At 48.1% G+C, this 127,207-nt stretch overlaps 30 non-coding genes and 4 pseudogenes across 30 annotated transcripts; 17 read left to right on the forward strand and 17 right to left on the reverse strand.

Moving 5' to 3' along the window:
• Positions 1–74,307: 74,307 nt before the first annotated feature.
• LOC134950535 (U1 spliceosomal RNA) lies at positions 74,308–74,471 on the forward strand. Its single transcript, XR_010183437.1, has one exon. It is a non-coding gene; the product is annotated as a U1 spliceosomal RNA (small nuclear RNA).
• Positions 74,472–74,623: 152 nt separating this feature from the next.
• Positions 74,624–74,786, forward strand: LOC134952224 (U1 spliceosomal RNA). Its single transcript, XR_010184794.1, has one exon. It is a non-coding gene; the product is annotated as a U1 spliceosomal RNA (small nuclear RNA).
• Positions 74,787–75,460: 674 nt separating this feature from the next.
• LOC134951801 (U1 spliceosomal RNA) lies at positions 75,461–75,624 on the forward strand. The gene has a single exon (XR_010184474.1). It is a non-coding gene; the product is annotated as a U1 spliceosomal RNA (small nuclear RNA).
• Positions 75,625–75,776: 152 nt separating this feature from the next.
• On the forward strand, positions 75,777–75,918 carry LOC134952723 (U1 spliceosomal RNA; annotated as a pseudogene).
• Positions 75,919–76,610: 692 nt separating this feature from the next.
• On the forward strand, positions 76,611–76,774 carry LOC134951750 (U1 spliceosomal RNA). Its single transcript, XR_010184433.1, has one exon. It is a non-coding gene; the product is annotated as a U1 spliceosomal RNA (small nuclear RNA).
• Positions 76,775–76,926: 152 nt separating this feature from the next.
• LOC134953027 (U1 spliceosomal RNA) lies at positions 76,927–77,089 on the forward strand. Its single transcript, XR_010185373.1, has one exon. It is a non-coding gene; the product is annotated as a U1 spliceosomal RNA (small nuclear RNA).
• Positions 77,090–77,760: 671 nt separating this feature from the next.
• Positions 77,761–77,924, forward strand: LOC134951278 (U1 spliceosomal RNA). The gene has a single exon (XR_010184047.1). It is a non-coding gene; the product is annotated as a U1 spliceosomal RNA (small nuclear RNA).
• A 152-nt stretch (positions 77,925–78,076) lies between these two features.
• Positions 78,077–78,239, forward strand: LOC134953506 (U1 spliceosomal RNA). Its single transcript, XR_010185607.1, has one exon. It is a non-coding gene; the product is annotated as a U1 spliceosomal RNA (small nuclear RNA).
• A 2,627-nt stretch (positions 78,240–80,866) lies between these two features.
• On the forward strand, positions 80,867–81,030 carry LOC134950350 (U1 spliceosomal RNA). The gene has a single exon (XR_010183285.1). It is a non-coding gene; the product is annotated as a U1 spliceosomal RNA (small nuclear RNA).
• Positions 81,031–81,182: 152 nt separating this feature from the next.
• LOC134952895 (U1 spliceosomal RNA) lies at positions 81,183–81,345 on the forward strand. Its single transcript, XR_010185274.1, has one exon. It is a non-coding gene; the product is annotated as a U1 spliceosomal RNA (small nuclear RNA).
• Positions 81,346–82,006: 661 nt separating this feature from the next.
• On the forward strand, positions 82,007–82,170 carry LOC134950637 (U1 spliceosomal RNA). The gene has a single exon (XR_010183521.1). It is a non-coding gene; the product is annotated as a U1 spliceosomal RNA (small nuclear RNA).
• Positions 82,171–82,322: 152 nt separating this feature from the next.
• On the forward strand, positions 82,323–82,543 carry LOC134952143 (U1 spliceosomal RNA; annotated as a pseudogene).
• A 152-nt stretch (positions 82,544–82,695) lies between these two features.
• Positions 82,696–82,858, forward strand: LOC134952475 (U1 spliceosomal RNA). The gene has a single exon (XR_010184988.1). It is a non-coding gene; the product is annotated as a U1 spliceosomal RNA (small nuclear RNA).
• Positions 82,859–83,529: 671 nt separating this feature from the next.
• LOC134950865 (U1 spliceosomal RNA) lies at positions 83,530–83,693 on the forward strand. The gene has a single exon (XR_010183709.1). It is a non-coding gene; the product is annotated as a U1 spliceosomal RNA (small nuclear RNA).
• Positions 83,694–83,845: 152 nt separating this feature from the next.
• On the forward strand, positions 83,846–83,987 carry LOC134953314 (U1 spliceosomal RNA; annotated as a pseudogene).
• Positions 83,988–84,682: 695 nt separating this feature from the next.
• LOC134951337 (U1 spliceosomal RNA) lies at positions 84,683–84,846 on the forward strand. The gene has a single exon (XR_010184096.1). It is a non-coding gene; the product is annotated as a U1 spliceosomal RNA (small nuclear RNA).
• Positions 84,847–84,998: 152 nt separating this feature from the next.
• Positions 84,999–85,161, forward strand: LOC134952036 (U1 spliceosomal RNA). Its single transcript, XR_010184658.1, has one exon. It is a non-coding gene; the product is annotated as a U1 spliceosomal RNA (small nuclear RNA).
• Positions 85,162–87,236: 2,075 nt separating this feature from the next.
• Positions 87,237–87,400, reverse strand: LOC134950741 (U1 spliceosomal RNA). The gene has a single exon (XR_010183607.1). It is a non-coding gene; the product is annotated as a U1 spliceosomal RNA (small nuclear RNA).
• Positions 87,401–88,070: 670 nt separating this feature from the next.
• LOC134952038 (U1 spliceosomal RNA) lies at positions 88,071–88,233 on the reverse strand. Its single transcript, XR_010184659.1, has one exon. It is a non-coding gene; the product is annotated as a U1 spliceosomal RNA (small nuclear RNA).
• A 152-nt stretch (positions 88,234–88,385) lies between these two features.
• LOC134951661 (U1 spliceosomal RNA) lies at positions 88,386–88,549 on the reverse strand. Its single transcript, XR_010184360.1, has one exon. It is a non-coding gene; the product is annotated as a U1 spliceosomal RNA (small nuclear RNA).
• A 695-nt stretch (positions 88,550–89,244) lies between these two features.
• On the reverse strand, positions 89,245–89,386 carry LOC134953271 (U1 spliceosomal RNA; annotated as a pseudogene).
• Positions 89,387–89,538: 152 nt separating this feature from the next.
• On the reverse strand, positions 89,539–89,702 carry LOC134951698 (U1 spliceosomal RNA). Its single transcript, XR_010184390.1, has one exon. It is a non-coding gene; the product is annotated as a U1 spliceosomal RNA (small nuclear RNA).
• A 670-nt stretch (positions 89,703–90,372) lies between these two features.
• On the reverse strand, positions 90,373–90,535 carry LOC134953588 (U1 spliceosomal RNA). The gene has a single exon (XR_010185661.1). It is a non-coding gene; the product is annotated as a U1 spliceosomal RNA (small nuclear RNA).
• Positions 90,536–90,687: 152 nt separating this feature from the next.
• On the reverse strand, positions 90,688–90,851 carry LOC134951279 (U1 spliceosomal RNA). The gene has a single exon (XR_010184048.1). It is a non-coding gene; the product is annotated as a U1 spliceosomal RNA (small nuclear RNA).
• Positions 90,852–91,522: 671 nt separating this feature from the next.
• On the reverse strand, positions 91,523–91,685 carry LOC134953028 (U1 spliceosomal RNA). The gene has a single exon (XR_010185374.1). It is a non-coding gene; the product is annotated as a U1 spliceosomal RNA (small nuclear RNA).
• Positions 91,686–91,837: 152 nt separating this feature from the next.
• On the reverse strand, positions 91,838–92,001 carry LOC134951068 (U1 spliceosomal RNA). The gene has a single exon (XR_010183875.1). It is a non-coding gene; the product is annotated as a U1 spliceosomal RNA (small nuclear RNA).
• A 661-nt stretch (positions 92,002–92,662) lies between these two features.
• LOC134953133 (U1 spliceosomal RNA) lies at positions 92,663–92,825 on the reverse strand. The gene has a single exon (XR_010185447.1). It is a non-coding gene; the product is annotated as a U1 spliceosomal RNA (small nuclear RNA).
• A 152-nt stretch (positions 92,826–92,977) lies between these two features.
• LOC134951280 (U1 spliceosomal RNA) lies at positions 92,978–93,141 on the reverse strand. Its single transcript, XR_010184049.1, has one exon. It is a non-coding gene; the product is annotated as a U1 spliceosomal RNA (small nuclear RNA).
• Positions 93,142–95,766: 2,625 nt separating this feature from the next.
• On the reverse strand, positions 95,767–95,929 carry LOC134953590 (U1 spliceosomal RNA). The gene has a single exon (XR_010185662.1). It is a non-coding gene; the product is annotated as a U1 spliceosomal RNA (small nuclear RNA).
• A 152-nt stretch (positions 95,930–96,081) lies between these two features.
• Positions 96,082–96,245, reverse strand: LOC134951737 (U1 spliceosomal RNA). The gene has a single exon (XR_010184422.1). It is a non-coding gene; the product is annotated as a U1 spliceosomal RNA (small nuclear RNA).
• Positions 96,246–96,916: 671 nt separating this feature from the next.
• LOC134952977 (U1 spliceosomal RNA) lies at positions 96,917–97,079 on the reverse strand. The gene has a single exon (XR_010185332.1). It is a non-coding gene; the product is annotated as a U1 spliceosomal RNA (small nuclear RNA).
• A 152-nt stretch (positions 97,080–97,231) lies between these two features.
• Positions 97,232–97,395, reverse strand: LOC134950804 (U1 spliceosomal RNA). Its single transcript, XR_010183659.1, has one exon. It is a non-coding gene; the product is annotated as a U1 spliceosomal RNA (small nuclear RNA).
• Positions 97,396–98,065: 670 nt separating this feature from the next.
• On the reverse strand, positions 98,066–98,228 carry LOC134952589 (U1 spliceosomal RNA). The gene has a single exon (XR_010185081.1). It is a non-coding gene; the product is annotated as a U1 spliceosomal RNA (small nuclear RNA).
• A 152-nt stretch (positions 98,229–98,380) lies between these two features.
• On the reverse strand, positions 98,381–98,544 carry LOC134951642 (U1 spliceosomal RNA). Its single transcript, XR_010184344.1, has one exon. It is a non-coding gene; the product is annotated as a U1 spliceosomal RNA (small nuclear RNA).
• Between the last annotated feature and the right edge of the window lie 28,663 nt (positions 98,545–127,207).

Here is a 127,207-nt window from a genome sequence, read left to right on the forward strand (position 1 = left end):
CACGCTGCTGGTGTCTTCATTGTTACTTGGTCTGGAGCTCCGTTGGGAAGAGAACTCACGTGAGCTCATTAAGAATGAGGAACTGGGATGCTTTAATTTTATTGTGAGTAGTGTAGTGTGGTGATGTAGTATGTTGTATGGGGGGTATAGTGTAATTATGAAGTGCAGCATATGGGAGGGCTATAGCATAGTGATGTAGTGTGGCATATTGGGGGTGGTAGCGCATAGGCGTGCGTACAGGGGGTGCCTGGTGCGCACAGGCACTCCCTAATGTCCAGCACCGCTGCACGCCACGCTTGCTGTAGCACAGTGATCACTGAGTGTGTGATCGGTGGAGCCTAGCCTGCAGCTCATTTCCGTACCTCCCACCACCGATGCGCCCGCCCCCCCTCTGCCTGCTGCTAATACTATGCTGAGTGCATTAGTTGGCGGCCTCACTGGGGGGACTGGCGTCACCTTGCAATGTGACTTGGTGATGTCCGCCCATGCTCTCCTCCCGCCCACCTGTGCTTTCCTCCCGCTGCGGTCTCTCAGTCCTAGTGTGCCGCGGCCGCCACACCACTGGGGACTGGGAGCCGCCGGCAGACACATTCTGCTGAGACTTACTTGTCAGTGCGGGTTCCGGACGGCAGGCGGCGGGTGGGAGGGCAGACGGGGAGCAGGTGTCACAAGGAGTGTGTGGGTAACTAATTCACAATACTTCCGCTCAACGTGGCACTGCTGGTCCTTCATCTCCCATGTCTCTTCACCAGGTGGCGGGCGGCCCGGAAATTAAGTGATGTGTTGTGCAGCAGTCAGTGTGAAGTGACTGTGAGTAACACTGGTGGTGCTGATGCTGCTGCTGCAGAATCGGGAAGCAATTAATTCATAAATATAATGTACTCTATCAATGTATTATACATACATAAACATGGACATACGTGTATTTGTGTATACATGTATATACATGTGTGTGTGTGTGTGTGTGTGTGTGTGTGTGTGTGTGTATATATATATATATATATATATATATATATATGACTTGGGGTTTGTTTTATTAGATAGAGCATGTCCCAGTGAAGTGCCTTTTGGGGTTGTGGTTTTTCAGAAAGTTACAGGTTTTTTTTAATTAAGAGAAATATGCCCCATTAGAGATCGGGCATTTCAATTTGTTGCGCCTGCACAGTGGCCGCCAGCAGGGGGTGTATTAGAGTGCCTTCACTTGAGAGCCGCAATATGGCCGCCTTCTCCCCGGTTATTCTGTAAATAGGAAAATAACCTCACAGGTTCACATAGGGCAGAGTTGCCACCACTAGTGCAGGGCTGTAACGTACAGTACTAAGGAAAAGCCATATACTAAAGCGGCACGGTGACCTCACCCCTCTCAGAGATACCAGGGCGCAGCACACTGTACGGGGTACACTTGGTACACACACCTGTTAGCTCAGGGCAGCACCATAGGACCCTCCTGTAATGCTGTGCTGGAGGCGTGTAGTGATCAGGGCACTGGGAGACTGGCTGGCTGGTCTCCGTCTCTGCTGCCTATAGAACTTCCACCTCTGTTATATATCAGGGCTGCTCTCCTGTGTGTTCTCTTCCTCTCCTACTTCACACTGGAACTAGCCGCCCAGAGAACGAGAGGGCAGCGGCTGACATCAGAGAGGGTGCAGCAATCTGTGTGGGCAGAGCCCCTCACAGCAAGGTGTCCTTTTGCTGTGCCCCATGTAATCACTGTGATCCATACAGACTCTCACCCTGGTAAGCTCTCTATTTATTATTTATTTTTGTACACTGCAGCATGCTCGAGGGAAGGGAGCAGGCACCCCCCCACCCCCACCCCCACCCCCACCCCACCGCCCCTACTCCTCCGCCAGCATCACTGCCGAGCCGGTCAGTGTTCCGGTGGCAATGAGCAGTAGGCAGCCACCAGCAACAACAGCCAGGAAGCTGTTACTCCCGGCAGCAGTAGCGTCAAGCTGCAATTCAGCCAGCGGCACGATGATCCGGGAGACAGTGGCAGCACAGGGAAGCAGTACCCCCTCCAATCGCAGCACCAACCTGGAGACTGAGGCAGCAACCCACCCCCAGCAGCAGCACCACCCTGATGATAGGTAAGATGCATTTTGGTGTCACAAGAAGGTGGCCGGAGTAGTGGCTGGCTGTGGTCACACCCCGGGCAAAAGTGATAGTGATTTCAGTGTTCCCTTGCGCAGGGATTGGATGTGTAGATGTATGGAGGCTATGTTTGTATAGATGTGAGCGGCAGTGTGCGGATGTATGAGAGCGGCAATGTACGGCTGTATGAGAGCGATGGTGTGCGGCTGTAAGAGTGCAATGGTGTGCGGCTGTAAGAGTGCAATGGTGTGCGGCTGTAAGAGTGCAATGGTGTGCGGCTGTAAGAGTGCGGCAGTGTGCGGCTGTAAGAGTGCGGCAGTGTGCGGATGTATGAGAGCGGGGTTGTACGGATGTATGAGAGCGGCAGTGTATGGATGTATGAGAGCAACAGTGTACAGTTGTGTAAGAGCGGCAGTGTATGGATGGCAGCATCATGGGGAGGGATGTCAGAATGCTGTTATAGGGTTCCTAATACAAAATGGAATCCGTATAGTGGGCGGGGCTGCACCATGGCACCACGTTGGGCTTGATGGGCAGGTAGTGCGGCAAGCACACCCAAATTGGCGTCTGACGTCGCCCGCAGTCCACACTGTTGTGAGGAGTCAGAGTTAATTTTGACTGTGTAGTGTACTCACAGAGGACCTACCGCCCGTCCCCTCCTCGCATCTGAGCAGCAGGTCAGTCTCTTATTTTCTTTTTAATCAGGAGAGGCCGAGTGAACTCTGAGCAGGGGGGCAGAGCTACATGGGACCCAGAGGGGCTGCTGTGCTGTCAGAGAGGAAGAGAGAGATGAAGCTACTGCAGATCCCCAGCTGATTGTGAGGTGCCGGGTTGAAGGGTGATGTGATCACCCTTCTCCCTCGCTGCAGCTGGGGACCGCATCTAGGCTTCCTCCATCGAGTGCATGCGGCGCAGCAGTGGGCGGCGTGTAATGAGTTTGTCTGACTCATTATACTGCTGCCTGTTGTGGACACCTCCGTCCGTACGGACTGGTGTACATGCCCAGCACAGAGGTGACAGTGTTGGTAGAAGTGCTGCCCAGCTCTGACCCTGCAGGCCTCCCTGATCTGGCTGCGGCCGCTGCTGCTGTGGCCTGAAACCCCTGCCGGTCCCCTCCATAGACTTCCGCCTGGCCAGCGCTGAGGTACTAGGGGTAGCCCAGCTGCGGGAAGGGTATGTCTCTGGCTTTCTCTCCGGCAGGGGAAGGTGACAGCGGCGGAGGAAGTGCTGCCCACCTCAGACACTACAGGCCTCCCCGATCCAGCTGCGGCCACAGCTGATGCTGCCAGAACCCCCTGCTGGTCTCCTTTGTTGACTGCCGCATGGCCAGTGCTGAAGTACTGGGGGTAAGCCAGCTACGGGAAGAGTGTCTCTGCCTCTGGCTCTCTCTCTCTGGCAGGGGAAGGAAGGGCTGATTCTCTGGCACAACAGGGAGGGCTGGGCTGCAGGAACACAGCACTGGAAGAAACAGGAGGCCGAACTCATGACCAAAAAGTGAGCAGTGCAGTGATCAGCCCCCTAGTCTTTCCCTCTCTCTGGGTGCAGAGCTGTATTCTACAGAGAGAGCTGGGAAGGGAAGAAGGGGAACGGCACTTGACATACACATACACGCGCAACCTGACACACACATACACGTGCGGCACCTGACACACACACACGTAGCATCAGACACAATAAAATAAACATGCAGCACCTGACCCACACATACACGCGCAACACCTGACACACACACATATACACGTGCGGCACCTGACACACACACGTAGCATCAGACACAATTAAATAAACATGCAGCACCTGACACATGCATATACACGCACACCATCAGACACACACATACACATGCAGCACCTTACTCACACACACATAGACACGTGTAGTACCTGACGCACACACATGTACACGCGCAGCACCTGACGCACACTCATGTACACACGCAGCACCTGACGCACACTCATGTACACGCGCAGCACCTAATGCACACTCATGTACACACGCAGCACCCGACGCACACTCATGTACACGCGCAGCACCTAATGCACACTCATGTACACGCGCAGCACCTGATGCACACATGTACACGCGCAGCACCTGACACAGACATACGTATTCATGCACAGCACCAGACCTACCCTTGTACACACGCGGAGCACCTGATACTCACACACATATACACCCGCAACACCTGACACACATACACGTGCGGCAGCTGACGCATACACACGCACCATCAGACACACTCGTATATAAACGCAGCACCTGACACACATACACACAGGAGCTGATACACAGGCAGCACCTGACACACACACACACACACACACATATACACGCGCAGCACCTGACACCACGCACTCACACGTACAAGCAATGCATTTCACGCCTACCTCCAGCCTCAGTCACAGGCTGCTGCCGCCTACCCCCCTCCCTGCATCAGCTGCAAAGGCAGCAAAATATTTTGACCAAAGTCTAAAGGCCCATACACATTAAACGATGTCGCTCTGTGAGCGACATCATCTAATGTTTCCCCCGGCCGGCCGGCGGCCAACTGTACACGCTGAGCGATATGACCGCTCATATCGCTCAGTGACGTCACGCCCCTGCCAGCCCTGCATGAAGGTCGTGGACGACAGTCCACATCCTTCATGCATGACCTACCGACAGCGACGATTGTTGCCGACCCGCGGGGCCGCGCATCGTTCGTCGCTGGCGGCATACACACTTAACGATAAAACGAGCGACATCGCTCAAGGAGGGGGAAAATGAGCGACGTTGCTCATTAAATCGTTAAGTGTGTATGGACCTTAAACAATTCGGTTTGGTTAATAAAATAATTTTGCACAGAACAGTGATGTTATACGAACATTTTCATTAAACATTTAAAAAATCAAATGTTTATTCTTACAGTGAAATTTTACATTTCTGAATAAAAAGAATAAATTTAAAAAAAGCGATGAAATTCCATAGACAAAAAACCTTACGGTTTCACATGTCCCATTAAGGCTTCTTAGACATGATCAAAATTTCAGAAACCTGTTGTAACTCTTCCACTCAAACTCCAAAAAGCAATGAAATTCCGATCATTAAGGCTGACGCCTTAATGGACGTGTTCCTTGCGCAATACAGATATGGTATGCCATCACAGCCTGTGGGTAAGTGCAGATTCAGCACTCTCACAGAGTGAGATTGCTGTCACTCACACAATGGTGGAGCTGCTAATTCACAGATTTGTGTGCTCATTGGAATACACACATGCAGTCTATGCAACTGAAGGTCTGAGCGGAAGACAAAGCTGCTCAGATGAGGTAAGAGTGTTGTTGATTGGAGGGAGGAGAGCGGTGTGGATGGGGGAACAGAAGTGTGTGGATAGAGTTGAACACTAAGCAGCACTGATGGGGGGGACAAAGAAACACAGGGGGTAATTCAGACCGCAGCAGCAGCAATCGCAGTCTGAATTAGTTTGTGAGGTGCGCACGTGCAATGGCCGCACTGCGCGTGCGTACCCCAGGAGCCCAGTGAGATGCTATCAGCATCTCACTGGCTGCGATCACCCTGCCTGATTGATAGGCAGAGGTGGTTGCGGGGAAGGAGGGGGGCGTGCAAACAGCGTTAGCATGCCATTGGCAGGGCATGGTCTGCACAACGGAGGCGTTTCCAGACCACTGGGGGGTGGGCTGTAGCGGTTATCCCCCTGCCAAGAGCACATGATCCACGAAATTTACCTTCAGGATGTCAGCTACATGAATGGGGTAAGAGTGGTGTGGATAGGGGGTAGATTAAGCAGCAAGTATGGGAAGGGAGACAGAGCGGTGCAGATGGGTTGAAAACACTGGCATGGATGGGTAGAAAACTGGTGCAGATGGGAGAGAAAATAGTGTGCCATGTACTGAAGGAGGCAGAGTGACGTTGAAGAAGGAAACACTGAGCAGCACAGAGAGAAGGGAACGGTGGTACAGACAAGGCACAGGTGGGGAAAGACAGATGGTGCAGATAAGTTAGTACAGACTAGCACAGATGGGAGAACACAGCAGTAGGGATTGGGGAAGACAGGGCAGCATGGGGGTGTATAGGGGAAGTAAGTGTAGATGCATAGACCGTAGATAGGGTATTATAGTTTTAGCAATTAACCAAGATGTTTGAGGGAGCTAAATGTGTATACTATGTGAGATGGATGTATGGAGTCAGAAGGATGTTGTAACAAGGTGGGATGGTTGTGACCGAATGGGATGGTTGTGGGCACTGTGTGGGATGGGAGCACCACAAAACTGCTCAGACCTTCAGTTGCATAGACTGCATGTGTGTATTCCAATGAGCACACAAATCTGTGAATTAGCAGCTCCACCATTGTGTGAGTGACAGCAATCTCACTCTGTGAGAGTGCTGAATCTGCACTTACCCACAGGCTGTGATGGCATACCATATCTGTATTGCGCAAGGAACACGTCCATTAAGGCGTCAGCCTTAATGATCGGAATTTCATTGCTTTTTGGAGTTTGAGTGGAAGAGTTACAACAGGTTTCTGAAATTTCGATCATGTCTAAGAAGCCTTAATGGGACATGTGAAACCGTAAGGTTTTTTGTCTATGGAATATATATATATCTGTATATATCTGTATATCTGTAGCTGTCACAGTGGTGAAAATGAGCAGTAGTTTGTATGAGCTGCAGGGGTTAACACCAGTCACAGTGAATATGTGTGTGTGTTTTACCTCAGTCTCTCGCTGTCCTGCTTCCATCCATCACTGTGCTGTCGGGCTGAATGCAATGCTGTGTGGGGCCAGAAAAAGGTCAGTAGCTGACCACATTCGTAGCTCGTGCGGGCGGGCAGTATACTTTTTTGGGCTTGCCGCCGCTGCTTAGGAAGGGAAACTAGACGTTACCCTGACTTCCTAGCTCCAGCAGCCGTGGCCAGCTTTCTGCAATGCCTCATGGGATTTGTAGTCTCTATGCTACTGCATAAAGTCTAAGCAGTAGCACACATGACTACAAATCCCATTTTCTTCAATAGATTCTCTGCTGTGTCAGACCCAGCTGATCCCAGCGCCCTATCAAATCCCGCGCCCGGGTCACATGCCCCCCCAGCCCCTCCCTAGTTTCGGCTCTGCCCTCCTCCAGACTCCAGTTTTAGAATTGTGCCCAGTGAGACTGGATGCACTACAGGGGAGCTCTACTGAGTTTCTCTGAAAAGACTTATGTTAGTTTTTCTTATTTTCAGGGAGGCTGCTGGCAACAGTCTCCCTGCTTCGTGGAACTTAGGGGAGAGAAGTATGACCAACTTCTAGTGAGTTAAATGGCTATGCTTCTGGCTGACAGGACACCATTAGCTCCTGAGGGTGCTGATCGCTAGGTACGCCTAGATGCCCACTCCCGTAGCCTGCCATCACCCCCTTACAGAGCCAGAAGTCAGAAGACAGGCGAGTAGCAGAAGAACAGAAAACTTCTTCTCCAGTGACGGCATTCTGAGGTACCACGCAGCGAGCGGAATGCTGTGCGCCATGCTTCCACACAAACACAGGCACTGCAGGGTGCAGGGCATGTGGGTGGGGAAGGGGGACACCCTGGGCAGCATAAATTCCTCACAAAAGGCTGGCAAAAGTGGACATTAGTGCCTGGGCACTGTACTTACCCCACCAGCGTAATTAATTATTTGTTTCTGAGCGGGACAGAAGCGTGCCATTACAGCGGCGGGGCTTCTTCCTCACCTCACCAGCACATCTATAGAGCGTAACAAGTCTATCACTATAGAGTTTATTATTTCCCAGACTGCGTACTTTTGGCGCTGGATTGTGAGCTGAAAAATCCTCTGTCCCTCTGACAGATTTACTGTAGGTCTATCCCCCATAAGCCGATGTGTCTGTGGGTACTTGGTACATGTGTGTCAACATGTCGGTGGCTGAATGTTTTTCCCAAGAGGAAACTATATTAGGAATGCAGACATATGATGGTGGCCCTGTTGGCACCACCAATAACTGACTGGGTGAAAGTTTCAGTAATATCAGAGTGAGGTTGGATAAATCTGTGTCCCAGACACAGACGTAGAGAAAAGATGTGATGTTCATGGCTATGCTTCTTTTCACTCAGGCCCGCAAAAATGTTACTACACATCGATACTGACTCGGATACTGATTCATATGTCGGCCATAATATTTCCTGATTAGATCCAATATTGGCAAGGAGCATTCAGTACATGATTGTGGATATTAAGGACATATTAACATCACTGAGGACCCTGCTGTTCCTGACAAAGGGGTATATATATGTATGTATATATAGATATATAATGAAAGCTGATGTAACGTTCCTCCATCTCTGTTTGAGAAAGTCTGGGCCAGCTCGACAAGATGGTTTCAAATCCCCAAAAGGTTTCCGGTTGTTTATTCATTTCCTGCTGCGGACAGAATAAAGTGGGAGTCACCCCCTCTTCTGCACGGGGCCCTGTCACAAATCCAGCGGATCGTATGCAGGAAGCTACATTATTTCTAGTTATGTAACCTCGGGTACATTACTTAGACCTGCCATTACATGCGCATGGGTGAGTAGTAGTATTCAAGAATTGGTCGAATACCTCGTCATCCGATATAGATATCTTGGAGAGATGGGATACTCCTTACGTTGGATCATATCAAGGACACTGCAGCATACTTAATACTGCAAGGGATATAGGACTCGAGTTCACGGGCAAATTTCATGGCAGTCTCGGATAGGAGGGCATTGTGGATTCACCAAGGGAATGCTGATGCTGACTCCAAGAAGAAAGGGAGTCTCTTCCCTATGAAGGTGAAGCCTTGTTTGGTGACGGCCTAGTTAATTTGATCTCGGCAGCTCCCGAAGGTAAGTCAACCTTCTTGCCTTATGTTCCCTCTCAACGGATGAAGACGCATCATTGTCTAACGCAGTCATTTTGGCCCAATAGATATGCAAGAAGTTAAGATTCCCCTTTCTTTGCAGGTAGAGGAAGGAAAAGAGGGAAGAGGTCTGTAGCCTCTTCAAGATCGCAGGAGCAGAGATCGTCCTCTGCTTCTGCCAAATCCACTGCATGACGCTAGGGCTTTCTTGCAGGAGCCCGCACCAGTGGGGGCACGTCTAAAACACTTCAGTCAGTTCTGGATTAATTTAGACCTGGACTCGTGGGTTTTACAAATAATGTCACAAGGGTACAAACTGGGTGTCATGACTAAGGTTTTGTGAACCCGGTGTTAGTGAAGTCTGTGCGGGCGACTGGAGGATTATATGAATACTACCACTGACCTGGTTTGGGACTATTGTGGACTCTGGGTTTCTTCCGGTGACTGGGAAGAGGAACCGCAGCAGAGATGGCCGAATCTAGGTTCTCCTCATGCAGGATTAGGTCGGCAGACAGGAGGCATGCTGAAGGTCTCCTGAAAGACAGAACTGGAAAGGCACTGATGAATCAGTGAAGAATACCAGGTATAATTGTGCTAAAGGGCACGGGGTGCTTGGAGACACTGAGGTGCTTGGAGACACTGAGGTGCTTGGAGACACTGAGGTGCGTGGAGACACTGAGGTGCGTGGAGACACTGAGGTGCGTGGAGACACTGAGGTGCGTAGAGACACTGAGGTGCGTAGAGACACTGAGGTGCGTAGAGACACTGGGGTGCGTAGAGACACTGGGGTGCGTAGGGGTGCTGAGGCACGGAGGTGCTGGAAGCACGGAGATGCTGAGGCACGGAGGTACTGAAGCACGGAGGTGCTGGAAGCACGGAGGTGCTGGAAGCACGGAGGTACTGAGGCACGGAGATGCTGAGGTGCTGGAAGCACGGAGGTACTGAGGCACGGAGGTACTGAGGCACGGAGGTGCTGGAAGCACGGAGGTGCTGAGACACTGAGGCACGGAGATGCTGAGGCACTGAGGTGCTGAGGCACGGAGATGCTGAGTCACGGAGATACGGAGGTGCTGGAAGCACGGAGGTGCTGAGGCACGGAGATACTGAGATACTGAGATGCTGAGGCACGGAGATACTGAGGTGCTGGAAGCACGGAGATGCTGAGGCACGGAGATGCTGAGGCACGGAGATGCTGAGGCACGGAGATGCTGGAAGCACGGAGATGCTGGAAGCACGGAGATGCTGAGGCACGAGGTACTGAGCCCTGGAGATCCCAACTACAACAGTAGTAAAACTGAAACACGACAGCTGTGGTTTTCAGTGGAGAACACGGAATTCAGTACTGTGCCTTTAAGACGAAACATTGCAGCTGTACCTTTACATTGAGCCTCAGGGAAATGGTGAAATCAAATGGCAACACACAAATAAACCAAACGGTAACAAGGGAACAGAGTTTCCACAGGAACTTAGGTACAAAGGTTACCTTTAGGGAGCTCAGCTTAAGACCCACACAAGGCTGTATGTGACACAAGGAACTGGCCCAGATTCCAACTCAGCCTCCTGATTTATACTTCCTGGTCCTTGATGATTGGTGGGCAGGATTAGGTGATGTAGAGAGTCTCAGGCTGGCAGAGGATTGGACAACTCTGGGTCAGGTGAAGTCACTGTCATGTGACTACTCTAGAGGAGGCTGTGAAGTGCAGCGAGGCCTAGCAGGCCGAGAGAACACTGAAGCCTGAACTTCAGATTACTGAATTCAGCCTCACACAGGAGATCACCACAGGTGGAGCTAATTAACTATTACCTCTCAGGCAGAGAACTCAGGAAAACTCAGTGCTGACAAGCTGTTTAACTCCGTGAGTGAAAAAGACACAGGATCCAGGACAGATGGCAGGGGTAAGTCACCAAATATAAAACCTACAGTCAGGATTGTGACAGTATCCCCCTCTTCAAGGGTGGACTCCGGACACCCATCTTGAATCTTAGAGGAACTTGAGAAATTCATACAGAAGAATTTAGGACCTTCGTTGATGCAGATTCCAAAGGTTTAGGACTAAATTCTTTAACTACAGCGTTACTGAAAGTCTGTAAGTCATGGAACACAGGATCATTACTCTCAAAGAGCATGTTGGCCCACTCCAAAGCTCTTCCTCTGAATGCCAGGAACAGATATCGAGTAACGTTGGAAGGAGTTACTGCACCTGAAGGATCAGACTCCATCCGAGAGAGAAATTGTTCAACCAGAGCGGCATATTGCAATAAATCTCCATCAAAGTAAATAGGTGGAAAACCATCAGACGAAAGCTTAGAGGATGAAACTGAAGAAAGCTTTGGCTGGACGAGTAGGACTGGATTGGATCCGAGGATACTTGAATTGGCTGGAGCCAAAGGAGACGGACCAGGCTGGTCCTGGAGTATTGCTGGACCGGCTGTAACCGGGACGGACTGACCAGGCGGAACCTGGAGTATTGCTGGACCAGCTGGAACCGGGACGGACTGACCAGGCGGAGCCTGGAGTATTGCTGGACCGTCTGGAACCGGGACGGACTGACCAGGCAGGGCCTGGAGTATTGCTGGACAGGCTGGAACCGGGACGGGCTGAGCCCTTTCTTCACAGGGCTGGGCTGAGGCAAGAGCCCCCACTTCACGGGGCTGGGCTGAGGCAAGACCCCCCACTTCACGGGGCTGGGCTGAGGCAAGAGCCCCCACTTCACGGGGCTGGGCTGAGGCAAGAGCCCCCTCTTCACGGGGCTGGGCAGCACTCTGTAGAATCTCTGGCTGGGCAGCACTCTGTAGAATCTCTGGCTGGGCAGCACTCTGTAGAATCTCTGGCTGGGCAGCACTCTGTAGAATCTCTGGCTGGGCAGCACTCTGTAGAATCTCTGGCTGGGCAGCACTCTGTAGAATCTCTGGCTGGGCAGCACTCTGTAGAATCTCTGGCTGGGCAGCACTCTGTAGAATCTCTGGCTGGGCAGCACTCTGTAGAATCTCTGGCTGGGCAGCACTCTGTAGAATCACTGGCTGGGCAGCACTCTGTAGACTCACTGGCTGGGCAGCACTCTGAAGACTCACTGGCTGGGCAGCACTCTGAAGACTCACTGGCTGGGCAGCACTCTGAAGACTCACTGGCTGGGCAGCACTCTGAAGACTCACTGGCTGGGCAGCACTCTGAAGACTCACTGGGGCTGGGCGCTCTGAACCCCTCACTGGGGCTGGACGCTCTGAAGACGCCCCTCCTGGGGCTGGACGCTCTGAAGACGCCCCTCCTGGGGCTGGACGCTCTGAAGACGCCCCTCCTGGGGCTGGACGCTCTGAAGACGCCCCTCCTGGGGCTGGACGCTCTGAAGACGCCCCTCCTGGGGCTGGACGCTCTGAAGACGCCCCTCCTGGGGCTGGACGCTCTGAAGACGCCCCTCCTGGGGCTGTGGACACGGACTCCTCTGTGACTGTAAATGGCTTGAACATTCTTCTCTGGACACCCAACTTGGGATAAGGTCTTTTAACCACCGGACCCCAGTCATAAATTTGAGTCTCTCTCAGAAGAGTAGCCTTCTTGATACCCCCGTCAGCAGCAGAAGGATCGGATACTGTGGATGACTTATAGTCATGAGCACTATGATACTGAGATTTGTCACTATTACCTGGCTTGCGAAGAATGCAGTCTTTAACAAAATGACCAGAATTTCCACAGTAAAGACAGAGATGTAGCTCCTTACGCCGCTGACGTTCAGCTTCAGAGAGCTTGGGCCGTGGATAGCTCTGATGAAAAACTTTCCCTTGCGCAGAGGAAGAGACTATTAACTGGATGGGACAAAACAGGATCATTAACGTTGGTAGTATTCCTGAGGAGATCAGGCATCACAGAGAGAATACTAGGCAAAAGTTCTTGTAACTGTAGTAACATCTGGTAGAAAATCTGCAGTTGGTCAGGAGTCTTAGAGCAGAAGGTCATAGAATCTCTGGAGGACGAATTCCGCTGCAGACACTGTGCCAATCGATGCTGAGTCGACTCCAGACCTTCCAAGCGTCCTGCAATATTGCTTAGGAGGTCATGCGTCAGACAAACACTTTCGGCCGGGTCCATGTGGCCAGTTCCTACTGTCATGACTAAGGTTTTGTGAACCCGGTGTTAGTGAAGTCTGTGCGGGCGACTGGAGGATTATATGAATACTACCACTGACCTGGTTTGGGACTATTGTGGACTCTGGGTTTCTTCCGGTGACTGGGAAGAGGAACCGCAGCAGAGATGGCCGAATCTAGGTTCTCCTCATGCAGGATTAGGTCGGCAGACAGGAGGCATGCTGAAGGTCTCCTGAAAGACAGAACTAGAAAGGCACTGATGAATCAGTGAAGAATACCAGGTATAATTGTGCTAAAGGGCACGGGGTGCTTGGAGACACTGAGGTGCTTGCGGACACTGAGGTGCTTGCGGACACTGAGGTGCTTGCGGACACTGAGGTGCGTGGAGGCACTGAGGTGCGTGGAGGCACTGAGGTGCGTGGAGACACTGGGGTGCGTAGGGGTGCTGAGGCACGGAGGTGCTGGAAGCACGGAGATGCTGAGGCACGGAGGTACTGAGGCACGGAGGTGCTGTGGCACGGAGGTGCTGGAAGCACGGAGGTACTGAGGCACTGAGGCACGGAGATGCTGAGGTGCTGGAAGCACGGAGGTACTGAGGCACGGAGGTACTGATGCATGGAGGTACTGATGCACGGAGGTGCTGGAAGCACGGAGGTGCTGGAAGCACGGAGGCACGGAGATGCTGAGGCACTGAGGTGCTGAGGCACGGAGATGCTGAGGCACGGAGATACTGAGGTGCTGGAAGCACGGAGGTGCTGAGGCACTGAGATGCTGAGGCACTGAGGTGCTGAGGCACTGAGGTGCTGAGGCACTGAGGTGCTGAGGTGCTGAGGCACGGAGATGCTGAGGCACGGAGATGCTGGAAGCACGGAGATGCTGGAAGCACGGAGATGCTGGAAGCACGGAGATGCTGAGGCACGAGGTACTGAGCCCTGGAGATCCCAACTACAACAGTAGTAAAACTGAAACACGACAGCTGTGGTTTTCAGTGGAGAACACGGAATTCAGTACTGTGCCTTTAAGACGAAACATTGCAGCTGTACCTTTACATTGAGCCTCAGGGAAATGGTGAAATCAAATGGCAACACACAAATAAACCAAACGGTAACAAGGGAACAGAGTTTCCACAGGAACTTAGGTACAAAGGTTACCTTTAGGGAGCTCAGCTTAAGACCCACACAAGGCTGTATGTGACACAAGGAACTGGCCCAGATTCCAACTCAGCCTCCTGATTTATACTTCCTGGTCCTTGATGATTGGTGGGCAGGATTAGGTGATGTAGAGAGTCTCAGGCTGGCAGAGGATTGGACAACTCTGGGTCAGGTGAAGTCACTGTCATGTGACTACTCTAGAGGAGGCTGTGAAGTGCAGCGAGGCCTAGCAGGCCGAGAGAACACTGAAGCCTGAACTTCAGATTACTGAATTCAGCCTCACACAGGAGATCACCACAGGTGGAGCTAATTAACTATTACCTCTCAGGCAGAGAACTCAGGAAAACTCAGTGCTGACAAGCTGTTTAACTCCGTGAGTGAAAAAGACACAGGATCCAGGACAGATGGCAGGGGTAAGTCACCAAATATAAAACCTACAGTCAGGATTGTGACAGTATCCCCCTCTTCAAGGGTGGACTCCGGACACCCATCTTGAATCTTAGAGGAACTTGAGAAATTCATACAGAAGAATTTAGGACCTTCGTTGATGCAGATTCCAAAGGTTTAGGACTAAATTCTTTAACTACAGCGTTACTGAAAGTCTGTAAGTCATGGAACACAGGATCATTACTCTCAAAGAGCATGTTGGCCCACTCCAAAGCTCTTCCTCTGAATGCCAGGAACAGATATCGAGTAACGTTGGAAGGAGTTACTGCACCTGAAGGATCAGACTCCATCCGAGAGAGAAATTGTTCAACCAGAGCGGCATATTGCAATAAATCTCCATCAAAGTAAATAGGTGGAAAACCATCAGACGAAAGCTTAGAGGATGAAACTGAAGAAAGCTTTGGCTGGACGAGTAGGACTGGATTGGATCCGAGGATACTTGAATTGGCTGGAGCCAAAGGAGACGGACCAGGCTGGTCCTGGAGTATTGCTGGACCGGCTGTAACCGGGACGGACTGACCAGGCGGAACCTGGAGTATTGCTGGACCAGCTGGAACCGGGACGGACTGACCAGGCGGAGCCTGGAGTATTGCTGGACCGTCTGGAACCGGGACGGACTGACCAGGCAGGGCCTGGAGTATTGCTGGACCGGCTGGAACCGGGACGGGCTGAGCCCTTTCTTCACAGGGCTGGGCTGAGGCAAGAGCCCCCACTTCACGGGGCTGGGCTGAGGCAAGAGCCCCCACTTCACGGGGCTGGGCTGAGGCAAGAGCCCCCACTTCACGGGGCTGGGCTGAGGCAAGAGCCCCCTCTTCACGGGGCTGGGCAGCACTCTGTAGAATCTCTGGCTGGGCAGCACTCTGTAGAATCTCTGGCTGGGCAGCACTCTGTAGAATCTCTGGCTGGGCAGCACTCTGTAGAATCTCTGGCTGGGCAGCACTCTGTAGAATCTCTGGCTGGGCAGCACTCTGTAGAATCTCTGGCTGGGCAGCACTCTGTAGAATCTCTGGCTGGGCAGCACTCTGTAGAATCTCTGGCTGGGCAGCACTCTGTAGAATCTCTGGCTGGGCAGCACTCTGTAGAATCTCTGGCTGGGCAGCACTCTGTAGAATCTCTGGCTGGGCAGCACTCTGTAGAATCTCTGGCTGGGCAGCACTCTGTAGAATCTCTGGCTGGGCAGCACTCTGTAGAATCTCTGGCTGGGCAGCACTCTGTAGAATCTCTGGCTGGGCAGCACTCTGTAGACTCACTGGCTGGGCAGCACTCTGTAGACTCACTGGCTGGGCAGCACTCTGTAGACTCACTGGCTGGGCAGCACTCTGAAGACTCACTGGCTGGGCAGCACTCTGAAGACTCACTGGCTGGGCAGCACTCTGAAGACTCACTGGCTGGGCAGCACTCTGAAGACTCACTGGGGCTGGGCGCTCTGAACCCCTCACTGGGGCTGGACGCTCTGAAGACGCCCCTCCTGGGGCTGGACGCTCTGAAGACGCCCCTCCTGGGGCTGGACGCTCTGAAGACGCCCCTCCTGGGGCTGGACGCTCTGAAGACGCCCCTCCTGGGGCTGGACGCTCTGAAGACGCCCCTCCTGGGGCTGGACGCTCTGAAGACGCCCCTCCTGGGGCTGTGGACACGGACTCCTCTGTGACTGTAAATGGCTTGAACATTCTTCTCTGGACACCCAACTTGGGATAAGGTCTTTTAACCACCGGACCCCAGTCATAAATTTGAGTCTCTCTCAGAAGAGTAGCCTTCTTGATACCCCCGTCAGCAGCAGAAGGATCGGATACTGTGGATGACTTATAGTCATGAGCACTATGATACTGAGATTTGTCACTATTACCTGGCTTGCGAAGAATGCAGTCTTTAACAAAATGACCAGAATTTCCACAGTAAAGACAGAGATGTAGCTCCTTACGCCGCTGACGTTCAGCTTCAGAGAGCTTGGGCCGTGGATAGCTCTGATGAAAAACTTTCCCTTGCGCAGAGGAAGAGACTATTAACTGGATGGGACAAAACAGGATCATTAACGTTGGTAGTATTCCTGAGGAGATCAGGCATCACAGAGAGAATACTAGGCAAAAGTTCTTGTAACTGTAGTAACATCTGGTAGAAAATCTGCAGTTGGTCAGGAGTCTTAGAGCAGAAGGTCATAGAATCTCTGGAGGACGAATTCCGCTGCAGACACTGTGCCAATCGATGCTGAGTCGACTCCAGACCTTCCAAGCGTCCTGCAATATTGCTTAGGAGGTCATGCGTCAGACAAACACTTTCGGCCGGGTCCATGTGGCCAGTTCCTACTGTCATGACTAAGGTTTTGTGAACCCGGTGTTAGTGAAGTCTGTGCGGGCGACTGGAGGATTATATGAATACTACCACTGACCTGGTTTGGGACTATTGTGGACTCTGGGTTTCTTCCGGTGACTGGGAAGAGGAACCGCAGCAGAGATGGCCGAATCTAGGTTCTCCTCATGCAGGATTAGGTCGGCAGACAGGAGGCATGCTGAAGGTCTCCTGAAAGACAGAACTAGAAAGGCACTGATGAATCAGTGAAGAATACCAGGTATAATTGTGCTAAAGGGCACGGGGTGCTTGGAGACACTGAGGTGCTTGCGGACACTGAGGTGCTTGCGGACACTGAGGTGCTTGCGGACACTGAGGTGCTTGCGGACACTGAGGTGCGTGGAGGCACTGAGGTGCGTGGAGGCACTGAGGTGCGTGGAGACACTGGGGTGCGTAGGGGTGCTGAGGCACGGAGGTGCTGGAAGCACGGAGATGCTGAGGCACGGAGGTACTGAGGCACGGAGGTGCTGTGGCACGGAGGTGCTGGAAGCACTGAGGTACTGAGGCACTGAGGCACGGAGATGCTGAGGTGCTGGAAGCACGGAGGTACTGAGGCACGGAGGTACTGATGCATGGAGGTACTGATGCACGGAGGTGCTGGAAGCACGGAGGTGCTGGAAGCACGGAGGCACGGAGATGCTGAGGCACTGAGGTGCTGAGGCACGGAGATGCTGAGGCACGGAGATACTGAGGTGCTGGAAGCACGGAGGTGCTGAGGCACTGAGATGCTGAGGCACTGAGGTGCTGAGGCACTGAGGTGCTGAGGCACTGAGGTGCTGAGGTGCTGAGGCACGGAGATGCTGAGGCACGGAGATGCTGGAAGCACGGAGATGCTGGAAGCACGGAGATGCTGGAAGCACGGAGATGCTGGAAGCACGGAGATGCTGAGGCACGAGGTACTGAGCCCTGGAGATCCCAACTACAACAGTAGTAAAACTGAAACACGACAGCTGTGGTTTTCAGTGGAGAACACGGAATTCAGTACTGTGCCTTTAAGACGAAACATTGCAGCTGTACCTTTACATTGAGCCTCAGGGAAATGGTGAAATCAAATGGCAACACACAAATAAACCAAACGGTAACAAGGGAACAGAGTTTCCACAGGAACTTAGGTACAAAGGTTACCTTTAGGGAGCTCAGCTTAAGACCCACACAAGGCTGTATGTGACACAAGGAACTGGCCCAGATTCCAACTCAGCCTCCTGATTTATACTTCCTGGTCCTTGATGATTGGTGGGCAGGATTAGGTGATGTAGAGAGTCTCAGGCTGGCAGAGGATTGGACAACTCTGGGTCAGGTGAAGTCACTGTCATGTGACTACTCTAGAGGAGGCTGTGAAGTGCAGCGAGGCCTAGCAGGCCGAGAGAACACTGAAGCCTGAACTTCAGATTACTGAATTCAGCCTCACACAGGAGATCACCACAGGTGGAGCTAATTAACTATTACCTCTCAGGCAGAGAACTCAGGAAAACTCAGTGCTGACAAGCTGTTTAACTCCGTGAGTGAAAAAGACACAGGATCCAGGACAGATGGCAGGGGTAAGTCACCAAATATAAAACCTACAGTCAGGATTGTGACCGTATCCCCCTCTTCAAGGGTGGACTCCGGACACCCATCTTGAATCTTAGAGGAACTTGAGAAATTCATACAGAAGAATTTAGGACCTTCGTTGATGCAGATTCCAAAGGTTTAGGACTAAATTCTTTAACTACAGCGTTACTGAAAGTCTGTAAGTCATGGAACACAGGATCATTACTCTCAAAGAGCATGTTGGCCCACTCCAAAGCTCTTCCTCTGAATGCCAGGAACAGATATCGAGTAACGTTGGAAGGAGTTACTGCACCTGAAGGATCAGACTCCATCCGAGAGAGAAATTGTTCAACCAGAGCGGCATATTGCAATAAATCTCCATCAAAGTAAATAGGTGGAAAACCATCAGACGAAAGCTTAGAGGATGAAACTGAAGAAAGCTTTGGCTGGACGAGTAGGACTGGATTGGATCCGAGGATACTTGAATTGGCTGGAGCCAAAGGAGACGGACCAGGCTGGTCCTGGAGTATTGCTGGACCGGCTGTAACCGGGACGGACTGACCAGGCGGAACCTGGAGTATTGCTGGACCAGCTGGAACCGGGACGGACTGACCAGGCGGAGCCTGGAGTATTGCTGGACCGTCTGGAACCGGGACGGACTGACCAGGCAGGGCCTGGAGTATTGCTGGACCGGCTGGAACCGGGACGGGCTGAGCCCTTTCTTCACAGGGCTGGGCTGAGGCAAGAGCCCCCACTTCACGGGGCTGGGCTGAGGCAAGAGCCCCCACTTCACGGGGCTGGGCTGAGGCAAGAGCCCCCACTTCACGGGGCTGGGCTGAGGCAAGAGCCCCCACTTCACGGGGCTGGGCTGAGGCAAGAGCCCCCTCTTCACGGGGCTGGGCAGCACTCTGTAGAATCTCTGGCTGGGCAGCACTCTGTAGAATCTCTGGCTGGGCAGCACTCTGTAGAATCTCTGGCTGGGCAGCACTCTGTAGAATCTCTGGCTGGGCAGCACTCTGTAGAATCTCTGGCTGGGCAGCACTCTGTAGAATCTCTGGCTGGGCAGCACTCTGTAGAATCTCTGGCTGGGCAGCACTCTGTAGACTCACTGGCTGGGCAGCACTCTGTAGACTCACTGGCTGGGCAGCACTCTGTAGACTCACTGGCTGGGCAGCACTCTGTAGACTCACTGGCTGGGCAGCACTCTGAAGACTCACTAGCTGGGCAGCACTCTGAAGACTCACTGGCTGGGCAGCACTCTGAAGACTCACTGGCTGGGCAGCACTCTGAAGACTCACTGGGGCTGGGCAGCACTCTGAAGACTCACTGGGGCTGGGCGCTCTGAACCCCTCACTGGGGCTGGACGCTCTGAAATCGCCCCTCCTGGGGCTGGACGCTCTGAAGACGCCCCTCCTGGGGCTGGACGCTCTGAAGACGCCCCTCCTGGGGCTGGACGCTCTGAAGACGCCCCTCCTGGGGCTGGACGCTCTGAAGACGCCCCTCCTGGGGCTGGACGCTCTGAAGACGCCCCTCCTGGGGCTGTGGACACGGACTCCTCTGTGACTGTAAATGGCTTGAACATTCTTCTCTGGACACCCAACTTGGGATAAGGTCTTTTAACCACCGGACCCCAGTCATAAATTTGAGTCTCTCTCAGAAGAGTAGCCTTCTTGATACCCCCGTCAGCAGCAGAAGGATCGGATACTGTGGATGACTTATAGTCATGAGCACTATGATACTGAGATTTGTCACTATTACCTGGCTTGCGAAGAATGCAGTCTTTAACAAAATGACCAGAATTTCCACAGTAAAGACAGAGATGTAGCTCCTTACGCCGCTGACGTTCAGCTTCAGAGAGCTTGGGCCGTGGATAGCTCTGATGAAAAACTTTCCCTTGCGCAGAGGAAGAGACTATTAACTGGATGGGACAAAACAGGATCATTAACGTTGGTAGTATTCCTGAGGAGATCAGGCATCACAGAGAGAATACTAGGCAAAAGTTCTTGTAACTGTAGTAACATCTGGTAGAAAATCTGCAGTTGGTCAGGAGTCTTAGAGCAGAAGGTCATAGAATCTCTGGAGGACGAATTCCGCTGCAGACACTGTGCCAATCGATGCTGAGTCGACTCCAGACCTTCCAAGCGTCCTGCAATATTGCTTAGGAGGTCATGCGTCAGACAAACACTTTCGGCCGGGTCCATGTGGCCAGTTCCTACTGTCATGACTAAGGTTTTGTGAACCCGGTGTTAGTGAAGTCTGTGCGGGCGACTGGAGGATTATATGAATACTACCACTGACCTGGTTTGGGACTATTGTGGACTCTGGGTTTCTTCCGGTGACTGGGAAGAGGAACCGCAGCAGAGATGGCCGAATCTAGGTTCTCCTCATGCAGGATTAGGTCGGCAGACAGGAGGCATGCTGAAGGTCTCCTGAAAGACAGAACTAGAAAGGCACTGATGAATCAGTGAAGAATACCAGGTATAATTGTGCTAAAGGGCACGGGGTGCTTGGAGACACTGAGGTGCTTGCGGACACTGAGGTGCTTGCGGACACTGAGGTGCTTGCGGACACTGAGGTGCTTGCGGACACTGAGGTGCGTGGAGGCACTGAGGTGCGTGGAGGCACTGAGGTGCGTGGAGACACTGGGGTGCGTAGGGGTGCTGAGGCACGGAGGTGCTGGAAGCACGGAGATGCTGAGGCACGGAGGTACTGAGGCACGGAGGTGCTGTGGCACGGAGGTGCTGGAAGCACTGAGGTACTGAGGCACTGAGGCACGGAGATGCTGAGGTGCTGGAAGCACGGAGGTACTGAGGCACGGAGGTACTGATGCATGGAGGTACTGATGCACGGAGGTGCTGGAAGCACGGAGGTGCTGGAAGCACGGAGGCACGGAGATGCTGAGGCACTGAGGTGCTGAGGCACGGAGATGCTGAGGCACGGAGATACTGAGGTGCTGGAAGCACGGAGGTGCTGAGGCACTGAGATGCTGAGGCACTGAGGTGCTGAGGCACTGAGGTGCTGAGGCACTGAGGTGCTGAGGTGCTGAGGCACGGAGATGCTGAGGCACGGAGATGCTGGAAGCACGGAGATGCTGGAAGCACGGAGATGCTGGAAGCACGGAGATGCTGGAAGCACGGAGATGCTGAGGCACGAGGTACTGAGCCCTGGAGATCCCAACTACAACAGTAGTAAAACTGAAACACGACAGCTGTGGTTTTCAGTGGAGAACACGGAATTCAGTACTGTGCCTTTAAGACGAAACATTGCAGCTGTACCTTTACATTGAGCCTCAGGGAAATGGTGAAATCAAATGGCAACACACAAATAAACCAAACGGTAACAAGGGAACAGAGTTTCCACAGGAACTTAGGTACAAAGGTTACCTTTAGGGAGCTCAGCTTAAGACCCACACAAGGCTGTATGTGACACAAGGAACTGGCCCAGATTCCAACTCAGCCTCCTGATTTATACTTCCTGGTCCTTGATGATTGGTGGGCAGGATTAGGTGATGTAGAGAGTCTCAGGCTGGCAGAGGATTGGACAACTCTGGGTCAGGTGAAGTCACTGTCATGTGACTACTCTAGAGGAGGCTGTGAAGTGCAGCGAGGCCTAGCAGGCCGAGAGAACACTGAAGCCTGAACTTCAGATTACTGAATTCAGCCTCACACAGGAGATCACCACAGGTGGAGCTAATTAACTATTACCTCTCAGGCAGAGAACTCAGGAAAACTCAGTGCTGACAAGCTGTTTAACTCCGTGAGTGAAAAAGACACAGGATCCAGGACAGATGGCAGGGGTAAGTCACCAAATATAAAACCTACAGTCAGGATTGTGACCGTATCCCCCTCTTCAAGGGTGGACTCCGGACACCCATCTTGAATCTTAGAGGAACTTGAGAAATTCATACAGAAGAATTTAGGACCTTCGTTGATGCAGATTCCAAAGGTTTAGGACTAAATTCTTTAACTACAGCGTTACTGAAAGTCTGTAAGTCATGGAACACAGGATCATTACTCTCAAAGAGCATGTTGGCCCACTCCAAAGCTCTTCCTCTGAATGCCAGGAACAGATATCGAGTAACGTTGGAAGGAGTTACTGCACCTGAAGGATCAGACTCCATCCGAGAGAGAAATTGTTCAACCAGAGCGGCATATTGCAATAAATCTCCATCAAAGTAAATAGGTGGAAAACCATCAGACGAAAGCTTAGAGGATGAAACTGAAGAAAGCTTTGGCTGGACGAGTAGGACTGGATTGGATCCGAGGATACTTGAATTGGCTGGAGCCAAAGGAGACGGACCAGGCTGGTCCTGGAGTATTGCTGGACCGGCTGTAACCGGGACGGACTGACCAGGCGGAACCTGGAGTATTGCTGGACCAGCTGGAACCGGGACGGACTGACCAGGCGGAGCCTGGAGTATTGCTGGACCGTCTGGAACCGGGACGGACTGACCAGGCAGGGCCTGGAGTATTGCTGGACCGGCTGGAACCGGGACGGGCTGAGCCCTTTCTTCACAGGGCTGGGCTGAGGCAAGAGCCCCCACTTCACGGGGCTGGGCTGAGGCAAGAGCCCCCACTTCACGGGGCTGGGCTGAGGCAAGAGCCCCCACTTCACGGGGCTGGGCTGAGGCAAGAGCCCCCACTTCACGGGGCTGGGCTGAGGCAAGAGCCCCCTCTTCACGGGGCTGGGCAGCACTCTGTAGAATCTCTGGCTGGGCAGCACTCTGTAGAATCTCTGGCTGGGCAGCACTCTGTAGAATCTCTGGCTGGGCAGCACTCTGTAGAATCTCTGGCTGGGCAGCACTCTGTAGAATCTCTGGCTGGGCAGCACTCTGTAGAATCTCTGGCTGGGCAGCACTCTGTAGAATCTCTGGCTGGGCAGCACTCTGTAGACTCACTGGCTGGGCAGCACTCTGTAGACTCACTGGCTGGGCAGCACTCTGTAGACTCACTGGCTGGGCAGCACTCTGTAGACTCACTGGCTGGGCAGCACTCTGAAGACTCACTAGCTGGGCAGCACTCTGAAGACTCACTGGCTGGGCAGCACTCTGAAGACTCACTGGCTGGGCAGCACTCTGAAGACTCACTGGGGCTGGGCAGCACTCTGAAGACTCACTGGGGCTGGGCGCTCTGAACCCCTCACTGGGGCTGGACGCTCTGAAATCGCCCCTCCTGGGGCTGGACGCTCTGAAGACGCCCCTCCTGGGGCTGGACGCTCTGAAGACGCCCCTCCTGGGGCTGGACGCTCTGAAGACGCCCCTCCTGGGGCTGGACGCTCTGAAGACGCCCCTCCTGGGGCTGGACGCTCTGAAGACGCCCCTCCTGGGGCTGTGGACACGGACTCCTCTGTGACTGTAAATGGCTTGAACATTCTTCTCTGGACACCCAACTTGGGATAAGGTCTTTTAACCACCGGACCCCAGTCATAAATTTGAGTCTCTCTCAGAAGAGTAGCCTTCTTGATACCCCCGTCAGCAGCAGAAGGATCGGATACTGTGGATGACTTATAGTCATGAGCACTATGATACTGAGATTTGTCACTATTACCTGGCTTGCGAAGAATGCAGTCTTTAACAAAATGACCAGAATTTCCACAGTAAAGACAGAGATGTAGCTCCTTACGCCGCTGACGTTCAGCTTCAGAGAGCTTGGGCCGTGGATAGCTCTGATGAAAAACTTTCCCTTGCGCAGAGGAAGAGACTATTAACTGGATGGGACAAAACAGGATCATTAACGTTGGTAGTATTCCTGAGGAGATCAGGCATCACAGAGAGAATACTAGGCAAAAGTTCTTGTAACTGTAGTAACATCTGGTAGAAAATCTGCAGTTGGTCAGGAGTCTTAGAGCAGAAGGTCATAGAATCTCTGGAGGACGAATTCCGCTGCAGACACTGTGCCAATCGATGCTGAGTCGACTCCAGACCTTCCAAGCGTCCTGCAATATTGCTTAGGAGGTCATGCGTCAGACAAACACTTTCGGCCGGGTCCATGTGGCCAGTTCCTACTGTCATGACTAAGGTTTTGTGAACCCGGTGTTAGTGAAGTCTGTGCGGGCGACTGGAGGATTATATGAATACTACCACTGACCTGGTTTGGGACTATTGTGGACTCTGGGTTTCTTCCGGTGACTGGGAAGAGGAACCGCAGCAGAGATGGCCGAATCTAGGTTCTCCTCATGCAGGATTAGGTCGGCAGACAGGAGGCATGCTGAAGGTCTCCTGAAAGACAGAACTGGAAAGGCACTGATGAATCAGTGAAGAATACCAGGTATAATTGTGCTAAAGGGCACGGGGTGCTTGGAGACACTGAGGTGCTTGCGGACACTGAGGTGCTTGCGGACACTGAGGTGCTTGCGGACACTGAGGTGCTTGCGGACACTGAGGTGCGTGGAGGCACTGAGGTGCGTGGAGACACTGGGGTGCGTAGGGGTGCTGAGGCACGGAGGTGCTGGAAGCACGGAGATGCTGAGGCACGGAGGTACTGAGGCACGGAGGTGCTGTGGCACGGAGGTGCTGGAAGCACGGAGGTACTGAGGCACTGAGGCACGGAGATGCTGAGGTGCTGGAAGCACGGAGGTACTGAGGCACGGAGGTACTGATGCATGGAGGTACTGATGCACGGAGGTGCTGGAAGCACGGAGGTGCTGGAAGCACGGAGGCACGGAGATGCTGAGGCACTGAGGTGCTGAGGCACGGAGATGCTGAGGCACGGAGATGCTGAGGCACGGAGATACTGAGGTGCTGGAAGCACGGAGGTGCTGAGGCACTGAGATGCTGAGGCACTGAGGTGCTGAGGCACTGAGGTGCTGAGGCACTGAGGTGCTGAGGCACGGAGATACTGAGGTGCTGAGGCACGGAGATGCTGAGGCACGGAGATGCTGGAAGCACGGAGATGCTGGAAGCACGGAGATGCTGGAAGCACGGAGATGCTGGAAGCACGGAGATGCTGAGGCACGAGGTACTGAGCCCTGGAGATCCCAACTACAACAGTAGTAAAACTGAAACACGACAGCTGTGGTTTTCAGTGGAGAACACGGAATTCAGTACTGTGCCTTTAAGACGAAACATTGCAGCTGTACCTTTACATTGAGCCTCAGGGAAATGGTGAAATCAAATGGCAACACACAAATAAACCAAACGGTAACAAGGGAACAGAGTTTCCACAGGAACTTAGGTACAAAGGTTACCTTTAGGGAGCTCAGCTTAAGACCCACACAAGGCTGTATGTGACACAAGGAACTGGCCCAGATTCCAACTCAGCCTCCTGATTTATACTTCCTGGTCCTTGATGATTGGTGGGCAGGATTAGGTGATGTAGAGAGTCTCAGGCTGGCAGAGGATTGGACAACTCTGGGTCAGGTGAAGTCACTGTCATGTGACTACTCTAGAGGAGGCTGTGAAGTGCAGCGAGGCCTAGCAGGCCGAGAGAACACTGAAGCCTGAACTTCAGATTACTGAATTCAGCCTCACACAGGAGATCACCACAGGTGGAGCTAATTAACTATTACCTCTCAGGCAGAGAACTCAGGAAAACTCAGTGCTGACAAGCTGTTTAACTCCGTGAGTGAAAAAGACACAGGATCCAGGACAGATGGCAGGGGTAAGTCACCAAATATAAAACCTACAGTCAGGATTGTGACACTGGGGTTTCAAGACGTTCCCCCTCACCGATTGTTCAAATCGGCCTTAGTCAGCAGGGAGAAGGTTTTTATTCAAGCCTCTTCGTGGTCCCGATGCCGGACGGCTCAGTCAGACCAATCTTAAATCTGAAATCCCTCAATTTCTACCTAAAGAAATTCAATTTCAAGATGGAATCTCTCAGGGTAGGGATCTCCAGTCCGGAGGAAGGAGATTTCATGGTTTTGGTAGACATAAGGATGCCTAATTACATGTTCCCGTTTAGCCACTGCATAAAGCTACCTGAGGTTTGCAATTCAGGATTGTCATTACCAATTTCAGACGTTGCCGTTTGGTCTGTCCACGGCTCCGAGGATTTTCACCAGGGTGATGGCGGAAATTATGGTTCTCCTTCGCAAGCAAGGAGTCACAATTATCCCGTACTTGGATGATCTCCTGATAAAGGCGAGATCCAGGGACCAGTTGGTGCAAAACATCTACTCTCCCTGACAGTTCTTCAACAACATGGTTGGCTCCTAAACTTGCCAAAATCGCAGTTGGTCCCAATGACGCGGTTGTTGTATTTGGGAGTCATACTGGACACAGAAGAGGCTTTCTTCCAGTGGAAAGGCTATGGAGATCCAGAGTCTGGTCAAACAAATTCTAAAACCAGCAAGAGTGTTAATCCATCAATGCATTCTGTTGCTGGGGAAGATGGTTGCGGCCTATGAGGCCATTCAGTTTGGCAGGTTCCATGCCAGAGTGTTCCAGTGGGACCTGTTGGACAAGTGGTCCGGACCTCACCTACACATGCACCGGAGGATAATCCTGTCTTCCAAGACCAGAATCTCACTCCATTGGTGGCTGCACAGTTCTCACCTCCTAGAGGGGCGATGGTTCGGGATCCAGGACTGGATCCTAGGGACCACGGATGCAACCCTCCGAGGCTGGGGAGCAGTCACACAGGTGGAAAACATCCAAGGAAGATGGTCAAGTCAGGAAAGTTGTCTCCACATAAATATTCTGGAGTTAAGGGCCATTTAATAACTGCAGACACAGTAAGCACTGGGACGGGTGCCCAGCATCCTCTACGGACTAAGAGAAAAGGATTTACCGGTAGGTATTAAAATCCTATTTTCTCTAACGTCCTAGAGGATGCTGGGGACTCCGTAAGGACCATGGGGATAGACAGGCTCCGCAGGAGACATGAGTACTTTAAGAAAGACTTTAGTTCTGGGTGTACACTGGCTCCTCCCTCTATGCCCCTCCTCCAGACCTCAGTTTGATACTGTGCCCAGTGGAGACTGGGTGCTTTTCAGGAGCTCTCCTGAGCTTTCTGACAGAAAGTATTTTGTTAGGTTTTTAATTTTCAGGGAGCACTGCTGGCAACAGACTCCCTCATCGAGGGACTGAGGGGAGAGAAGCAGCCCTACTCTCCGAGTTGTAAGGTCCTGCTTCTTAGGCTACTGGACACCATTAGCTCCAGAGGGATTGGTACGCAGGATCTCACCATCGCCGTCCGTCCCAGAGCCGCACCTCCGTCCCCCTTGCAGAGCCGGAAGATAGAAGCCGGGTGAGTATGAGAAGAAAAGAAGACTTCAGAGGTGGCAAAAGACTTCATGATCTTCACTGAAGTAACGCACAGCACTGCAGCTGTGCGCCATTGCTCCCATACACCTCACACACTCCAGTCACTGTAAGGGTGCAGGGCGCAGGGGGGGCACCTGGGCAGCAATATAAACCTCTTTTTGGCAAAACTATAACACATATACAGCTGGGCACTGTATATATGTATGAGCCCCCACCAATTTTACAGTTTAAGCGGGACAGAAGCCCGCCGCCAAGGGTGCGGGGCTTCTCCCTCAGCACTCACCAGCGCCATTTTTTCTTCACAGCACCGCTGAGAGGAAGCTCCCCAGACTCTCCCCTGCTTATACCATAGTAGACAAGAGAGTTGAAAAGAGGGGGGGGGGGCACATAATTCGGCGCAAATTACATACAGCAGTACTACTGGGCAAACATTAAGTTACTGTGTATTCCTGGGTTATATAGCGCTGGGGTGTGTGCTGGCATACTCTCTCTCTGTCTCTCCAAAGGGCCTTGTGGGGAAACGGTCTTCAGAAAAAGCATTCCCTGTGTTTGTGGTGTGTCGGTACACGTGTGTCGACATGTCTGAGGAAGAAGGCTATATTAGAGAGGAGCAGGAGCAAATGAATGTGGTGTCTACACCGACAGCTGATTGGATGGATATGTGGAATGTTTTAAATGCTAGTGTAAACTCATTGCACAAAAGATTAGACAAGGCAGAAGCTTTGGGACAGTCAGGGTCTCAACCCATGCCTGATCCTATGTTGCAGGGACTGTCAGGGTCTCATAAGCGCCCACTATCCCAGATTGTTGACACAGATACCGACACGGATTCTGACTCCAGTGTCGATTACGATGATGCAAAGTTACAGCCAAAATTGGCAAAATCCATTCGATATATGATTATGGCAATAAAATATGTTTTGCACATCAGAGAGGAACCCCCTGTCCCTGACAAGAGGGTACATATGTACAAGGGAAAAAAGCCTGAGGTAACCTTTGAGGGGGTCACACGAGCTGAACGAGTTATGTGAAAAAGCTTGGGAATCTCCAGATAAAAGACTGCAGATTTCCAAAAGGATTCTTATGGCGTATCCTTTCCCATCAATGGATAGGTTACGAGGGGAATCCTCCCCTAGGGTGGACAAAGCATTAACACGCTTATCCAAGAAGGTAGCCCTCCCGTCCCAGTATACGGCTACCCTCAAAGAGTCTGCTGACCGCAAACAGGAGATTACCCTGAAGTCCATTTATACACATTCAGGTACCTTACTCAGACCGGCAATTGCGTCGGCCTGGGTGTGTAGTGCTGTAGCGGCATGGACAGTTACCTTATCTGAGGGGATGGATACCATAGATAAGGATACTATTTTATTGACCCTGGGGCATATAAGAGATGCTGTCCTATATATGTGTGTATGCAAACTACAGGTGGTGCTGCAGGGCTCACACCCTTTTACTTGTCTTGTAGAGCAACTCTGGAGCTGTTACTGGGTCCAGCTGCTGCAAGAAATCAGCTTGAATGCTTCAGGGGCTGGGGCATGGCCAACATGAGCCCACACTGATGGGGGGTGGGGGTGTATAAAGCGATTTAGGTGTCATCCAAGCGCAACCCCACAAAGGCCGCCATGCCCTGCGTGACCCTTTTCTCTTTTCATATGCAGACGAGGGTTGCAGCCAACTATGTCCACTGCTTGGATGACATCACCATATGCAAATCCATCTGCTGCAGGCCTTCCCCCAGGAATGCTTGCACTAGTTGTTGCATTTGGTTTGTTGTTTGGGGGTGCTTCAGTATTAGGCAGCCTTCTGCCCTCCCACATTCGTCTGAAAATGTGTTCTCCCTGCAGTTGTTGTCCCCAGATGAGAGTTCCCTTGTGCTGCCTCAGTTGAATCTCCTTAACTTGACAGGGGTGTGCCCGAGCAGCCGCCCTCCACAGCCCTATCCCAACACATACTTATCTTGCATATGAGATCTTTTGATCATAAAGATAGTTCTCAAAGGGTGAGGTTCATCCATTACATTTTAAAGTAGGAAGGTACAAATTACATATTCAAATTACATATATGTGCTGGATTCAAATGTTTTCCCCCCTTCCTTTCTCAATTGTGCCCATCAGCAGCTATTCTAATGTTGCTGCCAATGGGTGTGACACATTAATTTCTTCTGTGGGGTACACTGGACTCCACAAGGATTCACATTGGGGTGTAGAGTAGGATCTTGATCTGAGGCACCAACAGGCTCAAAGCTTTTGACTGTTCCCAAGATGCTCAGCGCCCCCTCCTCTATAACCTCGCTTCCATGAACAGGGAGCTCAGTTTGTAGTTGATGCCTTCAGTAGCAGGCCACTTAACAGGGGGCTGCCTCAGGCAGCCTATTCTTAGCTATTAATTTTGGCAAGAAAAGAAGAACTTTTTTCATAAGAATCTACAAGGGCTGCAGCAGGCTAGGTCTAATAGACTTCTTTACTGCAGCTCCATCACTCCCAGTGGCGCAGTATACTCCCGTGCCCCGGTTGCTGGGTCACTGCAGCGGAGGCTCCGGTTTCTTCCTAAGGTCAGTCGGACACTGATTACTGGGCAGCCGCTCCACTAGCCACCAGGGACAGTTAAGGAGCACAGCTCTGGGGTTTTTTCTCCTATATTAACCCCATTTTGTACTACCCGCATTGCATTGTGATAGGTAATGGGGCCTGATTCAGGTTGGATCGCAATCCAACTGCAAAAACTGCTAAGAGCATACGCATCCGCCTGCATTTTCTGCGGCACCCCGCAGATAATGCGATCGCCTCTGCATCGGTGAAGGGGGGGGGGGGGAGGGGGGTCAACAACACTCCATTTCCAAGTCGGAGATGGAGCGGTGCGGGGGCACGGTTTCAAAATGGGGTCGGCAACGGAGAAACAGGAGGTGTGGTCAGAGCAGCTGCATGACATCACATGGGCCGGACTCTGCCAGTGGAGCCCCAGCGTCATGAGGTAGATTTTGTAGAGGCCGGGGAGGACTTCTGTTCCTGGGAACTAGCTGTGTTGTGCAGCTTTATTCCTCTGCCCCTACCTCTGGCAAGAAAGGACGCACCTCGCACTTTCTTGTTTCTTTGTGACCGAAAGGACTGCATTTGATAATGCAGAGCTTTCTTATGCTGTGAGGGAACATAAGGTAAAAATTTGATTTTCCAACTGTAGCTGTGCGTGTTAATGCTTTGTCCATCCTAGGGGAGGATTTCCATCGTAACCTATCCATTGATGGAAAAGGATACGCCATAAGAATCCTTTTGGAAATCTGCAGTCTTTTATCTGGAGATTCCCAAGCTTTTTCACATAACTCGTTCAGCTCGTGTGACCCCCTCAAAGGTTACCTCAGGCTTCTTTCCCTTGTACATATGTACCCTCTTGTCAGGGACAGGGGGTTCCTCTGATGTGCAAAACATCTTTTATTGCCATAATCATATATCGAATGGATTTTGCCAATTTTGGCTGTAACTTTGCATCATCGTAATCGACACTGGAGTCAGAATCCATGTCGGTATCTGTGTCAACAATCTGGGATAGTGGGCGCTTATGAGACCCTGACAGTCCCTGCAACATAGGATCAGGCATGGGTTGAGACCCTGACTGTCCCAAAGCTTCAGCCTTGTCTAATCTTTTGTACAATGAGTTTACACTAGCATTTAAAGCATTCCACATATCCATCCAATCAGGTGTCAGCGAGGACACCACATTCATTTGCTCCCAATCCTCTCTAATATAGCCTTCTTCCTCAGACATGTCGACACACGTGTACCGACACACCACACACACAGGGAATGCTTTTTCTGGAGACAGTTTCCCCACAAGGTCCTTTGGAGAGACAGAGAGAGAGTATGCCAGCACACACCCCAGCGCTATATAACCCAGGAATAACACAGTATCTTAATGTTTGTCCAGTAGCGCTGCTGTATGTAATTTGCGCCGAATTTTGTGCCCCCCCCCTCTTTTCAACCATCTTCTCTACCGTGGTATAAGCAGGGGAGAGTCCGGGGAGCTTCCTCTCAGCGGTGCTGTGGAGAAAAAATGGCGCTGGTGAGTGCTGAGGGAGAAGCCCTGCCCCCTCGGCGGCGGGCTTCTGTCCCGCTTAAACTGTAAAATTGGCGGGGGCTCATACATATATACAGTGCCCAGCTGTATATATGTTATATTTTTGCCAAAAAGAGGTTTATATTGCTGCCCAGGGTGCCCCCCCTGCGCCCTGCACCCTTACAGTGACCGGAGTATGTGAGGTGTATGGGAGCAATGGCGCACAGCTGCAGTGCTGTGCGTTACCTCAGTGAAGATCATGAACTCTGCGGAGCCCGTCTATCCCCATGGTCCTTACGGAGTCCCCAGCATCCTCTAGGACGTTAGAGAAACTAGGATTTTAATACCTACCGGTAAATCCTTTTCTCTTAGTCTGTAGAGGATGCTGGGCACCCGTCCCAGTGTGTACTGTGTCTGCAGTTATTAAATGGCCCTTAACTCCAGAACATTTATGTGGAGACAACTTTCCTGACTTGACCATCTTCCTTGGACGTTTTCCCCCTGTGTGACTGCTCCCCAGCCTCGGAGGGTTGCATCTGTGGTCCCTAGGATCCAGTGCTGGATCCCGAACCATCGCCCCTCTAGGAGGTGAGAACTGTGCAGCCACCAATGGAGTGAGATTCTGGTCTTGGAAGACAGGATTATCCTCCGGTGCATGTGTAGGTGGGATCCGGACCACTTGTCCAACAGGTCCCACTGGAACACTCTGGCATGGAACCTGCCAAACTGAATGGCCTCGTAGGCCACAACCATCTTCCCCAGCAACCGAATGCATTGATGGATTAACACTCTTGCTGGTTTCAGAATTTGTTTGACCAGACTCTGGATCTCCATAGCCTTTCCCCTGGAAGAAAACCTCTTCTGTGTCCAGCATGACTCCCAAAAACAACCACCGCGTCATTGGGACCAACTGAGATTTTGGCAAGTGTAGGAGCCAACCATGTTCTTGAAGAACTGTCAGGGAGAGTGCAATGTTTTGCACCAACTGGTCCCTGGATCTCGCCTTTATCAGGAGATCATCCAAGTACGGGATAATTGTGACTCCTTGCTTGCGAAGGAGAACCATCATTTCCGCCATCACCCTGGTAAAAATCCTCGGAGCCGTGGACAGACCAAACGGCAATGTCTGAAATTGGTAATGACAATCCTGAATTGCAAACCTTAGGTAGCTTGATGCAGTGGCTAAACGGGAACATGTAAGTAGGCATCCTTTATGTCTACCAAAACCATGAAATCTCTTTCCTCCGGACTGGAGATCACTACCCTGAGAGATTCCATCTTGAAATTGAATTTCTTTAGGAAGAAATTGAGGGATTTCAGATTTTAGATTGGTCTGACTGAGCCGTCCGGCTTCGGGACCACGAAGAGGCTTGAATAAAAACCTTCTCCCTGCTGACTAAGGCCAATTTGAACAATCGGTGAGGGGGAACGTCTTGAAAACCCAGTTTGTACCCTTGGGACACTATTTGTAAAACCCACGAGTCCAGGTCCGAATGAATCCAGAACTGACTGAAGAGTTTTAGACGTGCCCCCACTGGTGTGGGCTCCTGCAAGAAAGCCCCAGCGTCATGCAGTGGATTTGGCAGAAGCAGAGGACAATCTCTGCTCCTGCGATCTTGAAGAGGCTACAGACCTCTTCCTTCTCCTTCCTCTACCTGCAGAGAAAGGGGAATCTTAACTTCTTGCATATCTATTGGGCCAAAATGACTGCGTTAGATAATGATGCATCTTCATCCGTTGAGAGGGAACAGGGCAAGAAGGTTGACTTACCTGCGGGAGCTGCCGAGATCAAATTAACTAGGCCGTCGCCAAACAAGGCTTCACCTTCATAGGGAAGAGACTCCCTTTCTTCTTGGAGTCAGCATCAGCATTCCCTTGGTGAATCCACAATGCCCTCCTATCCGAGACTGCCATGAAATTGGCCCGTGAACTCAAGAGTCCTATATCCCTTGCAGTCGTAAGTATGCTGCAGTGTCAACAGGCCAACTAAACCCTCCCCCCTCCTTTACCCCATCACTTTGTCCAGTCCCTGTGGTCCATACTGTATTGCCATTATTATGCATGTTGCTGTGCTGGCCCTTTTCTGAATGTCCCTGCCACCGCCACCGAAGAGCTGGATAGCCCAGTATGAAAACCACCTGCCGGCCTCACTGACGGTCCGAGTCAAAGGCTCCATTTTTTTTTTAAAGATCCCTCTGCCAAGTTAAGGGGGGCTTAAGGGGGCCCCAGAGATATCAGTGTACTGGGGCCCAAGATTTCTGTTGCTGGCCCTGACCCTCAGGGGCGTATCTACCCCTTGGCCAGGATGTCACTTGCCAGGAGCACCATCCAGGTTTCAGTTGGGGGATTAGAGTTCATACAGTAATTAAATGTTTTCATATTGAGAACTACATCTCCCAGCATATACAGTGTGCTGGGGATGCTAACAAGCTTTATTTAAAAGTTTAAAAAACATTGCTTTTATAATTGCAATGGTTAAAAAGGGAGAGCTATAAATCAATTTATCAGTGAATGATCGCAGTTTGAGCCGTTACATTTTACTGAACCACCTATCCCTCCACACTCACTACCTGTCCTCAGGATACATTTACCATCCTGGCAGACGGTATACCGGCGGTCATTTGACCGATGTTGGAATCCTGACACCGCTTGGGAGACTGGTGCCGGCACACAGACAGCCAACATCCCGAAGGTGAGTATTGGAGGGAGGGTTAGGAGTCGGACCAGGGGAGGTGGTGTAAGGGAAGGCACTAGGAGGGGGGGGGGGGGGTAGCCCTAGCTGCCACCCCCTGAGGGTTAGCCCTATCCGCCACCCCCCCAGAGGGCTAGTATTAGGATTGGGGATCATGTGACCTCTGGAATCCCGAGCGCCGGATGCCATACCCAACCCCCTTTACTTTTTCAGGCATTTCTATCACTCCTCTCTCTATGGTGTTCCAATTGCCCACTTTCCCTTGTGCTTTACTCTCTCTCTCTCTCCTTTGTTTAGAGCATCAGTTTCTGTAGTCCACTTATACCCTTATTTTTTCCAGTGTTTCACTAACTCTCTGATGTAATGAGGATGTATGGTCTAGAGGGATCAGTAATGCATTGTACTGTATAGAGGCGTCAGGGATGTAGCGTAGGGAATAGAGGCGTCAGGGATGTGGCGTAGGGAATAGAGGCGTCAGGGATGTGGCGTAGGGAATAGAGGCGTCAGGGATGTGGCGTAGGGAATAGAGGCGTCAGGGATGTGGCGTAGGGAATAGAGGCGTCAGGGATGTGGCGTAGGGAATAGAGGCGTCAGGGATGTGGCGTAGGGAATAGAGGCGTCAGGGATCTGGCGTAGGGAATAGAGGCGTCAGGGATGTGGCGTAGGGAATAGAGGCGTCAGGGATGTGGCGTAGGGAATAGAGGTGTCAGGGATGTAGCGTAGGGAATATAGGCATCAGGGATGTACTAGCAGGTATATAGAGGTCAGTGTACTGTAAAGAGGGGTCAGTAATGCAGTGATGGTTATAGAAAGGTCAGTGATGTAGTGTAGGGTATAGAGGGGTCAGTTATGTAGTGTGGGGTAAAGAGGGGTTAGTAAAGATACTAAGCTGAAGTACTTAGAACACTTCTTGAATTAAGACACAACCTGCAAGAAAAAGTATGCAATATGGGTGAAAAGGCAAATGTCAGAGGTCTGATACAAGTGACCAGCTCCATACCTTGCACCACATAGCGTTATGTTAAACTGGGATTAGTGCTGAGCGGATTCGGTTTTACTCGGTTTTACTCGGTTCTCAAAACCAAATCTTATTGGCTATCCAAAACACGTGACATCAGTGAGCCAATAAGATTCGGTTTTGAGAACCGAGTAAAACCGAGTAAAACCGAATCCGCTCATCACTAACTGGGATATGTTCTTTTTTGGTGTGTGTGGGTGTGTGTGGGTGCCAAAGGCTGCCTGCCTTATTGCTCCTCCCCCATCCGGCTCCCAAGCACCTCTGCTGCCCAGTGATCCAGGAGCCTGCTGCTAGGAAGAAGTGGCCGAGCTTCAGCAAGAGAGTCTGGAAACTGGCGGAGGAAGTCATGATAACCAGATAATGGGGAGTGGAGAGCCAGTTCCAAGGTAATACTTTATACAGCTGGTTGAGATCCTGGTCGGTGGATATGGATTCCAAGAAAACCCTGGAGGTGCTTCCTTTCAAGGGAGACACTCTTTGGAGAAGACCTCAATAAGATTGTAGCTGATCTGGCTACTGCTAAAACAACTTGCCTACCTAGTATGACTCCTACCACGCAGAAGGCTAAAAGTACTTTTCCTTGGCCCTTTCATCCTCCAGGTAAAGCGTACCCATGGTCAGGCATACCCAAAGCAAGCTCATGCTTCCAGACCTGCCAAGCCCAGACTGAAGCAAGCCTGGGCTGCCGGTCAGCCTGCTTCCAAAACGGACAAGCCTGCCGCATGACGGGGCGGGCCTCCCTCTGGGGGATCCCAGGGTGGGGGGCCCGACTTCTAGGTTTGGCATAGACAGGTATAATTCTAAGATAGAGAATTCTATTTGGAGCTCACCTTGTACTTTGTGAAGAAATAATCAGCATTGTGGCTGAGCAGATACATGTAGTGTGTGGCTGCAAACTGCATGGATCTGCTGCGTTGCAATGCTGATACTTTTTTTTTTCAAAGTACCAATAGCTTCATATAATGTTCACAATTTTTATGCAGGATCAAATAGCTCAATGGGTAGGGTGTTTGATTAGAATTCAACAGGTTATAGGTTTGAATCCTGGGTATTGTAGTTTGAGATGTGTTATTTAATAAAGCATGTTATTCTGACTGCCGGCATCCTATCACCTGGGATATCATACTAAATAAATGGAGTTGATCAATTTTTTTTTTTTTTATTAAACTAGGGACAATTTCCAGATACTTTTATTTATAACTGAGATTGCCCCCTGGAACTTCACATCAGTTGACAACTATGCATGAGTGGGCAGTGCTTGCCCTGGATCTGCCCACCCATTTGTGTGCCATCATAAAAGAAAGCATAACTGACAGTTATCCTGGGCGTACACTACACAATTATCTGTCAGGCTATCTATCCAGTCTGGATGGATGGAATAAAAATCTGGTAATGTATAGGAGCAAATGTCGATTAACCATTTGCTCCCAAACACTAGAAAAGTGGTCAAAAATGGTCATTACACAAATTGGTTAAACCCAAAATTTAACCAATTTGTTTAGGGGACCATTTTTGTCCATTTTCTAGTGTTTGAGAGTAAATCGTTGATGGTCATTTGCTCACATAGATAACCGGATTTCTATTCCAATCAGCCAGTGTTGGAGAGATGGTCTGCCAGATTACATAATGCATACCAGAGCCATAACTAGACTTTTTAGTGCCCTGTGACAGAGAATTATATGCCCCCCACCCCCCACTATTTTTGCAATATGGACAAAAGGCGCATGCCTCGTGGGGAAGGGGCATAACGAGATTGGTCTCAGAGAAAGCACATGAGATATGAAGATATATCTAGTATACTTGACACTCAATGGTTTGTGGTATTGCCGGGGGGCCCTCCTTAAATGCATATACAGTCACACATGGCTTGCTTGTGCAAATGGCATATCAGCAGTCAGCACTAACTGGTGACATGCCATTTGTACAAGTAAGCCATGTGTGACTAATATATAAACACACTTTATTAAATAACACCTCAAACTACCATACCCAGGATTCAAACCTATAACCTGTTGAATTCTAATCAAACACCCTACCCATTGAGCTACTTGATCCTGCATAAAAATTGTGAACATTATATGAAGCTATTGGTACTTTGCAAAAAAATATTATTAACATTGCAACTCAGCAGATCAATGCAGTGTGCAGCCACACACTCCATATATCTGCTCAGCCACAATGCTGATTATTTCTTCACAAAGTACAAGGTGAGCTCCAAATAGAATTCTCTAGCTTAGATTATACCTTTCTATGCAAGGGTAAATAGCTCAATTGTTTGACTGCAATGCCACAGGAAATGGTTTGGATCCAAGACAGTGTGACTGAATAATAAAGAAACCTTAAGATGAGTTCATGAATGTTGTAAAAGTATTAGTGAGAGAAGGGGTCAGGAGCATGCTAGGCTGCAAAAAATAAGGTAGGCTGCAAGTGAAAGTAATGATCTCCTATATATTTTCCCAGATCTGTCACTCTGTGTGGCTAACTCTGGGGGAAGTCACATCAATGGGCGGAGACGGCATCTGCAGGACGATACACCAGTGCCAGCAGCAGACCGTAACAAAGTGACAGATTAGGGAGAATATATAGGAGGTAGGGAGGTGGCCATGGTACATGGCTGACCAAGGGACACTAGCTCATGTACCCCTTTACCACTGAGGCTAGCCACCAAGGATGGACCTGTCACCAGTGCACATGCAATAACCTCTTCTGCTGCCCTCTTTGCAACTCAGATTGCCCAGTGCTCCCCTTCGCTAACAGTCCACAAAGTTTCCCCATCTCACGATCTGCCTCCTCACCGCCACTTTCATCTCTACAGCACACGCGCATATCATACAAGATCCCATCATGCGTACGTAGGTCTGAAATGCCAGAGGGAGGTTGGGGGGAGATTGGCATGCGCCAGCAACACCACACAGCTCACTGTGACCACAGTGGAGAGGCGCTGCAACAGGACAATACACCAACCTCGGAGCAAGGAACTGCGTCGGTCAGGAGGAGAACTATTTCAATAGCATAAAAAGGTTAGTGCGTCCCACCCTATGGACACCAGACTCATCAAGTCACTGTTGCCAGAGTCTCATACAATGACTCTGAACCTCTAAGCACACTATTTGACTGTCCACACCCTGCTGTGCCTATTACCCATCTCCTCCACCACCCTCAACACTGACCCACACATCATTCACCCACAAAGATACAATAAAGGTAGTTTGGATAAATTAGCTAAATGAAATGGATTTAACCAATTTATCTAAATGACCATTTTTGGATGTTTTCCAGTGTTTGTGAGCAAATGGTCAATTGTCATTTGCTGCCACATATTAGCATAATTTTGTTTCAACTAGAAAAAAAAAAATTGGACAGATAATCTAAGTGTGGATCCAGTTTAAAGGTCCGTATTCACGGCCCGATTTTGGGGAGATGTGTGCTGAGCGAACTGCTCAGCACACATCTCTCCCCCCGCTCAGCACAGCGTGATGTGTGCTGAGCGTACGGGGGGTGGGGGGGCGCTCATTTCACCCCCTGTGTAGGGCATTCTGTGTGTATCCAGCTTAACAGGTGAGCATCATACAACTACTGACTTGCGAGTAACTATACAGCAGCTCCATACCTTGTGACTTGAAGAAACACCAGTTAACCCCGGGAATGCTGCAGTCAAAGCAACAATTCCTCTTCTTACATTCCGCTGCACTTATTGTGGGGTAGCCGCAATCCCTTCTGCTGTACGGTTCCACATTACATTGTTTCTTGTCACTTCCTGTTGATGCAGTAAGGAAACATCCAGGAATTACAGCAGCTTAGTTTTTTTTTTTTTTTTTAACTGGTGCAATTTAGCTAAAACAGCTAACAGGAAATTTCCACTTAAATGGTATTTTCTAATCTTATCTGACCATGACTAAGAATAAAGGATACACAAGATAAACTCTTATAGCTATGGACCTTATCCATGTTTAAGCTCCATCAAATCTGTAATCAATAGCACTACATGCTCCCACTCTACCACTGTACTGTATACTCTACCTGTGTTTTTAAGGTAAAAACACCATTTAACCCCAGTGACACTTGAATTAAAGCAGCAGCCTCTATAATAGCATTCTTTAGCATTAATCCCAGGAAATCTGCAATCTTCACGCTCTTTGATAGCCACGCTACATTGCTGTTTACTTGGATGGAGCAGAGAGCACAACATCAGGACATAGGAAATATTACAATGCATGATAAGAAAGGTGTGAGCTCTACAGCAAGGCCTCTAACCCTTTGCCAGTGCCAAATACATAGGGCTTAACTCAGATCTGATCACAGCAGCAAATTTATTAGCTAAAACCATGTACACTGCAGGGGGGGGGGGGGGGTGTATAATATGTGCAGAGAGAGTTAGATTTTGGTGCGGTGTGTTCAAACTGAAATCTAAATTGCAGTGTAAAAACAAAACAGCCAGTATTTACCCTGCACACAAACAATATAACCCACCTAAATCTCTCTGCAAATGTTATATCTGCCCCCCCCCCCCCCCATCCCTGCAGTGCACATGGTTTTGCCCACTAGCTAACAAATTTGCTGCATCTGGGAATTACAGCATCTTAATATTTCTTTTTACAGAGGGTTCAGCAAATTAAATTATTTAGTGAAATACTGTAATCATAACAGTTACAGGGATATTGTAGGTAGATTTATTGTCAGTGGATAAATGTAAAAATTAAACCCTTAGGCATCGTTCCCAAATGCTGTCATTGCAATCCAGATTTTAAGGATATCATGCTTGAGCACAGGTGACTTAATTAGAACTTCGGTCAATGTGAATTAACCATTGGACTCAACCATGGTTATCCTTAAAACCCAGGGGTCTATTTAAGATCGATCTTAATCGATGTTGGGCTTCCAGGTTGAAAAAAAAACACACATTTACTAACATTTTAAAATTTATATAAAAAATCATCTGTTCGTAAATGCAGTGCACATGGTTTTGCCCAACTGCTAACAAAAATCCTGCTGCGATCAACTCAGAATTACCCCCCATGGCCCTCATTCCGAGTTGTTCGCTCGCAAGCTGCTTTTAGCAGCATTGCACACGCTAAGCCGCCGCCTACTGGGAGTGAATCTTAGCATCTTAAAATTGCGAACGAAAGATTTGCAATATTGCGATAAGACATCTCTGTGCAGTTTCTGAGTAGCTCGAGACTTACTCTGCCAGTGCGATCAGTTCAGTGCTTGTCGTTCCTGGTTTGACGTCACAAACACACCCAGCGTTCGCCCAGACACTCCTCCGTTTCTCCAGCCATTACCGCGTTTTTTCCAGAAACGGTAGCATTTTTTCCCACACGCCCCTAAAACGGTCTGTTTCCGCCCAGAAACACCCACTTCCTGTCAATCACATTACGTTTACCAGAACGATGAAAAAACCGTGAGTAATATTCCTAACTGCATAGCAAATTTACTTGGCGCAGTCGCAGTGCGAACATTGCACATGCGCATTAAGCGGAAAATCGCTGCGATGCGAAGAAAATTACCGAGCGAACAACTCGGAATGACCACCTATGTGCACTGCAGGGAAGGCAGATTTAACATGTGCAGAGAGAGTTAGATTTGGGTGTGGTGTGTTCAATCTGCAATCTAATTTGCAGTGTAAAAATAAAGCAGTCAGTATTTACCCTGCACAGAAACAAAATAACTCACCCAAATCTAACTCTTTCTGCACATGTTATATCTGCCTCCCCTGCAGTACACATGGTTTTGCCCAACTGCAAACAAAATTCCTGCTGTGATCAACTTGGAATTACCCCCATCGAATTACCCCCATTTTCACACTGCTCGTGTATATAAGACATAGTTTGGATCGTAATACGCGTTACAACCGCAAAAACTATGAAGAGGATGGGGGCATATACGCAGGGTCCATCCTGTGCGTGTGCCTACATTTTCTCCGGGTGCCCCGCAGAAAATGCGAATGCCTCTGCCTGTCAATCAGTAGAGGGCGTACCTTCGCAGGTATATCGCGATCATGAGCCATGTCTCCCATTTTTGTCATTATAGGTGCTCTGTGAGCTGCTGGCCATGCCCCAGCCCCTCTGTCTCCCGTGAATAGACATTGAGGCTTATTCAGACCAGATCGCTTCAATTTATTTTCACCCAGCGGGCAATCAGGTCTGCACTGCACATGCGTATGCGCCACAATGCGTAAGTGCGACGGTCCGGAGATCACAAGAAGATTGACAAGAAGAGGGTGTTTGTGTGGGTGGCAACTGAATGTTTCTAGGGAGTGTCCGGAAAAACACTGGAGGGACCCGGCGTTTTGTGGGAGGATTTGTGACGTCACCTCAATGGCTGAGTAAGTGCTGAGCTGTGCAGCTCTTGTGCACATGTGATCACACACCTGCACAGCAAATTTTCCCTTCCGCTGTAGGCGGCAACTACCTGATTACAGGGATGCAAAAAACACACCCTAGCGATCAGGTCTGAATTACCCACAATGTGCATATTTGCAGAGCAACAAGCTACAGGGAGCCTTCCACCCCCCCCCCCCCTTCCCCATGACTATGGGACACTGCGGCCCCCACAGGGGGGGGGGTTGTTTGGGTTAGCTGGACATTCCCAAAAAAAGTGACTGTCCTGCAAAAATTGGTATAGTTGGGAGGTATGTTCAAATACATTTATTGTTTTGCATGCAGGGTAAATACTGGCTTCTTTGACATTTAGCCACAAATGCTGCACAGCTGAATTACAGTATTACACTGCAATTAACAGTTATGCTAGGACATTCCCCCTCCCAAATCTACCTCTCTCTGCATGTTACATCTGTCCCACAGTGGCGTGCGGTGAGGTCAGTGGCTAGTGAGGCACTACAGCCATAATTTCCGCCGAATCCTGCCGATGACCCTTAGCCAATGCCCGCTACTGCCTCTGAGCCGATACCCGCTGCCACCGCCAATGGCTTACAAACTCTCCCACAATCAACTGACCCAGCCCTCCACCACTAATTTCTATCTCAGTCCGATGCCGCCAATGCCCGCTGCCTGCCTGCTCATTGTTCTTGTTATATATTATACATTTTTAAAGAAAAAAAATGAGTGTTTGGGACTGGGAAGGGTGAGGGAGGAGGACATGAATGCAATTTTGTTGTCCAGGGCTTCCATTAACTTAAAGGAGAAGGGTCTGAATGGGTTAAAAAAAAATGCGTGAGGTCCCCCCTCCTTAGTATAACCAGCCTCGGGCTCTTTGAGCCGGTCCTGGTTATTTAAATACTGGGGGAAAAATTGGACAGGGGTTCCTCGTATTTAGACAACCAGCACCGGGCTCTTAGAACGGTCCAGGTTCCAAAAATACGTGGGACAAAAGATGTAGGGGTCCCCCATATTTTTAAAACCAGCACCGGGCTCCACTAGCCAGAGAGATAATGCCACAGCCGGGGGACACTTTTATGTAGGTCCCTGCGGCCCTGGCATTACCCCTCCAACTAGTCACCCCTGGCTGGGGTTCCCTGGAGGAGTGGGGACCCCTTAAATCAAGAGGTTCCTCCCCTCGAGGCACCCAAGGGCCAGAGGTGAAGCCCGAGGCTGTCCCCAGCACCCCTGGGTGGTGGGTGCCGGGCTGATAGCCATGTGTGTAAAAAAAGAATATTGTTTTTTTTGTTGTGGAACTACAAGGCCCAGCAAGCCTCCCCCGCTTGCTGGTACTTGGAGAACCTCAAGTACCAGCAGGCGGGGAAATAACGGGCTTGCTGGTACCTGTAGTTCTACAACAACAAAAAATACCCAAATAAAAACACAAACACACACAGCGTGACAGTAAAATTATTGAGACAGGCTGTAGCATGTGGGTGCATGTAACCCTATAAAAGTGATGGATTGGGTGACTATTACAATACCCACTGTTGCTGTCTGAAAAATTATGGATTTATAGATTGCTCTGCCGAGACATGTTTTTTTCTAAAATGCACCACAGGTATGGATGGATAGTATACTTGACGACACAGAGGTAGGTAGAGCAGTGGCCTACTGTACCGTACTGCTATATATTATATTATTTATTATTATTATTATCCTTTATTTATATGGCGCCACAAGGGTTCCGCAGTGCCCAATTACAGAGTACATAAACAAATAATCAAACAGGAAAACAGCAACTTACAGTTGACAACAATATAGGACAAGTACAGGGTAAATAAACATAGCTACATCAGCAGATGACACTGGAATAAGTATCAGGTGGCAGAAGACTGCTGGATTTGGTGCAGCTAAAGATTATTAAAGTAAGAAAAGAGTAAGCACATGAGGGAAGAGGGCCCTGCTCGTGAGAGCTTACATTCTAAAAGGGAGGGGTAGACAGACAGGGGTGAGACAGATGGGGTACATAGAGAGCGTGGAACAGAGGTTTAGGATGAGATTTGGCTGGGTTTGGTGAAGAAGTGGGTCTTGAGAGCCCGTTTGAAGTTTTGTAGAGAGGTGGAGAGTCTGAGGGGGAGAGGTAGGGAATTCCAGAGAAGTGGTGCAGCACGTGAAAAATCTTGGAGGTAGGAGTGGGAGGAAGTAATCCGTAGGCAGGAGTCTGTGTGCATTAGCAGAGCGAAGAGGACGGGTGGGAGTGTAAAGCGAGATAAGATCAGAGATGTAGATGGGAGAGGAGTGGGTGAGGGCTTTGTAAGCAAGTGTGAGAAGCTTGAAATGGATTCTGAAAGGGAAGGGGAGCCAGTGAAGGACTAGTAAGAGAGGAGAGGTGGACGTAGTGCGTTTGGTGAGGAAAATGAGCCGGGAAGCAGCATTGAGGATAGATTGGAGTGGAGAGAGGTATTTGTCAGGAATGCCAGTCAGGAAGAGATTACAGCAGTCCAGTCTGGAGATGACCAGTGAGTGGATAAGAGTCTTAGTAGCATCCTGGGTCAGAAAGGGTCTGATCCTGGAAATATTTTTTAGATGAAAACGGCAGGTTTGTGAGAGGTGCTGAATGTGTGGTTTGAAGGAGAGGGAGGAGTCAAGGATTACTCCAAGACAGCGCACTTGGGGGGTAGAGGAGATAGTAGTGCCATCAATAGATAATGAGATTGTAGGAGGTGAGGTTATGCGGGAGGGAGGGAAGATGATCAGCTCGGTCTTAGACATGTTAAGTTTAAGAAAGAGCTGGGACATCCAGGAAGAGATAGCAGAGAGACAGTTGGAGATACGAGTGAGGAGAGTAGGGGAGAGGTCTGGAGAGGAAAGATAGATTTGAGTGTCATCAGCATAGAGATGATATTGGAAACCAAAAGAACTAATGAGCTTACTTAGTGAGGACGTATAGAGAGAGAAGAGAAGAGGACCAAGGACAGAACCTTGGGGTACCCCTACAGTTAGTGGAAGTGAGGGGGAGGTGGAGTCATGAGAGGAGACAGAGAATGAACGGTCAGAAAGGTAGGACGACAACCAAGAGAGGGCTGTGTTACGCAGACCAATGGAGTGAAGGATTTGCAGTAGGAGAGGATGGTCCACAGTGTCAAAAGCAGCAGAGAGATCAAGTAGAATAAGTAGAGAGTAGTGTCCCTTAGATTTAGCAGCATGGAGGTCATTGCATACTTTTGTAAGGGCAGTTTCAGTGGAGTGGAGAGGACGGAAGCCAGACTGGAATGGGTCAAGCAGTGAGTGTGAGGAAAGAAAGGAAGTAAGGCGGTTGTAGACAATACGCTCAAGGAGTTTGGAGGCAAAAGGGAGGAGAGAGATGGGTCGGTAGTTGGAGAGAGTGTTTGGATCAAGGGTAGGTTTTTTAAGAATAGGAGAGATGAGAGCGTGCTTGAAGGCAGAGGGGACAGTGTCTGATGAGAGGGAGAGATTGAGAAGGTGGGAAAGATGGGAAAAAGCAGAAGAAGAGAGGTGGCAAAGGAGGCGGGAGGGGATTGGGTCAAGTGGGGAGGTGGTGAGGGGACAGGAACGAATGAGGGCCATGACTTCCTCTCCAGATGCATGGGAGAAAGATGACAGAGTTGGTGCGAGGGATGGGGAGGGTTGGTAAGGGTTGGGAGAAGGCTGGTTACTGATAGTCTGGTGTGATGTGATGTCCTGACGTATGGAGTCAATTTTGGATGTGAAGTAAGTGGCAAAGTCAAGAGCAGAGAGTGAGGAAGGGAGACGAGGTGGAGGTGGGCAGAGGAGTGAGTTGAGAGTGGCAAAGAGGCGCCGGGGGTTGGAAGACTGGGAGGAGATGAGGTTCTTGAAGTATGACTGTTTAGCAAGAGAAAGGGCAGCACTGAAGGATGAGAGCATAAGTTTGAAATGGAGGAAGTCTGCCTTAGAGCGTGATTTCCTCCAGTGTCGCTCAGCCGTACGTGAGCATTTTTGCAGATATCTGGTGCATTTGGTGTGCCAGGGTTGAGGTGTTAATTTGTGAGGGTGAATAGTGGTTGGTGGAGCAACAGAGTCAAGAGCAGAAGTAAGGGAAGCATTGTATGTGGAAGTGGCTTGTTCAGGGCATGAGAGAGAGAGAGAATAGGAGAGAGAAGTGAGTCAAACAGGGAGGAAAGGAATGTGGTGTCAATAGCTTCAATGTTACGCTTAGTGATGGTAGCCTTAGGAGGTAGAGATGGGGAAGTCGAGAGAGATAGGTTGAAGGAGAGCAGGTGGTGGTCAGAGAGGGGAAATGGGGAGTTGGAAAAATCAGAAATATCACAGCGGTGAGTGAAGACCAGATCCAGTGAGCTCCCATTCACATGGGAGGGTGAGGAGGTCCACTGGGAGAGACCAAGTGAAGAGGTGAGGTTAAGGAGTTTAGAGGCAGGGGATTGTGTGGGGATGTCAATAGGGATGTTGAAATCGCCTAGGATAATGGTGGGAATGTCAGAAGAGAGGAAGTGAGGAAGCCAGGAAGCAAAGTTGTCGATTAATTTGGAAGCAGTGCCAGGGGGGCGGTAAATGACAGCTACTCTAAGATGGACTGGTTGGAAGAGGCATATGGCGTGGACCTCAAATGTAGAGAATATAAGGGATGGTTCTGGTGGTATGAGTTGGTAGGAGTAACTAGAAGGTAAAAGGACCCCAACACCACCCCCATGGCGACCCCCAGGTCGGGGTGTGTGTGTGAATGTAAGGCCCCCAGCAGAGAGAGCAGCAGCAGAAGTAGTGTCAGAGGGCGTAATCCAAGTTTCAGTAATGGCTAGTAGGTGTAGGGAGTTGGAAATGAAAAGGTCATGAGTGGGGACCAGTTTGTTATAAACAGATCTGGCATTCCAGAGAGCACAGGATAGGGGGTATGAGTTTGTGGGAGAGATGTGAATTAGATTTTCAGGGTTGCTGTAGCGATGAGGTGGGATTAAGTTTGAGGGCAGGGATGATGAGAGAGTAGTGATGGTACGGGTGCCTGAGCTAGGAGGGGAAACTGCAGGAGGTGGGCAGGGAGGGAGGTCAGTGTGATGTGGATGGGGGTGTGGGGAGGTGACAGGGAAGGGAGAGAGGGAGCAGGGCTGAGTTGTGGGGTAGCAGGACCATGGGGCAGAGGTGAATGAAAGTGGGGTAACAGGAAAGGTGGGGGAAGGAAACAGAGGGATGGAGGGGAGACAGAGGAGGGGAGAGAGGAGGAGGTGGAGGAGACTAGGGGGGAAGGCTAAAGATACATTATTAGGTAGACACTGAGTGATGTGGGGAGTATAAGAAAACATTGACATAGTGTTAAGTAGGTAAATAGGTTGAGGGAAAGTGGAAGTAGGAGAGGAGACTGTAAGGCAATCCGAGCAGAAGAATTGCAGAAATGCAGGTGAGAAAAGCAGTGTAGGCTCAAGGGGTGTAGATTTAGTATGAAATGAGTCAAAAGCGTAGATAAAGTGGGTGCAGAAAAGTATTTGGAGTGTAAGAAATGAAAGGATTGTGAGAGGTTTAAGAAGCAATGGTAATTATGTTAGATGTTTTAAGTGTTTGCAGGTAAAATTGCATTGGTGCAGCTGTGCTTAAAAAACAAAATTACAATAATACAGATACAGGCATTCAGAACGACTTAGTTAAATTAGAAGCATGGGCAGCCAAATGGAGAATGCGCTTCAACACAGACAAGTGTAAGGTAATGCACTGTGGTAACAAGAACAAAAATTACACCTACCTACTAAATGGGGTAAAACTAGGGGATTCTGTACTGGAAAAGGACTTAGGTGTCCTCATAGATAGCAAGCTAAGCAGTAGTACCCAAAGTAGGACTGCAGCAAAGAAGGCTAATAAGATATTAGCATGCATAAAACGGGGTATTGATGCTAGGGACGAGAGTATTATACTCCCATTATATAAATCACTAGTGAGGCCACACCTTGAATACTGTGTACAGTTCTGGGCACCGTACTACAAAAAGGATATCCTGGAGCTTGAAAAGGTACAAAGGAGGGCGACCAAACTAATTAAGGGCATGGAGACGATGGAATACAAGGAAAGGCTTGAAAGACTAGGCATGTTTACATTGGAAAAGCGGAGACTAAGAGGGGACATGATCAACATCTACAAATATATAAGGGGACAATACTCAGAGCTTGCGCGGGACCTGTTTTTGGTTAGATCAACACAGAGGACTCGTGGACACTCGCTCAGGTTAGAGGAGAGGAGATTCCGCACAATACGGCGTAAAGGCTTTTTCACGGTAAGGACAATACGTGTTTGGAATTCCCTGCCCGAGGGAGTTGTAATGGCGGAATCTGTCAACACCTTTAAGAATGGGTTAGATAAATTCCTATTGGATAAGGATATCCAGGGGTATGGTGCATAGTCATGCATTATAGTTACTATTTAGTCAAATCATCATGCAGAGGACACCACAAATAGGTTGAACTCGATGGACAATTGTCTTTTTTCAACCTCAGATACTATGTTACTATGTTACTATGTAAATGGATGGTTTATGAAATGTCCAAGTAAGGTAGTTCTGTGCTATGTAATCAGATGCAACAATCAGGAGGTGAGTGATCTGAGGAGTAAGTGACTCACATTTGTTATTAGTTCTTCAGTTTTTTTTGTTTTGTTAGATTGGTGTGCTTCTGTTTTCCTTCTTTTTCACTTCGATTGAACGCTAATTGAACACTGCTGTTATGTGTCAATTTTATCACGCTTTGATAAAAATGCACGCTTAGATCAATAAATGCACAGCCAAACGGCTTTGCACAGCCTACACCATTGGACTTAAGTAGAAGACTATTACAAGTGAAACCAATAATTGAAATCTGTAACCACACCCCATCCCCTCAAATGCCAGGCAATAAATTACCGTAAAAACAACAACCAGGCATTCCACAAAGATTAAACTGGGTCTATATCATTCAAAACTTTAAAAAAGTACTTCAAAATCACATACTATGCAATAATGTTTCAATTTGCATTACCCAGCAGAATTAGCTTTGCATATATAGATATAGTGCAGCAGAATATATTGGTGGTTGTAGTCAATTGTAATTACTCAGCAGAATTAGCTTTGCATATATAGATATAGTGCAGCAGAATATATTGGTGGTTGTAGTCAATTGTAATTACCCAGCAGAATTAGCTTTGCAAATATAGATATAGTGCAGCAGAATATATTGGTGGTTGTAGTCAGTTGTAATTACCCAGCAGAATTAGCTTTGCATATATATAGTGCAGCAGAATATATTGGTGGTTGTAGTCAATTGTAATTACCCAGCAGCAGCTCTACTGCACTCAACATCACCAGTGCTCACAATATATATAATGCTATATACTATGCCATAGTGGTGCTTACTATATAACACCTCCTACTGCGTTCCCCCTGGCAATGAGCATGACACCCAGAGAGTGAAACCCCTGGCAATGAGCATGACACCCAGCACGTGAAACTCTTGGCATTGAGCAGTTTTTGTAAAAGTAATTAGAAGCTTTACTGTAGGGCATAGTGTATCACAGATATTGTGGTGAGTGACATAATATGTTCCAAAGGGCATTAATGTGTGGGGCTTAACATGGTGGAAATTACTGTACTTTTTTCCCTGTGGTGGCCGAGGTCTGTTGGTGCAGGGTCAAGAACTGGGGTGTAAGGTAGTCTTTGCCTGCAAGGCTACGCCCATTTTATGGAGACCATACCCATTTTTGCGAGGTCACGCCCCCCCATCCCGTCCGGAGCGCTCACGCAAATATAGTTTTTTATATATATATATATATATATATATATATATGGGGGAGGGGCGCAATTTTTAATGCCAATGGTGGCGGGGGGCACGCATTTGAAGCCAAATTGTTTAGAAACACCCCTGCTAGAAAATATCTGCAAATCCAATGTTACCATAAGTGTGGCATATACCTGCGCTTGCTCGCGGGGTGAGAACATCTCCCTAATTGAATTCAGCGATATGAATAGAGGTTGTGCAGCAGCCACAGAAAGGGTTAATCTCTGCAGCTTGTCACTAAATTACATTGTTGCAATTTTAGCTGGGAGCTGCAATAATTACTCTAATACATAACACAGCCAACACTTCTATATTCACACAATATACTGCATGGTGAATATAGAAGTGGTGCTTACTAAACAGCACCTCCTACTGCATTCCACATCACCGCTGGTCACACTCATATCAGGCCCATAATGCTGTATACTATGCCATAGTGGTGCTTACTATATAACACCAGGTGCTGTGCAGTGGTCAAAACACACTAACTGGTCCCATGCTGTTGTTGAACTAAAGGCCTATACACACGATGAGATTCGGTCTATGCTAATAGGTTTAAAAAGGTTACATAAAAGCTACTTTATGTATTTATTCATTAAAGTTTTTAAGTTGTATTTTACAACCATACAATGATATGATATATAATGTATCGTATAATCATTACATAATGTTGATGGCATTGAATTGTCTCTGCCTTGACTAGTGGCAGCAGCTTCAGCACTAGGTGGAAGTGGATCTTGATCTTTCCCTATTTTACCCTCCACCTTTTTGTTCTCCATTTTTTAATGTGTGGAATTATATGCCAGTAATATATCTGGAATTAGACGGTGGTAATGTCTGGAATTAGATACCACTAGATAGATACCAGATATCACTGCATACCCTCCAACATTTTACACACAAAAATTGGTACAAATTAGGAAAAGGGGCGTGGTCACGGGTAAAGGGGGGCGTGGTCACGCCCCTTTTCCTATACTTTCAATGGAAGTTTGGAGAGCCAAAAATAGGTACAGACCATGAAAAAAAGGTACTGTACCTATTAAAAAGGTACAGTTGGTGGGTATGTCACTGTGACTGGAATGATGACATATGCACAGTGACAGGACACTACCACAGCACCCTACAGCAGCCATATGCGGCACAAGACACTGGAGTATTAGTAATGTACTGTAGTACACTGAGCACCACAAGACAATGAGCAGTGATACGGAGCACTGATGAGATTACTAGAACTGACACTGAGCAGCCAGATGCAGCACTGGACTATTAGTAATGTTCTGTAGTATACTGAGCACCACAATGCAGCACAAAACAATGAGCAGTGATACTGAGCACTGATGAGGATACTAGAACTGACACTGAGCAGCAAGATGCAGCACTGGACTATTAGTAATGTACTCTAGTATACTGAGCACCACAATGCAGCACAAGACAATGAGCAGTGATACTGAGCACTGATGAGGATACTACTGAGAACTGACACTGAGCAGGAGAGACACACTACAATTTCATCTTGCGCCTCTTTTTTTATTTATCTTTGCATCATGTGCTGTTTGGGGCTATTTTTTTAAGTGCCATCCTGTCTGACACTGCAGTGCCACTCCTAGATGGGCCAGGTGTTTGTGCTGCCCACTTGGGTCGCTTAGCTTAGTCATCCAGGGACCTTGGTGCAAATTTTAGGACTAAAAATAATATTGGGAGGTGTGAGGTGTTCAGAATAGACTGGAAAGGAGTAGAAATTATGGTTATTGAGCTTAATACTATAGGATCAAAATGACCCCCAAATTCTATGATTTTAGCTGTTTGAGGTTTTAAAAAAAAATCACCCAAATCCAAAACACGAAAGGGTGGTTTTGCCAAAACGCGTCCGTATCCAAAACACAACTGCGGATCCGAAACCAAAACATGAAACACGAAAAATGCCCGCTGCACATCTCTAGTTAGGGGAGAAGCATGTAGCCTTGTAGACTATGCACAGCTATATCTAGAAAAATATACGATCTAATCTTTAACCAACCAATGCAAGAAAGTATTTAATGTGAAAATACGAAACACTAGACTAATTGGAGGTGCGCCCTAAAGCAAATTACAATGTTAGGATTAGGGGGTTCGGAAAGACCTCTAGTGTATACACTACTATATACATTTTAAGATAGGAAGGTACAAATTACATATTCACATTGCATCTATGGGCTGGATTCAAATGTCCCTTTCCTCCCTCAATCGTGCCCGTCAGCAGCTATTCTAATGTTGCTGCCAACGGGTGCGACATGTTTATTTCAGCTCGCTACCCCCAGGGGAAACAAGCTGAAATGTGAGCAAAGAGACCCATTTGGGCAACCAAACGGTGTCTTTTCACGATCGCGCCCATTACTTTATTCAGGTTTAGGTGCTTTGTGCACCTAAACCAGAGTGTAATGGGCGCAATAATTGAGGGCATTTGAATTTCCCTTATATGTGTGTGTGTGATATACACACAGACACACATACTGTATTTCTTTATATAATGGACACCTCAGTTTCTATTCATTCATGTCCTGCCCCCTACTCTGTCAGACCCCTTCCCCTCTACTTTTCTGACCCCAAACGCCACTCATTCTTGTTGAGTGCTGGTGGGCCCATTCAGAATTTTGCTATGGGGCCCACAAAGGTCTAGTTACGCCACTGGGCAGGGTTATAGAGGAGGCGGTGCAAGGCATCCTGGGAACAGTCAAAGCTTTAGCCTGTTGGTGCCTTGGATCAACATCCAACTCTACACCCCGATGTTAGTGTAGTGCCTTTTGGGGTTAAGGTTTTACAGAAAGTTACAGGTTTTTTTAATTTAGTAAAATATGCCCCATTTTAAAGATAGGGCATTTAAATTTGTTGCACCTGTGCAGTACATAGCAGCCTGCAGGGCATGTACAGTGGCTTCATTTGGGTGCACATACATTGCCGGCTCCTGGTCGCAAACTGAAATTATTGTGTGTAAGTGGAATTAGCGGTGTTTATGTCATACAGGGGGGTGGGGGAGGTTTGTGGTTGGCGGGGGGCACGCTGTGCGATTATTATCCTGCATCTATACATACATGCGCTAACACCTGGACATACACTGATGTACCCACACCTAATATCCATACATACACGCCCTGACACCTGGACATACACCAACATTCCCACACCTGCATCTATACATACACATGCTGACACCTGGACATACACCAACATACAAGCACCTGCATCTATATATACACGCGCTGACAAATGGACATACACCGACGTACCCACACTTGCATCTATACATACATGCACTGACATCTGGACATACAAGCACCTGCATCTATACATACACGCGCTGACACCTGAACCTACACTGACGTTCCCACACCTGCATCTATACATACACATTCTGACACCTGGACATACACAGACGTACCCACACCTGCATCTATACATACACGCGTTGACACCTGGACGTACACTGACGTACACACACCTACATCTATATATGCATGGATGCAAATGTGGTTACGTCTGTATACGTCCAGTTGTTAGCATGTGTATGTATAGATGTTAGGTGTGGGTACATCAGTGTATGTCCAGGTGTCAGCACATGTATGTATAGATTCACATGTGGGTACGTTGGTGTACGTTTAGGGGTCAGCGTGTTTATGTATAGATGTTGGTGTGTGTATGTCAGTGTACGTACAGATATAGGTGTGTGTATGTATGTATGTATGTATGTATGTATTGTAACACTGTAGGGGTGCAAGGTGCCTTTTCCTGGGGAATATGGCAGCACGCAGCAGCTGAGGAACAACACAAGTCCAGTTTCTGGTACAACTGACCCCGGCCAGTTTTATTGAAACAGAAAATAAAACAAACCCCAAAATAAAAATACCTTGCCTGTCCGGCACTAACTAAACATAAGACGTTCCTAACTGTCACTAAACAAAACACAGAGTTCTTCAGTACATACTGTATAGCTTACTTGCATCAGAAAGCGTGTCTCTCACACACAGATCCTGCAGCCTTCCCAGGCAGTCTGCCCATACTAATCAGGTTAGAAGCACTATATCACTCTTACACAGCTGAAACCCTGATTAGCCCTCTGTGAGGCCAAAGACCCGAACTGGGCCCAATGTCTAGAACTCGCCTTATCTCTCTCTCAGAGCCTTTACCCAGCTTTTACAGCAAACTGAAAAGGTTCAGACAAAACAAAAAGCATTTTTCCTAGAAGTTAACATTTTCTAAAACATGTAAGACAAGAACCTGGGACAAATATACCTGCCCTCAAACACTATCCCAGTGTTCTTGTCACATATCCCCCTCCCCTGTTTCGACCTAGGGGCCGGAACACTTGTAGCCCCCAAACAGAAGATGCGAGACAATGCATCTGCGTTGGCCAATTGTGTTCCCGGTCTATGTTCGACAGTAAACTTAAAGTCCTGCAACGCTAGAAACCATCTAGTTACACGAGCATTCTTGCCTCTATTTACATACATCCATTTTAAAGGGGCATGGTCTGTCACTAGTCTGAATTGTCTACCCAAGAGGTAATATCTCAAGGTATCTAGTGCCCACTTAATGGCCAAAGCCTCCTTTTCCACAATGGCATACCTTTTTTCATGCTCATTGAGTTTCCTACTCAAATAAATGATAGGGTGTTCGTCCCCATCTCTGGTTTGGGACAGCACAGCACCTATCCCTACCTCTGAGGCATCTGTCTGTACCACAAATTCTTTTGAAAAATCTGGTGTTATCAACACCGGTTGTGAACACAAAGCCACTTTTAACGCTTGGAACGCCTTTTCTGCATCAGGGTTCCATTTCACCACATTTGACTGCTTCCCTTTGGTAAGGTCTGACAACGGCACCGCTGTGGTCGCAAAATTAGGAATAAACCGTCTATAGTACCCAGTAATTCCCAAAAAAGCCCTTACCTGTTTTTTATTCACTGGACGAGGCCAGTTTTGAATAGCATCAACTTTATTCAATTGGGGCCTAATCAGACCTCTGCCTATGGTGAAGCCCAAGTATTTGACCTCCTCCATTGCGAGGCAGCACTTCTTTGGGTTAGCAGTTAACCCTGCCTCTCTGATTGAGTCCAGTACTGCTTGTACTTTAACCAAATGTGACCCCCAGTCTGTACTGTGAATTACCACATCATCCAAATAGGCAGCTGCATATTTTCTATGGGGCCTCAAAATTTTATCCATCGCCCGTTGAAAGGTTGCTGGAGCCCCATGCAACCCAAAGGGTAACATCTTATACTGGTACAGCCCCTCCGGAACCGAAAAGGCTGTTTTTTCTTTGGCGCTATCAGATAAAGGTATTTGCCAGTAACCTTTGGTCAGGTCCAATGTGGTGAGAAACCTGGCTGTTCCCAGCCTTTCTACAAGCTCATCCACACGGGGCATGGGGTATGCGTCAAACTTGGACACCTCATTTAACTTACGAAAGTCATTACAGAAGCGTATGCTACCGTCGGGCTTCGGGATGAGCACTATGGGACTGGACCACTCACTGTTAGACTCCTCTATGACTCCAAGTTCTAACATGGTTTTAACTTCCTTAGAAATAGCTTCTCGCTGAGCTTCAGGAATCCTATATGGCTTTAAATGAACCCTGACCCCTGGTTCTGTGACAATGTCATGTTTTATTATGGTCGTTCGGCCAGGCAGCTCTGAAAATACCTCCCTATTTTGGATGAGAAATTCTTTAACCTGATTGTTCTGATCAGCTGATAATGTCTCTGACACCTTCACTGCGGGAAGCAACCGGGGTGAAGACACCGAAGGGCAAGGCTCCGCTGACAGAGACAACCTATCTTTCCAGGGTTTGATTAAGTTAACATGGTAGATCTGTTCGGGTTTTCTCTTTCCCGGCTGGTATACTTTGTAATTAACCTCATTCATTTTTTCCCTAATCTCAAATGGACCCTGCCATTTAGCTAGGAATTTGCTTTCCACAGTGGGTACCAAAACAAGAACTCTATCTCCAGGAGCAAATTCCCGTATCTTGGCACTCCGGTTATAGACCCTCTGTTGAGCACTTTGGGCCTGTTCCATGTGCTCTCTGACAACAGGTACCACGGCTGCAATCCTATCCTGCATTTGTGTTACATGCTCAATAACGCTTCTATAAGGAGTGGGCTGTCCTTCCCACGTCTCTTTGGCAACATCCAACAGCCCTCTGGGGTGTCTACCATACAACAAATCAAATGGAGAAAACCCCGTAGAGGACTGAGGAACTTCTCTGATGGCCATTAACAAGTAGGGCAACAAACAATCCCAGTTTTTCCCATCTCTCTCAACAACCTTTTTTAACATACTTTTTAATGTTTTATTAAACCTTTCCACCAACCCGTCAGTTTGGGGATGGTAGATGGACGTCCTGAGGTGAGTGACCTTAAATAACTTGCACAATTCTTTCATGATCCTTGACATAAATGGAGTACCTTGGTCAGTCAAAATTTCTTTTGGTATTGCCACTCTACTAAATACCTGCACCAGCTCCCTAGCTATCGCCTTGGTTGTGATAGTGCGTAAAGGGACCTCTCTCAGGATATCGAGTGGCATAGTCCATAATTACCAGGATATACTGATGGCCCCGAGCAGACTTTAACAAGGGCCCCACGAGATCCATGGCTATTCTGTCAAACGGGACCTCTATAATAGGCATGGGAACTAGTGGGCTCCTGAAATGGGGTCTAGGGGCATGATACTGGCATTCAGGACAGGAAGAACAATATTCAGACACTTCTTTATAAACCCCTGACCAAAAGAACCTTTGTAAAACTCTTTCAGTGGTTTTTTCTGCCCCTAAATGTCCTGCGGTAACGTGACTATGAGCTAAATCTAGTACCGTTCTCCGATAAGGCTGGGGAACTACCAGCTGTTCCACCACATCCTCACCCCTTTTGACAATGTGGTACAAGAGCTCATTACAGATGGCCATGTGGGGATACGTAACCCTGTCACCTGGTACCACAGGTTCCCCATTAACAATCTTAACATTCTCTCTAGCCTTTATTAAGGTAGGATCCTTTAACTGTTCAGACGCAAACAGATCCTTCTTTACCTCCAGGTCAGGCACGCTTTCAGTTCTAACTACTATGTCTCTGTTCCCGGCAAGAGGGTCCTCACTGGACTCCCCATCTGTCACTTCCCCAGCCAAACTAGCAAAAGGCAAAGGGCCAGAAAGTTCCGAAGACCCACGTACATCCATAAAATCACCGGTATTATCAACTGGCTTTTTACTTCTCACATCTGTTGATAACCGTGATTCCCACAGTTTCCAAAAATGAGGAAAATCCCTCCCTATTATGGCCTCATGCACCAAGGTAGGGACCAGTCCCACTTTAACCATTGCTGACCCACAACAAGTTTCTATATTCACCTCAGCAGTGGCATAATGTTGGGTATCCCCATGTATGCAAGTTACCCCAATAGGTATTTGCTGGACCTTTAAGGGGTTCACTAACCCAGCTTTCACGAGGGTAACTAAACTTCCTGAATCTAGCAAGGCCTCTACCCGGTTACCTTCTAAGAACACATCACACATTTGTTTTTCCAGCTCAGGTGAAGGTACCACAGTACAGGCTAACCTAGTAAAGAAAGACATTCTGCGACATTCAAAGGCAGCATCACATTGCATGGGTTCTTGCGTGACTGGGCAATTGGCAATAACATGACCTGGCATACCACACCTAAAACATTTAACCACACGATTATCAACCCATTTGGGCAGCATAGACCGTTCTAGCCCCATTGGCCTGTTTCCAGGGCCAGTGTTTACAGTCTCTCCAGCCTTGCGTTCTCTTAACCGCCCAGCAACGTTTTCCCACGGAACAGTCTTACCAGTCTTTACTGAAGGGCGCTGTCGAGGATCTATGGGTTGCTGGGTGGTCATCAGTAGTTCCTCTGCTGCCAAATACCTCTCTACCATGTCCACTAATTGGTCAGCAGTACCCGGGTTTCCATGGCTCACCCACTTGCGCAGGACCATGGGCAAAGATCTCAAGTAGCGGTCCATGACGACTCTTTCCACCATCTGGGGACCAGTTAATGTCTCTGGCTGTAGCCATTTTTTTGTTAGCTGAATAAGGTCGTGCATCTGGGAGCGCGGAGGCTTCTCCATGGCGTACAGCCAACGGTGCACCCGTTGTGCTCGTACTGACAGCGTGACTCCCAGGCGGGTCAGGATCTCAGTCTTTAGTTTATCATAGTCCCGAGCCTCAGCAGGGCTTAAATCAAAGTAAGCTTTTTGGGGCTCACCTGACAGGAAAGGTGCCAGCAGACTGGCCCACTGTGCTTTCGGCCAGTTCTCACGCTCGGCAGTCCTTTCAAACGTGGTCAGATAGGCCTCCACATCATCAGCCTCTGTCATTTTCTGCAGGAAGTGACTGGCTCGTATAGAACTAGAGCTGGTTGGAGCACTGACGGCCACATCTCCAACCCGAGCTGCAAGTCTCTGCACCACTTCTGCTAAGGCCTCTCTATCCTGACGCTGTTGCCTGTAAAGTTCATCAACAACTGCCTGCTGTTGTCTCTTATTTTCCTCCATTGCCACCTGCTGCTGTCTGTTGGCCTCCTGCTGTAGTCTCCAATTTTCCTCCATTGCCACCTGCTGCTGTCGGTTGGCCTCCTGCTGAGCCGCTGTAGCTTGCAGCAAGGCTTTAAGCAGATCCTCCATGTCAACAGATTTTTCAGGCGGCTTTGCAGCTGCTTTCACCCAGGACATATATCAAACCCTCAGGGGTGAGTCTCAGTAACTTCACACTGGGCTGTATCTGCATAAACCACCGTTTTCTGCAGGCCTCACAAAGCTGCTGCTTTCACTTATGCGCAGAACGGCCTGCTCGCATTCTCCACCAAGTTGTAACACTGTAGGGGTGCAAGGTGCCTTTTCCTGGGGAATATGGCAGCACGCAGCAGCTGAGGAACAACACAAGTCCAGTTTCTGGTACAACTGACCCCGGCCAGTTTTATTGAAACAGAAAATAAAACAAACCCCAAAATAAAAATACCTTGCCTGTCCGGCACTAACTAAACATAAGACGTTCCTAACTGTCACTAAACAAAACACAGAGTTCTTCAGTACATACTGTATAGCTTACTTGCATCAGAAAGCGTGTCTCTCACACACAGATCCTGCAGCCTTCCCAGGCAGTCTGCCCATACTAATCAGGTTAGAAGCACTATATCACTCTTACACAGCTGAAACCCTGATTAGCCCTCTGTGAGGCCAAAGACCCGAACTGGGCCCAATGTCTAGAACTCGCCTTATCTCTCTCTCAGAGCCTTTACCCAGCTTTTACAGCAAACTGAAAAGGTTCAGACAAAACAAAAAGCATTTTTCCTAGAAGTTAACATTTTCTAAAACATGTAAGACAAGAACCTGGGACAAATATACCTGCCCTCAAACACTATCCCAGTGTTCTTGTCACAGTATGTATATGTATAGAGGAAGGTGTGATACATACATATAACACATACATGATAGATACATACATATATCACACACACGATAGATAGATAGATAGATAGATAGATAGATAGAACACATACATACAAGATAGATACATACATACATGATAGATACATATATACACACACATACGATAGATAGATAGATAGATAGATAGATAGATAGATAGATAGATATCACAAACATATATGATTCATACATATATCACACACACATACATGATACATACATGAGAAAGACCTGGGATGGTGATGAGGCCCGGGCCCCCTGCTGATGTTGCGTTGAGGAAGGCAGTGTTCCAGGGCGGATGCCAGTCGGGGAGAGCGCCGCGCAGCCCGGGAAAAATACTGCTGAGGAGCTACATCTGGAAGAGCCCCAGGGAGGGAGAGTGTCACATGCCCCATCCTGCGCGGCACACTCTGCAGGCCTGCACATGGGAAGGGAGGTCTCTGGCCACACATACTCACCCTGCTGCTGAAGCCCCGCTGCTGTCCCCATCAGCGCTCTCCAGCGGGGAGCGGGGCCAGGATGAACCTCAACCTGTGAGAACTATCTTCATGATCAAGAGATCTCATATGCAAGATAAGTATGTGTTGGGAAAGGGCTGGGGAGGGCGGCTGCTCGGGCACACCCTCGTCAAGTTAAGGAGATTTAACTGAGGAAGCACAAGGGAACTCTCGTCTGAGGACAACAACTGCAGGGAGACCACATCTTTTCAGATGAACATGGGAGGGCGGAAGGCTGCCTAATACTGAAGCACCCTCAGACATTAAACCATATGCAACAACTATTGCAAGCATTCCTGGGGGAAGGTCTGCAGCAGACGGATTTGCATTCGGTGATGTCATCCAAGCAGTGGGCCAAAGTTGGCTGGAACCCTCATCTGTATATGAAAAGAGAAAAGGGGCATGCGGGGCATGGCGGTCTTTTGCGGCGCTTGGATAACCCCAAGTTTGCATTAAACACCCCCACCCTCCTTCGGTGTGGGGCTCATGTTGGCCATGCCCAAGCCCCTGAAGCATTCAAGCTGATTTCTTGCAGCAGCTGGGCACTGTAACAGCTTCAGAGCTGCTCTACAAGACAAGTAAAAGGGTGTGGGCCCTGCAGCCCCACCGGTAGTTTGCATACACACATATATAGGACAGCATCTCTTATATGCCCCAGGGTCAATAAAATAGTATCCTTGTCTAGGCTATCCATCCCCTCAGATAAGGCATTTGTCCATGCCGCTACAGCACTACACACCCAGGTCGACGCAATTGCCGGTCTGAGTAAGGTACCTGAATGTGTATAAATGGACTTCAGGGTAATCTCCTGTTTGCGGTCAGCACACTCTTTGAGGGTAGCCGTATCCTGGGACGGGAGGGCTACCTTCTTGGATAAGCGTGTTAATGCTTTGTCCACCCTAGGGGAGGATTCCCATCGTAACCTATCCGTTGATGGGAAAGGATACGCCATAAGAATCCTTTTGGAAATCTGCAGTCTTTTATCTGGAGATTTCCAAGCTTTTTCACATAACTCGTTCAGCTCGTGTGAGGGGGGAAAGGTTACCTCAGGCTTCTTTCCCTTGTACATATGTACCCTCTTGTCAGCGACAGGGGGTTACTCTGTGATGTGCAAAACATCTTTTATTGCCATAATCATAAATCGAATGGATTTTGCCAATTTTGGCTGTAACTTTGCATCATCGTAATCGACACTGGAGTCAGAATCCGTGTCGGTATCTGTGTCAACAAACTGGGATAGTGGGCGCTTATAAGACCCTGACAGTCCCTGCAACATAGGATCAGGCATGGGTTGAGACCCTGACTGTCCCAAAGCTTCTGCCTTGTCTAATCTTTTGTGCAATGAGTTTACACTAGCATTTAAAACATTCCACATATCCATCCAATCAGCTGTCAGCGGAGACACCACATTCATTTGCTCCCGCTCCTCTCTAATATAGCCTTCTTCCTCAGACATGTCGACACACGTGTACCGACACACCACACACACAGGGAATGCTTTTTCTGAAGACAGTTTCCCCACAAGGCCCTTTGGAGAGACAGAGAGGGAGTATGCCAGCACACACCCCAGCGCTATATAACCCAGGAATAAAACAGTAACTTAATGTTTGCCCAGTAGTGCTGCTGTATGTAATTTGCGAATTATGTGCCCCCCCCCCCCTCTTTTCAACCCTCTTGTCTAACGTGGTATAAGCAGGGTAGAGTCCGGGGAGCTTCCTCTCAGCGGTGCTGTGGAGAAAAAATGGCGCTGGTGAGTGCTGAGGGAGAAGCCCCGCCCCCTTGGAGGCGGGCTTCTGTCCCGCTTAAACTGTAAAATTGGTGGGGGCTCATACATTTATACAGTGCCCAGCTGTATATATGTTATATTTTTGCGAAAGAGGTTTATATTGCTGCCCAGGGCGCCCCCCCTGCGCCCTGCACCCTTACAGTGACCGGAGTATGTGAGGTGTATGGGAGCAAAGGCACACAGCTGCAGTGCTGTGCGTTACCTCAGTGAAGATCATGAAGTCTTCTGCCGCCTCTGAAGTCTTCTTTTCTTCTCATACTCACCCGGCTTCTATCTTCCGGCTCTGCGAGGGGGACGGAGGCGCGGCTCTGGGACGGACGGCGAGGGTGAGATCCTGCGTACCAATCCCTCTGGAGCTAATGGTGTCCAGTAGCCTAAGAAGCAGGACCTTGCAACTCAGAGAGTAGGGCTGCTTCTCTCCCCTCAGTCCCTCGATGAGGGAGTCTGTTGCCAGCAGTGCTCCCTGAAAATTAAAAACCTAACAAAATACTTTCTGTCAGAAAGCTCAGGAGAGCTCCTGAAAAGCACCCAGTCTCCACTGGGCACAGTATCAAACTGAGGTCTGGAGGAGGGGCATAGAGGGAGGAGCCAGTGCACACCCAGAACTAAAGTCTTTCTTAAAGTGCCCATGTCTCCTGCGGAGCCCGTCTATCCCCATGGTCCTTACGGAGTCCCCAGCATCCTCTAGGACTTTAGAGAAAATAGGATTTTAATACCTACTGGTAAATCCTTTTCTCTTAGTCCGTAGAGGATGCTGGGCACCCGTCCCAGTGCGTACTGTGTCTGCAGTTATTAAATGGCCCTTAACTCCAGAACATTTATGTGGAGACAACTTTCCTGACTTGACCATCTTCCTTGGATGTTTTCCCCCTGTGTGACTGCTCCCCAGCCTCGGAGGGTTGCATCCGTGGTCCCTAGGATCCCGTCCTGGATCCCAAACCATCGCCCCTCTAGGTGGTGAGAACTGTGCAGCCACCAATGGAGTGAGATTCTGGTCTTGGAAGACAGGATTATCCTCCGGTGCATGTGTAGGTGGGATCCGGACCACTTGTCCAACAGGTCCCACTGGAACACTCTGGCATGGAGCCTGCCAAACTGAATGGCCTCGTAGGCCGCAACCATCTTCCCCAGCAACCGAATGCATTGATGGATTAACACTCTTGCTGGTTTCAGAATTTGTTTGACCAGACTCTGGATCTCCAGAGCCATTCCACTAGAAAAAAACCTCTTCTGTGTCCAGTATCACTCCCAAAAACAACAACCGCGTCATTAGGACCAACTGCGATTTTGGCAAGTTTAGGAGCCAACCATGTTGTTAAAGAACTGTCAGGGAGAGTAGATGTTTTGCACCAACTGGTACCGGGATCTCGCCTTTATCAGGAGATCATCCAAGTACGGGATAATTGTGACTCCTTGCTTGCGAAGGAGAACCATCATTTCCGCCATCACCCTGGTGAAAATCCTCGGAGCCGTGGACAGACCAAACGGCAACGTCTGAAATTGGTAATGACAATCCTGAATTGCAAACCTCAGGTAGCTTGATGCAGTGGCTAAATGGGAACATGTAAGTAGGCATCCTTTATGTCTACCAAAACCATGAAATCTCCTTTATCCCCCGGACTGGAGATCACTACCCTGAGAGATTCCATCTTGAAATTGAATTTCTTTAGGTAGAAATTAAGGGATTTCAGATTTAAGATTGGTCTGACTGAGCCGTCCGGCTTCGGGACCACGAAGAGGCTTGAATAAAAACCTTCTCCCTGCTGACTAAGGCTGATTTGAACAATCGGTGAGGGGGAACTTCTTGAAACCCCAGTTTGTACCCTTGGGACACTATTTGTAAAACCCACGAGTCCAGGTCCGAATGAATCCAGAACTGACTGAAGAGTTTTAGACGTGCCCCCCAGTGGCGGAACTAGCGAGCAGTGGGCCCATGTGCGACAAAATGGCTTGGGCCCCCCCCCCCCATCCCATCCCATCCAAGTCCACCCCCTCACCCTTGGAGAGGATCTGGTGAGGGGGGCCTGCTCAGGGAAGTGGATACCTAGCAACAGTGCCGTAACTAGACATTTTAGCAGTGTGTGCAAGAAACGGCATTGGAGCCCCACCCCTGCATGCAAAACAGGGGCAGTGCGCGCCGTAGGCGCGCGCAAAAAAACATAGTGGCGTGGCTTCGTGGTTAAGGGGTGTGGCCACAAAATAATACCAATTCATAAAACGGTGCACAGTAGTCTCCATTATTCAAATTACGCCGCACAGTAGCACCACTACACCAGGTAGAGACCCTTTTACACCTTACGGCGGACAGATTCCTCTTTTTACACATTACAGCAGACAGCGTCCTCTTTTTACACATTACAGCAGACAGCGTCCCCTTTTTACACATTACGGCAGACAGCATCCCCCTTTTTTACACAACGGCAGACAGTGTGCCCTTGTTACACATAGCGGCAGACAGCGTACATTTTTTTCACATAACGGCAGACAGCCTGCCCTTGTTAAACATAGTGGCAGACAGCGTACACTTTTTACACATAACGGCAGACAGCCTGCCCTTGTTAAACATAGCGGCAGACAGCGTACACTTTTTTCACATAACAGCAGTCAGCCTGCCCTTGTTACACATAATGGCAGACATCGTACACTTTTTACACATTACAGCAGACAGCTTGCCCTTGTTACACATTACAGCAGACAGCTTGCCCTTGTTACACATTATGGCAGACAGCGTGCCCTTGTTACACATTACGGCAGACAGCATCCCCCTTGTTACACATTACGGCAGGCAGATTCCCCCTTGTTACACATTGCGGCAAGCAGATTCCCCCTTTTTACACATTGCGGCAAGCAGCTTCCCCCTTTTTACACATTGCGGCAGGCAGATTCCCCCTTTTTACACATTGCGGCAGGCAGTCCCCCTTTTTACACATAGCTGCAGGCAGATTCCCCCTTTTTACACATAGCGGCAGGCAGATTCCCCCTTTTTACACATTGCGGCAGGCAGTCCCCCTTTTTACACATAGCTGCAGGCAGATTCCCCCTTTTAACACATAGCTGCAGGCAGATTCCCCCCTTTTACACATAGCTGCAGGCAGATTCCCCCTTTTTACACATAGCGGCAGGCAGATTCCCCCTTTTTACACATAGCGGCAGGCAGATTCCCCCTTTTTACACATAGCGGCAGGCAGATTCCCCCTTTTTACACATAGCGGCAGGCAGTCCCAACAAAGAAAGAAAGAGACGAAAGAAAGAAAGAAAGAAAGAAAGAAAGAAAGAAAGAAAGAAAGAAAGAAAGAAAGAAAGAAAGAAAGAAAGAAAGAAAGAAAGAATTATACTTACCCTCTCCGCTGGCTCAGGCTCCTCGTGCAGCTTGACGATTCCCGGGCAGTAGAGAAGGAGGAGGAGGGAGGTGGAGGAGGGAGCCGCAGCAGCGCTGTGTTATTGGTGGAGGCGCTGCTGCTGCTGCCCCTCTGCTTCACTATAGGCTGTTCTCGGAAGACAGCCTATAGTGAAGCAGAGGGGCAGCAGCAGCGCCTCCACCAGTAACAAAGCGCTGCTGCGGCTCCTTCCTTCACCTCCCTCCTCCTCCTCCTCCCCCCCGTGCCGCTGCTCCTCTCATCTCCAAGCGACCCTCCTCCCTCTTCGTGTGTTACAGAGGTGGCAGCGTGTCTGGTGCTGCGGCTGCTGCCCGTAGTGCCCTGGCCTGATCTGTTCGTTACGACGGGCGGGCGGCGGGAGTCGCAGGACGCAGACCCGACGGGAGCGCTGGTGTGCGGCTGCGGCATGATACAATGAGTCATTGTGACTCATTGTAATGCCGGCGGCTGTGGGCCCTTGAGTGCGGCGGGGCCCCAGTGCAATGCACTGCCTGCCCTGCCAGTAGTTCCGCCCCTGGTGCCCCCCACTGGTGTGGGCTCCTGCAAGAGAGCCCCAGCGTCATGCAGTGGATTTGGCAGAAGCAGAGGACTCTGCTCCTGCGATCTTGAAGAGGCTTCTTGGAGTCAGCATCAGCATTCCCTTGGTGAATCCACAATGCCCTCCTATCCGAGACTGCCATGAAATTGGCCCGTGAGCACTTGTGCCCGGTGTAGGATTTTTAAATATGTGTAGTTTACTGTATGCAAGGGTTTAAAACCTTTTAGGAACTGATATCTAAGGTGTATTACATGTAGTTTAAAAAAAACAAAAAAGGTTTATTTTATGGCAGTAGTTTCCAAACTGGGGTTCTTGCACTGGTAGCATAGTTTGGTGGTCCAGGACCAATTAAAATTATTTATACTTTATTAAATTGGCAAAACCATTCCCTCACAACATAACTGAACCTGAGGATGACATGCTATAAACACAATTTACTTAATTTTATATTTTTTTCTGAATTTCTCAATAAAAAAAACTTTGGCCTAGGGGTGCCGTGAAACAAATTTTGATACTATTTATTTATATAGTGCTCTTTCTCCAACAGGACTCAAGGCGCTTGAGATATGGCTTCTGGAACTGAACACAGGATTCTAAATGTGGCTGTACCAAGGACCTATACAGTGGCATTACAGGTTGAGTATCCCTTATCCAAAATGCTTGGGACCAGAGGAATTTTGGATATCGGATTTTTCTGTATTTTGGAATAATTGCATACCATAACGAGATATTATGGTGATGGGACCTAAATCTAAGCACAGAATGCATTTATGTTTCATATATACCATATACACACACAGCCTGAAGGTCATTTTAGCCAATATTTTTTATAACTTTGTGCATTAAACAAAGTGTGTGTACATTCACAGAATTAATTTATGTGTCATATACACCTTATACACACAGTCTGAAGTTCATTTAATACAATATTTTTAATAACTTTGAGTATTAAACAAAGTTTGTGTACACTGAGCCATCAAAAAACAAAGGTTTCACTATCTCAGTCTCACTCAAAAAAGTCCGTATTTCGGAATATTCCGTATTTCGGAATATTTGGATATGGGATACTCAACCTGTATTACTTTTTTCTGCTACTGGTTCTTTACCTATGCAAACAAGCATCTGACTTGCCTTTCCTATTGCTTTGTTACATTGCTCACCTGAAATAGTAATACTTAGATAGCTTTCCTCTTGCCATTATAATGCCCTTAATATTATAGTTAGCCTTTGTATTTTTGAGACGTGTATGATTTTGCATTTTTTGGCATTAAATGTTGCCATGTTCTTGACCATTCCTCTAGTCCAGGGGCGGAACTGCCAGAGACAACGGAGTCAGTTGCCGCCGGGCTCCAGCCCTAAAGGGGCTTCCTCCATTGCCCTCCGGCTGTTACGTGCCCTTCCTACTAAATAGACAAAGGCGCTACCAGCAGGGTCTCGCAGTTTGTACATTCCATGCCGTAACACCCTTCTTTCCACCTTTTTAAAGACCCAGCCCAGCAGCCTCGCCGCTGCCACCACCGCTAGCTGCAGCACTGCCAGCGGTGGGGTGCCCCTGCTTCTTCTCACACCACAGATAGCTGGGCAGCACTGCAACTGCCTGCCTGATTGCTCCGCCCCCTTCCGGCTCCCAAGCACCTCTGCTGCCCAGTGATCCAGGAGCCTGCTGCTAGGAAGAAGTGGCCGAGCTTCAGCAAGCGAGTCTGGACACTGGCGGAGGAAGCCATGATAACCAGATAATGGGGAGTGGAGAGCCAGTTCCAAGGTAATACTTTATACAGCTGGTTGAGATCCTGGTCGGTGGATATGGATTCCAAGAAAACCCTGGAGGTGCTTCCTTTCAAGGGAGACACTCTCTTTGGAGAAGACCTCAATAAGATTGTAGCTGATCTGGCTACTGCTAAAACAGCTTGCCTACCTAGTATGACTCCTACCACGCAGAAGGCTAAAAGTACTTTCCCTTGGCCCTTTCATCCTCAAGGTAAAGCGTACCCAAGGTCAGGCATACCCAAAGCAAGCTCATGCTTCCAGACCTGCCAAGCCCAGACTGAAGCAAGCCTGGGCTGCCCATCAGCCTGCTTCCAAAACGGACAAGCCTGCCGCATGACGGTGCAGGCCTCCATCTGGGGGATCCCAGGGTGGGGGGCCCGACTTCTAGGTTTGGCATAATTCTAAGCTAGAGAATTCTGTTTGGAGCTCACCTTGTACTTTGTGAAGAAATAATCAGCATTGTGGCTGAGCAGATACATGTAGTGTGTGGCTGCAAACTGCATGGATCTGCTGCGTTGTAATGCTGATACTTTTTTTTTCAAAGTACCAATAGCTTCATATAATGTTCACAATTTTTATGCAGGATCAAATAGCTCAATAGGTAGGGTGTTTGATTAGAATTCAACAGGTTATAGGTTTGAATCCTGGGTATGGTAGTTTGAGATGTGTTATTTAATAAAGTATGTTGTTCTGACTGCCGGCATCCTATCACCTGGGATATCATACTAAATAAATGGAGTTGATCAATTTTTTTAAATTTTTTTTTTAAACTAGGGACAATTTCCAGATACTTTTCTTTATAACTGAGATTGCCCCCTGGAACTTCACATCAGTTGACAACTATGCATGAGTGGGCAGTGCTTGCTCTGGATCTGCCCACCCATTTATGTGCCGTCATAAAAGAAAGCACAACTGACAGTTATCCTGGGCGTACACTACACAATTATCTGTCAGGCTATCTATCCAGTCTGGATGGATGGAATGAAAATCTGGTAATGTATAGGAGCAAATGTCAATTAACCATTTGCTCCCAAACACTAGAAAAGTGGTCAAAAATGGTCATTACACAAATTGGTTAAACCCAAAATTTAACCAATTTGTTTAGGGGACCATTTTTGTCCATTTTCTAGTGTTTGAGAGTAAATCGTTGATGGTCATTTGCTCACATAGATAACCGGATTTCTATTCCAACCAGCCAGTGTTGGAGATATGGTCTGCCAGATTACATAATGCATACCAGAGCCATAACTAGACTTTTTGGTGCCCTGTGACAGATAATTATATGCCCCCCCCCCTCCCCATTTTTGCAATATGGACAAAAGGCGCATGCCTTGTGGGGAAGGGGCATAACAAGATTGGTCTCAGAGAAAGCACATGAGATATGAAGATATATCTAGTATACTTGACACTCAATGGTTTGTGGTATTGCCGGGGTGCCCTCCTTAAATGCATATACAGTCACACATGGCGTGTTTGTGCAAATGGCATATCAGCAGTCAGCACTAACTGGTGACATGCCATTTGTACAAGTAAGCCATGTGTGACTAGTATATAAACATACTTTATTAAATAACACCTCAAACTATCATACCCAGGATTCAAACCTATAACCTGTTGAATTCTAATCAAATACCCTACCCATTGAGCTACTTGATCCTGCATCTATTCTAACCTCCAAAAACAGATTCAGTTGCATTTTCCAGCGTGTTTTGTTTGCGCCTTTGCAAATGTCTTACATCGACAAACTTATTTAGTACTATTTTGCAAATAGGGTTACATTGTCGCAACATTGTGTTCCCTAATTGCTTGATTTTTTTAAATGCAACAATTGATAAAGACACCTGATAATTGCTCTGTGGAGTCTTATTTTGTGTCTACTTCTTATCTACATTTAATTCCCTACCTCTAATCAAGGCATTTTTAAATGCTGGGGGCTGCCAGGACGTGAGGCCTACCTAGACTTTAGATCTGAATTTGAATGTACTTGTGAACTAACTTAATTTCCTACTTCTAAATTCATTCCTAAATTCACTACTTACATTAATCCTGTAGTTGGGCATTTTGAGCCTTCAATTGTGGGCATTGTTTTGTGTCCAAATCAGCAGCTGGTGGTGTGCATTTGCTGGAAAGGCATCGAAGACCTCCGATATGCTGCATCTCCTGATGTGTGTCTCCCTCAAGTGGCTGTCAGCAAATGCATGCTAGACACCCCATTCCAAGCTGATTGTGACATCACGGAACATGCATCATAGAACAGGCATGCTAGAATATGGGTCTTCAACCTGCGACCCTCCAGCTGCTGTGGAACTACATATACCAGCATGCCCTGCCTCAGTTTTAGCATACCTTAATAGCAAAACTGTGGCAGGGCATGCTGGGATGTGTAGTTTCACAGCAGCTGGAGGGCCACAGGATGAAGACCCATGTGCTAGAGCCAAGCCGCAGGTACATTGAATGCTAGCAAGCTGAATGTTTAAATCATTTTTGTTCCGCAGCATTCCAATGCGGAAGATTCCATGGAACCAGAGATTATTCCATTGAGAAGGACATGCTGCCTGGATGACTGCACTGTGCAAATTAAATCACGGAGCCAGTTGGCTTGTGGGTGGCTCTGGTGACTGGGTGGTTGGGTGGGCGGTGTGTCGGAGGTGGAGCACATGCAAATGAATGTGTATCATCCAGCTAGTGAGAGTGAAAACTCATGCAGGAGTGTGCCTGCTTGTCAGTGGGTTATGCACCTTGCCAGGCGTCAAATCTACATGGAGCAGCTGGAGGGGACAAGAGCAGGTTTGCAAAATATAGATAGAAGAGCATATATGCTGGCGCATTCTCCATGATTGTGTCAGCTTATGTTTTGGTGCACTGCACTTTCCTTCACTAAGTTTTAGCCATTTTGGTTAAATGCAAGTGTAGTTGCTTCTCGCCCTTTTGGCTGTGATCTTGTATCGTGGTTGAAGAGTCTGCTGGAGGGATTGTTTTCTTCATTGGCGAGAGACTGAAGATATTCCAGGATGGAAGGCTTGGGAACACTATCCGTTTTTCAGTTGTGGAAGAGTTGAAAGACCGGATTGGACTACATTCTATAGTAAAGGATATCTTTGTATTTATTAATCCTCCCTTTATATGTGTCTGTCTTTCAATAAAGCTTTGGGCTTGTGATTCCCTCACCCTCTTACACTCCACACACATAGCCTTATTAACTGTTGTATTATTGTATTGTTTAAATGTATAGTGCAGTTCATGATTTATAGTGTAGGCTGGCCTGTGCTGTAGTTCTTGAACTGTACTATACCGACAGCATTTGTATTGTGTTTTGGCTGTGCTGCAAAACGGTACTTATGTGTGTAATGTTTATGTATGTTTTTTTGCTTCTTTATGTCAATAAAGACTGCTTTTTCAATCCAATATCTGAAAACAATCAATGTTTATCTTTGATGGCAATAGAAGTGGTATGATATTTGCTGCTTTTGAAAGGCAATATCTGATATGTCCCCTATCTGGGAACCATATATTAAATGGCTTTTCAGAAAAGGGAGATGGGAGAAGAGCTTTCAGTACTTGTAGGACCGATGCTCATTTCCTATTCTAGCCTCCAAAAACAGATTCAGTTGCATTTTCCAGCGTGTTTTGGATGCGCCTTTGCAAATGTCTTACATCGACAAACTTATTTAGTACTATTTTGCAAATAGGGTTACATTGTTGCAACATTGTGTTCCCTAATTGCTTGCTTTTTTAAATGCAACAATTGATAAAGACACCTGATAACTGCTCTGTGGAGTCTTATTTTGTGTCTACTTCTTATCTACATTTAATTCTCTACCTCTAATCAAGGCATTTTTAAATGCTGGGGGCTGCCAGGACGTGAGGCCTACCTAGACTTTAGATCTGAATTTGAATGTACTTGTGAACTAACTTAATTTCCTACTTCTAAATTCATTCCTAAATTCACTACTTACATGAATCCTGTAGTTGGGCATTTTGGGACTTCGATTGTGGGCATTGTTTTGTGTCCAGACCAGCAGCAGGTGGTGTGCATTTGCTGGAAAGGCATCGAAGACCTCCGATATGCTGCATCTCCTGATGTGTGTCTCCCTCAAGTGTCTGTCAGCAAATGCCTGCTAGACACCCCATTCCAAGCTGATTGTGACATCACGGTACATGCATCATAGAACAGGCATGCTAGAACATGGGTCTTCAACCTGCGACCCTCCAGCTGCTGTGGAACTACACATCCCAGCATGCCCTGCCTCAGTTTTAGCATACCTTAATAGCAAAACTGTGGCAGGGCATGCTGGGATGTGTAGTTTCACAGCAGCTGGAGGGCCACAGGATGAAGACCCATGTGCTAGAGCCAAGCCGCAGGTACATTGAATGCTAGCAAGCTGAATATTCAAATCCTTTTTGTTCCGCAGCATTCCAATGTGGAAGATTCCATGGAACCAGAGATCCTTCCATTGAGAAGGACATGCTGCCTGGATGACTACACTGTGCAAATTAAATCACGGAGCTAGTTGGTTTGTGGGTGGCTCTGGTGACTGGGTGGTTGGGTGGGTGGTGTGTCGGAGGTGGAGCACATGCAAATGATTGTGTATCATCCAGCTAGTGAGAGAGAAAACTCATGCAGGAGTGTGCCTGCTTGTCAGTGGGTTATGCACCTTGCCAGACGTCAAATCTACATAGAGCAGCTGGAGGGGACAAGAGCAGGTTTGCAAAATATAGATAGAAGAGCATATATGCTGGCACATTCTCCATGATTGTGTCAGCTTATGTTTTGGTGCACTGCACTTTCCTCCACTAAATTTTAGCCATTTTTGTTAAGTTCAAGTGTAGTTGCTTCTCGGCCTTTTGGCTGTGATCTTGTATCGTGGTTGAAGGGTCTGCTGGAGGGAGGGATTGTTTTCTTCATTGGCGAAAGACCAAAGATATTCCAGGATGGAAGGCTTGGGAACACTATCCGTTTTTCAGTTGTGGAAGAGCACAGAGGTCGGATTGGACTACATTCTATAGTAAAGGATACCCTTCTATTTATTGCCCCTCCCCTTATATGTGTCTGTGTTACAATAAAGCTTCGGTCTTGTGATTCCCTCACCCTCTTACACTCCACACACATAGCCTTATTAACTGTTGTATTATTGTATAGTTTAAATGTATAGTGCAGTTCATGATTTATAGTGTAGGCTGGCCTGTGCTGTAGTTCTTGAACTGTACTATACCGACAGCATTTTTATTGTGTTTTGGCTGTGCTGCAACACAGTACTTATGTGTGTAATGTTTATGTATGTTTTTTTGCTTCTTTATGTCAATAAAGACTGCTTTTTCAATCCAATATCTGAAAACAATCAATGTTTATCTTTGATGGCAATAGAAGTGGTATGATATTTGCTGCTTTTGAAAGGCAATATCTGATATGTCCCCTATCTGGGAACCATATATTAAATGGCTTTTCAGAAAAGGGAGATGGTAGAAGAGCTTTCAGTACTGGTAGGACCGATGCACATTTCCTATTCTAGCCTCCAAAAACAGATTCAGTTGCATTTTCCAGCGTGTTTTGGATGCGCCTTTGCAAATGTCTTACATCGACAAACTTATTTAGTACTATTTTGCAAATAGGGTTACATTGTTGCAACATTGTGTTCCCTAATTGCTTGATTTTTTAAATGCAACAATTGATAAAGACACCTGATAACTGCTCTGTGGAGTCTTATTTTGTGTCTACTTTTTATCTACAGTTAATTCTCTACCTCTAATCAAGGCATTTTTAAGTGCTGGGGGCTGCCAGGACGTGAGGCCTACCTAGACTTTAGATCTGAATTTGAATGTACTTGTGAACTAACTTAATTTCCTACTTCTAAATTCATTCCTAAATTCACTACTTACATGAATCCTGTAGTTGGGCATTTTGGGACTTCGATTGTGGGCATTGTTTTGTGTCCAGACCAGCAGCAGGTGGTGTGCATTTGCTGGAAAGGCATCGAAGACCTCCGATATGCTGCATCTCCTGATGTGTGTCTCCCTCAAGTGGCTGTCAGCAAATGCCTGCTAGACACCCCATTCCAAGCTGATTGTGACATCACGGTACATGCATCATAGAACAGGCATGCTAGAACATGGGTCTTCAACCTGCGACCCTCCAGATGCTGTGGAACTACACATCCCAGCATACCCTGCCTCAGTTTTAGCATACCTTAATAGCAAAACTGTGGCAGGGCATGCTGGGATGTGTAGTTTCACAGCAGCTGGAAGGCCACAGGATGAAGACCCATGTGCTAAAGCCAAGCCGCAGGTACATTGAATGCTAGCAAGCTGAATATTTAAATCCTTTTTATTCCGCAGCATTCCAATGTGGAAGATTCCATGGAACCAGAGATCCTTCCATTGCGAAGGACATGCTGCCTGGATGACTACACTGTGCAAATTAAATCACGGAGCCAGTTGGCTTGTGGGTGGCTCTGGTCACTGGGTGGTTGGGTGGGTGGTGTGTCGGAGGTGGAGCACATGCAAATGATTGTGTATCATCCAGCTAGTGAGAGAGAAAACTCATGCAGGAGTGTGCCTGCTTGTCAGTGGGTTATGCACCTTGCCAGACGTCAAATCTACATGGAGCAGCTGGAGAGGACAAGAGCAGGTTTGCAAAATATAGACAGAAGAGCTCTCCAGCCTAGTTTGCTGTCTGTTTCCACTTCTCTTTTCTTGAGCCGCTCCCTTCTATGCCCTTGTGCACTATCCTGACTTCTCCCATCTGCTTACTTTGTGCCTTCCAGCGCACAATGCGAACTACAGGTAGTGCTGCAGGGCCCACACCCTTTTACTTGCCATACAGAGCAGCTCTGGAGCTGTTACAGTGCCCAGCTTCTGCAAGAAATCAGCTTGAATGCTTCAGGGGCTGGGGCATAGCCAACATGAGCCCCACACCGAAGGAGCGTGGAGGTGTTTAATGCGAACTAGGGGTCATCCAAGCGCTGCAAAAGGCCGCCATGCCCTGCACGCCCCTTTTCTCTTTACATATGCAGACGAGGGTTGAAGCCAACTTTGACCCACTGCTTGGATGACATCACCATATGCAAATCCATCTGCTGCAGGCCTTCCCCCAGGAATGCTTGCACTAGTTGTTGCATTTGGTTTGTTGTTTGGGGGTGCTTCAGTATTAGGCAGCCTTCTGCCCTCCCATGTTCATCTGAAAATATGTGTTCTCCCTGCAGTTGTTGTCCCCAGATGAGAGTTCCCTTGTGCTGCCTCAGTTGAATCTTCTTTACTTGACAGAGATGTGCCTGAGCAGCGGCCCTCCCCAGCCCTATCCCAAATCATACTTATTTTGCATAGGAGATACCATGGTCATGAAGATTGTTCTCCCAGGGTGAGGTTCATTCATTGCATTCTGGGTATGCTGACCCCTGTGATTTCCCCAAATGTGGGAAACTTGACTGCATTATTTGTGGTAGTGGGGGACTGTGTTTGTGCTTTCCTCTGGTCAGCTCTGGTAAAAGTCAGATTTCTTTGTCTCAGATCTTCCTCTAGCCTTGTTCTTCTTTCGAGAGTTCCCTTGTGCTGCCTCAGTTGGATCTCCTTTACTTGACAGGGGGGTGCCCAAGCAGCGACCCTCCCCAGCTCTAGCCCAACTCCTACTTACCTGCCAGGTGAGATACTATGATCATGAAGGTGCTTCTCCCAGGGCAAGGCTCACCCATTGCACTCTGGGTGTGCTGCCCCTGTGATTTCCCCAAATGTGGGAAACTTGACTGCATAATTTGTGTTTCCACTGGTCGGCTTTCATATAATTCAGATCTCTTTGTCTCAGGTCTCTCTCCAGCCTAGTTTGCAGTCTGTTTCCACTTCTTTTTTTTTGAGCCCCTCCCTTCTATACCCTTGTGCACTATCCTGACTTCTCCTCCTGTCTGCTTACTTTGTGCCTTCCAATGCACAATGCAAACTACAGGTAGTGCTGCAGGGCCCACAAACTTTTACTTGCATTACAGAGCAGCTCTGGAGCTGTTACAGTGCCAAGCTGCTGCAAGAAATCAGCTTGAATGCTTCAGGGGCTGGGGCATTGCCAACATGAGCCCCACACCGAAGGAGGGTGGGGGTGTTTAATGCGAACTAAGGGTCATCCAAGCGCCGCAAAAGGCCGCCATTCCCTGCATACCCCTTTTCTCTTTTCATATGCAGATGAGGGTTCCAGCCAACTTTGGCCCACTGCTTGGATGACATCACTGTATGCAAATCCGTCTTCTGCAGACCTTCCCCCAGGAATGCTTGTACTAGTTGTTGCATTTGGTTTGTTGTTTGGGGGTGCTTCAGTATTAGGCAGCCTTCTGCCCTCCCATGTTCATCTGAAAATATGTGTTCTCCCTGCAGTTGTTGTCCCCAGATGAGAGTTCCCTTGTGCTGCCTCAGTTGAATCTCCTTTACTTGACAGAGATGTGCCTGAGCAGCGGCCCTCCCCAGCCCTATCCCAAATCATACTTATTTTGCATAGGAGATATCATGGTAATGAAGACTGTTATCCCAGGGTGAGGTTCATTCATTGCATTCTGGGTATGCTGACCCCTGTGATTTCCCCAAATGTGGGAAACTTGACTGCATTATTTGTGGTAGTGGGGGACTGTGTTTGTGCTTTCCTCTGGTCAGCTCTGGTAAAAGTCAGATTTATTTGTCTCAGATCTTCCTCTAGCCTTGTTCTTCTTTTGAGAGTTCCCTTGTGCTGCCTCAGTTGGATCTCCTTCACTTGACAGGGGGGTGCCCGAGCAGCGACCCTCCCCAGCTCTAGCCCAACTCCTACTTACCTGCCAGGTGAGATACTATGATCATGTAGGTGCTTCTCCCAGGGCAAGGCTCACCCATTGCACTCTGGGTGTGCTGCCCCTGTGATTTCCCCAAATGTGGGAAACTTGACTGCATAATTTGTGTTTCCCCTGGTCGGCTCTCGTATAATTCACATCTCTTTGTCTCAGGTCTCTCTCCAGCCTAGTTTGCTGTCTGTTTCCACTTCTCTTTTCTTGAGCTGCTCCCTTCTATGCCCTTGCGCACTATCCTGACTTCTCCCGTCTGCTTACTTTGTGCCTTCCAACGCACAATGCGAACTACAGGTAGTGCTGCAGGGCCCACACCCTTTGACTTGCCTTACAGAGCAGCTCTGGAGCTGTTACAGTGCCCAGCTGCTGCAAGAAATCAGCTTGAATGCTTCAGGGGCTGGGGCATAGCCAACATGAGCCCCACACCGAAGGAGGGTGGAGGTGTTTAATGCGAACTAGGGGTCATCCAAGCGCCGCAAAAGGCCGCCATGCCCTGCACGCCCCTCTTCTCTATTCATATGCAGATGAGTGTTGAAGCCAACTTTGACCCACTGCTTGGATGACATCACCATATGCAAATCCATCTGCTGCAGGCCTTCCCCCAGGAATGCTTGCACTAGTTGTTGCATTTGGTTTGTTGTTTGGGGGTGCTTCAGTATTAGGCAGCCTTCTGCCCTCCCATGTTCATCTGAAAATTTGTGTTCTCCCTGCAGTTGTTGTCCCCCGATGAGAGTTCCCTTGTGCTGCCTCAGTTGAATCTCCTTTACTTGACAGAGATGTGCCTGAGCAGCGGCCCTCCCCAGCTCTATCCCAAATCATACTTATTTTGCATAGGAGATACCATGGTCATGAAGATTGTTTTCCCAGGGTGAGGTTCATTTATTGCATTCTGGGTATGCTGACCCCTGTGATTTCCCCAAATGTGGGAAACTGGACTGCATTATTTGTGGTAGTGAGGGACTGTGTTTGTGCTTTCCTCTGGTCAGCTCTGGTAAAAGTCAGATTTCTTTGTCTCAGATCTTCCTCTAGCCTTGTTCTTCTTTCGAGAGTTCCCTTGTGCTGCCTCAGTTGGATCTCCTTCACTTGACAGGGGGGTGCCCGAGCAGCGACCCTCCCCAGCTCTAGCCCAGCTCCTACTTACCTGCCAGGTGAGATACTATGATCATGAAGGTGCTTCTCCCAGGGCAAGGCTCACCCATTGCACTCTGGGTGTGCTACTCCTGCGGTTTCCCCAAATGTTGGACACTTGACTGCATAATTTGTGTTTCACCTGGTCGGCTCTCGTATAATTCAGATCTCTTTGTCTCAGGTCTCTCTCCAGCCTAATTTGCAGTCTGTTTCCACTTCTCTTTTCTTGAGTTGCTCCCTTCTATGCCCTTGCGCACTATCCTGACTTCTCCCGTCTGCTTACTTTGTGCCTTCCAACGCACAATGCAAACTACAGGTAGTGCTGCAGGGCCCACACCCTTTTACTTGCCTTACAGAGCAGCTCTGGAGCTGTTACAGTGCCCAGCTGCTGCAAGAAATCAGCTTGAATGCTTCAGGGGCTGGGGCATAGCCATCATGAGCCCCACACCGAAGGAGGGTGGAGGTGTTTAATGCGAACTAGGGGTCATCCAAGCACCGCAAAAGGCCGCCATGCCCTGCATGCCAATTTTATCTTTTCATATGCAGACGAGGGTTGAAGCCAACTTTGACCCACTGCTTGGATGACATCACCATATGCAAATCCATCTGCTGCAGGCCTTTCCCCAGGAATGCTTGCACTAGTTGTTGCATTTGGTTTGTTGTTTGGGGGTGCTTCAGTATTAGGCAGCCTTCTGCCCTCCCATGTTCATCTGAAAATATGTGTACCTCCTGCAGTTGTTGTCCCCAGATGAGAGTTCCCTTGTGCTGCCTCAGTTGAATCTCCTATACTTGACAGAGATGTGCCTGAGCAGCGGCCCTCTCCAGCCCTATCCCAAATCATACTTATTTTGCATAGGAGATACCATGGTCATGAAGATTGTTCTCCCAGGGTGAGGTTCATTCATTGCATTCTGGGTATGCTGACCCCTGTTATTTCCCCAAATGTGGTAAACTTGACAGCATTATTTGTGGTAGTGGGGGACTGTGTTTGTGCTTTCCTCTGGTCAGCTCTGGTAAAAGTCAGATTTCTTTGTCTCAGATCTTCCTCTAGCCTTGTTCTTCTTTCGAGAGTTCCCTTGTGCTGCCTCAGTTGGATCTCCTTCACTTGACAGGGGGGTGCCCGAGCAGCGACCCTCCCCAGCTCTAGCCCAACTCCTACTTACCTGCTAGGTGAGATACTATGATCATGAAGGTGCTTCTCCCAGGGCAAGGCTCATAAATTGCACTCTGGGTGTGCTGCTCCTGCGATATCCCCAAATGTGGGAAACTTGACTGCATAATTTGTGTTTCCCCTGGTCGGCTCTCGTATAATTCAGATCTCTTTGTCTCATGTCTCTCTCCAGCCTAGTTTGCTGTCTGTTTACACTTCTCTTTTCTTGAGCCACTCCCTTCTATGCCCTTGCGCACTATCTTGACTTCTCCCGTCTGCTTACTTTGTGCCTTCCAACGCACAATGCGAACTACAGGTAGTGCTGCAGGGCCCACACCCTTTTAGTTGCCTTACAGAGCAGCTCTGGAGCTATTACAGTGCCCAGCTGCTGCAAGTAATCAGCTTGAATGCTTCAGGGGCTGGGGCATAGCCAACATGAGCCCCACACCGAAGTAGGGTGGAGGTGTTTAATGCGAACTAGGGGTCATCCAAGCGCCGCAAAAGGCCGCCATGCCCTGCACGCCCCTTTTCTCTTTTCATATGCAGACGAGGGTTGAAGCCAACTTTGACCCACTGCTTGGATGACATCACCATATGCAAATCCATCTGCTGCAGGCCTTCCCCCAGGAATGCTTGTACTAGTTGTTGCATTTGGTTTGTTGTTTGTGGGTGCTTCAGTATTAGGCAGCCTTCTGCCCTCCCATGTTCATCTGAAAATATGTGTTCTCCCTGCAGTTGTTGTCCCCAGATGAGAGTTCCCTTGTGCTGCCTCAGTTGAATCTCCTTTACTTGACAAGGGAGGCATTTTGGATTTTTTCTTTGGGTACCCTTACACCTGATGGTCTGAATGAGAGCATCGAACTGAACAACATTGGCAGTCTCTGAAGATTTTATCTATTGATTTACCTAATATATTATTTATTGAATATCCATTTATTGTATGTTTAATAAATAAACTAAATTATTAGAAGTAGCTATTTTGGAAACAGCTTTCCTCTTAGGATGAAACTGTATAATCCTGTTGTGTGTGTTCCTTTAAAGTTCTTTAGTAAAATCCACTAGTAATGATGAACATCAGATTTCTTCCTCCATCCTCTTTTTACACTTTCTCTTGGTTCTATATATATATATTTTTCTATTTTTATTTTTTTCCCCTCCTTCTCCCAAAAGGCCCCCCTCCCTCCCCCCCCCCCTCCCTGTTTTAAATTTTAAAATCTTTAAATATTTAAATCTTCGAATCCTTAAATTGTCTGTTTAATATTTATTTTTTCTTCAATTCTTTTTGTTGTTTAAACAGCAATGTAGTTATTCCAGGGGTTAAAATAATGAAATATAGAAATAATATTAACAAAAATTAAAGGTAAAAATGAATTGATAGAATGATCCCATTAAAAGTAAATAAATAATATGGAAGTTAAGCTGAGCAGGCTGGATTCGAACATGGGACTAGCTGCATAGAGTGCAGGTGATGTTTCCCCTGCGCCACAAGAACTGCTTTAGTAGTGGCATGGATTTATGTTACCCTAAAAGGTTTTATATAAGTAAATGGGGATCCTTAGTGCTGAGTCTCTGAATTATGTATATGTGATTATAGATATGAGGTATTGATTGAAAGATTATAGGTTAATCTGTATATAGATTATATATGTTCTGTTATTTTTTAAACCACCTTGTTGCTTATTTTATTATTATTTTTAATCACCATGTTGCTTATTTTTATATTATGAAATGCCTTTATATGTGCAATTGCAATTAGAAAGTTGTTCCATATGTGAGTCATTACATGTATGCATCCAATTAGTACATGTATGTATCCAATCAACTAATTAGTAATGCTATTGGTCCGGTGCATTTTAAAAAGAGCCTGCTAGGCTGCTGATGTATCCTCTGACGAAACCGCTCTTGGATAACAGCGGAGAAACGCATAAGTAAGGTGATTACCGGACACTCTAATTGCTGAGATATAAGCCCGTTCATGAACGAGCTACATCACGGCGGACGTCTGATGTAAAGACAGCGGTGAAGGGGAAAAAGCAATTTGAGACCGAGCAAAAGGAGGTCTCTACCCCACGGCAGGGAGAAATATCCCGACCGCGAGTGCCAATAAGATCCAGCCACGGTTAACGGGGGTCGTAGCATACCGCTGTGTTTCACCAACCATCACAGCGCTCTCCCCCTGTTTTCTTTCATTACTCACGTGAGTTACATATGAACTTTAACTGCAGTAAATAAGAGGCGTTGGTTACAACTGTTGCTGTTCATCCACAAGAAGGAATTTAATGTATCAATTACAATTGGAAAGTAACAATTAAATTACAACAGCTGTATCCAGGAGGATTTTTTGGACACTTTAATAAACATTCCGTTGTCATCAAGGGCAATATGAAATAGATCCTGATTACATTTAGATATGGATAGTGGTGCCTATATATGTTGACTCCATTGTATTTTATTGAATGTGGGTTTCTTCTGTCTATATATATTTTTTAAAAATAAAGAGCTTGTATATTTTATTTTTTGCGCTCCCTTGATAACAAGTGTGATTATCTTTAAAATTTGGTTTATTATTGGTAGAACAGTACTACCTATGGGAGCAGCATTTTATAATATATGGTGAAAATTAATAGATGTATAAAGATTAAATAAGCAACAAATTGGTGAAATAGATACGTTTTGATAGGAGCGCTGGGTTCTATATATATATATTGACATTTGGTTATATATATGTATAGACTTTATAAATTCTTGACAGAGATGTGCCTGAGCAGCGGCCCTCCCCAGCCCTATCCCAAATCATACTTATTTTGCATAGGAGATACCATGGTCATGAAGATTGTTCTCCCAGGGTGAGGTTCATTCATTGCATTCTGGGTATGCTGACCCCTGTGATTTCCCCAAATGTGGGAAACTCGACTGCATTATTTGTGGTAGTGGGGGACTGTGTTTGTGCTTTCCTCTGGTCAGCTCTGGTAAAAGTCAGATTTATTTGTCTCAGATCTTCCTCTAGCCTTGTTCTTCTTTCGAGAGTTTCCATGTGCTGCCTCAGTTGGATCTCCTTCACTTGACAGGGGGGTGCCCGAGCAGCGACCCTCCCCAGCTCTAGCCCAACTCCTACTTACCTGCCAGGTGAGATACTATGATCATGAAGGTGCTTCTCCCAGGGCAAGGCTCACCCATTGCACTCTGGGTGTGCTGCTCCTGCGGTTTCCCCAAATGTTGGACACTTGACTGCATAATTTGTGTTTCCCCTGGTCGGCTCTCGTATAATTCAGATCTCTTTGTCTCAGGTCTCTCTCCAGCCTAGTTTGCTGTCTGTTTCCACTTCTCTTTTCTTGAGTTGCTCCCTTCTATGCCCTTGCGCACTATCCTGACTTCTCCCGTCTGCTTACTTTGTGCCTTCCAACGCACAATGCAAACTACAGGTAGTGCTGCAGGGCCCACACCCTTTTACTTGCCTTACAGAGCAGCTCTGGAGCTGTTACAGTGCCCAGCTGCTGCAAGAAATCAGCTTGAATGCTTCAGGGGCTGGGGCATAGCCCCACACCGAAGGAGGGTGGAGGTGTTTAATGCGAACTAGGGGTCATCCAAGCGCCGCAAAAGGCCGCCATGCCCTGCACGCCCCTTTTCTCTTTTCATATGCAGACGAGGGTTGAAGCCAACTTTGACCCACTGCTTGGATGACATCACCATATGCAAATCCATCTGCTGCAGGCCTTCCCCCAGGAATGCTTGCACTAGTTGTTGCATTTGGTTTGTTGTTTGGGGGTGCTTCAGTATTAGGCAGCCTTCTGCCCTCCCATGTTCATCTGAAAATATGTGTTCTCCCTGCAGTTGTTGTCCCCAGATGAGAGTTCCCTTGTGCTGCCTCAGTTGAATCTCCTTTACTTGACAGAGATGTGCCTGAGCAGCGGCCCTCCCCAGCCCTATCCCAAGTCATACTTATTTTGCATAGGAGATACCATGGTCATGAAGATTGTTCTCCCAGGGTGAGGTTCATTCATTGCATTCTGGGTATGCTGACCCCTATGATTTCCCCAAATGTGGGAAACTCGACTGCATTATTTGTGGTAGTGGGGGACTGTGTTTGTTCTTTCCTCTGGTCAGCTCTGGTAAAAGTCAGATTTATTTGTCTCAGATCTTCCTCTAGCCTTGTTCTTCTATCGAGAGTTTCCTTGTGCTGCCTCAGTTGGATCTACTTCACTTGACAGGGGGGTGCCCGAGCAGCGACCCTCCCCAGCTCTATCCCAAATCCTACTTACCTGCCAGGTGAGATACTATGATCATGAAGGTGCTTCTCCTAGGGCAAGTCTCACCCATTGCACTCTGGGTGTGCTGCTCCTGCGATTTCCCCAAATGTGGGAAACTTGACTGCATAATTTGTGTTTCCCCTGGTCGGCTCTGATTTCCCCAAATGTGGGAAACTTGACTGCATTATTTGTGGTAGTGAGTGACTGTGTTTGTGCTTTCCTCTGGTCAGCTCTGGTAAAAGTCAGATTTCTTTGTCTCAGATCTTCCTCTAGCCTTGTTCTTCTTTCGAGAGTTTCCTTGTGCTGCCTCAGTTGGATCTCCTTCACTTGACAGGGGGGTGCCCGAGCAGCGACCCTCCCCAGCTCTAGCCCAACTCCTACTTACCTGCCAGGTAAGATACTATGATCATGAAGGTGCTTCTCCCAGGGCAAGGCTCACCCATTGCACTCTGGGTGTGCTGCTCCTGCGATTTCCCCAAATGTGGGAAACTTGACTGCATAATTTGTGTTTCCCCTGGTCGGCTCTCGTATAATTCAGATCTCTTTGTCTCAGGTCTCTCTCCAGCCTAGTTTGCTGTCTGTTTCCACTTCTCTTTTCTTGAGCTGCTCCCTTCTATGCCCTTGCGCACTATCCTGACTTCTCCCGTCTGCTTACTTTTTGCCTTCCAACGCACAATGCGAACTACAGGTAGTGCTGCAGTTCCCACACCCTTTTATTTGCCTTACAGAGCAGCTCTGGAGCTGTTACAGTGCCCAGCTGCTGCAAGAAATCAGCTTGAATGCTTCAGGGGCTGGGGCATAGCCAACATGAGCCCCACACTGAAGGAGGGTGGAGGTGTTTAATGCGAGCTAGGGGTCATCCAAGCGCCGCAAAAGGCTGCCATGCCCTGCACGCCCCTTTTCTCTTTTCATATGCAGACGAGGGTTGAAGCCAACTTTGACCCACTGCTTGGATGACATCACCATATGCAAATCCATCTGCTGCAGGCCTTCCCCCAGGAATGCCTGCACTAGTTGTTGCATTTTATTTGTTGTTTTGGGGTGCTTCAGTATTAGGTAGCCTTCTGCCCTCCCATGTTCATCTGAAAATATGTGTTCTCCCTGCAGTTGTTGTCCCCAGATGAGAGTTCCCTTGTGCTGCCTCAGTTGAATCTCCTTTACTTGACAGAGATGTGCCTGAGCAGCGGCCCTCCCCAGCCCTATCCCAAATCATACTTATTTTGCATAGGAGATACCATGGTCATGAAGATTGTTCTCCCAGGGTGAGGTTCATTCATTGCATTCTGGGTATGCTGACCCCTGTGATTTCCACAAATGTGGGAAACTCGACTGCATTATTTGTGATAGTGGGGGACTGTGTTTGTGCTTTCCTCTGGTCAGCTCTGGTAAAAGTCAGATTTCTTTGTCTCAGATTTTCCTCTAACCTTGTTCTTCTTTCGAGAGTTCCCTTGTGCTGCCTCAGTTGGATCTCCTTCACTTGACAGGGGGCTGCCCGAGCAGCGACCCTCCCCAGCTCTAGCCCAACTCCTACTTACCTGCCAGGTGAGATACTATGATCATGAAGTTGCTTCTCCCTGGGCAAGGATCACCCATTGCACTCTGGGTGTGCTGCCCCTGTGATTTCCCCAAATGTGGGAAACTTGACTGCGTAATTTGTGTTTCCCCTGGTCGGCTCTCATATAATTCAGATCTCTTTGTCTCAGGTCTCTCTCCAGCCTAGTTTGCTGTCTGTTTCCACTTCTTTTTTCTTGAGCCCCTCCCTTCTATACCCTTGTGCACTATCCTGACTTCTCCTCCCGTCTGCTTACTTTGTGCCTTACAATGCACAATGCAAACTACAGGTAGTGCTGCAGGGCCCACACCCTTTTACTTGCCTTACAGAGCAGCTCTGGAGCTGTTACAGTGCCCAGCTGCTGCAAGAAATCAGCTTGAATGCTTCAGGGGCTGGGGCATGGCCAACATGAGCCCCACACAGAAGGAGGGTGGAGGTATTTAATGCGAACTAGGGGTCATCCAAGCGCTGCAAAAGGCCGCCATGCCCTGCATACCCCTTTTCTCTTTTCATATGCAGATGAGGGTTCCAGCCAACTTTGGCCCACTGCTTGGATGACATCACCGTATGCAAATCCGTCTTCTGCAGACCTTCCCCCAGGAATGCTTGTACTAGTTGTTGCATTTGGTTTGTTGTTTGGGGGTGCTTCAGTATTAGGCAGCCTTCTGCCCTCCAATGTTCATCTGAAAATATGTGTTCTCCCTGCAGTTGTTGTCCCCAGATGAGAGTTCCCTTGTGCTGCCTCAGTTGAATCTCCTTTACTTGACAGAGATGTGCCTGAGCAGCGGCCCTCCCCAGCCCTATCCCAAATCATACTTATTTTGCATAGGAGATACCATGGTCATGAAGATTGTTCTCCCAGGGTGAGGTTCATTCATTGCATTCTGGGTATGCTGACCCCTGTGATTTCCCCAAACGTGGGAAACTTGACTGCATTATTTGTGGTAGTGAGTGACTGTGTTTGTGCTTTCCTCTGGTCAGCTCTGGTAAAAGTCAGATTTCTTTGTCTCAGATCTTCCTCTAGCCTTGTTCTTCTTTCGAGAGTTTCCTTGTGCTGCCTCAGTTGGATCGCCTTCACTTGACAGGGGGGTGCCCGAGCAGCGACCCTCCCCAGCTCTAGCCCAACTCCTACTTACCTGCCAGGTGAGATACTATGATCATGAAGGTGCTTCTCCCAGGGCAAGGCTCACCCATTGCACTCTGGGTGTGCTGCTCCTGCGATTTCCCCAAATGTGGGAAACTTGACTGCATAATTTGTGTTTCCCCTGGTCGGCTCTCGTATAATTCAGATCTCTTTGTCTCAGGTCTCTCTCCAGCCTAGTTTGCTGTCTGTTTCCACTTCTCTTTTCTTGAGCCGCTCCCTTCTATGCCCTTGCGCACTATCCCAGGATAATTATTGTAGCTGGTCTGCGGGTAACAGCTCTCAGATCCACTTCTAGAAAAAATGCAACAATGTAATTTGAGTGACAAACTGCAGAGATGAACCCTTTCTGTGACTGCTGCACAGGGATCACACAAACTCTATTCATAGGGCTGACTTCACTTAGGGGAGATGTTCTCGCCCCGCAAAGAAGTGCGAGTATATACCGCACTTACGGTACCATTGGATTTACAGATATTTTCTTGCAATACACTATGGGGGTCATTCTGAGTTGATTGCTCGCTAGCAGTTTTTAGCAGCCTTAAAACGGTGGAGTTAACATATCTCACGTGGAAGGTGGTCATGTTATTAGCCTTGGCTTCGGCTAGGCGAGTGTCGGAATTAGCGGCTTTGTCACATAAAAGCCCATATTTGGTGTTCCATGTGGATAGAGCGGAATTGCGGACCCATCCTCAATTCCTACCAAAAGTGGTCTCATCTTTTCATATGAACCAATCTATTGTGGTGCCTTTGGCTACGCGTGACTTGGAGGATTCCGAGTTACTTGATGTGGTCAGGGCTTTGAAAATTTACGTGGCCAGGACGGCTAGAGTCAGGAAAACTGAAGCGCTGTTTGTCCTGTATGCAACCAACAAGATTGGTGCCCCTGCTTCAAAGCAGGCTATTGCTCGCTGGATTTGTAACACGATTCAGCAAGCGCATTCTATGGCTGGATTGCAGTTACCGAAATCGGTCTAGGCCCATTCCACGAGGAAAGTGGGCTCTTCTTGGGCGGCTGCCCGAGGGGTCTCGGCACTACAGCTGTGTCGAGCTGCTACTTGGTCAGGTTCAAACACCTTTTCAAAATACTATAAGTTTGATACCCTGGCTGAGGAGGAACTCATGTTTGCTCAATCGGTGCTGCAGAGTCATCCGCACTCTCCCGCCCGTTTTGGAGCTTTGGTATAATCCCCATGGTCCTTACGGAGTCCCCAGCATCCTCTAGGACGTTAGAGAAAATAAGATTTTAAACCTACCGGTAAATCTTTTTCTCGTAGTCCGTAGAGGATGCTGGGCGCCCGTCCCAAGTGCGGACTACTTCTGCAATACTTGTATATAGTTATTGCTTCAATAAGGGTTATGTTATAGTTGCATTGGTCCTGCACTGATGCTACAGTATGTTGTTTTTTCGTACTCATAACTGGGTAGTTTATCACAAGTTATACGGTGTGATTGGTGTGGCTGGTATGAATCTTGCCCTGGATTAACAAAATCCTTTCCTCATACTGTCAGTCTCCTCTGGGCACAGTTTCTCTAACTGTGGCATAGAGGCGCATAGAGGGAGGAGCCAGTGCACACCCAGAACTAAAGTCTTTCTTAAAGTGCCCATGTCTCCTGCGGAGCCCGTCTATCCCCATGGTCCTTACGGAGTCCCCAGCACCCTCTACGGACTACGAGAAAAAGATTTACCGGTAGGTTTAAAATCTTATTTTCTACTTTATTCTTTTCTATCCTAGTTTATTACGACCAACTCTCATCCAAGGAGTTTGATATTCTACTACCTGCATGCAATTTAAATTGCTTAAATTGTTTATATGGTTGATTTGTCCTTCACAACCCATAATCTGCAACTTGGATGTACTTGTGTCATTGAAAATCTTATAATAAAAATGTTTATATATTGAAAAAAAAAGTTATAAGACATATGCATTCAATATTTGAAGAAACAAAATAAAATAAAGCTATGTATTGGGTTTCACTAACAAGCACATTGGAAGACTTGACTACTGTTAAAAGACATGCATTACATGGTATAGAGCCACAAACCACAATGTAGTAAAATAAAAACAAACTTACATGTGCTAGAGCTGGGGAGGGTCGCTGCTCGGGCAGCCCCCTGTCAAGTGAAGGAGATCCAACTGAGGCAGCACAAGGGAACTCTCGAAAGAAGAACAAGGCTAGAGGAAAATCTGAGACAAAGAAATCTGACTTTTACCAGAGCTGACCAGAGGAAAGCACAAACACAGTCCCCCACTACCACAAATAATGCAGTCGAGTTTCCCACATTTGTGGAAATCACAGGGGTCAGCATACCCAGAATGCAATGAATGAACCTCACCCTGGGAGAACAATCTTCATGACCATGGTATCTCCTATGCAAAATAAGTATGATTTGGGATAGGGCTGGGGAGGGCCGCTGCTCAGGCACATCTCTGTCAAGTAAAGGAGATTCAACTGAGGCAGCACAAGGGAACTCTCATCTGGGGACAACAACTGCAGGGAGAACACATATTTTCAGATGAACATGGGAGGGCAGAAGGCTACCTAATACTGAAGCACCCCCAAACAACAAACAAAATGCAACAACTAGTGCAAGCATTCCTGGGGGAAGGCCTGCAGCAGATGGATTTGCATATGGTGATGTCATCCAAGCAGTGGGTCAAAGTTGGCTTCAACCCTCGTCTGCATATGAAAAGAGAAAAGGGGCGTGCAGGGCATGGCAGCCTTTTGCTGCGCTTGGATGACCTCTAGCTCGCATTAAACACCTCCACCCTCCTTCGGTGTGGGGCTCATGTTGGCTATGCCCCAGCCCCTGAAGCATTCAAGCTGATTTCTTGCAGCAGTTGGCACTGTAACAGCTCCAGAGCTGCTCTGTAAGGCAAATAAAAGGGTGTGGGACCTGCAGCACTACCTGTAGTTCGCATTGTGCGTTGGAAGGCAAAAAGTAAGCAGACGGGAGAAGACAGGATAGTGCGCAAGGGCATAGAAGGGAGCGGCTCAAGAAAAGAGAAGTGGAAACAGACAGCAAACTAGGCTGGAGAGAGACCTGAGACAAAGAGATCTGAATTATACGAGAGCCGACCAGGGGAAACACAAATTATGCAGTCAAGTTTCCCACATTTGGGGAAATCGCAGGAGCAGCACACCCAGAGTGCAATGGGTGAGCCTTGCCCTGGGAGAAGCACCTTCATGATCATAGTATCTCACCTGGCAGGTAAGTAGGAGTTGGGCTAGAGCTGGGGAGGGTCGCTGCTCGGGCACCCCCCTGTCAAGTGAAGGAGATCCAACTGAGGCAGCACAAGGAAACTCTCGAAAGAAGAACAAGGCTAGAGGAAGATCTGAGACAAAGAAATCTGACTTTTACCAGAGCTGACCAGAGGAAAGCACAAACACAGTCACTCACTACCACAAATAATGCAGTCAAGTTTCCCACATTTGGAGAAATCACAGGGGTCAGCATACCCAGAATGCAATGAATGAACCTCACCCTGGGAGAACAATCTTCATGACCATAGTATCTCCTATGCAAAATAAGTATGATTTGGGATAGGGCTGGGGAGGGCCGCTGCTCAGGCACATCTCTGTCAAGTAAAGGAGATTCAACTGAGGCAGCACAAGGGAACTCTCATCTGGGGACAACAACTGCAGGGAGAACACATATTTTCAGATGAACATGGGAGGGCAGAAGGCTGCCTAATACTGAAGCACCCCCAAACAACAAACCAAATGCAACAACTAGTACAAGCATTCCTGGGGGAAGGTCTGCAGAAGACGGATTTGCATACGGTGATGTCATCCAAGCAGTGGGCCAAAGTTGGCTGGAACCCTCATCTGCATATGAAAAGAGAAAAGGGGTATGCAGGGCATGGCGGCCTTTTGCAGCGCTTGGATGACCCCTAGTTCGCATTAAATACCTCCACCCTCCTTCTGTGTGGGGCTCATGTTGGCCATGCCCCAGCCCCTGAAGCATTCAAGCTGATTTCTTGCAGCAGCTGGGCACTGTAACAGCTCCAGAGCTGCTCTGTAAGGCAAGTAAAAGGGTGTGGGCCCTGCAGCACTACCTGTAGTTTGCATTGTGCATTGTAAGGCACAAAGTAAGCAGACGGGAGGAGAAGTCAGGATAGTGCACAAGGGTATAGAAGGGAGGGGCTCAAGAAAAAAGAAGTGGAAACAGACAGCAAACTAGGCTGGAGAGAGACCTGAGACAAAGAGATCTGAATTATATGAGAGCCGACCAGGGGAAACACAAATTACACAGTCAAGTTTCCCACATTTGGGGAAATCACAGGGGCAGCACACCCAGAGTGCAATGGGTGATCCTTGCCCAGGGAGAAGCAACTTCATGATCATAGTATCTCACCTGGCAGGTAAGTAGGAGTTGGGCTAGAGCTGGGGAGGGTCGCTGCTCGGGCACCCCCCTGTCAAGTGAAGGAGATCCAACTGAGGCAGCACAAGGGAACTCTCGAAAGAAGAACAAGGCTAGAGGAAAATCTGAAACAAAGAAATCTGACTTTTACCAGAGCTGACCAGAGGAAAGAACAAACACAGTCCCCCACTACCACAAATAATGCAGTCGAGTTTCCCACATTTAGGGAAATCACAGGGGTCAGCATACCCAGAATGCAATGAATGAACCTCACCCTGAGAGAACAATCTTCATGACCATGATATCGCCTATGCAAAATAAGTATGATTTGGGATAGGGCTGGGGAGGGCCGCTGCTCAGGCACATCTCTGTCAAGTAAAGGAGATTCAACTGAGGCAGCACAAGGGAACTCTCATCTGGGGACAACAACTGCAGGGAGAACACATATTTTCAGATGAACATGGGAGGGCAGAAGGCTGCCTAATACTGAAGCACCCCCAAACAACAAACCAAATGCAACAACTAGTGCAAGCATTCCTGGGGGAAGGCTGCAGCAGATGGATTTGCATATGGTGATGTCATCCAAGCAGTGGGTCAAAGTTGGCTTCAACCCTCGTCTGCATATGAAAAGAGAAAAGGGGCGTGCAGGGCATGGCGGCCTTTTGCGGCAATTGGATGACCCCTAGTTCGCATTAAACACCTCCACCCTCCTTCGGTGTGGGGCTCATGTTGGCTATGCCCCAGCCCCTGAAGCATTCAAGCTGATTTCTTGCAGCAGCTAGGCACTGTAACAGCTCCAGAGCTGCTCTGTAAGGCAAGTAAAAGGGCGTGGGCCCTGCAGCACTACCTGTAGTTCGCATTGTGCGTTGGAAGGCACAAATTAAGCAGACGGGAGAAGTCAGGATAGTGCGCAAGGGCATAGAAGGGAGCGGCTCAAGAAAAAAGAAGTGTAAACAGACAGCAAACTAGGCTGGAGAGAGACATGAGACAAAGAGATCTGAATTATACGAGAGCCGACCAGGGGAAACACAAATTATGCAGTCAAGTTTCCCACATTTGGGGAAATCGCAGGAGCAGCACACCCAGAGTGCAATTGGTGAGCCTTGCCCTGGGAGAAGCACCTTCATGATCATAGTATCTTACCTAGCAGGTAAGAAGGAGTTGGGCTAGAGCTGGGGAGGGTCGCTGCTCGGGCACCCCCCTGTCAAGTGAAGGAGATCCAACTGAGGCAGCACAAGGGAACTCTCGAAAGAAGAACAAGGCTAGAGGAAGATCTGAGACAAAGAAATCTGACTTTTACCAGAGCTGACCAGAGGAAAGCACAAACACAGTCCCCCACTACCACAAATAATGCTGTCAAGTTTACCACATTTGGGGAAATAACAGGGGTCAGCATACCCAGAATGCAATGAATGAACCTCACCCTGGGAGAACAATCTTCATGACCATGGTATCTCCTATGCAAAATAAGTATGATTTGGGATAGGGCTGGGGAGGGCCGCTGCTCAGGCACATCTCTGTCAAGTAAAGGAGATTCAACTGAGGCAGCACAAGGGAACTCTCATCTGGGGACAACAACTGCAGGAGGTACACATATTTTCAGATGAACATGGGAGGGCAGAAGGCTGCCTAATACTAAAGCACCCCCAAACAACAAACCAAATGCAACAACTAGTGCAAGCATTCCTGGGGGAAGGCCTGCAGCAGATGGATTTGCATATGGTGATGTCATCCAAGCAGTGGGTCAAAGTTGGCTTCAACCCTCGTCTGCATATGAAAAGAGAAAATTGGCATGCAGGGCATGGCGGCCTTTTGCGGTGCTTGGATGACCCCTAGTTCGCATTAAACACCTCCACCCTCCTTCGGTGTGGGGCTCATGATGGCTATGCCTCAGCCCCTGAAGCATTTAAGCTGATTTCTTGCAGCAGCTGGGCACTGTAACAGCTCCAGAGCTGCTCTGTAAGGCAAGTAAAAGGGTGTGGGCCCTGCAGCACTACCTGTAGTTTGCATTGTGCGTTGGAAGGCACAAAGTAAGCAGACGGGAGAAGTCAGGATAGTGCGCAAGGGCATAGAAGGGAGCAACTCAAGAAAAGAGAAGTGGAAACAGACTGCAAATTAGGCTGGAGAGTGACCTGAGACAAAGAGATCTGAATTATACGAGAGCCGACCAGGTGAAACACAAATTATGCAGTCAAGTGTCCAACATTTGGGGAAACCGCAGGAGTAGCACACCCAGAGTGCAATGGGTGAGCCTTGCCCTGGGAGAAGCACCTTCATGATCATAGTATCTCACCTGGCAGGTAAGTAGGAGTTGGGCTAGAGCTGGGGAGGGTCGCTGCTCGGGCACCCCCCTGTCAAGTGAAGTAGATCCAACTGAGGCAGCACAAGGAAACTCTCGATAGAAGAACAAGGCTAGAGGAAGATCTGAGACAAAGAAATCTGACTTTTACCAGAGCTGACCAGAGGAAAGAACAAACACAGTCCCCCACTACCACAAATAATGCAGTCGAGTTCCCCACATTTGTGGAAATCACAGGGGTCAGCATACCCAGAATGCAATGAATGAACCTCACCCTGGGAGAACAATCTTCATGACCATGGTATCTCCTATGCAAAATAAGTATGACTTGGGATAGGGCTGGGGAGGGCCGCTGCTCAGGCACATCTCTGTCATGTAAAGGAGATTCAACTGAGGCAGCACAAGGGAACTCTCATCTGGGGACAACAACTGCAGGGAGAACACATATTTTCAGATGAACATGGTAGGGCAGAAGGCTGCCTAATACTGAAGCACCCCCAAACAACAAACCAAATGCAACAACTAGTGCAAGCATTCCTGGGGGAAGGCCTGCAGCAGATGGATTTGCATATGGTGATGTCATCCAAGCAGTGGGTCAAAGTTGGCTTCAACCCTCGTCTACATATGAAAAGAGAAAAGGGGCGTGCAGGGCATGGCGGCCTTTTGCTGCACTTGGATGACCCCTAGTTCGCATTAAACACCTCCACCCTCCTTCGGTGTGGGGCTATGCCCCAGCCCCTGAAGCATTCAAGCTGATTTCTTGCAGCAGCTGGGCACTGTAACAGCTCCAGAGCTGCTCTGTAAGGCAAGTAAAAGGGTGTGGGCCCTGCAGCACTACCTGTAGTTTGCATTATGCGTTGGAAGGCACAAAGTAAGCAGACGGGAGAAGTCAGGATAGTGAGCAAGGGCATAGAAGGGAGCAACTCAAGAAAAGAGAAGTGGAAACAGACAGCAAACTAGGCTGGAGAGAGACCTGAGACAAAGAGATCTGAATTATACGAGAGCCGACCAGGGGAAACACAAATTATGCAGTCAAGTGTCCAACATTTGGGGAAACCGCAGAAGCAGCACACCCAGAGTGCAATGGGTGAGCCTTGCCCTGGGAGAAGCACCTTCATGATCATAATATCTCACCTGGCAGGTAAGTAGGAGTTGGGCTAGAGCTGGGGAGGGTCGCTGCTCGGGCACCCCCCTGTCAAGTGAAGGAGATCCAACTGAGGCAGCACAAGGGAACTCTCGAAAGAAGAACAAGGCTAGAGGAAGATCTGAGACAAAGAAATCTGACTTTTACCAGAGCTGACCAGAGGAAAGCACAAACACAGTCCCCCACTACCACAAATAATGCTGTCAAGTTTACCACATTTGGGGAAATAACAGGGGTCAGCATACCCAGAATGCAATGAATGAACCTCACCCTGGGAGAACAATCTTCATGACCATGGTATCTCCTATGCAAAATAAGTATGATTTGGGATAGGGCTGGAGAGGGCTCAGGCACATCTCTGTCAAGAATTTATAAAGTCTATACATATATATAACCAAATGTCAATATATATATATAGAACCCAGCGCTCCTATCAAAACTTATCTATTTCACCAATTTGTTGCTTATTTAATCTTTATACATCTATTAATTTTCACCATATATTATAAAATGCTGCTCCCATAGGTAGTACTGTTCTACCAATAATAAACCAAATTTTAAAGATAATCACACTTGTTATCAAGGGAGCGCAAAAAATAAAATATACAAGCTCTTTATTTTTAAAAAATATATATAGACAGAAGAAACACACATTCAATAAATTACAATGGAGTCAACATATATAGGCACCACTATCCATATCTAAATGTAATCAGGATCTATTTCATATTGCCCTTGATGACAACGGAATGTTTATTAAAGTGTCCAAAAAATCCTCCTGGATACAGCTGTTGTAATTTAATCGTTACTTTCCAATTGTAATTGATACATTAAATTCCTTCTTGTGGATGAACAGCAACAGTTGTAACCAACGCCTCTTATTTACTGCAGTTAAAGTTCATATGTAACTCACGTGAGTAATGAAAGAAAACAGGGGGAGAGCGCTGTGATGGTTGGTGAAACACAGCGGTATGCTACGACCCCCGTTAACCGTGGCTGGATCTTATTGGCACTCGCGGTCGGGATATTTCTCCCTGCCGTGGGGTAGAGACCTCCTTTTGCTCAGTCTCAAATTGCTTTTTCCCCTTCACCGCTGTCTTTACATCAGACGTCCGCCGTGATGTAGCTCGTTCATGAACGGGCTTATATCTCAGCAATCAGAGTGTCCGGTAATCACCTTACTTACGCGTTTCTCCGCTGTTATCCAAGAGCGGTTTCGTCAGAGGATACATCAGCAGCCTAGCAGGCTCTTTTTAAAATGCACCGGACCAATAGTATTACTAATTAGTTGATTGGATACATACATGTACTAATTGGATGCATACATGTAATGACTCACATATGGAACAACTTTCTAATTGCAATTGCACATATAAAGGCATTTCATAATATAAAAATAAGCAACATGGTGATTAAAAATAATAATAAAATAAGCAACAAGGTGGTTTAAAAAATAACAGAAAATATATAATCTATATACAGATTAACCTATAATCTTTCAATCAATACCTCATATCTATAATCACATATACATAATTCAGAGACTCAGCACTAAGGATCCCCATTTACTTATATAAAACCTTTTAGGGTAACATAAATCCATGCCACTACTAAAGCAGTTCTTGTGGCGCAGGGGAAACATCACCTGCACTCTATGCAACTAGTCCCATGTTCGAATCCAACCTGCTCAGCTTAACATCCATATTATTTATTTACTTTTAATGGGATCATTCTATCAATTCATTTTTACCTTTAATTTTTGTTAATATTATTTCTATATTTCATTATTTTAACCCCTGGAATAATTACATTGCTGTTTAAACAACAAAAAGAATTGAAGAAAAAATAAATATTAAACAGACAATTTAAGGATTCGAAGATTTAAATATTTAAAGATTTTAAAATTTAAAACAGGGAGGGGGGGGGGGGGAGGGAGGGTGGCCTTTTGGGAGAAGGAGGGGAAAAAAATAAAAATAGAAAAAAAAATATATATATAGAACCAAGAGAAAGTGTAAAAAGAGGATGGAGGAAGAAATCTGATGTTCATCATTACTAGTGGATTTTACTAAGGAACTTTAAAGGAATACACACAACAGGATTATACAGTTTCATCCTAAGAGGAAAGCTGTTTCCAAAATAGCTACTTCTAATAATTTTGTTTATTTATTAAACATACAATAAATGGATATTCAATAAATAATATATTAGGTAAATCAATAGATAAAATCTTCAGAGACTGCCAATGTTGTTCAGTTCGATGCTCTCATTCAGACCATCAGGTGTAAGGGTACCCAAAGAAAAAATCCAAAATGCCTCCCTTGTCAAGTAAAGGAGATTCAACTGAGGCAGCACAAGGGAACTCTCATCTGGGGACAACAACTGCAGGGAGAACACATATTTTCAGATGAACATGGGAGGGCAGAAGGCTGCCTAATACTGAAGCACCCCCAAACAACAAACCAAATGCAACAACTAGTACAAGCATTCCTGGGGGAAGGCCTGCAGCAGATGGATTTGCATATGGTGATGTCATCCAAGCAGTGGGTCAAAGTTGGCTTCAACCCTCGTCTGCATATGAAAAGAGAAAAGGGGCGTGCAGGGCATGGCGGCCTTTTGCGGCGCTTGGATGACTCCTAGTTCGCATTAAACACCTCCACCCTACTTCGGTGTGGGGCTCATGTTGGCTATGCCCCAGCCCCTGAAGCATTCAAGCTGATTACTTGCAGCAGCTGGGCACTGTAATAGCTCCAGAGCTGCTCTGTAAGGAAACTAAAAGGGTGTGGGCCCTGCAGCACTACCTGTAGTTCGCATTGTGCGTTGGAAGGCACAAAGTAAGCAGACGGGAGAAGTCAAGATAGTGCGCAAGGGCATAGAAGGGAGTGGCTCAAGAAAAGAGAAGTGTAAACAGACAGCAAACTAGGCTGGAGAGAGACATGAGACAAAGAGATCTGAATTATACGAGAGCCGACCAGGGGAAACACAAATTATGCAGTCAAGTTTCCCACATTTGGGGAAATCGCAGGAGCAGCACACCCAGAGTGCAATTGGTGAGCCTTGCCCTGGGAGAAGCACCTTCATGATCATAGTATCTTACCTAGCAGGTAAGAAGGAGTTGGGCTAGAGCTGGGGAGGGTCGCTGCTCGGGCACCCCCCTGTCAAGTGAAGGAGATCCAACTGAGGCAGCACAAGGGAACTCTCGAAAGAAGAACAAGGCTAGAGGAAGATCTGAGACAAAGAAATCTGACTTTTACCAGAGCTGACCAGAGGAAAGCACAAACACAGTCCCCCACTACCACAAATAATGCTGTCAAGTTTACCACATTTGGGGAAATAACAGGGGTCAGCATACCCAGAATGCAATAAATGAACCTCACCCTGGGAGAACAATCTTCATGACCATGGTATCTCCTATGCAAAATAAGTATGATTTGGGATAGGGCTGGGGAGGGCCGCTGCTCAGGCACATCTCTGTCAAGTAAAGGAGATTCAACTGAGGCAGCACAAGGGAACTCTCATCTGGGGACAACAACTGCAGGAGGTACACATATTTTCAGATGAACATGGGAGGGCAGACGGCTGCCTAATACTGAAGCACCCCCAAACAACAAACCAAATGCAACAACTAGTGCAAGCATTCCTGGGGGAAGGCCTGCAGCAGATGGATTTGCATATGGTGATGTCATCCAAGCAGTGGGTCAAAGTTGGCTTCAACCCTCGTCTGCATATGAAAAGAGAAAATTGGCATGCAGGGCATGGCGGCCTTTTGCGGCGCTTGGATAACCCCTAGTTCGCATTAAACACCTCCACCCTCCTTCGGTGTGGGGCTCATGTTGGCTATGCCCCAGCCCCTGAAGCATTCAAGCTGATTTCTTGCAGCAGCTGGGCACTGTAACAGCTCCAGAGCTGCTCTGTAAGGCAAGTAAAAGGGTGTGGGCCCTGCAGCACTACCTGTAGTTCGCATTGTGCGTTGGAAGGCAAAAAGTAAGCAGACGGGAGAAGTCAGGATAGTGCGCAAGGGCATAGAAGGGAGCGGCTCAAGAAAAGAGAAGTGGAAACAGACAGCAAACTAGGCTGGAGAGAGACCTGAGACAAAGACATCTGAATTATACGAGAGCCGACCAGGGGAAACACAAATTATGCAGTCAAGTTTCCCGCATTTGGGGAAATCACAGGGGCAGCACACCCAGAGTGCGATGGGTGAGCCTTGCCCTGGGAGAAGCACCTACATGATCATAGTATCTCACCTGGCAGGTAAGTAGGAGTTGGGCTAGAGCTGGGGAGGGTCGCTGCTCGGGCACCCCCCTGTCAAGTGAAGGAGATCCAACTGAGGCAGCACAAGGGAACTCTCGAAAGAAGAACAAGGCTAGAGGAAGATCTGAGACAAAGAAATCTGTCTTTTACCAGAGCTGACCAGAGGAAAGCACAAACACAGTCCCCCACTACCACAAATAATGCAGTCGAGTTTCCAACATTTGGGGAAATCACAGGGGTCAGCATACCCAGAATGCAATGAATGAACCTCACCCTGGGAGAACAATCTTCATGACCATGGTATCTCCTATGCAAAATAAGTATGATTTGGGATAGGGCTGGGGAGGGCCGCTGCTCAGGCACATCTCTGTCAAGTAAAGGCGATTCAACTGAGGCAGCACAAGGGAACTCTCATCTGGGGACAACAACTGCAGGGAGAACACATATTTTCAGATGAACATGGGAGGGCAGAAGGCTGCCTAATACTGAAGCACCCCCAAACAACAAACCAAATGCAACAACTAGTGCAAGCATTCCTGGGGAAGGCCTGCAGCAGATGGATTTGCATATGGTGATGTCATCCAAGCAGTGGGTCAAAGTTGGCTTCAACCCTCGTCTGCATATGAAAAGAAAAAAGGGATGTGCAGGGCATGGCGGCCTTTTGCGGCGCTTGGATGACCCCTAATTCGCATTAAACATCTCCACCCTCCTTCGGTGTGGGGCTCATGTTGGCTATGCCCCAGCCCCTGAAGCATTCAAGCTGATTTCTTGCAGCAGCTGGGCACTGTAACAGCTCCAGAGCTGCTCTGTAAAGCATGTAAAAGGGTGTGGGCCCTGCAGCACTACCTGTAGTTTGCATTGTGCGTTGGAAGGCACAAAGTAAGCAGACAGGAGAGGTCAGAATAGTGCGCAAGGGCATAGAAGGGAGCGGCTCAAGAAAAGAGAAGTGGAAACAGACAGCAAACTAGGCTGGAGAGAGACCTGAGACAAAGAGATCTGAATTATACGAGAGCCGACCAGGGGAAACACAAATTATGCAGTCAAGTGTCCCACATTTGGGGAAATCGCAGGAGCAGCACACCCAGAGTGCAATGGGTGAGCCTTGCCCTGGGAGAAGCACCTACATGATCATAGTATCTCACCTGGCAGGTAAGTAGGAGTTGGGCTAGAGCTGGGGAGGGTCGCTGCTCGGGCACCCCCCTGTCAAGTGAAGGAGATCCAACTGAGGCAGCACAAGGGAACTCTCGAAAGAAGAACAAGGCTAGAGGAAGAAATGAGACAAAGAAATCTGACTTCTACCAGAGCTGACCAGAGGAAAGCACAAACACAGTCCCCCACTACTACAAATAATGCAGTCAAGTTTCCCACATTTGGGGAAATCACAGGGGTCAGCATACCCAGAATGCAATGAATGAACCTCACCCTGGGATAACAATCTTCATGACCATGGTATCTCCTATGCACGATAAGTATGATTTGGGATAGGGCTGGAGAGGGCCGCTGCTCAGGCACATCTCTGTCAAGTAAAGGAGATTCAACTGAGGCAGCACAAGGGAACTCTCATCTGGGGACAACAACTGCAGGGAGAACACATATTTTCAGATGAACATGGGAGGGCAGAAGGCTGCCTAATACTGAAGCACCCCCAAACAACAAACCAAATGCAACAACTAGTGCAAGCATTCCTGGGGGAAGGCCTGCAGCAGATTGATTTGCATATGGTAATGCCATCCAAGCAGTGGGTCAAAGTTGGCTTTAACCCTCGTCTGCATATGAAAAGAGAAAAGGGGCGTGCAGGGCATGGCGGCCTTTTGCGGCGCTTGGATGACCTCTAGTTCGCATTAAACACCTCCACCCTCCTTCGGTGTGGGGCTCATGTTGGCTATGCCCCAGCCCCTGAAGCATTCAAGCTGATTTCTTGCAGCAGCTGGGCACTGTAACAGCTCCAGAGCTGCTCTGTAAGGCAAGTAAAAGGGTGTGGGCCCTGCAGCACTACCTGTAGTTTGCATTGTGCATTGGAAGGCACAAAGTAAGCAGACGGGAGAAGTCAGGATAGTGCGCAAGGGCATAGAAGGGAGCGGCTCAAGAAAAGAGAAGTGGAAACAGACAGCAAACTAGGCTGGAGAGCTCTTCTGTCTATATTTTGCAAACCTGCTCTTGTCCTCTCCAGCTGCTCCATGTAGATTTGACGTCTGGAAAGGTGCATAACCTACTGACAAGCAGGCACACTCCTGCATGAGTTTTCTCTCTCACTAGCTGGATGATACACAATCATTTGCATGTGCTCCACCTCCGACACACGACCCACCCAACCACCCAGTGACCAGAGCCACCCACAAGCCAACTGGCTCCGTGACTTAATTTGCACAGTGCAGTCATCCAGGCAGCATGTCCTTCTCAATGGAATAATCTCTGGTTCCATGGAATCTTCTGCATTGGAATGCTGCGGAACAAAAAGGATTTAAACATTCAGCTTGCTAGCATTCAATGTACCTGCGGCTTGGCTCTAGCACATGGGTCTTCATCCTGTGGCCCTCCAGCTGCTGTGAAACTACACATCCCAGCATGCCCTGCCACAGTTTTGCTATTAAGGTATGCTAAAACTGAGGCAGGGCATGCTGGGATGTGTAGTTCCACAGCAGCTGGAGGGTCGCAGGTTGAAGACCCATGTTCTAGCATGCCTGTTCTATGATGCATGTTCCGTGATGTCACAATCAGCTTGGAATGGGGTATCTAGCAGGCATTTGCTGACAGCCACTTGAGAGAGACACACATCAGGAGATGCAGCATATCGGAGGTCTTCGATGCCTTTCCAGCAAATGCACACCACCTGCTGCTGGTCTGGACACAAAACAATGCCCACAATCGAAGTCCCAAAATGCCCAACTACAGGATTCATGTAAGTAGTGAATTTAGGAATGAATTTAGAAGTAGGAAATTAAGTTAGTTCACAAGTACATTCAAATTCAGATCTAAAGTCTAGGTAGGCCTCACGTCCTGGCAGCCCCCAGCATTTAAAAATGCCTTGATTAGAGGTAGGGAATTAAATGGAGATAAGAAGTAGACGCAAAATAAGACTCCACAGAGCAGTTATCAGGTGTCTTTATCAATTGTTGCATTTAAAAAATCAAGCAATTAGGGAACACAATGTTGCAACAATGTAACCCTATTTGCAAAATAGTACTAAATAAGTTTGTCGATGTAAGACATTTGCAAAGGCACATTTAAAACACGCTGGAAAATGCAACTGAATCTGTTTTTGGAGGCTAGAATAGGAAATGTGCATCGGTCCAACAAGAACTGAAAGCTCTTCTACCATCTTCCTTTTCTGAAAAGCCATTTAATATATGGTTCCCAGATAGGGGACATATCAGATATTGCCTTTCAAAAGCAGCAAATATCATACCACTTCTATTGACATCAAAGATAAACATTGATTGTTTTCAGATATTGGATTGAAAAAGCAGTCTTTATTGACATAAAGAAGCAAAAAAACATACATAAACATTACACACATAAGTACTGTGTTGCAGCACAGATAAAACACAATACAAATGCTGTCGGTATAGTACAGTTCAAGAACTACAGCACAGGCCAGCCTACACTATAAATCATGAACTGCACTATACATTTAAACTATACAATAATACAACAGTTAATAAGGCTATGTGTGTGGAGTGTAAGAGGGTGAGGGAATCACAAGCCCGAAGCTTTATTGAAAGACAGACACATATAAAGGGAGGATTAATAAATACAAAGATATCCTTTACTATAGAATGTAGTCCAATCCGGTCTTTCAACTCTTCCACAACTGAAAAACGGATAGTGTTCCCAAGCCTTCCATCCTGGAATATCTTCAGTCTCTCGCCAATGAAGAAAACAATCCCTCCAGCAGACTCTTCAACCACGATACAAGATCACAGCCAAAAGTGCGAGAAGCAACTACACTTGCGTTTAACCAAAATGGCTAAAACTTAGTGAAGGAAAGTGCAGTGCACCAAAACATAAGCTGACACAATCATGGAGAATGCGCCAGCATATATGCTCTTCTATCTATATTTTGCAAACCTGCTCTTGTCCCCTCCAGCTGCTCCATGTAGATTTGACGCCTGGCAAGGTGCATAACCCACTGACAAGCAGGCACACTCCTGCATGAGTTTTCACTCTCACTAGCTGGATGATACACATTCATTTGCATGTGCTCCACCTCCGACACACCGCCCACCCAACCCCCCAGTCACCAGAGCCACCCACAAGCCAACTGGCTCCGTGATTTAATTTGCACAGTGCAGTCATCCAGGCAGCATGTCCTTCTCAATGGAATAATCTCTGGTTCCATGGAATCTTCCGCATTGGAATGCTGCGGAACAAAAATGATTTAAACATTCAGCTTGCTAGCATTCAATGTACCTGCGGCTTGGCTCTAGCACATGGGTCTTCATCCTGTGGCCCTCCAGCTGCTGTGAAACTACACATCCCAGCATGCCCTGCCACAGTTTTGCTATTAAGGTATGCTAAAACTGAGGCAGGGCATGCTGGTATATGTAGTTCCACAGCAGCTGGAGGGTCGCAGGTTGAAGACCCATATTCTAGCATGCCTGTTCTATGATGCATGTTCCGTGATGTCACAATCAGCTTGGAATGGGGTGTCTAGCATGCATTTGCTGACAGCCACTTGAGGGAGACACACATCAGGAGATGCAGCATATCGGAGGTCTTCGATGCCTTTCCAGCAAATGTACACCACCAGCTGCTGGTCTGGACACAAAACAATGCCCACAATTGAAGGCTCAAAATGCCCAACTACAGGATTAATGTAAGTAGTGAATTTAGGAATGAATTTAGAAGTAGGAAATTAAGTTAGTTCACAAGTACTTTCAAATTCAGATCTAAAGTCTAGGTAGGCCTCACGTCCTGGCAGCCCCCAGCATTTAAAAATGCCTTGATTAGAGGTAGGGAATTAAATGTAGATAAGAAGTAGACACAAAATAAGACTCCACAGAGCAATTATCAGGTGTCTTTATCAATTGTTGCATTTAAAAAAATCAAGCAATTAGGGAACACAATGTTGCGACAATGTAACCCTATTTGCAAAATAGTACTAAATAAGTTTGTCGATGTAAGACATTTGCAAAGGCGCAAACAAAACACGCTGGAAAATGCAACTGAATCTGTTTTTGGAGGTTAGAAAAGATGCAGGATCAAGTAGCTCAATGGGTAGGGTATTTGATTAGAATTCAACAGGTTATAGGTTTGAATCCTGGGTATGATAGTTTGAGGTGTTATTTAATAAAGTATGTTTATATATTAGTCACACATGGCTTACTTGTACAAATGGCATGTCACCAGTTAGTGCTGACTGCTGATATGCCATTTGCACAAACACGCCATGTGTGACTGTATATGCATTTAAGGAGGGCACCCCGGCAATACCACAAACCATTGAGTGTCAAGTATACTAGATATATCTTCATATCTCATGTGCTTTCTCTGAGACCAATCTTGTTATGCCCCTTCCCCACAAGGCATGCGCCTTTTGTCCATATTGCAAAAATGGGGAGGGGGGGGGGGCATATAATTATCTGTCACAGGGCACCAAAAAGTCTAGTTATGGCTCTGGTATGCATTATGTAATCTGGCAGACCATATCTCCAACACTGGCTGGTTGGAATAGAAATCCGGTTATCTATGTGAGCAAATGACCATCAACGATTTACTCTCAAACACTAGAAAATGGACAAAAATGGTCCCTCAAACAAATTGGTTAAATTTTGGGTTTAACCAATTTGTGTAATGACCATTTTTGACCACTTTTCTAGTGTTTGGGAGCAAATGGTTAATTGACATTTGCTTCTATACATTACCAGATTTTCATTCCATCCATCCAGACTGGATAGATAGCCTGACAGATAATTGTGTAGTGTACGCCCAGGATAACTGTCAGTTGTGCTTTCTTTTATGACGGCACATCCAGAGCAAGCACTGCCCACTCATGCATAGTTGTCAACTGATGTGAAGTTCCAGGGGGCAATCTCAGTTATAAAGAAAAGTATCTGGAAATTGTCCCTAGTTTAAAAAAAAAATAAAAAAAAATTGATCAACTCCATTTATTTAGTATGATATTTCAGGTGATAGGATGCCGGCAGTCAGAACAACTATACCATACCCAGGATTCAAACCTATAACTACCATACCCAGGATTCAAACCTATAACCTGTTGAATTCTAATCAAACACCCTACCAATTGAGCTATTTGATCCTGCATAAAAATTGTGAACATTATATGAAGCTATTGGTACTTTGAAAAAAAAAGTATCAGCATTACAACGCAGCAGATCCATGCAGTTTGCAGCCACACACTACATGTATCTGCTCAGCCACAATGCTGATTATTTCTTCACAAAGTACAAGGTGAGCTCCAAACAGAATTCTCTAGCTTAGAATTATGCCAAACCTAGAAGTCGGGCCCCCCACCCTGGGATCCCCCAGAGGGAGGCCTGCACCGTCATGCGGCAGGCTTGTCCGTTTTGGAAGCAGGCTGATGGGCAGCCCAGGCTTGCTTCAGTCTGGGCTTGTCAGGTCTGGAAGCATGAGCTTGCTTTGGGTATGCCTGACCTTGGGTACGCTTTACCTTGAGGATGAAAGGGCCAAGGGAAAGTACTTTTAGCCTTCTGCGTGGTAGGAGTCATACTAGGTAGGCAAGCTGTTTTAGCAGTAGCCAGATCAGCTACAATCTTATTGAGGTCTTCTCCAAAGAGAGTGTCTCCCTTGAAAGGAAGCACCTCCAGGGTTTTCTTGGAATCCATATCCACCGACCAGGATCTCAACCAGCTGTATAAAGTATTACCTTGGAACTGGCTCTCCACTCCCCATTATCTGGTTATCATGGCTTCCTCCGCCAGTGTCCAGACTCGCTTGCTGAAGCTCGGCCACTTCTTCCTAGCAGCAGGCTCCTGGATCACTGGGCAGCAGAGGTGCTTGGGAGCCGGAAGGGGGCGGAGCAATCAGGCAGGCAGTTGCAGTGCTGCCCAGCTATCTGTGGTGTGAGAAGAAGCAGGGGCACCCCACCGCTGGCAGTGCTGCAGCTAGCGGTGGTGGCAGCGGCGAGGCTGCTGGGCTGGGTCTTTAAAAAGGTGGAAAGAAGGGTGTTACGGCATGGAATGTACAAACTGCGAGACCCTGCTGGTAGCGCCTTTGTCTATTTAGTAGGAAGGGCACGTAACAGCCGGAGGGCAATGGAGGAAGCCCCTTTAGGGCTGGAGCCCGGCGGCAACTGACTCCGTTGTCTCTGGCAGTTCCGCCCCTGCACTAGAGGAATGGTCAAGAACATGGCAACATTTAATGCCAAAAAATGCAAAATCATACACGTCTCAAAAATACAAAGGCTAACTATAATATTAAGGGCATTATAATGGCAAGAGGAAAGCTATCTAAGTATTACTATTTCAGGTGAGCAATGTAACAAAGCAATAGGAAAGGCAAGTCAGATGCTTGTTTGCATAGGTAAAGAACCAGTAGCAGAAAAAAGTAATACAGGTTGAGTATCCCATATCCAAATATTCCGAAATACGGAATATTCCGAAATACGGACTTTTTTGAGTGAGACTGAGATAGTGAAACCTTTGTTTTTTGATGGCTCAGTGTACACAAACTTTGTTTAATACTCAAAGTTATTAAAAATATTGTATTAAATGAACTTCAGACTGTGTGTATAAGGTGTATATGACACATAAATGAATTCTGTGAATGTACACACACTTTGTTTAATGCACAAAGTTATAAAAAATATTGGCTAAAATGACCTTCAGGCTGTGTGTATATGGTATATATGAAACATAAATGCATTCTGTGCTTAGATTTAGGTCCCATCACCATAATATCTCGTTATGGTATGCAATTATTCCAAAATACAGAAAAATCCGATATCCAAAATTCCTCTGGTCCCAAGCATTTTGGATAAGGGATACTCAACCTGTAATGCCACTGTATAGGTCCTTGGTACAGCCACATTTAGAATCCTGTGTTCAGTTCCAGAAGCCATATCTCAAGCGCCTTGAGTCCTGTTGGAGAAAGAGCACTATATAAATAAATAGTATCAAAATTTGTTTCACGGCACCCCTAGGCCAAAGTTTTTTTTATTGAGAAATTCAGAAAAAAATATAAAATTAAGTAAATTGTGTTTATAGCATGTCATTCTCAGGTTCAGTTATGTTGTGAGGGAATGGTTTTGCCAATTTAATAAAGTATAAATAATTTTAATTGGTCCTGGACCACCAAACTATGCTACCAGTGCAAGAACCCCAGTTTGGAAACTACTGCCATAAAATAAACCTTTTTTGTTTTTTTTAAACTACATGTAATACACCTTAGATCTCAGTTCCTAAAAGGTTTTAAACCCTTGCATACAGTAAACTACACATATTTAAAAATCCTACACCGGGCACAAGTGCTCACGGGCCAATTTCATGGCAGTCTCGGAGAGGAGGGCATTGTGGATTCACCAAGGGAATGCTGATGCTGACTCCAAGAAGCCTCTTCAAGATCGCAGGAGCAGAGTCCTCTGCTTCTGCCAAATCCACTGCATGACGCTGGGGCTCTCTTGCAGGAGCCCACACCAGTGGGGGGCACCAGGGGCGGAACTACTGGCAGGGCAGGCAGTGCATTGCACTGGGGCCCCGCCGCACTCAAGGGCCCACAGCCGCCGGCATTACAATGAGTCACAATGACTCATTGTATCATGCCGCAGCCGCACACCAGCGCTCCCGTCGGGTCTGCGTCCTGCGACTCCCGCCGCCCGCCCGTCGTAACGAACAGATCAGGCCAGGGCACTACGGGCAGCAGCCACAGCACCAGACACGCTGCCGCCTCTGTAACACACGAAGAGGGAGGAGGGTCGCTTGGAGATGAGAGGAGCAGCGGCACGGGGGGGAGGAGGAGGAGGAGGGAGGTGAAGGAAGGAGCCGCAGCAGCGCTTTGTTACTGGTGGAGGCGCTGCTGCTGCTGCCCCTCTGCTTCACTATAGGCTGTCTTCCGAGAACAGCCTATAGTGAAGCAGAGGGGCAGCAGCAGCAGCGCCTCCACCAATAACACAGCGCTGCTGCGGCTCCCTCCTCCACCTCCCTTCTCCTCCTTCTCTACTGCCCGGGAATCGTCAAGCTGCACGAGGAGCCTGAGCCAGCGGAGAGGGTAAGTATAATTCTTCTTTCTTTCTTTCTTTCTTTCTTTCTTTCTTTCTTTCTTTCTTTCTTTCTTTCTTTCTTTCTTCTCTTTCTTTCTTTGTTGGGACTGCCTGCCGCTATGTGTAAAAAGGGGGAATCTGCCTGCCGCTATGTGTAAAAAGGGGGAATCTGCCTGCCGCTATGTGTAAAAAGGGGGAATCTGCCTGCCGCTTTTTGTGTAAAAAGGGGGAATCTGCCTGCAGCTATGTGTAAAAGGGGGGAATCTGCCTGCAGCTATGTGTTAAAAGGGGGAATCTGCCTGCAGCTATGTGTAAAAAGGGGGACTGCCTGCCGCAATGTGTAAAAAGGGGGAATCTGCCTGCCGCTATGTGTAAAAAGGGGGAATCTGCCTGCAGCTATGTGTAAAAAGGGGGACTGCCTGCCGCAATGTGTAAAAAGGGGGAATCTGCCTGCCGCAATGTGTAAAAAGGAGGAAGCTGCTTGCCGCAATGTGTAAAAAGGGGGAATCTGCTTGCCGCAATGTGTAACAAGGGGGAATCTGCCTGCCGTAATGTGTAACAAGGGGGATGCTGTCTGCTGTAATGTGTAACAAGGGCACGCTGTCTGCCATAATGTGTAACAAGGGCAAGCTGTCTGCTGTAATGTGTAACAAGGGCAAGCTGTCTGCTGTAATGTGTAAAAAGTGTACGATGTCTGCCATTATGTATAACAAGGGCAGGCTGACTGCTGTTATGTGAAAAAAGTGTACGCTGTCTGCAGCTATGTTTAACAAGGGCAGGCTGTCTGCCGTTATGTGTAAAAAGTGTACGCTGTCTGCCGCTATGTTTAACAAGGGCAGGCTGTCTGCCGTTATGTGAAAAAAATGTACGCTGTCTGCCGCTATGTGTAACAAGGGCACGCTGTCTGCCGTTGTGTAAAAAAGGGGGATGCTGTCTGCCGTAATGTGTAAAAAGGGGACGCTGTCTGCTGTAATGTGTAAAAAGAGGACGCTGTCTGCTGTAATGTGTAAAAAGAGGAATCTGTCCGCCGTAAGGTGTAAAAGGGTCTCTACCTGGTGTAGTGGTGCTACTGTGCGGCGTAATTTGAATAATGGAGACTACTGTGCACCGTTTTATGAATTGGTATTATTTTGTGGCCACACCCCTTAACCACGAAGCCACGCCACTATGTTTTTTTGCGCGCGCCTACGGCGCGCACTGCCCCTGTTTTGCATGCAGGGGTGGGGCTCCAATGCCGTTTCTTGCACACACTGCTAAAATGTCTAGTTACGGCACTGTTGCTAGGTATCCACTTCCCTGAGCAGGCCCCCCTCACCAGATCCTCTCCAGGGGTGAGGGGGTGGACTTGGATGGGATGGGATGGGGGGGGGGGCCCAAGCCATTTTGTCGCACATGGGCCCACTGCTCGCTAGTTCCGCCACTGGGGGGCACGTCTAAAACTCTTCAGTCAGTTCTGGATTCATTCGGACCTGGACTCGTGGGTTTTACAAATAGTGTCCCAAGGGTACAAACTGGGGTTTCAAGAAGTTCCCCCTCACCAATTGTTCAAATCAGCCTTAGTCAGCAGGGAGAAGGTTTTTATTCAAGCCTCTTCGTGGTCCCGAAGCCGGACAGCTCAGTCAGACCAATCTTAAATCTGAAATCCCTTAATTTCTACCTAAAGAAATTCAATTTCAAGATGGAATCTCTCAGGGTAGTGATCTCCAGTCCGGGGGATAAAGGAGATTTCATGGTTTTGGTAAACTTAAAGGATGCCTACTTACATGTTCCCATTTAGCCACTGCATCAAGCTACCTGAGGTTTGCAATTCAGGATTGTCATTACCAATTTCAGACGTTGCCGTTTGGTCTGTCCACGGCTCCGAGGATTTTCACCAGGGTGATGGCGGAAATGATGGTTCTCCTTCGCAAGCAAGGAGTCACAATTATCCCGTACTTGGATGATCTCCTGATAAAGGACGCGATCCCGGTACCAGTTGGTGCAAAACATCTACTCTCCCTGACAGTTCTTTAACAACATGGTTGGCTCCTAAACTTGCCAAAATCGCAGTTGGTCCTAATGACGCGGTTGTTGTTTTTGGGAGTGATACTGGACACAGAAGAGGTTTTCTTCTAGTGGAATGGCTCTGGAGATCCAGAGTCTGGTCAAACAAATTCTGAAACCAGCAAGAGTGTTAATCCATCAATGCATTCGGTTGCTGGGGAAGATGGTTGCGGCCTACGAGGCCATTCAGTTTGGCAGGCTCCATGCCAGAGTGTTCCAGTGGGACCTGTTGGACAAGTGGTCCGGATCCCACCTACACATGCACCGGAGGATAATCCTGTCTTCCAAGACCAGAATCTCACTCCATTGGTGGCTGCACAGTTCTCACCACCTAGAGGGGCGATGGTTTGGGATCCAGGACGGGATCCTAGGGACCACGGATGCAACCCTCCGAGGCTGGGGAGCAGTCACACAGGGGGAAAACATCCAAGGAAGATGGTCAAGTCAGGAAAGTTGTCTCCACATAAATGTTCTGGAGTTAAGGGCCATTTAATAACTGCAGACACAGTACGCACTGGGACGGGTGCCCAGCATCCTCTACGGACTAAGAGAAAAGGATTTACCAGTAGGTATTAAAATCCTATTTTCTCTAACGTCCTAGAGGATGCTGGGGACTCCGTAAGGACCATGGGGATAGACGGGCTCCGCAGGAGACATGGGCACTTTAAGAAAGACTTTAGTTCTGGGTGTGCACTGGCTCCTCCCTCTATGCCCCTCCTCCAGACCTCAGTTTGATACTGTGCCCAGTGGAGACTGGGTGCTTTTCAGGAGCTCTCCTGAGCTTTCTGACAGAAAGTATTTTGTTAGGTTTTTAATTTTCAGGGAGCACTGCTGGCAACAGACTCCCTCATCGAGGGACTGAGGGGAGAGAAGCAGCCCTACTCTCTGAGTTGCAAGGTCCTGCTTCTTAGGCTACTGGACACCATTAGCTCCAGAGGGATTGGTACGCAGGATCTCACCCTCGCCGTCCGTCCCAGAGCCGCGCCGCCGTCCCCCTCGCAGAGCCGGAAGATAGAAGCCGGGTGAGTATGAGAAGAAAAGAAGACTTCAGAGGCTGCAGAAGACTTCATGATCTTCACTGAGGTAACGCACAGCACTGTGTGCCTTTGCTCCCATACACCTCACATACTCCGGTCACTGTAAGGGTGCAGGGCGCAGGGGGGGCGCCCTGGGCAGCAATATAAACCTCTTTCGCAAAAATATAACATATATACAGCTGGGCACTGTATAAATGTATGAGCCCCCACCAATTTTACAGTTTAAGCGGGACAGAAGCCCGCCTCCGAGGGGGCGGGGCTTCTCCCTTAGCACTCACCAGCGCCTTTTTTTCTCCACAGCACCGCTGAGAGGAAGCTCCCCGGACTCTACCCTGCTTATACCACGTTAGACAAGAGGGTTGAAAAGAGGGGGGGGGGGGGCACATAATTCGCAAATTACATACAGCAGCACTACTGGGCAAACATTAAGTTACTGTTTTATTCCTGGGTTATATAGCGCTGGGGTGTGTGCTGGCATACTCCCTCTCTGTCTCTCCAAAGGGCCTTGTGGGGAAACTGTCTTCAGAAAAAGCATTCCCTGTGTGTGTGGTGTGTCGGTACACGTGTGTCGACATGTCTGAGGAAGAAGGCTATATTAGAGAGGAGCGGGAGCAAATGAATGTGGTGTCTCCGCCGACAGCTGATTGGATGGATATGTGGAATGTTTTAAATGCTAGTGTAAACTCATTGCACAAAAGATTAGACAAGGCAGAAGCTTTGGGACAGTCAGGGTCTCAACCCATGCCTGATCCTATGTTGCAGGGACTGTCAGGGTCTCATAAGCGCCCACTATCCCAGTTTGTTGACACAGATACCGACACGGATTCTGACTCCAGTGTCGATTACGATGATGCAAAGTTACAGCCAAAATTGGCAAAATCCATTCGATTTATGATTATGGCAATAAAAGATGTTTTGCACATCACAGAGTAACCCCCTGTCGCTGACAAGAGGGTACATATGTACAAGGGAAAGAAGCCTGAGGTAACCTTTCCCCCCTCACACGAGCTGAACGAGTTATGTAAAAAAGCTTGGAAATCTCCAGATAAAAGACTGCAGATTTCCAAAAGGATTCTTATGGCGTATCCTTTCCCATCAACGGATAGGTTACGATGGGAATCCTCCCCTAGGGTGGACAAAGCATTAACACGCTTATCCAAGAAGGTAGCCCTCCCGTCCCAGGATACGGCTACCCTCAAAGAGTGTGCTGACCGCAAACAGGAGATTACCCTGAAGTCCATTTATACACATTCAGGTACCTTACTCAGACCGGCAATTGCGTCGACCTGGGTGTGTAGTGCTGTAGCGGCATGGACAAATGCCTTATCTGAGGGGATGGATAGCCTAGACAAGGATACTATTTTATTGACCCTGGGGCATATAAGAGATGCTGTCCTATATATGTGTGTATGCAAACTACCGGTGGTGCTGCAGGGCCCACACCCTTTTACTTGTCTTGTAGAGCCCAGCTGCTGCAAGAAATCAGCTTGAATGCTTCAGGGGCTTGGGCATGGCCAACATGAGCCCCACACCGAATGAGGGTGGGGGTGTTTAATGCAAACTTGGGGTTATCCAAGCGCCGCAAAAGACCGCCATGCCCCGCATGCCCCTTTTCTCTTTTCATATACAGATGAGGGTTCCAGCCAACTTTGGCCCACTGCTTGGATGACATCACTGAATGCAAATCCGTCTGCTGCAGACCTTCCCCCAGGAATGCTTGCAATAGTTGTTGCATATGGTTTAATGTCTGAGGGTGCTTCAGTATTAGGCAGCCTTCCGCCCTCCCATGTTCATCTGAAAAGATGTGGTCTCCCTGCAGTTGTTGTCCCCAGACGAGAGTTCCCTTGTGCTTCCTCAGTTAAATCTCCTTAACTTGACGAGGGTGTGCCCGAGCAGCCGCCCTCCCCAGCCCTTTCCCAACACATACTTATCTTGCATATGAGATCTCTTGATCATGAAGATAGTTCTCACAGGTTGAGGTTCATCGTGGCCCCGCTCCCCGCTGGAGAGCGCTGATGGGGACAGCAGCGGGGCTTCAGCAGCAGGGTGAGTATGTGTGGCCAGAGACCTCCCTTCCCATGTGCAGGCCTGCAGAGTGTGCCGCGCAGGATGGGGCATGTGACACTCTCCCTCCCTGGGGCTCTTCCAGATGTAGCTCCTCAGCAGTATTTTTCCCGGGCTGCGCGGCGCTCTCCCCGACTGGCATCCGCCCTGGAACACTGCCTTCCTCAACGCAACATCAGCAGGGGGCCCGGGCCTCATCACCTTCCCAGGTCTTTCTCATGTATGTATCATGTATGTGTGTGTGATATATGTATGAATCATATATGTTTGTGATATATATATATATATATATATGTATCTATCTATCTATCTATCTATCTATCTATCTATCTATCTATCTATCTATCTATCGTATGTGTGTGTATATATGTATCTATCATATATGTATGTATGTATCTATCTTGTATGTATGTGTTCTATCTATCTATCTATCTATCTATCTATCTATCTATCGTGTGTGTGATATATGTATGTATCTATCATGTATGTGTTATATGTATGTATCACACCTTCCTCTATACATATACATACATACATACATACATACACACACCTATATCTGTACATACACTGACATACACACACCAACATCTATACATAAACACGCTGACCCCTAAACGTACACCAACGTACCCACATGTGAATCTATACATACATGTGCTGACACCTGGACATACACTGATGTACCCACACCTAACATCTATACATACACATGCTAACAACTGGACGTATACAGTCGTACCCACATTTGCATCCATGCATATATAGATGTAGGTGTGTGTACGTCAGTGTACGTCCAGGTGTCAACGCGTGTATGTATAGATGCAGGTGTGGGTACGTCTGTGTATGTCCAGGTGTCAGAATGTGTATGTATAGATGCAGGTGTGGGAACGTCAGTGTAGGTTCAGGTGTCAGCGCGTGTATGTATAGATGCAGGTGCTTGTATGTCCAGATGTCAGTGCATGTATGTATAGATGCAAGTGTGGGTACGTCGGTGTATGTCCATTTGTCAGCGCGTGTATATATAGATGCAGGTGCTTGAATGTTGGTGTATGTCCAGGTGTCAGCATGTGTATGTATAGATGCAGGTGTGGGAATGTTGGTGTATGTCCAGGTGTCAGGGCGTGTATGTATGGATATTAGGTGTGGGTACATCAGTGTATGTCCAGGTTTTAGCGCATGTATGTATAGATGCAGGATAATAATCGCACAGCGTGCCCCCCGCCAACCACAAACCTCCCCCACCCCCCTGTATGACATAAACACCGCTAATTCCACTTACACACAATAATTTCAGTTTGCGACCAGGAGCCGGCAATGTATGTGCACCCAAATGAAGCCACTGTACATGCCCTGCAGGCTGCTATGTACTGCACAGGTGCAACAAATTTAAATGCCCTATCTTTAAAATGGGGCATATTTTACTAAATTAAAAAAACCTGTAACTTTCTGTAAAACCTTAACCCCAAAAGGCACTACACTAACATCGGGGTGTAGAGTTGGATGTTGATCCAAGGCACCAACAGGCTAAAGCTTTGACTGTTCCCAGGATGCCTTGCACCGCCTCCTCTATAACCCTGCCCAGTGGCGTAACTAGACCTTTGTGGGCCCCATAGCAAAATTCTGAATGGGCCCACCAGCACTCAACAAGAATGAGTGGCGTTTGGGGTCAGAAAAGTAGAGGGGAAGGGGTCTGACAGAGTAGGGGGCAGGACATGAATGAATAGAAACTGAGGTGTCCATTATATAAAGAAATACAGTATGTGTGTCTGTGTGTATATCACACACACACATATAAGGGAAATTCAAATGCCCTCAATTATTGCGCCCATTACACTCTGGTTTAGGTGCACAAAGCACCTAAACCTGAATAAAGTAATGGGCGCGATCGTGAAAAGACACCGTTTGGTTGCCCAAATGGGTCTCTTTGCACACATTTCAGCTTGTTTCCCCTGGGGGTAGCGAGCTGAAATAAACATGTCGCACCCGTTGGCAGCAACATTAGAATAGCTGCTGACGGGCACGATTGAGGGAGGAAAGGGACATTTGAATCCAGCCCATAGATGCAATGTGAATATGTAATTTGTACCTTCCTACCTTAAAATGTATATAGTAGTGTATACACTAGAGGTCTTTCCGAACCCCCTAATCCTAACATTGTCATTTGCTTTAGGGCGCACCTCCAATTAGTCTAGTGTTTCGTATTTTCACATTAAATACTTTCTTGCATTGGTTGGTTAAAGATTAGATCGTATATTTTTCTAGATATAGCTGTGCATAGTCTACAAGGCTACATGCTTCTCCCCTAACTAGAGATGTGCAGCGGGCATTTTTCGTGTTTCATGTTTTGGTTTTGGTTTCGGATCCGCAGTTGTGTTTTGGATACGGACGCGTTTTGGCAAAACCACCCTTTCGGGTTTTGGATTCGGGTGATTTTTTTTTAAAACCTCAAACAGCTAAAATCATAGAATTTGGGGGTAATTTTGATCCTATAGTATTAAGCTCAATAACCATAATTTCTACTCCTTTCCAGTCTATTCTGAACACCTCACACCTCCCAATATTATTTTTAGTCCTAAAATTTGCACCAAGGTCCCTGGATGACTAAGCTAAGCGACCCAAGTGGGCAGCACAAACACCTGGCCCATCTAGGAGTGGCACTGCAGTGTCAGACAGGATGGCACTTAAAAAAATAGCCCCAAACAGCACATGATGCAAAGATAAATAAAAAAAGAGGCGCAAGATGAAATTGTAGTGTGTCTCTCCTGCTCAGTGTCAGTTCTCAGTAGTATCCTCATCAGTGCTCAGTATCACTGCTCATTGTCTTGTGCTGCATTGTGGTGCTCAGTATACTAGAGTACATTACTAATAGTCCAGTGCTGCATCTGGCTGCTCAGTGTCAGTTCTAGTAATCTCATCAGTGCTCCGTATCACTGCTCATTGTCTTGTGGTGCTCAGTATACTACAGTACATTACTAATACTCCAGTGTCTTGTGCCGCATATAGCTGCTGTAGGGTGCTGTGGTAGTGTCCTGTCACTGTGCATATGTCATCATTCCAGTCACAGTGATATCTGGTATCTATCTAGTGGTATCTAATTCCAGACATTACCACCGTCTAATTCCAGATATATTACTGGCATATAATTCCACACATTAAAAAATGGAGAACAAAAAGGTGGAGGGTAAAATAGGGAAAGATCAAGATCCGCTTCCACCTAGTGCTGAAGCTGCTGCCACTAGTCAAGGCAGAGACAATTCAATGCCATCAACATTATGTAATGATTATACGATACATTATATATCATATCATTGTATGGTTGTAAAATACAACTTAAAAACTTTAATGAATAAATACATAAAGTAGCTTTTATGTAACCTTTTTAAACCTATTAGCATAGACCGAATCTCATCGTGTGTATAGGCCTTTAGTTCAACAACAGCATGGGACCAGTTAGTGTGTTTTGACCACTGCACAGCACCTGGTGTTATATAGTAAGCACCACTATGGCATAGTATACAGCATTATGGGCCTGATATGAGTGTGACCAGCGGTGATGTGGAATGCAGTAGGAGGTGCTGTTTAGTAAGCACCACTTCTATATTCACCATGCAGTATATTGTGTGAATATAGAAGTGTTGGCTGTGTTATGTATTAGAGTAATTATTGCAGCTCCCAGCTAAAATTGCAACAATGTAATTTAGTGACAAGCTGCAGAGATTAACCCTTTCTGTGGCTGCTGCACAACCTCTATTCATATCGCTGAATTCAATTAGGGAGATGTTCTCACCCCGCGAGCAAGCGCAGGTATATGCCACACTTATGGTAACATTGGATTTGCAGATATTTTCTTGCAGGGGTGTTTCTAAACAATTTGGCTTCAAATGCGTGCCCCCTGCCACCATTGGCATTAAAAATTGTGCCCCTCCCCCATATATATATATATAAAAAAAAATATATTTGCGTGAGCGCTCCGGACGGGATGGGGGGCGTGACCTCGCAAAAATGGGTATGGTCTCCATAAAATGGGCGTAGCCTTGCAGGCAAAGACTACCTTACACCCCAGTTCTTGACCCTGCACCAACAGACCTCGGCCACCACAGGGAAAAAAGTACAGTAATTTTCACCATGTTAAGCCCCACACATTAATGCCCTTTGGAACATATTATGTCACTCACCACAATATCTGTTATACACTATGCCCTACAGTAAAGCTTCTAATTACTTTTACAAAAACTGCTCAATGCCAAGAGTTTCACGTGCTGGGTGTCATGCTCATTGCCAGGGGTTTCACTCTCTGGGTGTCATGCTCATTGCCAGGGGGAACGCAGTAGGAGGTGTTATATAGTAAGCACCACTATGGCATAGTATATAGCATTATATATATTGTGAGCACTGGTGATGTTGAGTGCAGTAGAGCTGCTGCTGGGTAATTACAATTGACTACAACCACCAATATATTCTGCTGCACTATATATATGCAAAGCTAATTCTGCTGGGTAATTACAACTGACTACAACCACCAATATATTCTGCTGCACTAAATCTATATTTGCAAAGCTAATTCTGCTGGGTAATTACAATTGACTACAACCACCAATATATTCTGCTGCACTATATCTATATTCCATAGACAAAAAACCTTACGGTTTCACATGTCCCATTAAGGCTTCTTAGACATGATCGAAATTTCAGAAACCTGTTGTAACTCTTCCACTCAAACTCCAAAAAGCAATGAAATTCCGATCATTAAGGCTGACGCCTTAATGGACGTGTTCCTTGCGCAATACAGATATGGTATGCCATCACAGCCTGTGGGTAAGTGCAGATTCAGCACTCTCACAGAGTGAGATTGCTGTCACTCACACAATGGTGGAGCTGCTAATTCACAGATTTGTGTGCTCATTGGAATACACACATGCAGTCTATGCAACTGAAGGTCTGAGCAGTTTTGTGGTGCTCCCATCCCACACAGTGCCCACAACCATCCCATTCGGTCACCACAACCATCCCACCTTGTTACAACATCCTTCTGACTCCATACATCCATCTCACATAGTATACACATTTAGCTCCCTCAAACATCTTGGTTAATTGCTAAAACTATAATACCCTATCTACGGTCTATGCATCTACACTTACTTCCCCTATACACCCCCATGCTGCCCTGTCTTCCCCAATCCCTACTGCTGTGTTCTCCCATCTGTGCTAGTCTGTACTAACTTATCTGCACCATCTGTCTTTCCCCACCTGTGCCTTGTCTGTACCACCGTTTCCTTCTCTGTGCTGCTCAGTGTTTCCTTCTTCAACGTCACTCTGCCTCCTTCAGTACATGGCACACTATTTTCTCTCCCATCTGCACCAGTTTTCTACCCATCCATGCCAGTGTTTTCAACCCATCTGCACCGCTCTGTCTCCCTTCCCATACTTGCTGCTTAATCTACCCCCTATCCACACCACTCTTACCCCATTCATGTAGCTGACATCCTGAAGGTAAATTTCGTGGATCATGTGCTCTTGGCAGGGGGATAACCGCTACAGCCCACCCCCCAGTGGTCTGGAAACGCCTCCGTTGTGCAGACCATGCCCTGCCAATGGCATGCTAACGCTGTTTGCACGCCCCCCTCCTTCCCCGCAACCACCTCTGCCTATCAATCAGGCAGGGTGATCGCAGCCAGTGAGATGCTGATAGCATCTCACTGGGCTCCTGGGGTACGCACGCACAGTGCGGCCATTGCACGTGCGCACCTCACAAACTAATTCAGACTGCGATTGCTGCTGCTGCGGTCTGAATTACCCCCTGTGTTTCTTTGTCCCCCCCATCAGTGCTGCTTAGTGTTCAACTCTATCCACACACTTCTGTTCCCCCATCCACACCGCTCTCCTCCCTCCAATCAACAACACTCTTACCTCATCTGAGCAGCTTTGTCTTCCGCTCAGACCTTCAGTTGCATAGACTGCATGTGTGTATTCCAATGAGCACACAAATCTGTGAATTAGCAGCTCCACCATTGTGTGAGTGACAGCAATCTCACTCTGTGAGAGTGCTGAATCTGCACTTACCCACAGGCTGTGATGGCATACCATATCTGTATTGCGCAAGGAACACGTCCATTAAGGCGTCAGCCTTAATGATCGGAATTTCATTGCTTTTTGGAGTTTGAGTGGAAGAGTTACAACAGGTTTCTGAAATTTCGATCATGTCTAAGAAGCCTTAATGGGACATGTGAAACCGTAAGGTTTTTTGTCTATGGAATTTCATCGCTTTTTTTAAATTTATTCTTTTTATTCAGAAATGTAAAATTTCACTGTAAGAATAAACATTTGATTTTTTAAATGTTTAATGAAAATGTTCGTATAACATCACTGTTCTGTGCAAAATTATTTTATTAACCAAACCGAATTGTTTAAGGTCCATACACACTTAACGATTTAATGAGCAACGTCGCTCATTTTCCCCCTCTTTGAGCGATGTCGCTCGTTTTATCGTTAAGTGTGTATGCCGCCAGCGACGAACGATGCGCGGCCCCGCGGGTCGGCAACAATCGTCGCTGTCGGTAGGTCATGCATGAAGGATGTGGACTGTCGTCCACGACCTTCATGCAGGGCTGGCGGGGGCGTGACGTCACTGAGCGATATGAGCGGTCATATCGCTCAGCGTGTACAGTTGGCCGCCGGCCGGGGGAAACATTAGATGATGTCGCTCACAGAGCGACATCGTTTAATGTGTATGGGCCTTTAGACTTTGGTCAAAATATTTTGCTGCCTTTGCAGCTGATGCAGGGAGGGGGGTAGGCGGCAGCAGCCTGTGACTGAGGCTGGAGGTAGGCGTGAAATGCATTGCTTGTACGTGTGAGTGCGTGGTGTCAGGTGCTGCGCGTGTATATGTGTGTGTGTGTGTCAGGTGCTGCCTGTGTATCAGCTCCTGTGTGTGTGTGTGTCAGGTGCTGCGTGTATATACGAGTGTGTCTGATGGTGCGTGTGTATGCGTCAGCTGCCGCACGTGTATGTGTGTCAGGTGTTGCGGGTGTATATGTGTGTGAGTATCAGGTGCTCCGCGTGTGTACAAGGGTAGGTCTGGTGCTGTGCATGAATACGTATGTCTGTGTCAGGTGCTGCGCGTGTACATGTGTGCATCAGGTGCTGCGCGTGTACATGAGTGTGCATTAGGTGCTGCGCGTGTACATGAGTGTGCGTCGGGTGCTGCGTGTGTACATGAGTGTGCATTAGGTGCTGCGCGTGTACATGAGTGTGCGTCAGGTGCTGCGTGTGTACATGAGTGTGCGTCAGGTGCTGCGCGTGTACATGTGTGTGCGTCAGGTACTACACGTGTCTATGTGTGTGTGAGTAAGGTGCTGCATGTGTATGTGTGTGTCTGATGGTGTGCGTGTATATGTATGTGTCAGGTGCTGCGTGTATATGCATGTGTCAGGTGCTGCATGTTAATTTAATTGTGTCTGATGCTACGTGTGTGTGTCAGGTGCCGCCTGTGTATATGTGTGTGTGTCAGGTGTTGCGCGTGTATGTGTGGGTCAGGTGCTGCATGTTTATTTTATTGTGTCTGATGCTACGTGTGTGTGTGTCAGGTGCCGCACGTGTATGTGTGTGTCAGGTTGCGCGTGTATGTGTATGTCAAGTGCCGTTCCCCTTCTTCCCATCCCAGCTCTCTCTGTAGAATACAGCTCTGCACCCAGAGAGAGGGAAAGACTAGGGGGCTGATCACTGCACTGCTCACTTTTTGGTCATGAGTTCGGCCTCCTGTTTCTTCCAGTGCTGTGTTCCTGCAGCCCAGCCCTCCCTGTTGTGCCAGAGAATCAGCCCTTCCTTCCCCTGCCAGAGAGAGAGAGCCAGAGGCAGAGACACTCTTCCCGTAGCTGGCTTACCCCCAGTACTTCAGCACTGGCCATGCGGCAGTCAACAAAGGAGACCAGCAGGGGGTTCTGGCAGCATCAGCTGTGGCCGCAGCTGGATCGGGGAGGCCTGTAGTGTCTGAGGTGGGCAGCACTTCCTCCGCCGCTGTCACCTTCCCCTGCCGGAGAGAAAGCCAGAGACATACCCTTCCCGCAGCTGGGCTACCCCTAGTACCTCAGCGCTGGCCAGGCGGAAGTCTATGGAGGGGACCGGCAGGGGTTTCAGGCCACAGCAGCAGCGGCCGCAGCCAGATCAGGGAGGCCTGCAGGGTCAGAGCTGGGCAGCACTTCTACCAACACTGTCACCTCTGTGCTGGGCATGTACACCAGTCCGTACGGACGGAGGTGTCCACAACAGGCAGCAGTATAATGAGTCAGACAAACTCATTACACGCCGCCCACTGCTGCGCCGCATGCACTCGATGGAGGAAGCCTAGATGCGGTCCCCAGCTGCAGCGAGGGAGAAGGGTGATCACATCACCCTTCAACCCGGCACCTCACAATCAGCTGGGGATCTGCAGTAGCTTCATCTCTCTCTTCCTCTCTGACAGCACAGCAGCCCCTCTGGGTCCCATGTAGCTCTGCCCCCCTGCTCAGAGTTCACTCGGCCTCTCCTGATTAAAAAGAAAATAAGAGACTGACCTGCTGCTCAGATGCGAGGAGGGGACGGGCGGTAGGTCCTCTGTGAGTACACTACACAGTCAAAATTAACTCTGACTCCTCACAACAGTGTGGACTGCGGGCGACGTCAGACGCCAATTTGGGTGTGCTTGCCGCACTACCTGCCCATCAAGCCCAACGTGGTGCCATGGTGCAGCCCCGCCCACTATACGGATTCCATTTTGTATTAGGAACCCTATAACAGCATTCTGACATCCCTCCCCATGATGCTGCCATCCATACACTGCCGCTCTCACACAACTGTACACTGCTGCTCTCATACATCCATACACTGCCGCTCTCATACATCCGTACAACCCCGCTCTCATACATCCGCACACTGCCGCACTCTTACAGCCGCACACTGCCGCACTCTTACAGCCGCACACTGCCGCACTCTTACAGCCGCACACCATTGCACTCTTACAGCCGCACACCATCGCACTCTTACAGCCGCACACCATCGCACTCTTACAGCCGCACACCATCGCACTCATACAGCTGTACATTGCCGCTCTCATACATCCGCACACTGCCGCTCACATCTATACAAACATAGCCTTCATACATCTACACATCCAATCCCCGCGCAAGGGAACACTGAAATCACTATCACTTTTGCCCGGGGTGTGACCACAGCCAGCCACTACTCCGGCCACCTTCTTGTGACACCAAAATGCATCTTACCTATCATCAGGGTGGTGCTGCTGCTGGGGGTGGGTTGCTGCCTCAGTCTCCAGGTTGGTGCTGCGATTGGAGGGGGTACTGCTTCCCTGTGCTGCCACTGTCTCCCGGATCATCGTGCCGCTGGCTGAATTGCAGCTTGACGCTACTGCTGCCGGGAGTAACAGCTTCCTGGCTGTTGTTGCTGGTGGCTGCCTACTGCTCATTGCCACCGGAACACTGACCGGCTCGGCAGTGATGCTGGCGGAGGAGTAGTGGCGGTGGGGTGGGGGGGTGCCTGCTCCCTTCCCTCGAGCATGCTGCAGTGTACAAAAATAAATAATAAATAGAGAGCTTACCAGGGTGAGAGTCTGTATGGATCACAGTGATTACATGGGGCACAGCAAAAGGACACCTTGCTGTGAGGGGCTCTGCCCACACAGATTGCTGCACCCTCTCTGATGTCAGCCGCTGCCCTCTCGTTCTCTGGGCGGCTAGTTCCAGTGTGAAGTAGGAGAGGAAGAGAACACACAGGAGAGCAGCCCTGATATATAACAGAGGTGGAAGTTCTATAGGCAGCAGAGACGGAGACCAGCCAGCCAGTCTCCCAGTGCCCTGATCACTACACGCCTCCAGCACAGCATTACAGGAGGGTCCTATAGTGCTGCCCTGAGCTAACAGGTGTGTGTACCAAGTGTACCCCGTACAGTGTGCTGCGCCCTGGTGTCTCTGAGAGGGGTGAGGTCACCGTGCCGCTTTAGTATATGGCTTTTCCTTAGTACTGTACGTTACAGCCCTGCACTAGTGGTGGCAACTCTGCCCTATGTGAACCTGTGAGGTTATTTTCCTATTTACAGAATAACCGGGGAGAAGGCGGCCATATTGCGGCTCTCAAGTGAAGGCACTCTAATACACCCCCTGCTGGCGGCCACTGTGCAGGCGCAACAAATTGAAATGCCCGATCTCTAATGGGGCATATTTCTCTTAATTAAAAAAAACCTGTAACTTTCTGAAAAACCACAACCCCAAAAGGCACTTCACTGGGACATGCTCTATCTAATAAAACAAACCCCAAGTCATATATATATATATATATATATATATACACACACACACACACACACACACACACACACACTCATGTATATACATGTATACACAAATACACGTATGTCCATGTTTATGTATGTATAATACATTGATAGAGTACATTATATTTATGAATTAATTGCTTCCCGATTCTGCAGCAGCATCATCAGCACCACCAGTGTTACTCACAGTCACTTCACACTGACTGCTGCACAACACATCACTTAATTTCCGGGCCGCCCGCCACCTGGTGAAGAGACATGGGAGATGAAGGACCAGCAGTGCCACGTTGAGCGGAAGTATTGTGAATTAGTTACCCACACACTCCTTGTGACACCTGCTCCCCGTCTGCCCTCCCACCCGCCGCCTGCCGTCCGGAACCCGCACTGACAAGTAAGTCTCAGCAGAATGTGTCTGCCGGCGGCTCCCAGTCCCCAGTGGTGTGGCGGCCGCGGCACACTAGGACTGAGAGACCGCAGCGGGAGGAAAGCACAGGTGGGCGGGAGGAGAGCATGGGCGGACATCACCAAGTCACATTGCAAGGTGACGCCAGTCCCCCCAGTGAGGCCGCCAACTAATGCACTCAGCATAGTATTAGCAGCAGGCAGAGGGGGGGCGGGCGCATCGGTGGTGGGAGGTACGGAAATGAGCTGCAGGCTAGGCTCCACCGATCACACACTCAGTGATCACTGTGCTACAGCAAGCGTGGCGTGCAGCGATGCTGGACATTAGGGAGTGCCTGTGCGCACCAGGCACCCCCTGTACGCACGCCTATGCGCTACCACCCCCCATATGCCACACTACATCACTATGCTATAGCCCTCCCATATGCTGCACTTCATAATTACACTATACCCCCCATACAACATACTACATCACCACACTACACTACTCACAATAAAATTAAAGCATCCCAGTTCCTCATTCTTAATGAGCTCACGTGAGTTCTCTTCCCAACGGAGCTCCAGACCAAGTAACAATGAAGACACCAGCAGCGTGTAGGGGCATGCCTGGTCCACTTGTCAGGAGAGAGCAGTCACTGGAGGGTAAGAAGGGGGCGGGGCCTAGTCCTACAGACGGGAGAGAGCACAGACAGGAGAGAGCAAGGTACATGGGTACAAGGGGACGGCTGATGTGAAGAAGGGGGCGGGGCCTATTCTTACAGGCTTTCAAAATTCGATTTTTTTAAAAATTCGACATTTGACAAATTCGACTTTTCTGCAATGGTACAAATGCGGCAATTCGACAAAAGTATATTCAATTGAAGTTTGTAAATTCGACAACAGTGCTTTTAAACAGTAAATTCGTCATTTTCAATCCGCCACACTTTGCTGGCGGAATCTAATAAAAAAATGTAAAAACATGTTTTTTTTGCAGTTTTCTTTTTTGGTAATATCATATCTATTTATATTAGAAGGGATTAGGTACTTAGTTTGTCTTTTTTGGAGGCACAAGTATTATTTATATATTTTTTAAAAGATTATTATTATTTTTTAAATGGAATGTGAAAAACCCGTAAAAAAAATTGCGTGGAGTCCCCCCTTAAAGCATAACCAGCCTCGGGCTCTTCGAGCCGGTCCTGGTTCTAAAAATCCGGGGGGAAAACGGACAGGGGATCCCACGTATTTTTAAAACCAGCACCAGGCTCTGCGCCTGGTGCAAAAAATACGGGGGACAAAAAGAGTAGGGGTCCTCCTTATTTTTTACACCAGCATCGGGCTCCACTAGCTGGACAGATAATGCCACAGCCGGGGGTCACTTTTATACAGTGCCCTGCGGCCGTGGCATTAAATATCCAACTAGTCACCCCTGGCCCGGGTACCCTGGGGGAGTGGGGACCCCTTCAATCAAGGGGTCCCCCCCCCCAGCCACCCAAGGGCCAGGGGTGAAGCCCGAGGCTGTCCCCCCCATAAAAGGGCTGCGGATGGGAGGCTGATAGCCTTGAGAAAATTGAAAGAATATTGTTTTTTCCAGTAGTACTACAAGTCCCAGCAAGCCTCCCCCGCAAGCGGGTACTTTGAGAACCACAAGTACCAGCATGCTGGAGAAAAACGGGCCCGCTGGTACCTGTAGTTCTACTGGGAAAAAAATACCCAAATAAAAACAGGACACAGACACCGTGAAAGTATAACTTTATTTCACACCTGCCGACACACACATACTTACCTATGTTGACACGAAGCAGTCGGTCCTCTTCTCCAAGTAGAATCCACGGGTAACTGTAAATAAAAGATAAATTATACTCACCTGATCCAGGTTCCAGATTAAATCCACGTACTTGGCAAAACAACAAACCGAACACACGGACCAGACGGACTGAAAGGGGTCCCATGTCCACGAATGCAGACATCCGAATCTCGCGAGAATCCGACAGCGGGATGACAACGTTCGGGCGCGCTCGGGTTAGCCGAGCGAGGCGGGAAGGTTCGAACCTGCCTCGGACCCGTGTAAAATGGGTGAAGTTCGGGGGGTTCGGATTCCGACGAACCGAACCCACTCATCACTAGTATGTACGTGTGCGTCAGGTGCCGTGCGTGCACGTACGTGTGTGTCAGGTGCCGCGCGTGTACGTACGTGTGTCAGGTGTCGTGCGTGTACGTGTGTGTGTGTCAGGTGGCGCGTACCTACATGTGTATGTCAGGTGCTGTGCATGTGTGTACGTACACGCGTGTATGTGTCAGGTGCCGCACGTGTACGTGTGTGTGTGCCAGGAGCCGCGCATGTCCATGTGTGTGGGTGTCAGGAACCGCGCGTGTACGTACATATATGTGTATGTGTGTGTGTCAGGAGCCGCGCGTGTACGTACATGTGTGTATGTGTGTCAGGAGCCACGCGTGTGCATACTTGTGTGTGTGTCAGGTGCCACACGTGTATGTACGTGTGTGTGTGTGTGTGTCAGGTGCCGCGCGTGTACGTACGTATGTGTGTGCCTGGAGCCGCGCGTGTACATACATGTGTGTGTGTGTGTGTCTCAGGTGCTGCACGTGTATATGTGTGTATCTCAGGGGCTTCATTTGTATGCGTCAGCTGCCACGTGGGTGTCAGGTGTTGAGAGTGTATGTGTTTGTGTCAGGTGTCGCATCTGCATGTGTGCGACTGTCAGGTGCTGCGAGTGTATGTGTGTGTCAGGTGCTGCATGTATATATGTGTGTGTTAGGTGCTGTTCATGTATGTGGGAGTGGCAGGTGCTGCATGTGTATATATGTGTGAGTAGCAGGTGCTGCGTGTGTATATGATTGTGTGTCAGGTGCTGTGCGTGCGTGCGTTAAATGCCACATGTATATATGTGTCAGGTGCTGCCTGTGTGTGTGTCAGGTGCTGCATGTCTGTATGTGTGTGGGTGTGTCAGGTGCTGCATGTCTGTGTGTGTGGGTGTGTCAGGTGCTGCATGTCTGTGTGTGTGTGTGTCTTTCAGGTGCTGCATGTGTGTGCCAGGTGCTGCATGTCTGCGTGTGTCAGGCGCTGCATGTCTGTGTGTCAGGTGCTGCGTGTCTGCGTGTGTGTGTCAAATGCTGCGTGTGTGTCAGGTGCTGCGTGTCTTTGTGTGTGCGTGTCTGTCAGGTGCTGCATGTGTGTGTCAAGCGCTGCATGTCTGCGTGTGTGTGTGTCAGGTGCTGCGTGTCTGTGTGTCAGGTGCTGCGTGTGTGTGTGTGTCAGGTGCTGCGTGTGTGTCAGGTGCTGTGTGTGTGTGTCAGGTGCTGCGTGTGTGTGTGTGTGTGTGTGTCAGGTGCTGCGTGTCTGCGTGTGTGTCAGGTGCTGCGTGTGTGCGTGTGTGTGTGTCAGGTGCTGCGTGTGTGCGTGTGTGTCAGGTGCACATCCCAGTTCCTCATTCTTAATGAGCTCACGTGAGTTCTCTCCCCAACGGAGCTCCAGACCAAGTAACAATGAAGACACCAGCAGCGTGTAGGGGGCAGGCCTGGTCCACTTGTCAGGAGAGAGCAGTCACTGGAGGGTAAGAAGGTGGCGGGGCCTAGTCCTACAGACGGGAGAGAACACAGACAGGAGAGAGCAAGGTACAGGGGTAGAAGGGGACGGCTGATGTGAAGAAGGGGGCGGGGCCTATTCTTACAGGCTTTCAAAATTCGACTTTTTAAAATTCGTCATTTGACAAATTCGACTTTTCTGCAATGGTACAAATGCAGCAATTCGACAAAAGTATATTCAATTGAAGTTTGTAAATTCGACAACAGTGCTTTTAAACAGTAAATTCGTCATTTTCAATCCGTCACACTTTGCAGGCGGAATCTAATAAATAAAAGTTGTTGTTTTTTTGGTAATAGCATATCTATATTAGAAGGGATTAGGTACTTGGTTTGTCTTTTTTGGAGGCACAAGTATTATTTATATATTTTTTAAAAGATTATTATTTTTTTAAATGGAATGTAAAAAACCCGGAAAAAAAAATTGCGTGGGGTCCCCCCTCCAAAGCATAACCAGCCTCGGGCTCTTCGAGCCGGTCCTGGTTCTAAAAATCCGGGGGAAAAACGGACAGCGGATCCCCCGTATTTTTAAAACCAGCACCGGGCTCTGCGCCTGGTGCTGGTGCAAAAAATACGGGGGACAAAAAGAGTAGGGGACCCCCGTATTTTTTACACCAGCATCGGGCTCCACTAGCTGGACAGATAATGCCACAGCCGGGGGTCACTTTTATACAGTGCCCTGCGGCCGTGGCATTAAATATCCAACTAGTCACCCCTGGCCGGGGTACCCTGGGGGAGTGGGGACCCCTTCAATCAAGGGGTCCCCCCCCCCCAGCCACCCAAGGGCCAAGGGTGAAGCCCGAGGCTGTCCCCCCCATCCAAGGGCTGCGGATGGGAGGCTGATAGCCTTGAGAAAATTGAAAGAATATTGTTTTTTCCAGTAGTACTACAAGTCCCAGCAAGCCTCCCCCGCAAGCGGGTACTTTGAGAACCACAAGTACCAGCATGCTGGAGAAAAACGGGCCCGCTGGTACCTGTAGTTCTACTGGAAAAAAAATACCCAAATAAAAACAGGACACAGACACCGTGAAAGTATAACTTTATTTCACACCTGCCGACACACACATACTTACCTATGTTGACACGAAGCAGTCGGTCCTCTTCTCCAAGTAGAATCCACGGGTACCTGAAAATAAAAGATAATTATACTCACCTGATCCAGGTTCCAGATTAAATCCACGTACTTGGCAAAACAACAAACCGAACACCCGGACCAGACGGACTGAAAGGGGTCCCATGTTTACACATGGGACCCCTTTCCACGAATGCAGACATCCGAATCTCGTGAGAATCCGACAGCGGGATGATGACGTTCGGGCGCGCTTGGGTTAGCCGAGCAAGGCGGGAAGGTTCGAACCTGCCTCGTGTAAAAGGGGCGAAGTTCGGGGGGTCCGGATTCCGACGAACCGAACCCACTCATCACTAGTATGTGCGTGTCAGGCGCTGCGTGTGAGTGTGTTAGGCGCTGCGTGTGAGTGTGTGTGCGTGTCAGGCGCTGCCTGTGAGTGCGCG

This window comes from Pseudophryne corroboree, chromosome 8, assembly GCF_028390025.1.
Source record: "Pseudophryne corroboree isolate aPseCor3 chromosome 8, aPseCor3.hap2, whole genome shotgun sequence".
Classification (NCBI taxonomy): domain Eukaryota; kingdom Metazoa; phylum Chordata; class Amphibia; order Anura; family Myobatrachidae; genus Pseudophryne; species Pseudophryne corroboree.